This window comes from Akebia trifoliata, chromosome 3 (assembly GCF_017979445.1).
Source record: "Akebia trifoliata isolate Shusen 1 chromosome 3, ASM1797944v1, whole genome shotgun sequence".
NCBI lineage: Eukaryota > Viridiplantae > Streptophyta > Magnoliopsida > Ranunculales > Lardizabalaceae > Akebia > Akebia trifoliata.
Genome location: NC_141377.1, coordinates 58033162 through 58153618, shown reverse-complemented (window position 1 = coordinate 58153618; position 120457 = coordinate 58033162). Strand labels below are relative to the sequence as shown.

The 120457-nt window shown below is 35.2% G+C and overlaps 10 protein-coding genes, 6 long non-coding RNA genes and 1 pseudogene across 39 annotated transcripts; 11 read left to right on the top strand and 6 right to left on the bottom strand.

Moving 5' to 3' along the window:
• The first annotated feature begins 4572 nt into the window (after positions 1–4572).
• LOC147408355 (uncharacterized) lies at positions 4573–7756 on the top strand. Its single transcript, XR_015177080.1, has 3 exons — positions 4573–4914; positions 6953–7111; positions 7292–7756. It is a non-coding gene; the product is annotated as an uncharacterized LOC147408355 (long non-coding RNA).
• Positions 7757–8606: 850 nt separating this feature from the next.
• LOC147408354 (uncharacterized) lies at positions 8607–11521 on the bottom strand. Of its 3 annotated transcripts, none has more exons than XM_086437323.1 (4): positions 11213–11521; positions 9405–9657; positions 9099–9296; positions 8607–8996 (listed from the first exon to the last, which is right to left on the bottom strand). In XM_086437323.1, exons 2-4 carry the CDS (start codon positions 9435–9437, stop codon positions 8910–8912), a joined length of 318 nt encoding a protein of 105 aa, XP_086293449.1. In that variant the 5' UTR covers positions 9438–9657; positions 11213–11521; the 3' UTR covers positions 8607–8909. The 3 variants fall into 3 exon arrangements, with proteins under 3 accessions (XP_086293449.1, XP_086293447.1, XP_086293448.1); XM_086437321.1 differs by having other exon boundaries at positions 9396–9657; positions 11213–11518; XM_086437322.1 differs by lacking the exon at positions 11213–11521 and adding an exon at positions 9808–10599 and having other exon boundaries at positions 9396–9657.
• Positions 11522–14281: 2760 nt separating this feature from the next.
• LOC147408353 (uncharacterized) lies at positions 14282–18395 on the top strand. Of its 2 annotated transcripts, none has more exons than XM_086437319.1 (2): positions 14282–16494; positions 18213–18395. In XM_086437319.1, exon 1 carries the CDS (start codon positions 14478–14480, stop codon positions 16485–16487), a length of 2010 nt encoding a protein of 669 aa, XP_086293445.1. In that variant the 5' UTR covers positions 14282–14477; the 3' UTR covers positions 16488–16494; positions 18213–18395. The 2 variants fall into 2 exon arrangements, with proteins under 2 accessions (XP_086293445.1, XP_086293446.1); XM_086437320.1 differs by lacking the exon at positions 18213–18395 and adding an exon at positions 17877–18138.
• A 3972-nt stretch (positions 18396–22367) lies between these two features.
• Positions 22368–24550, top strand: LOC147408352 (uncharacterized). Its single transcript, XR_015175833.1, has 4 exons — positions 22368–22442; positions 22908–22975; positions 23586–23771; positions 24197–24550. It is a non-coding gene; the product is annotated as an uncharacterized LOC147408352 (long non-coding RNA).
• A 1370-nt stretch (positions 24551–25920) lies between these two features.
• On the bottom strand, positions 25921–27893 carry LOC147408351 (uncharacterized). The gene is made up of 3 exons (XR_015175832.1): positions 27673–27893; positions 27137–27204; positions 25921–26340 (listed from the first exon to the last, which is right to left on the bottom strand). It is a non-coding gene; the product is annotated as an uncharacterized LOC147408351 (long non-coding RNA).
• A 5209-nt stretch (positions 27894–33102) lies between these two features.
• Positions 33103–34729, bottom strand: LOC147408350 (uncharacterized). The gene is made up of 4 exons (XR_015175831.1): positions 34627–34729; positions 34062–34343; positions 33559–33676; positions 33103–33454 (listed from the first exon to the last, which is right to left on the bottom strand). It is a non-coding gene; the product is annotated as an uncharacterized LOC147408350 (long non-coding RNA).
• Positions 34730–36579: 1850 nt separating this feature from the next.
• Positions 36580–39379, top strand: LOC147408349 (uncharacterized). Of its 2 annotated transcripts, none has more exons than XR_015177077.1 (4): positions 36580–36870; positions 36956–37301; positions 38246–38322; positions 38643–39379. It is a non-coding gene; the product is annotated as an uncharacterized LOC147408349 (long non-coding RNA). The 2 variants fall into 2 exon arrangements; XR_015177078.1 differs by having other exon boundaries at positions 36582–36870; positions 36956–37210.
• A 1152-nt stretch (positions 39380–40531) lies between these two features.
• Positions 40532–44817, top strand: LOC147408348 (uncharacterized). Of its 4 annotated transcripts, none has more exons than XR_015177066.1 (3): positions 40532–42957; positions 44512–44582; positions 44667–44817. XR_015177066.1 is itself a non-coding variant. In XM_086437300.1 (3 exons), the coding sequence occupies exons 1-2, from the start codon at positions 41395–41397 to the stop codon at positions 42948–42950; spliced, it is 1461 nt and encodes a 486-aa protein (XP_086293426.1). In that variant the 5' UTR covers positions 41246–41394; the 3' UTR covers positions 42951–42957; positions 44505–44655. The 4 variants fall into 4 exon arrangements, 2 of the variants coding, with proteins under 2 accessions (XP_086293425.1, XP_086293426.1); XR_015177065.1 differs by having other exon boundaries at positions 44505–44582; XM_086437300.1 differs by lacking the exon at positions 44667–44817 and having other exon boundaries at positions 41246–41432; positions 41528–42957; positions 44505–44655.
• A 3335-nt stretch (positions 44818–48152) lies between these two features.
• LOC147408347 (uncharacterized) lies at positions 48153–51881 on the top strand. Of its 2 annotated transcripts, none has more exons than XM_086437303.1 (2): positions 48153–50247; positions 51652–51881. In XM_086437303.1, the coding sequence occupies exon 1, from the start codon at positions 48336–48338 to the stop codon at positions 50238–50240; it is 1905 nt and encodes a 634-aa protein (XP_086293429.1). In that variant the 5' UTR covers positions 48153–48335; the 3' UTR covers positions 50241–50247; positions 51652–51881. The 2 variants fall into 2 exon arrangements, with proteins under 2 accessions (XP_086293429.1, XP_086293428.1); XM_086437302.1 differs by having other exon boundaries at positions 51229–51881.
• Positions 51882–54562: 2681 nt separating this feature from the next.
• LOC147408346 (uncharacterized) lies at positions 54563–58302 on the bottom strand. Of its 5 annotated transcripts, none has more exons than XM_086437309.1 (5): positions 57801–58302; positions 56239–56911; positions 56041–56111; positions 55803–55941; positions 54563–55129 (listed from the first exon to the last, which is right to left on the bottom strand). In XM_086437309.1, exons 4-5 carry the CDS (start codon positions 55918–55920, stop codon positions 54681–54683), a joined length of 567 nt encoding a protein of 188 aa, XP_086293435.1. In that variant the 5' UTR covers positions 55921–55941; positions 56041–56111; positions 56239–56911; positions 57801–58302; the 3' UTR covers positions 54563–54680. The 5 variants fall into 5 exon arrangements, with proteins under 5 accessions (XP_086293435.1, XP_086293436.1, XP_086293433.1 ...); XM_086437310.1 differs by having other exon boundaries at positions 56071–56111; XM_086437307.1 differs by having other exon boundaries at positions 54563–55194; positions 56071–56111; positions 57801–58283.
• A 3668-nt stretch (positions 58303–61970) lies between these two features.
• Positions 61971–63919, top strand: LOC147408345 (peroxisomal membrane protein 11C-like; annotated as a pseudogene). Its single transcript, XR_015175728.1, has 5 exons — positions 61971–62114; positions 62638–62712; positions 62801–62881; positions 63033–63398; positions 63482–63919. The product of XR_015175728.1 is annotated as a peroxisomal membrane protein 11C-like (transcript).
• Positions 63920–65311: 1392 nt separating this feature from the next.
• On the bottom strand, positions 65312–67828 carry LOC147408344 (cinnamoyl-CoA reductase 1-like). The gene is made up of 4 exons (XM_086437312.1): positions 67388–67828; positions 66676–67088; positions 65846–66008; positions 65312–65608 (listed from the first exon to the last, which is right to left on the bottom strand). Exons 2-4 carry the CDS (start codon positions 66802–66804, stop codon positions 65550–65552), a joined length of 351 nt encoding a protein of 116 aa, XP_086293438.1. The 5' UTR covers positions 66805–67088; positions 67388–67828; the 3' UTR covers positions 65312–65549.
• A 4521-nt stretch (positions 67829–72349) lies between these two features.
• On the top strand, positions 72350–77893 carry LOC147408343 (lipid droplet phospholipase 1-like). Of its 7 annotated transcripts, none has more exons than XM_086437304.1 (7): positions 72350–72774; positions 73979–74116; positions 75176–75243; positions 75490–75560; positions 75713–75973; positions 76856–76955; positions 77412–77893. In XM_086437304.1, the coding sequence occupies exons 2-7, from the start codon at positions 73989–73991 to the stop codon at positions 77441–77443; spliced, it is 660 nt and encodes a 219-aa protein (XP_086293430.1). In that variant the 5' UTR covers positions 72350–72774; positions 73979–73988; the 3' UTR covers positions 77444–77893. The 7 variants fall into 7 exon arrangements, 2 of the variants coding, with proteins under 2 accessions (XP_086293430.1, XP_086293431.1); XR_015177072.1 differs by having other exon boundaries at positions 72516–72774; positions 74006–74116; positions 76856–77070; positions 77412–77892; XR_015177071.1 differs by having other exon boundaries at positions 72517–72774; positions 76856–77070; positions 77412–77891.
• Positions 77894–78773: 880 nt separating this feature from the next.
• On the bottom strand, positions 78774–80406 carry LOC147408342 (uncharacterized). The gene is made up of 5 exons (XR_015177076.1): positions 79842–80406; positions 79641–79707; positions 79494–79540; positions 79213–79250; positions 78774–79131 (listed from the first exon to the last, which is right to left on the bottom strand). It is a non-coding gene; the product is annotated as an uncharacterized LOC147408342 (long non-coding RNA).
• A 2962-nt stretch (positions 80407–83368) lies between these two features.
• On the top strand, positions 83369–87695 carry LOC147408341 (uncharacterized). Of its 3 annotated transcripts, none has more exons than XR_015177069.1 (3): positions 83369–85522; positions 87254–87324; positions 87560–87695. XR_015177069.1 is itself a non-coding variant. In XM_086437301.1 (2 exons), exon 1 carries the CDS (start codon positions 83554–83556, stop codon positions 85513–85515), a length of 1962 nt encoding a protein of 653 aa, XP_086293427.1. In that variant the 5' UTR covers positions 83371–83553; the 3' UTR covers positions 85516–85522; positions 87247–87511. The 3 variants fall into 3 exon arrangements, 1 of the variants encoding a protein (XP_086293427.1); XR_015177068.1 differs by having other exon boundaries at positions 83371–85522; positions 87247–87324; XM_086437301.1 differs by lacking the exon at positions 87560–87695 and having other exon boundaries at positions 83371–85522; positions 87247–87511.
• Positions 87696–96278: 8583 nt separating this feature from the next.
• Positions 96279–118248, top strand: LOC147408340 (uncharacterized). The gene is made up of 3 exons (XM_086432679.1): positions 96279–98474; positions 107380–109383; positions 117954–118248. Exons 1-2 carry the CDS (start codon positions 96470–96472, stop codon positions 109374–109376), a joined length of 4002 nt encoding a protein of 1333 aa, XP_086288805.1. The 5' UTR covers positions 96279–96469; the 3' UTR covers positions 109377–109383; positions 117954–118248.
• LOC147408339 (uncharacterized) lies at positions 114463–118385 on the top strand. Of its 3 annotated transcripts, none has more exons than XM_086437313.1 (2): positions 114463–117735; positions 117858–117994. In XM_086437313.1, exon 1 carries the CDS (start codon positions 115509–115511, stop codon positions 117726–117728), a length of 2220 nt encoding a protein of 739 aa, XP_086293439.1. In that variant the 5' UTR covers positions 114463–115508; the 3' UTR covers positions 117729–117735; positions 117858–117994. The 3 variants fall into 3 exon arrangements, with proteins under 3 accessions (XP_086293439.1, XP_086293440.1, XP_086293441.1); XM_086437314.1 differs by lacking the exon at positions 117858–117994 and adding an exon at positions 118247–118385 and having other exon boundaries at positions 114464–117735; XM_086437315.1 differs by having other exon boundaries at positions 116040–116210; positions 116306–117960.
• The last annotated feature ends 2072 nt before the right edge of the window (positions 118386–120457 follow it).

The following is a 120457-nucleotide window of genomic DNA, read 5'->3' as shown; positions in this document are numbered from 1 at the left end:
CTCTCTCTCTCTCTTTAAAATACATTCCTTGGTCTTTTTCGTATTCAGTGGGTCATTCATTGTAAGTTCTCCTTGCTGTTAGAAGGGTGGGCCAGTAATGTTTTCTCTTCTAGAAAAGATTCTTGTGGGCTATTCTTCCCTCGACTATTGCTTGGGGGGTGTAGAATGAGAGAAATGACAGGGTGTTTAACAATAAGATGAGAAGCTCTCACGGCACATTCTTGGAAATTTTGGGCTTGTTATACCTTTAGGCGAAGCAGAACATTGAGTTCAAGGGGATTACTTTTGATGACTTCGTTTTTAGATGGAACTCTTTTTGTAGTCTTTAATGCTTTAATTTCTTTTTGTTTTGTAGATTGTTTAGAGGCTCTCTCGGCCTCTTTGTACTTTGTTTTCTTTCATTCAACATATTACACTTATCAAAAAAAAATACATTGAGACCATCCAACACGAAAAGCGAGATTTTTTTTATATATTCATTGTTGCAACCAATCATTCTATTTCGGATTAAGTCATGCAGTTAAGCAATTATGTTGTATCATGTTAAAGTGTATAAAGACACCAAATCATGTTAAGGTAGTAATGTAACTACGTCTTCCTTCTTGATATAATTTGGGAGAAGGGGAAAAGTGATCAACACCAAAATTCAAATGACCATAAGTGCCCCCACTTTTATACTTAAATTTAATAATATAATTGGGATGATTTTGGTGAAAACCCAATAAAATTACTAATCCACGTCCTCGTAATCATGTTTAGTTTTGAAAATTACAAAATTCTTTTTTTCCTCTGTAATATTCAAATACCCTTTACACAATATTTTAAATTAAAATAAACTCTTTTGATACTTGTGTGTTTGCACATACCACTTCCTAGTGTAATTTAATAAAATAAACGTAATTAATACTAGGGGTAGTTGGTCCAGTTCAAACCTAGAATCGAATCAAACCGATAGCTTTAGGATGGTTTGATTCGATTTGGAACAAGTTGCAATTTGATATTAGGTTACGAAAATAAAGAACCAATCAATTTGGTTCGGTTCTCGAATCAAACTTGTATAGAACCAAACCAAATGGAGGACCGAACCCCTATGCAATATATATATATATATATATAGGGTCACGTTATTACGACCCCCTTTGCGACCCCCTTTGCGACACACCTTTTTGTCTTATATGGGCAAAAATGTTTGGAATGGGCTGATTTTTTGTGAGGATGATCTCTATGGTGAGGGGATCATCCTGGCAAAAAATCATCCCATTCCAAAACTTCTAACCCCATCAAAATTGATTTACAAAAATTGGACGGTCTATAATTTTTCAACAAAAATCGGACGGTCTAGAAGTTTTGGAATGGGCTGATTTTTTGCCAGGATGATCCCCTCACCATAGAGATCATCCTCACAAAAAATCAGCCCATTCCAACCATTTTTTCCCATATAAGACAAAAAGGTGTGTCGCAAAGGGGGTCGTAATAACGCTGTTCATATATATATCTATATATATAGAGAGAGAGAGAGAGAGAGAGAGAGAGAGAGAGAGAGAGAGAGAGTCGGGTTCCATAGACACATAAAGCTACAACATTTTTGTCTTATATGATTAAAAAGGTTCGAAATGGACTGATTTTTTGTGATGATGATCTCTATGGTGAGGGGATCATCCTTGCAAAAAATCATCTCATTCCAAAATTTCTAACCACATAAAAAATGGTTTACAAAAATTGGACGATCTAAAATTTTTCAACTTGTAAACATGGGACTAGAAGTTTCATAATGGGCTGATTTTTGGCAAAGATGATCTCCTCATCGTAGAGATCATTCTCACAAAAAATCAGCTCATTCGAAACATTTTTGCCTATATAAGACAAAACACGTTTTAGCTTTATGTGTACACGGATCCTAATCCATATATATGGGTCGCGTTCGGAAGACAAACATACAGACTCACATCTCTACAAATATATAACAGATCTATGGCTTAGATCGAGTGTGATTTTACAGTCGTTTGTAAACAAACAAAATTTTCAAAATTGCAAGTACCTCCCCATAAACAAATCTCAATTTCTCAACTTCGTCTTCTTCACTACAAAACTCTCAATTTCAAATCCATCTTCATGATTTGTCTATGATTTCTTTACTTTGAAGATCAGAAATACCTCACGTGCCTAAATCAAATTCCTCCCACGGTTATTTCTCAAGTTTTTTTTATCCTAAACTTTGTCGCCGATTCATCATCAGACTTCCTTTCCTTCTCATTATCTACCTTATCATTTGAAAGGAACCTCTCCACAGTTTGTCTCACACTCAAATTAAGCAGAAGCACATGTCAAAAAGTAAGATAGCATAAAGATAAAGGTTCCTTCTTTACATCATTCACATTGGGTTTTTCTTGGTTGATTTGCTAAATATCTGATGGAATAATGTTCATTCACATTGAGTGCAGTGGGTGTTGTTGTCTCAATCATTTGAGGGTTGTTATCTGAAAGATAGAGTGTAGGGGAGAGATGAAGACAAAGATGGAGGTCTCTTCAAACTGAAGAGTAGGATTTCTTCGCTTTTGGATTCGTTTCTCTTGTTCATAGGAGAGGGTTTTTGTGAAGAAGATAATGAGTTGGGTTTGGGGTTTTATTTTAAGTACGAGGAGGTGTTTGCAATTTTGGGGAGGTATTTGTAATATAAGATAAGTTTTAAGTGAATAATTGAGCACGTGGTGTTTAAATTGATCTCTACTGTACGATTGTCAATTATTAAACGAGATCGGACGATCTACACACGTTGTAGATATATGAGTAGATATGTGTGTACACATATCCTGATCCTGATCCTATATATATCTATATATATATATAGGGTCAGTTCAAAGGACAACATTTCTACACACATATAGACAACGTTTTTGTCTTATATGGGAAAAATGTTTGGAATGGACTGATTTTTGTGAGGATGATCTCTGTATGAGGATCATCCTTGCCAAAAATCAGCTCATTATGAAACTTCTAGACCGTCCAATTTTTTGAAAAATTATAGACCGTCCAATTTTTGTAAATCAATTTTGATGGTTACAAGTTTTGGAATGGGATGATTTTTGCCAGGATGATCCCTCATAGAGATCATCCTCACAAAAAATCAGTCCATTCCAAATATTTTTGCCCATATAAGACAAAACACGTGTGTCTATATGTGTGTAGAAAATGGTTGTCCTTTGAACCTGACCCATATATATATATATATATATAGGGTTAGGTTCAAAGACAACCATTTCTACACACATATAGACACACGTGTTTTGTCTTATATGGGCAAAAAATGTTTAGAATGGACTGATTTTTTGTGAGGATGATCTCTGTGATGAGGGGATCATCCTGGCCAAAAATCAGCTCATTATGAAACTTCTAACCGTCCAATTTTTGTTGAAAAAATTATAGATCGTCCAATTTTTGTAAATCAATTTTGATGGGGTTACAAGTTTTGGAATGGGATGATTTTTTGCCAGGATGATCCCCTCATCACAGAGATCATCCTCACAAAAAATCAGTCCATTCCAAACATTTTTGCCCATATAAGACAAAACACGTTGTTATATGTGTGTAGATGAGTCTTTGAACCTGACCCATATATATATATATATATTCGATATATTAGAACAGCGTTCCTAAGACTCATATAGGGACTCACATTGCGACACACCGTTTTGTCTTATATGGGAAAAAATATTTGGAATGGACTGATTTTTTGTGAGGATGATCTCTATGGTGAGGAGATCATCCTAGCCAAAAATCAGCTCATTATGAAACTTCTAGACCGTCCAATTTTTGTTGAAAAATTATAGACCGTCCAATTTTTGTAAATCAATTTTGATGGGGTTAGAAGTTTTGGAATTGGATGATTTTTTGCCAGGATGATCCCCTCATCGCAGAGATCATCCTCACAAAAAATCAGCTCATTCCAAACATTTTTTCCCATATAAGACAAAACGGTGTGTCGCAATGTGAGTCTCAATATGAGTCTTAGGAACGTGACCCATATATATATATATATATATGAACAACGTTCCTAAGACTCATATTGGGACTCACATTGCGACACACCGTTTTGTCTTATATGGGCAAAAATATTTGGAATGGGCTGATTTTTTGTGAGGATGATCTCTATGGTGAGGAGATCATCCTTGCCAAAAATCAGCTCATTATGAAACTTCTAGACCGTCCAATTTTTGTTGAAAAATTATAGACCGTCCAATTTTTGTAAATCAATTTTGATGGGGTTAGAAGTTTTGGAATGGGATGATTTTTTGCCAGGATGATCCCCTCATCACAGAGATCATCCTCACAAAAAATCAGCTCATTCCAAACATTTTTGCCCATATAAGACAAACGGTGTGTCGCAATGTGAGTCTCAATATGAGTCTTAGGAACGTGACCCTATATATATATATATATATATGGGGGGCGTTCGCTGGCTAACGGATTGGCGAACTGTTTGGCAAACTTTTGTGGATCGTTAGATATAACGAGATCTGACGGACACAATTATATCTCGCACGATCGGTTTAAGTTATAAAATTATGAGTTTATTTACACCGCCGTCCCTCAATTTATCACTATTCTGTGCTTCCTCCCTCTTCTCTTTAAACCGAGAGAACGAAATAACAGATCTGTCAAACCCTCTTTCTCACTGAAACCTTCTCTCTCATTCACTCTCACTCTCGCTCTTGCTCTCTAGCTGCCTCTCTCTCACTCTCTCATTCTTTCTCGCTCTCGCTCTCGCCTTAAACCCTCGCTGAAACCCTCTCTCACTCTCTCATTCTCTCTCACACGAAGACAAGCGGCTGTTATTCCTCTTTGCAACTCCATTTCACGAAGACGAACACGAACGGCTGCAACATCGCTGCAAATCTCTTTGTAGTTGAAAGAACTGTAAGTTTTTTTTTTTTTTTTTTTTGGAATTTTCTCAAACACTATTATGAAATTATTCTGTGAACATGAATAATTTATTCATTCATGAAGGAAAAAAATCCGGAATTATTTATTGTGATATGATTTCTGATTTTATTTATTGTGATTTGATTTCCGATTTTATGAAGACAAAAAATCAGGAATTATTTAGGGTTTTTTTTCTGATTTAATTTTTTTGGGTTATTTATTTTCTAGCTAATGAGAAGTGTTCATGTTGAGTTGTATTTTGAATTGGGTTTCTATTTTAATAGGATAATTTGTGTGTGATATAGTGTTGGTATGTGTTGTTATTAGGGTGTCATGAGATGGTGTCTTGAGGCTTGATGAGTGGTAAATGGGTATGTTAGGTGTTTGATAATATGCCAAGACCAAGTAAATTACTGTTTTGTATTGGGTATTGTTTTAAAGTTGAAAAGTTTTGGTGGTTTTTGGGTGTTGGGTTATGAGTGGTAAATGGGTATGTTAGGTGTTTGATAATATGCCAAGACTACGTAAATTACTGTTTTGTTTTGGGTATTGTTTTAAAGTTGAAAAGCTTTGGTGGTTTTTGGGTGTTGGGTTACTAATGATTTAATTAATTGCTAGGTAGGTTAATGATGGTGATGATATTATATTTTGGCTCTATTATTAATAGTTATGTTCGAGGGTTTAGTTTCAATTGTTTTAAGTTTCTATAATCTATAAGATTGGGTGTCGGACTTCGGATTCAGTGTTGGTAAGTGATTCTTCTAATTCTAGTTGGATTCGTTAAATTGAATGGTTAGTTAGAGTCACTATAGTGAGGGTTAGTGTGAGGAAGGTTTGTCGTTAGACTTCATAATTATAGATTATTCTATGGTGTTTTAGTTGCTTAAAAACTTTGGTTGAGTTGAGTTAATGGTGAATAATGAATATTATTGTGCATAGTGGGAATGTGTGATGAAAGAGAATGGGAGAATGTGAGAGCATTTAGGTCATTTTTCATTAGTCTATAACACGGGACATCCAAGTTGTTCCACCATGGGGGGAACCATGCTCCATTGAGTCATCTCATTATTCACACACACACACACACATGCGTGTTGAGTTGGGCGGTGTGGTGTGCTAACGCGTACTGGCGAATCTCTAATTAATTTTTTATTTAAATAAAATCTGTTTTATTCTAATGAATTTATTATTACTTCACAGAGAATTACAATTCTCACAAGGATATATATCTCTGATGCACATGGTGTACATGACCACAACCTTTTAAGAATATTATAACAATCTTTAGATTTCCTTATTAAATAAAAGTACATAGACGTCTATGTTCACACATGGCCATTGGGCTCACATGGGGATGATTCATTACCTGTTTTTTTTTTTTTTTTTTTGGGCAAGGATGATGTCCCCATAGTTTAACTTTTTATTCTACCTTCCTAGTTCTCCAATATTTCTATTAATATATGAATCTGACTAGCCTTACTAAGTAAGGATTTCACCCTTACTAAGGGTCCTTCCTTGGGCTCACCTTATGGCATCCAAGGTTGTTCAAAAACAGTAATTTCCAAAGCTCAGAGTTCATGGAAAGCTGATGCAGTTATCTTGTACTGTTTGGGCTTTAATGAGTCAATGTAACCAAATTTTCTAGAATCAACTGTGAGTGTGTAAGCAAAACATTAAAACTGAGTGTGTAAATATATCACAGATTCATAGATCTATCATAGTTAAACATTTTGCATCTACTGCAGTAACAAGATGTGTGCAATTTTATTTCTGTTTTATAGAAATATCAATTGTTACACGCTCCTTTTGAGGTACATTTTGGTATGGACAGACCATTAAGAATGTGTACGTTTACATGTTCTATTCCCACCCCCTATCATCTTCATGGTGATTTATTTGCTTTAATTTCCCTAGCCATAACTTACTCTTGGACATAATTTCACGTTTGTTATGTTGTATGGTATCTTTTAAGTTTTTAGCTATAGTAACAAATAACTAGATGTGACATCCTTGTTTCTTTCCAATATGACAGGTTTACAAAACTCTGATTTGATGAGGCAGAGAATGGGAAAGATCGGCGATTTTTTCCCTTTCTTCGGAAAAGGGTTTAATAATATAAATCCACTCATTATGGTCATCTACACCTTGTTGGTTGCAAGCAACTTCTTTGATCCATTGCAAACAGGGATAGGTATCAATATATATCACTATTAACCTTATATAGTTAGATTAGCTTTTTATTAAAATCTTTGACTGAGTTTGAGTAACTTGGGAGAGTTCTGAGTTTGCTTTCAAGCTTTTATAAAAATATTGTTATAGTAATGCCTAATGCAAGATATTAATCATTTTTATTCAAAATGTGCATCAACAGCACCGCACAGGTTGTCTCGTGGGCTGCCTAAGGAAATTGCAGAATTGGTGTCTGTCTTCTATATTGGAGGAGTACCAGCAGTTTGTCAATGTCAAAGCCAGGGTCACCGATATGAAGTTCATTGAAACATTCAATGTCATGGGCCTCAAGCAGTGCCTATATGGCATTATATACCAATATGTGTCCCACAATAGGCGCTTGGTTTACACAGGATCTGCACCAACTTTTTTCTACAATGGCCCATTGGTTTTGACCCGGACTCCGTTGAAGTTTGATATATAGGAAAATCCATCATCAATGACTTGTATTATGAGGTCGCAATAGGAGTTGAGCACAGACATTTGTCACAACTAGCTGCAAATTATGATTTCCTCATTGTTGATCTTTATAGTAACAAATTCTAATTTTTCTTTATTTGAATGAAAGTCTGCATTTTTGCTAATAAACAAGTAGGTTTGATGAACGTGTTCATGCTATATCGATGAGTATAAACTCATTTGTGTTATATTAATGGACCATTGCCTTTGTATGATAAGAACTTCACTTAGTTTCTTTATCTTGCAGCCATTAATCATACACACTTGTACCAAAAGTTTGTGGGTCTGAATGCCTGCTTTTCCATTCAACGTCAAGTGTGTTCATATCCACTTGGGTATGGAATTGGACTTAGTGGCAAATGACTTGGATGATTGGGTTGCATTTGACACATCGTTTGGGGATGGGTTATAGCTTCCCGTTGATCTCAAAAACCTTGGATTCATTTTTGTGAACACTAAGGAAGACCAAGATTATGAGATTATAGGATGAAAATGTACTCATTTGTTTCAGCTCATGAAGAAGGGATGGGTTATAGCTTCCCGTTGATCTCAAAAGCCTCGAATTCATTTTTGTGAACACTAAGGAAGACCAAGATTATGAGATTATAGGATGAAAATGTACTCATTTGTTTCAGCTCATGAAGAAGGGATGGGTTATAGCTTCCCGTTGATCTCAAAAGCCTCGGATTCATTTTTGTGAACACTAAGGAAGACCAAAATTATGAGATTATAGGATGAAAATGTACCCATTTGTTTCAGCTCATGAAGAAAAAAAATGCCTCGTATATTCAATTTCACCAAATACTCTAATATTATCACCATTTGGAACCTTTTCACTAAACACTCGAATATTATCACCATTTGAAATTCCAAATCCAGTACACTAAATATGATCGAATAAGTTAACTCCCGTGATCTCCATGCACTTTGAAAATCATTCAAATATAATTGTTTTATTTATGAAAATCAAAGAAGCAAAGATAAAACTGAATAACAAATTCAACAAATACAATCCCCTTATTATTCAATTTGTTTATTCCTAATTAATGAAAAATACATAGTAGGAACCTCATGATTATCAAGTTCTATACATTGATCTGGACCAGTAGCAACCCCTACAAATAATTTATCAAACTAAGTAAGGTATTACTAAACAGAATCACCAAGTTAGGATACAAGACTTAAAATGGCAAGGCTTAAAATAAACATAGTCACCAAGTTAGGATACCAGAATTTGAAACCTCGCAAATAGTATCGTGTGGCTCTTGGTTCATAGAAACTCCTATAAAATGAAATTGAGACTAATTCATTTGAATCGCGTAGTGCTCACAACCCTCTTTGCCGATTTGAGATGAAATCTCATAAAAGCAGTCGAAAGCAATCTTCATCTGCATTCATGAGATGTAATATCATCAGACATTTAAAATAGGTAAAAAAAATCATTCTTACAAAGGCATAGAAATCAGTATTAGTGGAAATTAATTCTCTACCTGATTATCCTCCATTTGAAGTGCCACATTTCCTATTCTCTTAAGCAAAGGTGAGACAAGCAACGACTGAAGATCCTCAACAATCTCTTGATCATTTTGAGCATTTACACCAGCAGTAAAACATACTAACATGCTTCTTCCATTCTGCCCTGCCCACACCTTGGAAGCCTTATACGTATCAATATATTCCAAGAACACCTGCCGAAAAGTATCATAACATAAATCAGTTGAAAATTCATTATGAATGCAAGTAAACGTATTTTCAGTATGGAAATAAGAGAATGAAAAGTGTAAAACCTTCCCAACCCCTAGTATTGTGGTTCTGAGAGTCGCCTGCATTAAGCAAAGAGGCTGTGGCAGGGGCTATATTCTTCTCTGTCGACTTGATATTGGATGCTTGTCTACCTAGCTGTTCTCTTACGGCTGCATATTTTTTTCCAAGTTCTTCTTTGTTTGTGATGTACTTGCGTGTTTCTTCTCTTAAAGGTTTTGATTGATTACCCTTTCCAATCTCTCTAGCTACGCTGGTTGTTGCTTTCATTTCAACACCAGCCATATCCTGATTCAACAGCAGCACGATTGCACAAGTTATGAGGTTGTATAATGGCATAAAAAAAATTTAAAAGAGAGAGAACATAAGTGGCAAAAAGATTGACGTAATGGTGCTTCCATGGAATTTTAATAACAATGCAAACGGAAGGTTATGTACCATAGTATTGCTGCCAGACTCAACATCCATATTCATATTGTTGAAATTCCTTGCCAATGGAATAACATGCTCACCCACGTTACGCCCTTGTTCAAGCCAAGATCGTTCTTAAAAAAAAGGAAGCATTTTGAACTGTCTTTCATTCAAGGGAATGTTTACCGTCCTTTTAACAACCATAGGCCGATATTTTATCTCAGTTGATCAAATCAAAATTCCTCAACTTCAAATAATATTCTATACATATCACATCAACTTTTATATCTGATCATCATATATGAAATGAGATTCAAAACCGTAAAAGATCATACACAAGTAATTCTATGTATGATTTAAATTATGTAAATCATACACATATTAAATCAAAATTCATAGTGTTTATGAATGAAATAATCGTATAAAAGAAGTCATTAATTTCTTGCAAGTTCTTACATTTCCAACATATTTAACCAACTTTAAAAACAAATTAAAATCTACAGAACCCTAAAATAAAATATAATTACTTACATTTTAATTTTTATTTTTTGACGAAATACAATACCAAACCTCATATCAAATTTTTATCTATTGTTTTTCTCTTTCATCACACATTCCCACTATGCACAATAATATTCATTCTTCACCATTAACTCAACTCAACCAAAGTTTTTAAGCAACTAAAACACCATAGAATAATCTATAATTATGAAGTCTAACGACAAACCTTCCTTACACTAACCCTCACTATAGTGACTCTAACTAACCATTCAATTTAACGAATCCAACTAGAATTAGAAGAATCACTTACCAATACTGAATCCGAAGTCCGACACCCAATCTTATAGATTATAGAAACTTAAAACAATTGAAACTAAACCCCGAACATAACTATTAATAATAGAGCCAAAATATAATATCATCACCATCATTAACCTACCTAGCAATTAATTAAATCATTAGTAACCCAACACCCAAAAACCACCAAAGCTTTTCAACTTTAAAACAATACCCAAAACAAAACAGTAATTTACTTGGTCTTGGCATATTATCAAACACCTAACATACCCATTTACCACTCATCAAGCCTCAAGACACCATCTCATGACACCCTAATAACAACACATACCAACACTATATCACACACAAATTATCCTATTAAAATAGAAATCCAATTCAAAATACAACTCAACATGAACACTTCTCATTAGTTAGAAAATAAATAACCCAAAAAAATTAAATCAGAAAAAAATAATTCCTGATTTTTTGTCTTCATAAAATCGGAAATCAAATCACAATAAATAAAATCGGAAATCATATCACAATAAATAATTCCGGATTTTTTTCCTTCATGAATGAATAAATTATTCATGTTCACAGAATAATTTCATAACAGTGTTTGAGAAAATTCCAAAAAAAAAAAAAAACTTACAGTTCTTTCAACTACAAAGAGATTTGCAGCGATGTTGCAGCCGTTCGTGTTCGTGAGATGGAGTTGCAACAAGCCGTTCGTGTTCGTGTTCGTGAAATGGAGTTGCAAAGAGGAATAACAGCCGTTTGTCTTCGTGCGAGAGAGAATGAGAGAGTGAGAGAGGGTTTCAGCGAGGGTTTAAGGCGAGAGCGAGAGCGAGAAAGAATGAGAGAGTGAGAGAGAGAGGCAGCTAGAGAGAGAGAGCGAGAGCGAGAGTGAGAGTGAATGAGAGAGAAGGTTTCAGTGAGAAAGACGGTTTGACAGATCTGTTATTTCGTTCTCTCGGTTTAAAGAGAAGAGGGAGGAAGCACAGAATAGTGATAAATTGAGGGACGGCGGTGTAAATAAACTCATAATTTTATAACTTAAACCGATCGTGTGAGATATAATTGTGTCCGTTAGATCTCGTTATATCTAACGATCCACAAAAGTTTGCCAAATAGTTCGCCAATCCGTTAGCCAGCGAACGCCCCCCTATATATATATATATATATATGGGTTAGGTTCAAAGGACAACCATTTCTACACACATATAGACAACGTGTTTTGTCTTATATGGGCAAAAATGTTTGGAATGGACTGATTTTTTGTGAGGATGATCTCTGTGATGAGGAGATCATCCTTGCCAAAAATCAGCTCATTATGAAACTTCTAGACCGTCCAATTTTTGTTGAAAAATTATAGATCGTCCAATTTTTGTAAATCAATTTTGATGGGGTTACAAGTTTTGGAATGGGATGATTTTTTGCCAGGATGATCCCCTCATCACAGAGATCATCCTCACAAAAAATCAGTCCATTCCAAACATTTTTGCCCATATAAGACAAAACACGTTGTTTATATGTGTGTAGAAATGATTGTCCTTTGAACCTGACCCATATATATATACATATAGGGGACGGTTCGAGGGACGTGTTAGAAAACATATGAGAAGCCGATGTTTCTCAGCTGTTGGATTTTGAGAAACAAATGGCTGAGATTCTATCAGACATCATTTCCAAATAAAAAATGAGTTTTGAATAATTTAAAAAAAACTCCGTCATTTTGTTTTTTTTTTTTTAAAACAAACTCACTGTTTCCTTCGTCTCTACGAACTCACAGTCTCTCTCTCTCTCTCTCTCTCTCTCCCTTGGTCTTGGATGAAGTTGTCAGTCCAAACAATTACCACCGCAGGTTTTGGGGCTGGCCTTACATGGGGTTCCGCCATTGTGAGATGGGGATGAGATGATTATGCTTCTCCGACCAATGACCAGTTCAAGAAAGATAGAAAAAAAGAACGAAAAAAAACTTCAATTTTCGTTTTTACCAATTTACATTTGATATGTATCAAGGAGAGGGAGGTGGCCATCATGCTGCTTTTACATCCATCATTTGTTCTTATGGATTTTGCAACTGTTCAGCTTTGGGCACCCTAATATATGTTTTTTGGGTTAGAAGATGGGTACCTCTGTTTTGGCAAAAATTGGCAACCTCACAAAAATTTTGTTAAACGTGATAAGCATTCAAGGTTGGAATCACCATTAGCACATCGACGATCCTCGGCCCTATCAATACCATCTCCTCCTTCGGTATAAACATTGAGAATTCCTCATATTGCTTCTCAGGCTAATGGGTTTTCTGTCAAGAGAGAGAGAGAGAGAGAGAGAGAGAGAGAGAGAGAGAGAAGAGACAGTGAGTTTTACCACTGTCTCTTCTCAGGCTATGGGTCCCGTTCGGCACCCTAAGTTTTACCACACACTTTAACAAACGCGTTTTGTCCTACATGGGTTAGAAGTTTCGGAATGAGCTGATTTTTGGTGAGGATGATCTCTATGGTGAGGAGATCATCCTCACCAAAAATCAGCTCATTCCAAAACTTCTAACCCCATCAAAAATGATTTACAAAAAATGGACGGTCCACGATTTTTCAACTTGTAAACATGGGGCTAAACATTTCGGAATGGGCTGATTTTTGGGGAGGATGATCTTCTAATCATAGAGATCATCCTCACCAAAAATCAGCCCATTCCAAAACTTCTAATCCATGTAGGACAAAAAACGTTTGTTAAAGTGTGTGGTAAAACTTAGGGTGCTGAACATTTCCCTATATATATATATATATTATGAATTATTTTAGGGGTTAGGACATAGATTAATGTTTTGTCTACATAAACTAATGACTTTTTATGGATAGATTAGTGAGATTATTATATGAAATTTTATTTTTATTATATATTTGATTTTTCATTAAAAAATATACTTACAATTTATAGAATATTGGCAATCCGTAAAATCGAATAAAATCAAATTGACTTTAGTTCGACTTAGGTTGGGTTAGTTCCAATGGAATTTGGTTTGATTCTGATATTTATTTATTGGAATCGACTTTGTTGGTTTGGTTCCAATTTGACCCCAATCCGAATCAAGTCGCACCCCTAATTAATACTCAAACAAAATCCCCCCGATCCCAAACTTTTTTTTTTTTTTCCTTAAAGTAAGAGAGACCCAATCAATAGATTTTAACACCATTCACTTTTCTAATGAGCCCAAAATACTAATTACAGCACATTCTGCCAAAAATACAACAATGATTTGAAATAAAATTATGAAACCACTTAGAGAACTCAAGTCCAGGTACAATGGGAACCTACAAACAATAATTATTAAAAATAAATATAACTGCAATTGTATAACATGACTCTAATAAATACTAATTTGTTTAAAATTACAAAAATACACTTTCAATCTTAATCTCTCCTTATATAATTTGTAATAAATTAGTTTTTTGTTTTTTCCTTTTTTTTTTTTTTCTCTTTTTTTAAAGGAATAATTCCACACTTTTTAATTTAACTTTTTCCATAAAATCTATATAATAAAAGACAATGGTGAACCCAACTATTTTTATTATCATACAAAAAGAGGGATGGAATTTAATTTTATTACGAACATTATAGATTATAGAAAGAATAATGATTTTTTATTACAAACATTATAGATTATAGAAAGAATAATGATTTTTTATTACAAACATTATAGATTATAGAAAGAATAATGATTTTTTGACGCACCTGTACGCCTCGTCACAGAATCGTAGGTCATTGGCTTCGGGATACGCAGGATCATTATGGTTAGAAAATGGTCGAGAGATTGAACCACAAGTATCAATTATTCAATTATTAATTTTCAGTGTGACTTCTTGTTCTGTTTTTCCGATTTTGTAAGGGTAAGGTTACGAAGAGATCCAGTCATGAAATGGTCAAGAAATGTTGCTGCCATTTTTATTCATCAAAAGATTGGTACACTCTCTGTCTCTCCCTTCTTCTTCTATTCTACAATACCACCGCACTCAAATCCCTACCAGATTAAGTCCCATTTGGAAAATATGGTAAGAGAGAAGTGTAAAACTGGAACCCTAGGGTTTGATGAGGCATTGGGTTTGTTCGATCGTTTGGTTCAAATGCGACCCATGCCTTCCATTATCTCTTTTAATCAATTGTTTGGAGCCATCTCCAAGATGAAACAGTATTCTTCTGTGTTATCTATGTTTTCCATTATGATGAATAATTCTGTAGAAATCCAACCTGATCAAATTACATTTAACATATTGATAAATTGTTACTGCAACCTGGGTCGGATGGATATCAGTTTTGCTTTTTTAGGAAACATTCTCAAACGTGGGTTCCAACCAGATTCCGTAACTTTGAATATTCTGCTTAAGGGTTTCTTTAAGGAGGATAAAGTAACTCAAGGGATGGAGTTGTTTAACAAAATAGTGGAGAATGGGTATCCATACAATGAAATTACTTATGGTACGATAGTTGATGGACTTTGCAAGAGTGGGGATATTAATGGGGCTCTTAGGTTAATCCGAGAGATGGAGAAAGGAAAATGGAAGCCTAACAAATTCATGTATAGTACTATTGTTGACAGACTTTGTAAGGAGAGCCGGGTAAATGATGCTCTGAACCTCTTTCAAGAAATGATTGACAAAGACATCGTGCCAGATGTCGTCACTTATAGCTCTTTAATACATGGTCTATGCAGTTTTGGTCGGTGGACAGAAGCTGCAAGCTTTTTCAATGGCATGGTGAACGGTGGAGTCATGCCTAATGTAGTAACCTTCAACATTCTGATAGATGGTCTTTGCAAAGATGGGAGGACTAAAGAAGCACTCGATGTATTAAAAATAATGTCTCAAAGAAGTGTTGAGCCCGATGTTACCACATACAGCTCTTTGATTCATGGACTATACAGTTCAGGTCAAGGGAAAGAAGCAACAAGGTTATTCAATGAAATGCTAGATCGCAACATCTCCCTGGATAAATTCATAATGCGTATACTAGTGGATGCTCTTTGCAAAGAAGGGAAGGCCAAAGAAGCACATCAACTATTGGAATGGATGATTCAAAGAGGCGAAAAGCCTAACATAGTCACGTACAATATGATGATGGATGGATATTGTCTGCAAGGCCATATGACAGAGGCAAAATATGTTTTTGATTCAATGGTTAGTAGTGGTCATGAACCTGATGTTTATAGCTATAACATTTTGATTAATGGCTATTGCAAGGATAGGAAATTGGACGAGGCCAAGCAACTTTGTGAAGATATGCATCGCAAGGGATTGACTCCCAACACAATTACCTACACCACACTTATGGATGGGTTGTGCAAGGTTGGGAGAGTTGTGGAAGCTCAAGAGCTTTTCAATGAGATGCAAACTCATGGCCAAATTCCAAATATCATCACATACAATACATTGTTGGATGGGTTGTGGACAAACAATTACCTTTCCGAGGCAATGAAATTATTTAATGAGATGGAAAACAATGGATTGAAAGCTAATATTGTAACTTACAACATCATTATTGGTAATTTATGCAAAACTGGGAACATAAATGCGGCAAACGAATTCTTTTGCAATCTTTCAACCAAAGATCTTCAACCTGACACTATAACATATAACACAATGCTCAGCGGTTTTCTTAAGGGAGGAATGTTGAAAGAAGCTGAAGATTTGTTCATGGCAATGGAAAAGAAGGGCTCTATTCCAAATGATGTTACATTCAATATCATGGTTCAAGGATTGATCCAAAGTAATGCTATCCCTAAGGCAATGCATTTTCTAAATGAAATGGTTGAGAGGGGCTTCTCAGCAAATGCAGACACCACGACTATGTTGGTGAATTTGGTTGTAAGGGATGGATCAGATCATGAGCATATGGAGATACTTCGTAAATTCTTGCCAGAGGGCTAAAGTAAAGGTAAGATACTCAATGTTGAGGTAGTACTTCGCAAGTCATTTTAAGGAGTAAATGTTTTAATTTTATGTTATTTCTGCTAGAATTTTTTTGTTCACGATGATAATGATTTCCTTGATAATGTTTTAAGGTGTAAGTGTGTTAGTATCTCAATCATCTTACTTTTGTGTTTTCTCCACATGTTTCCTTTGCACTGCATTTTTGGCCCAAAAAATTTCCGATAATGAATGAGGTTTTTGTCAAGTTTACAGCTGGTGTAAAAAACTGCCACATCCTATCATGAATCTTGATATCAGACTAGGCTAGACCTTAGGTCTTGCTGGACTGTTGTGGTGGACTTCAGATTGAACTGAAAGTGGGATGGACTAAGATGTCCAAAAGAATATGGACAAATCTGATTTTGAGCCCTAGATATGTGTGCACTGCTCCAGCATCATATAGCCGAACTCCATTTCATAATCCTTTAATATCATGAAACCCATTAAAATCTAGCAACCTCAACTTTTTTTTTTTTGATAACCAGCAACCTCAATTGTTAAACCTTCCTATCCCTAATTACATCATTCATCCTACTTCATTAAATAATTACTGGCATCCTTTGTCTACAACTTGTTCCTATCTTCCAATTTAAGCTTGTCCAACGTCAAAGTCTAAACCGAAATTGTGGCATATCCCTATGAATAAATTTCAGGCTTTTAGGAAACCTAAGTTCATCAAACACCTTAAATACATACTAAAACGAATAACATATTACTAGTTAATGAATTAAAGATTTCACAAAATGGTGGATAATTCTGGTCCTTGAATAGAAATGATTATTTTCTGTGTTCTTTTTAATTATTTATTCCAACCTTCTTGTGTAAAGGTTGTATAATTTTATGGCAAAGCACCTAATGTAGTAATGGGTACTAAACTCAATTTTTTTTGACCATCCAAACTTATTTTTTCAACTTGAGATCAGTGGCTCTATAAAGAGTTGGGAGCGGAAGTGATGCTCTGTGGTCCTGTTGGGAAAGTTGTTGATGCACACTGCCATAACTTATCACCCCATGGGTGGAAAACAACAAGGAAAAAAAAAAGGAAGCCTTGATTCATGACATAATCTTTGTTCACTACTTATTTTAATGGCATTAGAAGTTAAATGGGCGTATCAATCACTAATTCACTACAAATTGTGGAGTTAAAGTTTTGGGTGTTTCTACTTTTTCCCTCATTTCACCACTTTTATGATGATTGGTGTAATTTCACTCAATCTGGTATGGTTTTCATTGGTTATTGAATTTTCTGTTATTCAGATCAGTTGGGCAGGTATTTGAGCAAAATCTTGGGTTTTTTGTTTATATTTTTCAAACTCATTGTATCGATTTAATACTCGGCTTTTGCAGGTTTATTGGTTTAGTGATCTGACTTCATTTCCTTCTTTGTGTATTTAGAGAGGTTGTCATGAGTGATTTGTTGCCCATCAAAATTTCAGTGTTTGCCTCGTAAAAGTACTTAGATACCATGCTTTTAGTATTTAGGGTCTCAAGTGAAGTATAGTTCTTAATTTGTATGTAAATGAAAAACAGAATGGATTTTATGTTTTTCCATTGTCAAATAGAATAAGGAAACTCTCCGTAAAATCAAATTTTATCATAGTGAAATGAATTTTTTTTTAAAACAATTATCACATTATTTGGTAGGTTTTTGTCAAAATAATATTGAACTTCTATAATTTGTAGGTAGCAGAAATGATATGGATCAACAACTCTTAACCTTTAAAGAAGAAACGAGTTCGTGGCCATTGGGTAAGCATGCTCAACTAGTATATTTGAAAAAGAAATATTCTTTGTTGTTTGTGAATTGATAGAAAGCCAATTTGTTTTTATAGAAGCATGTGAAATGGGGAGGGGGATATGGTGATCTAAAGATGGTTCATTTTACAATTTTAGTAGTTGAATATTCCAAAAACAAATTTCAGTATACAGATGGTTTATATTCTCTTTTTTGAAACCATTTTTTTAAAAAAAGATTATTTTCAGGCCTTATACAAGAAATTTTATTAGTAGAAAGAGTGGGCATTGAACTTACTGTGGGACCCATTTCAGACTCCACAGTTCCAATATTTCCAAAAATATCGGATGAGTTATCTGTGATAGCATCCATGTTGGTCGGTCGAGATCGAGCTTGAGTTGCATATGACTAGTATGACCTTCTGAAAGTATCATCAAAGTCAATAAAATTCGGTCAAGTCATTTAGAGCAGTAATGAGCTGGTTCAGGCCTGGTTCAATTGAGTCCCAACCTAACCCTAAATAGGTGGGCTCTACCTAAACCTGCTGTATAATACCCCTATTGGGCCTAAGTCAACTAAGTCTTAACCCAATCCTAACGGGCTCGGTCTTGACTTAGGTCAGGTTCGAACTAAATAAAATAACTAGAATTTATTGGGCAGACCTCATTGTTCCCTTTTTATTACAAAAACTCCCTTGGAACGACTCCAAGGGAACCTTGCTCTATGAAGTTTGTTACTCACCAAACCTCACTTTTTCAAGTTCCTTTCCCAACAAACCTTTTAATCTCATCCACGTCATAATACATTTTTAAATGTCCATTCTACCCTCATTTTTTCTATATCTAACACCTCCCGACGCCCTAGGCGTCAAATCTAGAGTGGCCATTGGCACTCTTACTTTTACTTATTACACCCACATGTCTTAAATTATTTATGACTTGGGTAAACTGTAAAATAACCGCTCAAAATTAGGCATTTAACATTTGTTTACAATAAGTATCAAGCCCCATATAAAGTTCTAAATCTAAGCGATGGAAGTTCTAAGAAAATAGAGAGTTTCTATTAGCACTCCCAACTTTTTTACTTTTTATCAATCATTGAATGTTTATTTAATTTTAATTGGGGTACAATAAGTAGCAGTTGGGTACTCTATTTCAACACACTCAAAATTACACATTGAAGCAAATTTAACATTTATTTTCAATTAGGATCAAAACCATATAAAATTATAAATCTAAGTTATAGAAGTCCTAAAAAATTATAGAGTTTCTATTGGCACCCCCAATTTTGACTTATTCTCAATCATTAAAATTTTATTTTATTTTACTTGGGTGCAATAAGTAGAAGTTGGGTACTCTACTTCAACACTAATGATAAGGGATGAAAAGAAGTCAAAAATTAGAAATTGGAAGTAAACATAAAGTTACTTCAAGCATAACTCAAAAAAAATCTATGATTCATTAGCTGAATCAATATTATTTTGATGTCGGCATGGCTTTTACGATCCTGATCCTCCCTCTCTCTCTCTTTAAAATACATTGAGACCATCCAACAAACATGGGGGAGGAGGCCATCCAACACAAAAAGCAAGATTTTTTTTTATATTCATTGTTGCAACCAATCATTCTATTTCGGATTAAGTCATGCAGTTAAGTAATTATGTTGTATCATGTTAACGTGTATAAAGATATCAAATCATGTTATGTTGTAGTTAAGGTAGTAATGTAACTACATCTTCCTTCCTGTTATAATTTATAATGGGAGAAGGGAAATAAAAGTGATTGACACCAAAATTCAAGTGGCCATAAATGCCCCCACTTTTATACTTAAATTTAATGATATAATTGGGTTGATTTTGGTAAACCCAATAAACTTACTAATCCACGTCCTCATAATCATGTTTAATTTTGAAAATTACAAAATTCTTTTTTCCTCTATATTATTCAAATACCCTTTACACAATATTTTAAATTAAAATAAACTCTTTTGATACTTGTGTGTGAACGCACATACCACTTCCTAGTGTAACTTAATAAAATAAACAAAATTAATTGTAGGGGTAATTGGTCCAGTTCAAACCTAGAATCGAATCAAACCGATAGCTATAGGATGGTTTGATTCGGTTTGGAACAAGTTGCAATTCGATACCAGGTTACGAAAATAGAGAACCAATCAATTTGGTTCGGTTCTCGAATCAAACTTATATAGCACCAAACCAAATCGAGGACCAAACCATATATATATATATATATATAGAACAACGTTATTACGACCCCTATTACAACTCATATTGCGACACACCACTTTGTCTTGTATGGGCAAAAATGTTTGGGATGGGCTGATTTTTTGTGAGGATGATCTCTGTGATGAGAGGATCATCCTGACAAAAAAATCATCCAATTCCAAAACTTCTAACCCCATCAAAATTGATTTACAAAAATTGGACGGTCTATAATTTTTCAACAAAAATTGGACGGTCTAGAAGTTTCATAATGAGCTGATTTTTGGCAAGGATGATCTCCTCACCATAGAGATCATCCTCACAAAAAATCAGCCCATTCCAAACATTTTTGCCCATATAAAACAAAATGGTGTGTCGCAATATGAGTCGTAAGAACCCGACCCTATATATATATAGGGAAATGTTCAGCACCCTAAGTTTTACCACATACTTTAACAAACGTTTTTTGTCCTACATGGGTTAGAAGTTTTGGAATGGGCTGATTTTTGGCGAGGATGATCTCTATGATTAGAAGATCATCCTCCCCAAAAATCAGCCCATTCCGAAATGTTTAGCTCCATGTTTACATGTTGAAAAATCGTGGACCATCCATTTTTTGTAAACCATTTTTGATGGGGTTAGAAGTTTTGGAATGAGCTGATTTTTGGTGAGGATGATCTCCTCACCAAAAATCAGCCCATTCCAAAACTTCTAACCCATGTAAGACAAAACACGTTTGTTAAAGTGTGTGGTAAAGCTTAGGGTGCTGAACGGGACCCATATATATATGGGAAATGTTCAGCACCCTAAGTTTTATCACACACTTTAACAAACGTTTTTTGTCCTACATGGGTTAGAAGTTTTGGAATGAGCTGATTTTTGGTGAGGATGATCTCTATGATTAGAAGATCCTCCTCCCCAAAAATCAGCCCATTCCAAAATGTTTAGCCCCATGTTTACACGTTGAAAAATCGTGGACCGTCCATTTTTTGTAAATCAATTTTGATGGGGTTAGAAGTTTTGGAATGAGCTGATTTTTGGTGAGGATGATCTCCTCACCATAGAGATCATCCTCACCAAAAATCAGCTCATTCCGAAACTTCTAACCCATGTAAGACAAAACGCGTTTGTTAAAGTGTGTGGTAAAACTTAGGGTGCCGAACGGGACCCTATATATATATAGGGTCCCTATCCGTGGCCAACAGTTTGGCAAACATTTTGGCAAACACTTTTTCAAAACATGGGTTAGAGGTCTTGGAATGGGCTGATTTTTGGTGAGGATGATCTCTACGGTGAGGAGATCATCCTCACCAAAAATCAGCTCATTCCAAAACTTCTAGCCCCATTTTACGAGTTGAAAAATCGTGAACCGTCCATTTTTTGTAAATCATTTTTGATGAGGTTAGAAGTTTTGGAATGAGCTGATTTTTGGTGAGGATGATCTCCTCACCGTAGAGATCATCCTCACCAAAAATCAGCCCATTCCAAGACCTCTAACCCATGTTTTGAAAAATGTGTTTGCCAAACTATTGGCCATGGATCGCTACCCATATATATATATATATATATGGGGGGCGTTCGCTGGCTAATTTTTTGGCGAACGGATTGGCAAACATCTTCAGGCTGTTGGATAAGACGCCAACGGACGTCGTAGATTGAAGGAGAGCCGAATGTGCGCTTAAGTTATAAAGTAATGCATATGTTACAGCGTCATCTTTAATAAATTGATATTTATTATTACCTCCCTAACTAATTAAAATCCCAAAAGAACATAACAGAGACGTGTTTCTCTGTCTTCTTCACCTTCGAACAAATCGACCTCTCTCTCTCTCTCGTCTTTTTCTCTCATTCGCTCTAGCTCGTCTGTAACTACCTCTTGACCCTCTCTCTCATTCTCTCTCGCTCGCGGCTGCAACTCTCGTTCGCATGTGCTGCAACGCCCTCTCGACGAAGACAGGTACACTTGATTTGAAGTGAAAAAATCTGTAATTATTTAATGGGATTTTTTGAAATTGCAAATTACTTCAAATGGGGTTCTTGATGTGGTGGCAACTTCAAATGGGGTTTTTTCCCATTACAAATCAGTTAATGGGGTAACTTCAAATGGGGTTTTTTGAAGTTACAAGTTACAAAAATCTATAATTATTTTTGAAGTTATAGATTACAAGCACGCTTTGATTTGTATGGAATGGGGGGTTTTTTTTTTTTTTGTTCTCCGATTTGATGAAGACCTAAATAATTTTTTTAGAAAAAGCCCTAAATAATTTCTGATTTTTCTTTATCAAATTAATTATTTAGGGTTTAAACCATTTTTGCTCATTGGGTCAATGTGCAGAAGAGCATTGTGACTCAACTAACACCTGGGGTTTCCTAAAGAGAGAATGCATCTCAACTAGAAATCACCTGGTTCTTTTGTGTGTAGGTTTGAAGGAAGGGTGGGCTAAATGTTAACGGAATCAGTAGTCCTGTAAACCAACACATTGGGTTGAGGTGGGTTCTTTTGTGAATCTTGGATTTAGTTTTTGTTGTCCATTTTTTTTTGTTTTGTACGCCATGATACTAAGCTGCGGTAAACAATGTCTGTAATAATGTTATCAATGGGAAGCCACTAGATTAAAATATTAAATTTTGAATTTCAAATATGTAATCCAAAATATGCTTGTTGGGTATTAGGATCTGCTACATGAGCTTATAACATGACCCTGTTTCATGCATTTTAATTTTTAAGGTAGTCTAGTTTGTCACTCAAGACTTGATAATGTCTTAAAAGAGTTTTATTAGTAAAAAGAGATCCACTGCTCTTTGGTTTTCATGGGATTTGAAATGTTCCTTGAGAGGATTTGTGCGTGTACATAATCTTGGCAGTCTAAACACAAACGAACCTGGAATTTTTTGAATTTCAACAAGTCAGATATAAATTATCATCAGCGCGTATCTCCGAAGAAAATATCCCTTTATTGTTGTTGGTGTAGGGCATATCACATTTGATAAAGCTTTTGTAAGGATTCTGATGTCTCCAAGTTCCTTTCATGTCTTTCTCTATATCTTAATAAAATGTCAACTTGGTGTAATGTTTACATGGATATTTCTTTCATATTAGGTCCACTACTATGTCCAGGCACACATCCAAATCAATGAATATAGAGATCGTGTTGTTTTGGTGAGTAGAATGACTGCAAAGTGCACACTCAGGAAATTCTTTGGATTGGGTCCATGCAGAGAGCTGCGGTACCTAGCATATCCTGTAAAGCATGGGTGGAGATATTCTGGCATTGGTGAATTCCAGGTTACCTTCTAAGTTAGTTTCTAGTGTGTGTCTCTCCTATTTATCTGTGTTCTTTTTCTTGGGTTGTGTTATGTGTCTTATTTCTTGTGAGCATATTTTGTTGGGATTGGGGTGCAGCGTAGGGAGGTTGGGGGCCAACCAAAGCTGATCATCACCAACCCCAAGCACAAAATATATATGAAACCTCAGAGAAAGATTTTTTAACTTTGTTTTTCCAGTCTTTTGTATAGGATATATATTGTGTTTAGTAATGCTGTCACTGTTTCACGTATGATTGATTGATTATGTTTTGAGATCTAGTTAATTTTTTCCCACAGTACACATGTCAACGTGAATTCTTTGTCTTTTTTTATTTATTTATTTTTTGCTACCAGTGGTAGATTATGTTCTTGGAACTAAAATTATTATCTGGTGATTGTTTGCAGGAGAAATGGGCCAAGAATCTTTATATTGCGTCTGTGTGCTATGGTTGAACAGTTGCTTAAGCCATCCAATTTTTTGTGGGATACTTCTTGGTGCCATTTTGAAGATATTGTTTAAAGCCAAGCTACTCATTAAGGGAATTGGGTGGGAGAAATTTTGACGTGTGCAACCTTTTACTTAATTGTTTCCTGAACAGATATCTGCATTTCTAACATGTTCAGCATTGTCTTTGTCAAACGTGTGGAAATGTTCTTGCTAGTCTATCTAGTCTCAAGGGATGGTTGTCCTTATTGTTGTTAAGTTTGTATAGTTTTTCAATAATGATTACTTGATTCAAGGCATGTGCATATGCCATGTTTGAGTTGTCTTAATGGTTAGTGGAATTCTAAAAATTGTGCATGGTTTGGCATGGAAATGGATTCATTTTTGTTGGACATGCTAGATCTTTTAATACATTCAACTGAAGGAAGACTGACAAGATAAAAAAAGGTGGTTTCGTATCATCAAACAATCAAGTAGTTAATGGCCTTATATAGATACTTCTTATTAATGCATTTATTAGATTTTTTGTTCTTGTTACCTACACGCTAACTTGGGTTCAGCAAACGATTGTCACATGGATCGATGCGTTTGGACGCTAATCATGAGACTATCAGTCATTACTTTGTACATATGATGCAGCCTTTTATTTATGATTCTAGGGATTTAATGCAAGTTGAAGGCTTAACCAAGCATGAGAAAGACTAATATAACTACTTTCAACTTCAATGCACATCATCATTAAAGCACCATCCCAAAAAATTTAAGTTAGACTGGAGAAATCATGTTCCTCCATTTAGAACCTTCATTTTGCAAATTCTTTCAAACTTAAAATAATGTTATTTCATTCATTTTTCTTCCTTTCTATTGATGAAAGTTTGATTGGGTTCTCAATTGTTGATATGGGGATTTCAAAAGATTGGTGACACTTTTGTGTCCAAAACCTTGTGACACCAAGAATCCGGTGAGAATACTTTATTTCTTCTCTGCCCAATTATAGTAGAGAATGTGATCTCAATTCTCAATCAACCCCTTGGTTTCCTACAAGGAATTAAGTAGCCTTAAGTAAACCTTTACACAACCTCTTCTACATAATCATAGAGATTCATGATTTAATAAGCCAAGCCTTCTAAAGACCAATGTTTCTTTCCTCACTAAAGTTGAATAAATATATGTGGCACTGCTGGAAACAATAAACAAGTGGCCCCAATTCAATTTGTTTTAACAAATTGCATAAAATGTGAATTTTCTAGATTCCCAATTTCTTAAATCTAAATAATATGATGGACTTCATCGGTCACAATTGCTTTGTCCCTCTCCATGTATGTTTCTTATAAGCAATATGTCAAGCTTGTGATAAAGCTAAGATGACCGATCACCAGTTAACAAGCTAAGGTTTCCAAAAAAGAATGTTGCTTTCAATGATAAACCCAAACAGATATAAGTGATGTCAGAGGATTGCAAAACAACTCACTATTATCAAGCTTCTGTTTTTCTTATTTATTCACCACTACCTATAAGTTTTGTTGATATAATGAATTAAGTCATTTTGCAATGTTGGATTTTATTAACCAATCTGATCCAGAGTGTATTTATTTTTCATAAAATAAATATTCAATTGTTCTATACAAATTTGAAAGAAGGATCAGGCACCACAATACCAAATGTAAGAAATTTCTTAAGTATTTGGTTTACCATGATCAGTGGATATAAGCTTTATCCTGTACAAAAGACTGGAAAAACAAAGAAGTAATAAATCTTTCTCTGAGGCTTCAATCATATTCAAATTTCAAAGAGACCCTTCAAAAGAGACTTGAAGATGTGCAGATTTGGGTGGTGGAGGTTGGACTGATGCAGTATCAAGGCCTTGAAGTAATTTGATGACCTCAACAGTATCATCAAGATAGTACTTCGCCATACTCGGCTTCTGCCCTACTATGCACGCAAACACTTAGACAGTGGCTGGAAATGATGGGATGGAAACGACATTGGCAATGCTTTCAAACATGTCTTCATCGTCCCCTATGCACAATACGAAATCAGGTGGCTTTCCCCGATTCAACATGATTTATATGAGGTTTTTGACAGCTATACCTTTACTTATTCCCTGCAGGTTTCCCAAAAACAGATCACTCTTTATATATCTTTCATTATAATCACAAAATCAAAGTACAGGTTTAACACGGCAAGGGAAAGTGTGCCATTCAAACACCAAAAGTGTGCCATTCTGCAAATGTTTAAAAAATTGAGTCAATTAAGAGGCGAGTAAGCGCTCATCGAAAGAAAAGTAGGAGTCTCTTGTTAGACAGATAGAAGTACCACTCACCAGTTTTAACAAAACAACACGTGTCAACCACATGCAGTTGTTATTTATGGGAGAGTTCATTACACCATCTTTAACAAAAGGAAGGAAACATTAAACATAAAACATTTTTTCCTTTCTTCAGTAAAATCACAGAAAGCTTCATCATAATTCAGACCATGCTTTAAAGTCTTGGTTGAAAAATGAGATTTCACTGTGGTGACAGACCTCCAATATCTCATTCGAACACACCCCAGGACATCCCGAAACTAAATTCTGATCTATGGCTCCAAAACTAGGGAGAAGAAAGAAGATGTACCTATACATCTATAAATTGTATGCGCTGGACAAGGGGATAGACGTCTAAGAAATTTGGTAACTAAAGTTCTGGCCATGTTATAAGCTCATGTAGCAGATCCTAATACCCAACAAGCATATTTTGGATTACATATTTGAAATCCAAAATTTAATATTTTAATCTAGTGGCTTCCCATTGATAACATTATTACAGACATTGTTTACCGCAGCTTAGTATCATGGTGTACAAAACAAAAAAAAATGGACAACAAAAACTAAATCCAAGATTCACAAAAGAACCCACCTCAACCCAATGTGTTGGTTTACAGGACTACTGATTCCGTTAACATTTAGCCCACCCTTCCTTCAAACCTACACACAAAAGAATCAGGTGATTTCTAGTTGAGATGCATTCTCTCTTTAGGAAACCCTAGGTGTTAGTTGAGTCACAATGCTCTTCTGCACATTGACCCAATGAGCAAAAATGGTTTAAACCCTAAATAATTGATTTGATGAAGAAAAATCGAAAATTATTTAGGGCTTTTTCTAAAAAAATTATTTAGGTCTTCATCAAATCGGAGAACAAAAAACAAAAACAAAAAACCCCCATTCCATACAAATCAAAGCGTGCTTGTAATCTATAACTTCAAAAATAATTATAGATTTTTGTAACTTGTAACTTCAAAAAACCCCATTTGAAGTTACCCCATTAAATGATTTGTAATGGGAAAAACCCCATTTGAAGTTGCCACCACATCAAGAACCCCATTTGAAGTAATTTGCAATTTCAAAAAATCCCATTAAATAATTACAGATTTTTTCACTTCAAATCAAGTGTACCTGTCTTCGTCGAGAGGGCGTTGCAGCACACGCGAACGAGAGTTGCAGCCGCGAGCGAGAGAGAATGAGAGAGAGTGAGAGAGAGGGTCAAGAGGTAGTTGCAGACGAGCGAGAGCGAATGAGAGAAGAAGGCGAGAGAGAGAGAGAGAGGGTCGATTTTTTCGAAGGTGAAGAAGACAGAGAAACACGTCTCTGTTATGTTCTTTTGGGATTTTAATTAGTTAGGGAGGTAATAATAAATATCAATTTATTAAAGATGACGCTGTAACATATGCATTACTTTATAACTTAAGCGCACATTCGGCTCTCCTTCAATCTACGACGTCCGTTGGCGTCTTATCCAACAGCCAGAACATGTTTGCCAATCCGTTCGCCAAAAAATTAGCCAACGAACGCCCCCATATATATATATGGGAAATGTTCAGCACCCTCTATATATATATATATATATATATATATATATATATATATATGGGAAATGTTCAGCACCCTAAGTTTTACCACACACTTTAACAAACGTTTTTTGTCCTACATGGGTTAGAAGTTTTGGAATGAGCTGATTTTTGGTGAGGATGATCTCTATGATTAGAAGATCATCCTCCCCAAAAATCAGCTCATTCCGAAATGTTTAGCCCCATGTTTACACGTTGAAAAATCGTGGACCGTCCATTTTTTGTAAATCAATTTTGATGGGGTTAGAGGTTTTGGAATGAGCTGATTTTTGGTGAGGATGATCTCCTGACCATAGAGATCATCCTCACCAAAAATCAGCTCATTCTAAAACTTCTAACCCATGTAAGACAAAACGCGTTTGTTAAAGTGTGTGGTAAAACTAAGGGTGGCGAACGGGACCCTATATATATATATATATATATGGGAAATGTTCAGCACCCTAAGTTTTACCACACACTTTAACAAACGTTTTTTGTCCTACATGGGTTAGAAGTATTGGAATGGGCTGATTTTTGGTGAGAATGATCTCTATGATTAGAAGATCATCCTCCCCAAAAATCAGCCCATTCCAAAATGTTTAGCCCCATGTTTACAAGTTGAAAAATCGTGGACCGTCCATTTTTTGTAAATCATTTTTGATGGGGTTAGAAGTTTTGGAATGAGCTGATTTTTGGTGAGGATGATCTCCTCACCATAGAGATCATCCTCACCAAAAATCAGCTCATTCCGAAATTTCTAACCCATGTAAGACAAAACGCGTTTGTTAAAGTGTGTGGTAAAACTAAGGGTGGCGAACGGGACCCTATATATATATATATATAGGGTCCCTTTCAGCAACAAACATTTTGGCAAACATTTTGGCAAAACATTTTTCAAAACATGGGTTAGAGGTTTTGGAACGGGCTGATTTTTGGTGAGGATGATCTCTATGGTGAGGAGATCATCCTCACCAAAAATCAACCCATTCCAAAACTTCTAGCCCCATGTTTACAAGTTGAAAAGTCATGGACCGTCCATTTTTTGTAAACCATTTTTGATGGGTTAGAAGTTTTGGAATGGGCTGATTTTTTGTGATGATGATCTCCTCACCGTAGAGATCATCCTCACAAAAAATCAACCCATTCCAAAACCTCTAACCCATATTTTGAAAAATGTTTTGCCAAAATGTTTGTCAAAATGTTTGTTGCTGAACATTTCCCATATATATATATATATGGGGAGCGTTCGCGGGCTAACGGAATGGCGAACTGTTTGGCAAACATTTTCGGACCGCTAGATATAACGTGATCCAACGGGCGCGATTTAATTTCACGCGTTATAATAAAAAGTTATATATTTACAGCGCCATCCTTTAAGAATTGGGTATTTCATGCTTCCTCCCTCTTCTCTTTAAACCAGAGAGAACAGAACTCTCTGTTCTCTCTCTTTGTTCGAACTCTCTCCTCTCTTCGATCTCTCTCGCTCGCTCTCACCCTCTCTCTCACTCTCGCCCTCTCTCTCACTCTCTCTCTCTCACTCTCATCATTCTCTCTCGCTCGCTCGCCCTATTCCTCGCTGAAACCCTCGCACGAACGGCTCACTCTCGCACTGAAACCCTCGCACGAACGGCTCACTCTCTCTCTCACTCTCGCTGCCTCTCTCTCTCACTCTCTCTGCCTCTCTCATTCACTCTCGCTGCCTCTCTCTCTCTCTCTCTCGCCCTATTCATCGCTGAAACCTTCGGATGCTTCGACAGAACTGTAAGTTTTTATTTTTTATTTTTTATTTTTTTTATTGTGATTTCTCATACACTGTAATTATTATTCTATGAACATGACTAATTTATTCATTCGTGAAGTCAAAAAAAGCCGGAATTATTGTGATTTGATTTTCGATTTTATTTATTGTGATTTTAGTTTCCGATTTTTCGAAGACAATAAATCAGGAATTATTTAGGGTTTATTTTCGATTAAATTTTTTTGGATTAAATCAGTAGTTTTATTTTATTTTATTGTGATTTTAGTAAGAATTATTTGAAATAAGCATCTCTATTGAGAAGATTGTAGTTCTAGTGTTTAAATTAAATCCTTAATTGTTATCCATGTGAAACCCCATTTTAAAATTGTCTAAATGCTTAACTTTGTGGAGAACCATTGATTTTTAATTTTTTTTTAGTTTGTATCAGTTGTTTATTCATTTTGTAAATTTGTCTAAAATATCTGTTAATTATGCAATGAAAATTTAAACTCAATTGATGTACAAATTAAATTACCAAGCTTGTTGGAAGGATATAATACAATGTGATTGGGAAGCAATCACTGTAAGCTCGTCCTCCCTGTTTTGGGATCATGCTAAGCACTCAGATGCCTTAAGAGGATAGTAAATTAAAGAGACTTAAGACTAGAATGAGATTTAATGGAGACTAGAGGACACAAATACTTCACTAGAATTACAATATTAAAATTACAAATCATTTTAAGAAAGGTAAGATATGTATGACTCTAAGATCTTTTAATAGAACTATAAACATGTATGCCAAATATTGGACTGCATTGAATAAGAGTCGTGATAATCTGACGCTCTTTATATGCACCACCATAGATTTTTTCTTCGAGATACACAAGGAAAAATCCATGGCTCTATCACTGCCACGTCAAGGAGCGTACAAAGAGCGTTAGGTTTTAGAGTGTAAGTCTATCATTAGTCATTGAATAATTGTATATTTTGGGGGTTAAGAAAATGTCAAATGGACAATTAAAAAAGTATTGTAATACAAATTTGAAAACTAATTTAATTTGGGTTATTTATTTTCTACCTGATGATCATGTTATGATTATAACTTTTTGGGTCATTTTATTTGTTTAAGGTTTTTTTTTCTGATTTTATTTATTGTGATGCATTTGTTTCAAATCTGGATATTTATTGGAAAGATGTTCAGAAGGTTTGAACCTTCTGAATCACAAACAATGAAACCCATAGAGCTAATGAGCCCCTTTACCCCTTGTGAATTATGTTTCTTTGATTAAGTTCCACTTGCTTGCTTAATTATCTTAGTGAATTAAACCTGTAAGATTGAACATTCTTCAATTGTATATCACAATTTATTTTTTTCACAAATTCAATGAACTTTCCCTCAACATTTTTATAAGAATGTGACTTGTTGAATGGCCTTGCACCATGTCATAAAGATATAAAAAAGAATTATTATGCTTCGAAATCATAAATGATTTCGAATCTTACGAATCATAGAGTAGGTACATGGAATCCTCCCAATTGATCACTCTATAAACCAGTCCACTAGAATACAAGCATTAAGGCCCCACTTAACTTTATAGGGAAAGATAGAAAATATGTACACATTGTGAATTTCTGGTTGAGAAAAGAAAGTAAATGCTAGTGATGGATCAAAAGCCATACAAAATAAACTAAAATAGTTGATATATTCTTTCTTACACTATATTTAGAGCCTCAATGCCTTCATCTTCCTCAACCATCCCAACAATACTCATTAATAGGATTTCCTTCATTAATCATCATTGTGTAGAGAGATTAGGGATCCTTTGGCTATTGGTAGAGTTATAGGATATGTTATTGACCCTTTTAGTAGAACTCTACCTATTAGAGTTACTTATGGGACAAGAGAAGTTAACAATGGATGTGAGTTTAGACTCTCCGTTGTTGTGAACCAAGAGTTAAGATTGGAGGTGAAGGCCTAACAACCTTCTACCCACTTGTTTGTGTTGAACCATATGTTATTGTCGTTTTAATTGTTATTGATATTAAAACATACTTGTTATAGGAATAATTATAAGAACTCCTAAAATTTTGTAAAACTACTCACAATTGATTTTGTCAGGTTTGCTATCAAAATGGGCAAGTTTTATGTTGTCTTTGTAGGGAGAAAGACCAGTATATTTTCCACTTGGGAAGAATGTCACCAGTATGTCGATAGATATCCGTCAGCTTATCACAAATCATTTTCATCGTACGAGGAAGCCAGAAGGCACTTTATCGAAGATAGGCGTAATCGTGATATAGTTGAAGAAGAATTCCATGAAGTAGAAGATCAATTCCATGACTTGAAGCAAGAATTCCATGAAGTGGAGTATGTGGAGTTTAAGAAAAAATCCAATGTATTTAAGAGATTTCATGTAATTTGTATAATTATTTTCGTATTGTATTTGTTCATGGGTATGTATTTTCTTTGAACTTAATAGTTTTTAGGAGAATAATTGATTTTGGATCTTGATGAGTGAATGTATATTGTAAGAAACAAAAAACTAGATAATATATAAAACTACTATGAGTATTTTATCTCACAGAGACCACATGACTCAAAAGATTACCCTGATGGGGGATTATGTAGAAAGTTTGGTACTCCGTTGTATTAACTGAAATGTTTTCTTAATAAAATTTCTATTAACAGTATTTTGTGGAAATGATACTAGTGGAGACAGCCGGTATGTAGTACGTCTCGTGGCAATGATACATTCTACCACCGGACACCTCTCTAGGCATGGTAATGGTACCAGTTGATGTATCTACGCGTGAAGAAATGTAATGAGAGAGCAAATGCAGAGTTTAACTAAAATGCATCTGGGTTTTGCTAATACTAGAGAGCTCGCTGGCAACCAATGTGTTGTGCCCACAGATGTAGCAGTGTGATTTAACATTTTTTTAAGATTGTCTTCCAAGGAGATACTAGATTTACAAGGAGATGGTCAATGAGAGTCTTGATTGGTAAATTACATTGTTTGATAGGTTTGAGCACATTACGTCAGGTTTTAGTTCATTAAAGATCAGTTATGAAAACCCCATTGTACAGGAGATTTCTACGAACCATCTCCATCGGCAAGTGGTGATGAATTATTTTAGTTCATAGGCCACCTCTTGGATTGTCATGCTTTAACCACACCGCAAGTTTCTCAACTGCTCGTTTTCTCTCTCTATAGAACAACGAAGGTTCCTTGATATTTAATTATTATAAGATTACCACAGGGCTCTATAAATGTCCGACTCTGGACCCAACTGGGTTTCAGAGATGGTGCCAAATAAATAAGAAAACAGCAATGAGATTGATTGATAAACTCAAATAATTGTATCCATTTATTCTACAGTACACAAGCTTTTATTCCAATAGTGTCAAACTTAAGACACTAAGTTCTTAAACAGTTTGAATAGCCAAAGGAAAACCTATCACAATGTCTTCCCCAGCTTTTTCACAGCCACCACCTGTTGGCCAAACTCCCATTGGAAGGCCTAAAAATTGAGGTATATGTGTTGTCAATCTCTTCACCTTCCAATCTCTCTCTACAGACTTCACACCAGGGACTCGTCTAAGGGCTTCTGCCTACCAAACAAATTAAACTTGCATAAGGGGGTGGAGATTTATTCATATATATAATATAAAAAAACACTGATATAGAAGTAACAAAAAATGAACTACATGCATACTTCATAGTAACAAAGTTCGGATTCGATAATTTTTTGGAGAGGGTTCAGTTCAAACAACGATGTTAGAATCATATCATGTTTCTTCTCAAGGTGATTAGAGTAGGCCGTAACCAATTCACTGCAAAGATGCCCATGGAAGAGGAAAAAAATAGTGAGCAAATACAGTTATAATTTGAATTCTTCGAATCAGATGGCAAACACTATGGAACAACATTTGGTTATAAAGGGTGCCTAGTGACTTGGCCGAGATTTAATCCTAAATCTACCTAAAGAAGAATCAAAATTGGGAATTGGACACAATAAGGAAGACATGTGTTCCGCTTACTGATCAGCGATGAAGGAGATGGTGGAGTCGTTGGGGAGGTTTGAAATGCTGAGTTTACGGAGGGACCTGGAACTTCTAGTGATCAGCATTTGAAGCATTTGATCGAGGGCTCGGGCTGGCACCAACGACTCCATTAACTAGTGAAAAAAAAAAGGATGATTATGTTCAATGTCCATACCTGAATTGCACTTTGCTTGGAACTCAATGACTCAAATTCAACAAAGCCAAAACAGTATCCTTGTTGATGCACCAATAAGAAGATAAAACAAAAGCCATAAACATTATGTTAAAAGATGTAAAATTGGTGTGAAATGCTGCATAATATACATAAAACAAACCTTATTACTTCTGACTTGAACACCCCTTGTCTTAATAGGCCCAAATTTCTTGAACTCCTCTTCAACTTGTTCAACTGTCACATTCATAGGCAAATTCCGGATATAGATGGAGTGACCCTCGACTGTGAGGAATAGGATGCACAAATTAGATAAGAGCTCCAAAAAAAAAAACATTAAATTGAAAGGAAAGATAGTTATACATGTAGGTATTTGAACATTAATACAACTATTGAGGGTGTCAAGCATGTTGCTCGAGGTAGAACCAATACACCCCTTAGGCACATTAAATCTGATCTACGTATATTATATCCAATATATAATGCAAATAAGCATGCAATATAATGACAATCATTTGGAAGTAGCCAGCTCACTAAGTTGGATAAAGTCTCAGAGAGTTGATACCACAACCTGGGTTCAAGACCCACTTTCACCAACTCTGTTTCCCTGCCTTCCATCTAATCTTTCGCAATCAGTTCCTGATGAGCAATTTCACATTCATACATACATTATCACTATATTTGAACCACAGTAATATCATGCACCACAGATTATTATATGAAGAGAGTAGAACAGATACCACAAAAAAAGGCTAAATAAAAAAAGAAAGAATACATGATCACAAAGTATAACCGTGCGCGCACCAAATCCTGATTTGCTAAAACTAGGACATCTACATGTCAACAAAATTTAAATAAATAACTAAGTAAGAAGTTTAAGCCCAAGTTTGAACAAAAAAAGCCAAGTCTGATTGATTCTAACATATCGGCTTCTTGGTTTTGGTAATATTTAAACTGTTTAAATGTAATAATGTAATGATCTAAAGATCTAAAGAAATAAAAGAACTACACACCTCAAAAATGATACCATCCAAAGCCATTGCATTACTAGCCTCCTCAAAATGTAATGCTCTAGGAGCTCACTAAATTTTCTCGACTATTTATATCTTTCTACTGAAAACATTTCATTGCGTGATTCTAATATTGTGCTGATAATTGGTAGATATGTAAAGCGTTGGCTTACATTCATGGTAGTGTTGGAGTGTGCCATAGAGACATCAAACCCCAAAACCTTCTGGTATGTTATTGTGCTGTTAGTAAATAATCTATGTGCATTTCTTTTGCTGCAATATCTATGTTCTGGTTTTGTTAGGACTACAGCAAGCTGAAAAGTACTATTTTATTTGAAATTTTAAATTGATTTGCTGACTCCAGTTTCAAAAATAAGACCACATTTTTCTGTAAACAACTTTACAAACTATGTGTAAATATCAAAGATGAATGAAACTGTGTAAATATCAAAGACCACATTTTAAATTGATTTGCTGACCACATTGTTTACAGATATTTTAGACAAATTTACAAAATGAATAAACAACTGATACAAACTAAAAAAAAATTAAAAATCAATGGTTCTCCACAAAGTTAAGCATTTAGACAATTTTAAAATGGGGTTTCACATGGATAACAATTAAGGATTTAATTTAAACACTAGAACTACAATCTTCTCAATAGAGATGCTTATTTCAAATAATTCTTACTAAAATCACAATAAAATAAAATAAAAACTACTGATTTAATCCAAAAAAATTTAATCGAAAATAAACCCTAAATAATTCTTGATTTATTGTCTTCAAAAAATCGGAAACTAAAATCACAATAAATAAAATCGAAAATCAAATCACAATAATTCCGGCTTTTTTTGACTTCACGAATGAATAAATTAGTCATGTTCATAGAATAATAATTACAGTGTATGAGAAATCACAATAAAAAAAATAAAAAATAAAAAATAAAAACTTACAGTTCTGTCGAAGCATCCGAAGGTTTCAGCGATGAATAGGGCGAGAGAGAGAGAGAGAGAGAGAGGCAGCGAGAGTGAATGAGAGAGGCAGAGAGAGTGAGAGAGAGAGGCAGCGAGAGTGAGAGAGAGAGTGAGCCGTTCGTGCGAGGGTTTCAGTGCGAGAGTGAGCCGTTTGTGCGAGGGTTTCAGTGAGGAATAGGGCGAGCGAGCGAGAGAGAATGATGAGAGTGAGAGAGAGAGAGTGAGAGAGAGGGCGAGAGTGAGAGAGAGGGTGAGAGCGAGCGAGAGAGATCGAAGAGAGGAGAGAGTTCGAACAAAGAGAGAGAACAGAGAGTTCTGTTCTCTCTGGTTTAAAGAGAAGAGGGAGGAAGCATGAAATACCCAATTCTTAAAGGATGGCGCTGTAAATATATAACTTTTTATTATAACGGGTGAAATTAAATCGCGTCCGTTGGATCACGTTATATCTAGTGGTCCGAAAATGTTTGCCAAACAGTTCGCCATTCCGTTAGCCCGCGAACGCTCCCCTATATATATATAGGGGGGCGTTCGCTGGCTAACGGTTTGGCAAACTGTTTGGCAAACTTATATGGGTCGTTCGATATTACGTGATCTGACGGACGCCATTTAATCTCGTTCGATATAAAATTATACATATATTACAGCGCCATCCCTCAAAATATATTCATATTATTTAAAAGCCCTCTTCTCTTTAAACCCCTCGCAGCAGAACAGAGAGCTCTCTTCGAACTCTCTCTCGTTCTCCTCGCTGAACCCTCCCTCTCTCTCTCTGTTCGAACGGCTCCTTCTCTTCTCTCTTTGTTTACCCTAAGGAAAGCTCAACGGCAGGTAAGCTCTCTTATCTCTCTCTCGTGATTTTCTCTCTTCTCCTTCTCTTTTTTGGCTAAAAGAACCCTAACAACCTCTATCTCAGATTTCTAGATCTCAGACGAAGCCCAATACGAAGCTTACGACCTCATCTTCCCTCTCTCAAACAAAGAAGAAGGTGAAGAAGACAAGAATCTCAGCAGATTTCTAGTTCTCAGACGAAGCCCAATACGAAGCTCACGGTCTCATCTTCCCTCTCTCAAACGAAGAAGAAGGTGAAGAAGACAAGAATCTCAACCGAATCTTCCCTCTCTCAAAGCTCACAGCTTCTTCTTCTTTCACTCGATTCCCCCCTCTCACAGTATGTTCTTAAGCTCCCCATCTCTTAGTTTAAATCATGAGAATTGTTTCTTCCATCATGGATTCAAGATTCAAGTTTAAATGAAACCAAGGTATGATGTAGATGAAATTCATTTTGTGATGTCGATTTCAATTATTTTTTATTATCATTGTATGACAGAATCCTCTAGTGTTTGTTAGCAATCTCTAAAATGTTATTTAGTCTGGAGTAATTCCTTCTTGTTATGTTCATATATTATAGATCTATTATAAATGATTTTTTTTCTCACTAAGTTAGCCCATCTCAACCATTCATTGACTATGACTATCTAAGAATGTTAACTACATTCTCCCAGATCCAATTTTTTTTTTTTATCGAATCTATGACTGAACTAGAGTTCGATCTGAAAATGAAAAATGCTGATCGAATTCCTATTTTTTGGGATCGAATCAAATAATGAATAACAATCAGATCATTACTAGCCCTACCCCCACACACAACTGAGGTCTAAGCCCATTTTTGTTTTATTTTGTATTGTTATCTTTTATCAAGACAAGATCTCAGATTACTAAGTTGTGTATAGTTCGTGTCTTGTCTGGTATGATACTCATAAGAGTTTTTTCTATGTGATGTTAAAGTGATGTGTCATATTAAAATTGTGTATCACCTGAATCCTTCTAATTCAACCTATTTGATACGAGTAATGTACCCTCATTTCAGACTATTTTGTATACTTTGACTTGGACTCCCTCCCTTCCATGTAGTTGAAAATTTATTGCTCACCAGATATTTTTGCGAAATGAATGGTAATTTTCACTGAAATATATACAAAAAGAGAAATTCTATTAAATTTAGATTCAAGCCTTGTGGAAATGGTACTATTTCATTAAGATATGTTGAAATTTAATAGTATGAATTGAACCTCACCAATTCTTTATCATTTTTCTTTTTGCTGTTTCCAAATCTTGAGATGGTGCTTTAAATTTCAAGAATTGGTGTTAAAAGTAATATCTTGCAGACAATATCTCTTACAGTGGCCCATGTTTTTCGACACAGATGAGAGAATTTTTGTGGGATACAAGGCAAAGCGGTTGCTTGAGAGAGCAGTCTGGAATGATACTTCATTTCTTGTGGTAAGCTTAATAACTAATGGCCCTTGATTTTCATTGATTATATCATATCATAAGCCACTCGTGGTTGATGGCTAAGGTATAAAAACTATGCTTGCTCTTAAACCTGAGACATATAGGTGTTGGTTCAACATTGTTATGTTAAAATTGAACCAGCAGATGATTTTGAACTATTTATGATAGTCAAGAAAAATGGTGTTTATTACCAGTATCAACATGCATTATGGTGCTTGTCAGGTCATCTTAGTGACCTTGAGTTAAAACAGAAATAAATGCTTCGTATTGATATATAATAATGTTTTAGTCCATTTTCTCTATGGCAGTCGATTGATGTAATGGACTACTCATTACTGGTTGGGGTGGATGAGGAGAAGCATGAACTGGTTCTCGGAAATAGGTGGATTTCATGAGACAGTATACATGGGACAAGCATCTTGAGACATGGGTGAAGGCTTGTGGCATCCTAGGTGGATCCAAGAAGACATCACCAACTGCTGTCATTTTTTGTTAGAAGATTGTAGAATAAGGCTCTTTCAATATCTGCTTCAACTATATTCCTAGCTTTTGAAGATAGTGGAGGAATAGTGGAACGTGCAGATTGCGGGGTATGGGGACCCTATGTATATGCTAACTTGCCTTTCTTCACCTCAGTTCTCTGTCTTGAATGATTGTTATCCATCAAGTCTATTTGAAAGGGGGTTGAGGGAAGCTTTTTTTTTTTTTTCTAACTTTGTATTGTACCAAGTGATTGCTGTTGGGCCTGGTCCGTTGGACGAAGAAGGCAAGAGGAAACCACTAACAGTCGTCCCGGAGAACATGGTCTTGTACTCCAAATATGCTGGAAATGAGTTCAAGGGCAGTGATGGTTCTGATTACATAGTTCTTAAGGCATCTGATGTGATGGCAGTTTTGTCTTTAGTAGAAACAATATTGTACTCAGCAAGGGTTTATTACATTTGTTGGCTTTAAGGGTTTTTTTCTCTCTTTTTTTCCCAGGTAAGTGATGTTCAAGTGTAATCAACACAGGCTTTATTAGATATATTTATTCCGCACTTTTTGATTTGGGAAATCTATAAATCAATTCAAACAATGGAATTGATATATCTTAAGCAAACCAACAGGTAGGCCTCTCGTTTGATTGTGGCATCAATTTTCATAGTTTGTGGTGCCCTTTCATGACAATGAGGGTGGGGGTGGGGGAGAGAGTCCCATAATGCAAAGATACACCATATTTGACTGAGAGATTAACCATAGTATTCTAAGAACAGTAAATAATGGCCATTGTAAATATGAAAAATATGGCATTGAGTTTTTGATACTTGACTTTTTGTCAAGTAACACATTGTAGGAAAATAGATCTATTATGGGTGGCTAAATTAATGTTGGATTCATTCTCCAACACCTATTTCTTGATCTTATATTACTTTAAAGATCTTAAGTGAGGAAAGTACAAGTTCTCTTCTTTGACATAGTGAAGATTGCATTTCCAGACACAGATCTCCGAGAAGCCTAGGACTGGTCCCTTGTCTCTTCCCACTGTGGGTCACAATGTCAAAGGTCCAAATCTTGGTCCTTTATCGGCCCAGAGGGATGTGAAGTTAAGTCAGCAGGTAACCAATCAACAAGTTTGGGGGATGTGAAGTTAAGTCAGCAGGTAACCAATCAACAAGTTTGGGCCCAACAACCAACTTAACAAGCAAACGATGGTGGTGGTGCTTTGGGTTGGGTGACGCATGTAAAGAGAATGAAGACGGATTCTGGTAAAAGGAGGTCAACTAATTTATGACTGAAATTTAAATGAGTGTAAATATAATGAAAAAACAAATTGTTCTTATTGATTTCAGGTGTAAGATCAATGGTCGTTTTGGACTGTACAATAGACTATTAATACAATATAGTATTCCTCATCATGTCTCTCTTCTTTTAACATCCATACATATTTCTCCTCTTAGTGAGTTACATATGGGGTCGGCACTATTTGTTGTTTGACTTTTTAAGGAATAATTAATCTCAACGCTGGGATGCTATGCCAATCTTTGGAAGTTGTGATTCCTATGTTTTCCATCTTTGTTGTAGACAAGCATATTTTATTTAAACATGTATTTCACGTGCAACGCACGTGCACTTTACTAGTATAATAAAAGACAATGGTGAACCCAACTATTTTTATTATCCCACAAAAAGCGGGATGGATAAAGATTTAATTTTATTACGAACATTATAGATTATAGAAAGGATAATGATTTTTTAACGCACCTGTACGCCTCGTCACAGAATCGTAGGTCATTTGCTTCGGGATACGCAGGATTATAATGGTTGGAAAATGGTCAAGAGATTGAATTGAATCACAAGTATCAATTATTCAAAATTTTTTTTTTTTCAGTGTGACTTGTTGTTCTGTTTTTCCGATATTGTAAGGGGTAAAGTTACGAAGAGATCCAGTCATGAAATGGTCAAGAAATGTTGCTGCCATTTTGATTCATCAAAAGATTGGTACACCACACTCAAATCGCTACCAGATTTTGATTAAGTCCCATTTGGAAAATATGGTAAGAGAGAAGTGTAAAACTGGAACCCTAGGGTTTGTTGAGGCATTGGGTTTGTTCGATCATTTGGTTCAAATGCGACCCATGCCTTCCATTATCTCTTTTAATCAATTGTTTGGAGCCATCTCCAAGATGAAACAGTATTCTACTGTCTTATCTATGTTTACTATTATGATGAATAATTCTGTAGAAATCCAACCTGATCTTTTTACATGTAACACCTTGATAAATTGTTACTGCAACTTGGGTCGGATGGATATCAGTTTTGCTGTTTTTGGAAACATTCTCAAACGTGGGTTCGAACCAAATTGCGTAACTTTTACTATTCTGCTTAAGGGTTTCTTTAAGGAGGATAACGTAACTCAAGGGATGGAGTTGTTTAACAAAATAGTGGAGAATGGGTATCCACACGATGAAATTACATATGGTACGATAGTTGATGGACTTTGCAAGAGTGGGGATGTTAATGGGGCTCTTAGGTTAATCCGAGGGATGGAGAAAGGAAAATGGAAGCCTAATAAAATCATGTATGGTTCTATTGTTGACAGACTTTGTAAGGAGAGCCGGGTAAATGATGCTCTGAACCTCTTTCAAGAAATGATTGACAAAGACATCGTGCCAGATGTCGTCACTTATAGCTCTTTAATTCATGGTCTATGCAGTTTTGGTCGGTGGACAGAAGCTGCAGGCTTTTTCAATGGCATGGTGAACGGTGGAATCATGCCTAATGTAGTAACCTTCAACATTCTAATAGATGGTCTTTGCAAAGATGGGGGGACTAAACAAGCACTCGATGTATTAGAAATAATGTCTCAAAGAGGTGTTGAGCCCAATGTTGCCATATACAACTCTTTAATTCATGGTCTATGCAGTTTTGGTCGGTGGACAGAAGCTGCAGGCTTTTTCAATGGCATGGTGAACCGTGGAATCATGCCTAATGTAGTAACCTTCAGCATTCTGATAGATGGTCTTTGCAAAGATGGGAGGACTAAACAAGCACTCGATGTATTAGAAATAATGTCTCAAAGAAGTGTTGAGCCCGATGTTACCACATACGGCTCTTTGATTCATGGACTATGCAGTTCAGGTCAAGGGAAAGAAGCAACAAGGTTATTCAATGAAATGCAAGATCGCAACATCTCCCCGAATGTAGTCATAATGAATATGCTAGTGGATGCTATTTGCAAAGAAGGGAAGGCCAAAGAAGCACATCAACTATTGAAATGGATGATTCAAAGAGGTGAAAAGCCCAACGTAGTCACGTACAGTATGTTGATGCATGGATATTGTTTGCAAGGCCATATGACAGAGGCAAAATATGTTTTTGATTCAATGGTGAATAGTGGTCATGAACCTAATGTTTATAGCTATAACATTTTGATTAATGGCTATTGCAAGGATAGGAAATTGGACGAGGCCAAGCAACTTTGTGAAGATATGCATCGCAAGGGATTGACTCCCAACACAATTACCTACACCACACTTATGGATGGGTTGTGCAAGGTTGGGAGAGTTGTGGAAGCTCAAGAGCTTTTCAATGAGATGCAAACTCATGGCCAAATTCCAAATATCATCACATACAATACATTGTTGGATGGGTTGTGGACAAACAATTACCTTTCCGAGGCAATGAAATTATTTAATGAGATGGAAAACAATGGATTGAAAGCTAATATTGTAACTTACAACATCATTATTGGTAATTTATGCAAAACTGGGAGCATAAATGCGGCAAAGGAATTCTTTTGCAATCTTTCAACCAAAGATCTTCGACCTGACACTATAACATATAACACAATGCTCAGCGGTTTTCTTAAGGGAGGAATGTTGAAAGAAGCTGAAGATTTGTTTATGGCAATGGAAAAGAAGGGCTCTATTCCAAATGATGTTACATTCAATATCATGGTTCAAGGATTGATCCAAAGTAATGCTATACCTAAGGCAATGCATTTTCTAAATGAAATGGTTGAGAGGGGCTTCTCAGCAAATGCAGACACCACGGCTATGGTGGTGAATTTGGTTGTAAGGGATGGATCAGATCATGAGCATATGGAGATACTTCGTAAATTCTTGCCAGAGGGCTAAAGTAAAGGTAAGATACTCAATATCGAGGTAGTACTTCGCAAGTCATTTTAAGGAGTAAATGTTTTAATTTTATGTTATTTCTGCTAGAATTTTTTTGTTCACGATGATAATGATTTCCATGATAATGTTTTAAAGTGTAAGTGAGTTAGTATCTCAATCATCTTACTTTTGTGTTTTCTCCACATGTTTCCTTTGCACTGCATTTTTGGCCCAAAAAATTTCCGATAATGAATGAGGTTTGTGTCAAGTTTACAGCTGGTGTAAAAAACTGCCACATCCTATCATGAATCTTGATATCAGACTAGGCTAGACCTTAGGTCTTGCTGGACTGTTGTGGTGGACTTCAGATTGAACTGAAAGTGGGATGGACTAAGATGTCCAAAAGAATATGGATAAATCTGATTTTGAGCCCTAGATATGTGTGCACTGCTCCAGCATCATATAGCCGAACTCCATTTCATAATCCTTTAATATCATGAAACCCATTAAAATCTAGCAACCTCAACTGTTTTTTTTTTTTTTTTGATAACCAGAAACCTCAATTGTTAAACCTACCTATCCCTAATCACATCATTCATCCTACTTCATTAAATAATTACTAGCATCCTTTGTCTACAACTTGTTCCTATCTTCCAATCTAAGCTTGTCCAACGTCAAAGTCTAAACCGAAATTGTGGCATATCCCTATGAATAAATTTCAGGCTTTTAGGAAACCTAAGTTCATCAAACACCTTAAATGCATACTAAAACGAATAACATATTACTAGTTAATGAATTAAAGATTTCACAAAATGGTGGATAATTCTGGTCCTTGAATAGAAATGTTTATTTTCTGTGTTCTTTTTAATTATTTATTCCAACCTTCTTGTGTAAAGGTTGTATAATTTTATGGCAAAACACCTAATGTAGTAATGGGTACTAAACTCAATTTTTTTTTACCATCCAAACTTATTTTTTCAACTTGAGATCAGTGGCTCTATAAAGAGTTGGGAGCGGAAGTGATGTTATGTGGTCCTGTTGGGAAAGTTGTTGATGCACACTGCCATAACTTATCACCCCATGGGTGGAAAACAACAAGGAAAAAAAACCTTGATTCATGACATAATCTTTGTTCACTACTTATTTTAATGGCATTAGAAGTTAAATGGCCGTATCAATCACTAATTCACTACAAATTGTGGAGTATAAGTTTTGGGTGTTTCTACTTTTTCCCTCATTTCACCACTTTTATGATGATTGGTGTAATTTCACTCAATCTGGTATGGTTTTCATTGGTTATTGAATTTTCTGTTATTCAGATCAGTTGGGCAGGTATTTGAGCAAAATCTTGGGTTTTTTGCTTTTAGTATTTAGGGTCTCAAGTGAAGTATAGTTCTTAATTTGTATGTAAATGAAAAACAGAATGGATTTTATGTTTTTCCATTGTCAAATAGAATATGGAAACTCTCCGTAAAATCAAATTTTGTCATAGTGAAATGAATTTTTTTTTTAAACAATTATCACATTATTTGGTAGGTTTTTGTCAAAATAATATTGAACTTCTATAATTTGTAGGTAGCAGAAATGATATGGATCAACAACTCTTAAGAAAGATGTGGACCTCTAAAGAAGAAACGAGTTCGTGGCCATTGTGTAAGCATGCTCAACTACTATATTTGAAAAAGAAATATTCTTTGCTGTTTGTGAGTCGATAGAAAGCCAATTTGTTTTTTAAAGATTATTTTCAGGCCTTATACAACAAATTTTATCAGTAGAAAGAGTGGGCATTGAACTTACTGTAGGACCCATTTCAGACTCCACAGTTCCAATATTTCCAAAAATATCGGATGAGTTATCTGTGATAGCATCCATGTCGGTCGGTCGAGATCGAGTTTGAGTTTAGTTGCCAGAGTTGCATGAATTTTTAAAAATCACGATTATAAGTATGCTTTTAAGAAACATTCAAGACCAATTGTCTCACGTTGGGGCTCATCAAAGAAATTGGATATGACTAGTATGACCATCTGAAAGTATCATCAAAGTCAATAAAATTCGGTCAAGTCATTTAGAGCAGTAATGAGCTGGTTCAGGCCTGGTTCAATTGAGTCCCAACCTTACCCTAAATAGGTGGGCTCTTCCTAAACCTGCTCTATAATACCCCTATTGGGCCTAAGTCAACTAAGTCTTAACCCAATCTTAATGGGCTCGGTCTTGACTTAGGTCAGGTTCGAACAAAATAAAATAACTAGAAATTAATGTATTTTTTAAATGAAAAGAGTTTATTTTATTTTATTTTAATAATTTGTTTTATGTATTTGTAATTAATGACTTATTAACCTGTAATTATTATAAATAAAAGTTAAATTACAATTATATAGTATAGAAAAATATTTATCTAATTAACTATTTTATTAATATTTCCAAAATATATAATATAGGGCTAGATCTGGCCGGGTTGGGCACTATTAGAGAGAGAGAGAGTTCTTGCGGGGTTGATATGGAGGCCCTAACCCTTGTTTTATGGGGAGGCCAACGGGCTCAACGAGTTAAATAAGACAGCAAGTTTTCAAGTATGAAACCTTATGTTTTCACTCTCAAATCGATTTTTCTTCGTCTTTTTTTTTTTTTTTTTACTTTAATTTCTGAATTTTTTTTGACTTTTCAAAGAGAGATTTATTGGGCAGACCTCAAATACCCTTTACACAATATTTTAAATTAAAATAAACTCTTTCGATACTTGTGTGTGAACGCACATACCACTTCCTAGTGTAACTTAATAAAATAAACAAAATTAATACTAGGGGCAATTGGTCCAGTTCAAACCTAGAATCGAATCAAACCGATAGCTTTAGGATGGTTTGATTCGATTTGGAACAAGTTGCAATTCGATACCAGGTTACGAAAATAGAGAACCAATCAATTTGGTTCGGTTCTCAAATCAAACTTGTGTAGAACCAAACCAAATCAAGGACCGAACCCCTATGCAATAATTATATATATATATAGGGTCGGGTTCCGTAGACACATAAAGCTACTCATAAAGTTACAACGTTTTTATCTTATATGGTTAAAAAGGTTCGGAATGGGCTGATTTTTTGTGAGGATGATCTCTATGGTGAAGGTATCATCCTTGCAAAAAATCATTTCATTTCAAAACTTCTAACCCTATCAAAAGTGATTTACAAAAATTGGACGGTCTAAAATTTTTCAACTTGTAAACATGGGGCTAGAAGTTTCATAATGGGCTGATTTTTTGTGAGGATGATCTCCTCACCATAGAGATCATCCTCACAAAAAATCAGCTCATTTCAAACATTTTTGCCCATATAAGACAAAATACATTGTAGCTTTATGAGTAGCTTTATGTGTATACGGATCCTAATCCATATATATATATATATATATATATATATATATATATATGGGTCCCGTTCAACAACAAACATTTTGGCAAAACATTTTTCAAAACAGGTTTTGAAATGAGCTGATTTTTGGTGAGGATGATCATCCTCACCAAAAATCAGCCCATTCCAAAACTTCTAACCTCAGTTTACAAGTTGAAAAATCGTGGACCGTCCATTTTTTGTAAACCATTTTTGATGGGGTTAGAAGTTTTGAAATGGGCTGATTTTTGGTGATGATGATCTCCTCACCGTAGAGATCATTCTCACCAAAAATCAACCCATTACAAAACCTCTAACCCATGATTTGAAAAATGTTTTGCCAAAATGTTTGTTGCTGATCATTTCCACTATATATATATATATGGGTCCCATTCAACAACAAACATTTTGGCAAAACATTTTTCAAAACATGGGTTAGAGGTTTTGGAATGGGCTGATTTTTAGTGAGGATGATCTCTACGGTGAGGAGATCATCATCACCAAAAATCAGCCCATTTCAAAACTTCTAACCCCATCAAAAATGGTTTACAAAAAATGGACGGTCCACAATTTTTCAACTTGTAAACTGAGGTTAGAAGTTAAAGTGTGTGGTAAAACTTAGGGTGCTGAACATTTCCCATATATATATATAGGGTCGGTTCCGTCGACTCACATTGCGACACACCGTTTTGTCTTATATGGGCAAAAATGTTTGGAATGGGCTGATTTTTTGTGAGGATGATCTCTATGATGAGGAGATCATCCTTACCAAAAATCAGCTCATTATGAAACTTCTAGCCCCATGTTTACAAGTTGAAAAATTTTAGACCGTCCAATTTTTGTAAATCAATTTTGATGGGGTTAGAAGTTTTGGAATGGGATGATTTTTTGCCAGGATGATCCCCTCATCACAAAGATCATCCTCACAAAAAATCAGCCCATTCCAAATATTTTTGCCCATATAAGACAAACGGTGTATCGCAATGTGAGTCGTAATAGGGGTCGTAATAACGCTATCTATATATATATATATATATATTATGAATTATTTTAGAGGTTAGGACATAGATTAATGTTTTATCTGGATAAACTAATGACTTTTTATGGATAGATTAGTGAGATTATTGTATGAAATATTTTTTTATTATATATTTGATTTTTCATTAAAAAATATACTTACAATTTATAGAATATTAGCAATCCGTAAAATCGAATCAAATCAAATTGACTTTAGTTCGACTTAGGTTGAGTTGATTCCAATGAAATTTGATTCAGTTCTGATACTTATTTATTGGAATCGACTTTGTTGGTTTGATTCCAATTTGACCCCAAACCGAATCAAGTTGCACCCCTAATTAATACTCAAACAAAATCCCCCCAACCCCAAATTTTTTTTTTTTTTTTCCTTAAAGTAAGAGAGACCCAATCAATAGATTTTAACACCATTCACTTTCCTAATGAGCCCAAAATACTAATTACAGCACATTCTGCCAAAATACAACAATGATTTGAAATAAAATTATGAAACCAATTATAGAACTCAAGTCCAGGTACAATGGGAACCTACAAACAATAATTATTAAAAATAAATATAACTGCAATCGTATAGCATGACTCTTATAACTACTAATTTGTTTAAAATTACAAAAATACACTTTCAATCTTAATCTCTCCTTATAGAATTTGTAATAAATTAGTTTTTTTTTTTTTTTTTTTTTTTTTTTTTCTCTTTTTTTAAAGGGATAATTTCACATTTTTTAATTCAACTTTTTTCATAAAATCTATATAATAAAAGACAATAGTGAACCCAACTATTTTTATTATCACACAAAAAGAGGGATGGAGATTTAATTTTATTACAACATTATAGATCATTGGCTTCGGGATACGCAGGATCATAATGGTTAGAAAATGGTCGAGAGATTGAACCACAAGTATCAATTATTCAAATTTTTTTTTTCAGTGTGACTTCTTGTTCTGTTTTTCCGATTTTGTAAGGGTAAGTTTACGAAGAGATCCAGTCATGAAATGGTCAAGAAATGTTGCTGCCATTTTGATTCATCAAAAGATTGGTACACTCTCTGTCTCTCCCTTCTTCTTCTATTCTACAAAACCACCACACTCAAATCCCTACCAATTTAAGTCCCATTTGGAAAATATGGTAAGAGAGAAATATAAAACTGGAACCCTAGGGTTTGATGAGGCATTGGGTTTGTTCGATCGTTTGGTTCAAATGCGACCCATGCCTTCCATTTTCCCTTTTAATCAATTGTTTGGAGCCATCTCCAAGATGAAACAGTATTCTACTGTGTTATCTATGTTTACTATTATGATGAATAATTCTGTAGAAATCCAACCTGATTTTTTTACATTTAACATATTGTTAAATTGTTACTGCAACTTGGGTCGGATGGATATTAGTTTTGCTGTTTTTGGAAACATTCTCAAACGTGGGTTTGAACCAAATTCCGTAACTTTGAATATTCTGCTTAAGGGTTTCTTTAAGGAGGATAAAGTAACTCAAGGGATGGAGTTGTTTAACAAAATAGTGGAGAATGGGTATCCATACGATGAAATTACTTATGGTACGATAGTTGATGGACTTTGCAAGAGTGGGGATATTAATGGGGCTCTTAGGTTAATCCGAGAGATGGAGAAAGGAAAATCGAAGCCTGATGTCGTCATTTATAGCTCTTTAATTCATGGTCTATGCAGTTTTGGTCGGTGGAAAGAAGCTGCAAGCTTTTTCAATGGCATGGTGAACGGTGGAGTCATGCCCGATGTAGTAACCTTCAGCATTCTGATAGATGGTCTTTGCAAAGATGGGAGGACTAAAGAAGCACTCGATGTATTAGAAATAATGTCTAAAAGAGGTGTTGAGCCCAATGTCACCACATACAGCTCTTTGATTCATGGACTATACAGTTCAGGTCAAGGGAAAGAAGCAACAAGTTTATTCAAGGAAATGCTAGATCGCAGCATCTCCCCGAATGTATTCATAATGAGTATACTAGTGGATGCTCTTTGCAAAGAAGGGAAGGCCAAAGAAGCACATCAACTATTGGAAAGGATGATTCAAAGAGGTGAAAAGCCCAACATAGTCACGTACAGTACATTGATGAATGGATATTGTTTGCAAGGCCATATGACAGAGGCAAAATATGTTTTTGATTCAATGGTGAGTAGTGGTCATGAACCTAATGTTTATAGCTATAACATTTTGATTAATGGCTATTGCAAGAATAGGAAATTGGACGAGGCCAAGCAACTTTTTGAAGATATGCATCGCAAGGGATTGACTCCCAACACAATTACCTACACCACACTTATGGATGGGTTGTGCAAGGTTGGGAGAGTTGTGGAAGCTCAAGGGCTCTTTAATGAGATGCAAACTCATGGCCAAATTCCGGATATCTTCACATACAATACATTGTTGGATGGGTTGTGGACAAACAATTACCTTTCCGAGGCAATGAAATTATTTAATGAGATGGAAAACAATGGATTGAAAACTAATATTGTAACTTACAACATCATTATCGATAATTTATGCAAAACTGGGAACATAAATGCGGCAAAGGAATTCTTTTGCAATCTTTCAACCAAAGATATTCGACCTGACACTATAACATATACCACAATGCTCAGCGGTTTTCTTAAGGGAGGAATGTTGAAAGAAGCTGAAGATTTGTTCATGGCAATGGAAAAGAAGGGCTCTATTCCAAATGATGTTACATTCAATATCATGGTTCAAGGATTGATCCAAAATAATGCTATCCCAAAGGCAACGCATTTTCTCAATGAAATGGTTGAGAGGGGCTTCTCAGCAAGTGCAGACACCACGGCTATGGTGGTAAATTTGGTTGTAAGGGATGGATCAGATCATGAGCATATGGAGATACTTCGTAAATTCTTGCCAGAGGGCTAAAGTAAAGGTAAGATACTCAATGTTGAGGTAGTACTTCGCAAGTCATTTTAAGGAGTAAATGTTTTAATTTTATGTTATTTCTGCTAGAATTTTTTTGTTCACGATGATAATGATTTCCATGATAATGTTTTAAGGCGTAAGTGTGCTAGTATCTCAATCATCTTACTTTTGTGTTTTCTCCACATGTTTCCTTTGCACTGCATTTTTGGCCCCAAAAATTTCTGATAATGAATGAGGTTTGTGTCAAGTTTACAGCTGGTGTAAAAAACTGCCACATCCTATCATGAATCTTGATATCAGACTAGGCTAGACCTTAGGTCTTGCTGGACTGTTGTGGTGGACTTCAGATTGAACTGAAAGTGGGATGGACTAAGATGTCCAAAAGAATATGGATAAATCTGATTTTGAGCCCTAGATATGTGTGCACTGCTCCAGCATCATATAGCCGAACTCCATTTCATAATCCTTTAATATCATGAAACCCATTAAAATCTAGCAACCTCAACTGTTTTTTTTTTTTTTTTTGATAACCAGCAACCTCAATTGTTAAACCTACCCATCCCTAATTACATCATTCATCCTACTTCATTAAATAATTACTGGCATCCTTTGTCTACAACTTGTTCCTATCTTCCAATCTAAGCTTGTCCAACGTCAAAGTCTAAACCGAAATTGTGGCATATCCCTATGAATAAATTTCAGGCTTTTTGGAAACCTAAGTTCATCAAACACCTTAAATACATACAAAAACGAATAACATATTACTAGTTACCTTTTTCCCTAATGAATGAATTAAAGATTTCACAAAATGGCTGATAATTCTGGTCCTTGAATAGAAATGTTTATTTTCTGTGTTCTTTTTAATTATTTATTCCAACCTTCTTGTGTAAAGGTTGTATAATTTTATGGCAAAGCACCTAATGTAGTAATGGGTACCAAACTCAATTTTTTTTTACCATCCAAACTTATTTTTTCAACTTGAGATCAGTGGCTCTATAAAGAGTTGGGAGCGGAAGTGATGCTATGTGGTCCTGTTGGGAAAGTTGTTGATGCACACTGCCATAACTTATCACCCCATGGGTGGAAAACAACAAGGAAAAAGAAAGGAAGCCTTGATTCATGACATAATCTTTGTTCACTACTTATATTAATGGCATTAGAAGTTAAATGGGCATTTCAATCACTAATTCACTACAAACTGTGGAGTTTAAGTTTTGGGTGTTTCTACTTTTTCCCTCATTTCACCACTTTTATGATGATCGGTGTAATTTCACTCAATCTGGTATGGTTTTCATTGGTTATTGAATTTTCTGTTATTCAGATCAGTTGGGCAGGTATTTGAGCAAAATCTTGGGTTTTTTGCTTATATTTTTCAAACTCATTGTATCGATTTAATACTCGGCTTTTGCAGGTTTATTGGTTTAGTGATCTGACTTCATTTCCTTTGTTGTGTATTTAGAGAGGTTGTCATGAGTGATTTGTTGCCCATCAAAATTTCAGTGTTTGCCTTGTAAAAGTTGTTAGATACCAATGCTTATAGTATTTAGGGTCTCAAGTGAAGTATAGTTCTTAATTTGTATGTAAATGAAAAACAGAATGGATTTTATGTTTTTCCATTGTCAAATAGAATAAGGAAACTCTCCGCCAAATCAAAATTTGTTATAGTGAAATGAATTTTTTTTTTTTTTTACAATTATCACATTATTTGGTAGGTTTTTGTCAAAATAATGATATGGATGAACAACTCTTAAGAAAGATGTGGACCTCTAAAGAACAAACGAGTTAGTGGCCATTGGGTAAGCATGCTCAACTACTAGACTCCAATGAAAGGGTGTGAGTAGGGGTGGGGGGTGATGTAAAAAAAGGAAACTAAGGCCACGCTTGGTTGTATCTGCAAATGCAAATGTTTTGCAATGAAAAACTTATAATTGCTTGGTAGCTACCAGGAGATATCTTGTGAAACCATACTTCGTGTTTGGTTGATTTGCAATATAAAAGTTTTGCAATGACTCTTTGTTAAAATAAAATGTGGAAACAGTTTTAAGTTATTTGGCCTCATTAAAAAAAAAAACTATTCAAATTACAAAAACATGTATATGAATTTACAAAAATATCCCTTTGATGAGTAGCGTTCTTGGGACAAATCCCTTTCACTTCATGGTTTTAAAACTCATCCAAGAGCGAGACGTTTCGCCCGAGCTAACTTGGTATCATGGTTGGACCAGATAAACTAAATGTTGCAGACGAGAATTTGACAAACGAGACAATCCAAACAGCAACTTTTCGTGAAATAAATGAGATGTCTCGAATGAGATTTTGCAAAATCTCTTTCGAATTAAAACGGGACAGCAAGTTTTCAAGTTTGAAACCTTATGCTCTCACCCTCAAATCGATTTTTCTTTATCTTTATCCTTTTTACTTTATTTTTTAATAAGAATCATTTCTGAATTTTGTTAGATTTTTCAATGAGAGATTTATTGAGCAGACCTCACTGTTCTCTTTTTATTACAAAAACTCCTTAGGAACAACTCCAAGGGTGAAGTTTGTTACTCACCAAACCTCATTTTTTCAAGTTCCTTTCCCAACAAACCTTTTAATCTCATCCACGTCATCATATACTTTTAAAGTCCTAAGAAAATAGAGAGTTTCTATTAGCACCCCAACTTTTTTACTTTTTATCAGTCACTGAATTTTTATTTTATTTTAATTGGGGTGCAATAAGTAGCAGTTGGGTACTCTATTTCGACACACTCAAAATTACACATTGAAACAAATTTAACATTTGTTTAAAATTAAGATTAAACCCATATAAAATAATAAATCTAAGTTATAGAAGTCCTAAAAAATTATAGAGTTTCTATTGGCACCCCCAACTTAGACTTATTCTTAATCATTAAAATTTTATTTTATTTTACTTGGGTGCGATAAGTAGAAGTTGGGTACTCTTCTTCAACACTAATGATAAGGCATGAAAAGAAGTCAAAAATTAGAAATTGAAAGTAAACATAAAATTACTTCAAGCCTTCATAAGCATTAATCATTAGATGTAAACATAAATTTGAACAAAAAGTATCATTTTGGAAAATTACATCTTCCCCATTCTGTTTACATTCAAAAATACATCTTTGCCTTGTATGTCTTCACCCAAAACAAAACAAAACAAAACAAAAAAAAGCATCTTTCTCCATTTGTTTACCCTCAAAAACATACAAAACAAAAGAAGAATAAATATTCCTCATGAAATAGGAGTTACATCAATGATTAATGCTTATAAAGGCTTGAAGTAATTTTATGTCTACTTCTAATTTATGATTTTAGACTTCCTTTCATGCCTTATCATTAGTGTTAAAACAGAGTACCAACATTCTACTTATTACACCCCATAAAATAAAAATTCAATGATTGAGAATAAGTAAAAGTTGGGGTGCCAATAGAACCTCTATATTTTTCTTAGGACTTCTATGGCTTAGATTTAGAATTTTATATGGGCTTGACGATTATTGTAGACAAATGTTAAATTTGTTTCAATGTGTAATTTTCAGTGATGTTGTTTAATAGTTCATTGGAGCGTGATAAATAATTTAAGAAATATTGGTGTAATAAGTAAAAGTTGGAGTGCCAATAGCCATTCTTCAGGAGGAAAGAGAACGTAAGGAGATGTTAAATATAGAAAAGTGAGGGTAGAGTGGACATTTAAAAGTATATGATGACGTGGATCCTATTTAAAAGGTTTGTTAGGTAACGAAATTGAAAAAAGTGAGGCTTGGTGAGTTACAAACTTCATAAAGCAAGGTGTAATAAAAAAGGCAACAGTGAGGTCTGCCCGGTAAATCTCTATTTTTTTAAATGGTTAAAACCCATATTGTCTCAAAGCCGAACGAGACGAGACATATAACCCGAGCTAACTCGGTATCTTGGTTGGACGAGACGAAACGTGAAACCGAGTTTTAAAACCATGTTTCACAATCACACAATAGCTCCAGTAAGTAAGTGTGGGAACATCTTACACCAGGTTAGATTGTAGTTCCCAACAGTTATAAATGGATGGCCTGGATTGATGACTACTATGAAACTGATTGATAAAAATTCCCTTATCAGCACAAGTTTTCCCCAGAAGAACCAAAAATATGCTTCAGCAAATCTATACGTTTTTAAAAAAAAAAAAAAAGTAAGAACTATGAATCCTTTAATATTCATCAGCTTTACTGAGATACTCCAATTGATGATATTCAATAAATATAACAAAATCCCTCCCCCCTCCCACACACAGAGGTAAATAATGTTAAAGGCTCTCCCCCAAATCAAAAAAAAAAATGTTAGTGTTTTAAGCAAAATATAAGCAGATACTCACCTGCTTATTTATAATAAATATAATAGCCCAGATAACAAAATGACCACCCGGTGAAAAAGAAACAAGGAAATAAATAGAGAAGAAAGAAATCAAACACTACCACCGTCGGAAGCTGCAAGTTTCTTTCTCTGTTGGTGCTCTGCAACTTTGTAATCTACTACTTCACGAAACAAGTTCACGTCAAGCACACAGTCCTTGCTCCCATAAACTGCCGCTTGAACACTTGCCATCAACTTCGCTATCCCTCTCCCTGAAAATCCCTCCATCTTAGATGCAGCTTCCCTAATTATCTCATCCGACAAACCTTTGATCTCTATCTTTTGTGGTTCTCGCCGGAACAAAGATGAAATCCAGCCAGATTTTCTTTCTCCAGCCCTAGTGATGTACTTGTCTAGGTAGAGCTTAAGTAGTTTCACCCGTTCCTCTTCCCCAGGGAGGGGAAATTCAAGGACCTCGTCAATGCGGTCAGCTACAGCAGAATCAAGATCACCAGGACGGTTAGTGGCAAGGGCAAGTACTATATCCTTAGACTGATCTCCTGCACGGAAAAGGAGGGCATTGAGTGTGCTCTGTTGGGCTTCACTCATGTAGATTTTGTTACGCCTGAAAAATTGGTCCGTTAGGTTCAGTTCTCTCAAATAATTGTCTCGATGAGCCAAAAACGGATGCAAAACCATCCAGTGCATGCACAATGCAGATGCCCCCATGCATCATATATGCCAACAACAGATATTAACATAACTAAAAATTACTCCCAACAGATATGAGTCCATCCTTGAAAAGAGAAAGGGGAAAAAACAAGAATGACATTTTTATAAAGATGGTTAAGACAAACAATTTTCAAAATGGTAGTGCACCGGGAAAAGGCCGCCATGCAGGTTCAGGGACCAGACACCTATACATTAGGAGTGTCCCCACCCTGACCAGTATGAGACCTTCCAGGTATTGGTGACAATACCTCACAGTCCGCGAGGCTTGCTTTTCCTGGCACACTGCACAAGACAGAAATTTGCCCGACTAACCCAGTTATCACTTTTTTTAAGCTTTTGTCAATCCAAGAGGTTGCCTCTCAATTAGTTGGATAAAAAAGATCAGCTCACAAATTGAACAGCATTATGTCAATTGTCAAGGAAGTAAGGAACTCCCTTAGGTCGGCCTGTTATGAAATCCACTATTGTACATAAGAACTTAAGGCACCAAAGACTACTCACTCGCACAAAAATGCATCTGCTTCATCGATGAAAAGCAACAAAGCCTTCCGGGACTTTTTACCCCAATCAAATAACTGGTGTATCTTGGTGACAGCCTGTGCTCCCAGTGGCGCAACATCTCCCCCAGTCATCAATGCCCCTAGGAGCATGTTATGCAAGTCTTAGATTGATTATTATTTATTAAAAGAGAAGGAACATCAAATATATTACAAGCCACAATTTTATTAAGGAAACTTGCCAGATCCAAGGTATGGATTCTGAAATTCACATTGAATTCAATCTTGTAGCTTCTCAGCTTGTTCAAGGCAACTGCGGTCATGAATTTGAGTAAGATGAATTATAAAAACAACTGCAATGAAATAAATCATGAAGCAGTGGGCACGAATTCAATCAATAAAATCCAATATATTGTGTTTAACAATATGGGATGGCATACCTGACCATGAGAACCTTTGCCCATAAAAGTTGCTGTATCGAAGTTACTTGTAGCCTCTTCAAGCTCCTCAAAGGATGATGTTTGATAAGCCGGAAGCCCAAGTGCTCCTAGTCTCATGGTTTGAGACATGTACCCTTCAACCAAGCAAGAAAAGTCAATCTGTCAAACTTTGTACTCATAGAGAATTTGTTGAAGTCATATCAAGTGAAGGCTATGTACTCCACCAAATTGAATTTGTGACATAAATACCATGTGAAATCACATATAAAAAAAAACAGGAGCATTGATTAAAGAAAAAAGAATCACGTCAAAAGGTAACTAATTCCAAAAATATATTGTCATGAGTATGTAAGCTGGGCTTGAATGTATATTGTGTTGAGAGAACAAAATTCAGTAATCTTTCTACAATTCATTAAACCAGAACCAATTGGCCAAAGCAATTTGTACTGGACTACTTCTCTGCGATCATGAATTTGGGTAAGATGAATTATAAAAGGGGGAATATTGTAGCTTCTCAGCTTGTTGAATGCCCATTCCAAGTGCCCTTACAGCAGCTTCTTTAGCAACTTTAACATCATTGCCCCAATTCAATAAAGTCAATGCCCGTGGCTTCTTTAACAAGATTATGCATGGTTTCCCTCCTCCAAGGCCGTTCTAGGCTTATGTTCATTCCCTGCAGATTAAATCAATCTCCATCAGCTTTAATAGCTGATGAGCATATATTTTTGACACCTATCAAAACATCCAAACGATAACTAAGACAACTTCAAATTTTAAGTGGTTCTAAAAACTTAATTAAATTACAACATAGACAGTTAAACATTATTCAAAGTTTAACAGCATAAGATTATTACCATGGAAATCAGTAAACTAGGCAATCAAAGATAGTCCCCAAATCGACCAACAATTCAAAAAACTTGGGCTGATTTTAGCCGTTAGAAGTACTAAAAGGTTAGGGTTTGTTTTTGGAGGAAGTTCACTTGGTGTGAGAGTTTAAGGATAAATTCTATGGGCTTCCAATGAGGATAAGGTTGAACTTATTGGTGGGACATCAGGCTAGACTAAATTAGACAAAATAGAGAAGAACTAGAAGAATAAGATAGGACCATAAGAATGAGCTTTTACAACACTGAATAAATCTGCTCAAGGAGCCAGTGAACAGGAATAATCTTCTTCGGGTGAAATAGAGTCACAACTTCCCACCCTAATATCGTCTATGCTGGAATCACCACATCAGAATAGAGGAACCATGCACACCTCAAAACACTCTAACAAGCAATTATGAAATTTATAGTGCAAAGAATTGTACAAGAAAAGCATTCCAAGAACAGAAAAAACTATAAACATATATAACCCCCCCCCCCCCCCCCCAAAAAAAAAAAAAAAAAAAAAAAATCACCGAATGAACTAGCTACCTAACCAGTAATCCATCAAAATAAGAGACTCAATTATCAACAAAATCCACCACATTGGTATCCTGAAATACTTTTAAGATTACTGCCAGTTGCATTAATAGCAGAGTCATGATATTCTAACTCAGTTTTATTTGGTGGTAAGCAGACCTCGTGAATCTCCATTTTCTCTGTTGAGATTCTAAGAGTGGTTTCATGATCTGAAACATCAACTCTGTTTGAGTTTCCACCAACCATTGCAAAACACCACCACCACCAAAACAGTTACAGAAACCATGAAAATCTGTCCCAAAACTCCTTGCTACATGTCCTAGGTGAAGTTTCTTCAGTTCAGTCGAGACGTTCGTTTACAGCAACGAGGTCAGATCTAATCTCTGATCGAGCGAAGAAGACAAAGTGAATCCAAGAGGAAGAGTGTGAAGGCAGAAGAGAGAAGCAAACGAGAAGGAAGCAAAGAAATACAGCAACGAGGTCGTCGTCGTCGTCGATGTCGTTAGCAGAGAGCAGCAAACGAGGGCTTCGAACGCAGGGAAACGAGAAGGAAGAAGAAGAACTAAGATTTGGGGTTTTTTTTTCTACGCGGAGGCGTTTGCAAATAACGAAAATTCGTTATTTTACAATCGTTTTTAAATCAACACACGATCTGAAACGTCGATCTGATAGAAATCGAATGGCTGAATCGATTTGTCGTGATATGAGTAGTTTTGGTTGTCGTCCGAATGCGACCCAAATATATATAGGGTCCCTTTCGGCAACAAACATTTTGGCAAAACATTTTTCAAAACATGGGTTAGAGGTTTTGAAATGGACTGATTTTTGGTGAGGATGATCTCTACAGTGAGGAGATTATCATCACCAAAAATCAGCTCATTCCAAAATTTCTAGCCCCATGTTTACAAGTTGAAAAATCGTGGACCGTCCATTTTTTGTAAATCATTTTTGATGGGTTAGAAGTTTTGGAATGGGCTGATTTTTGGAGATGATGATCTCCTCACCGTAGAGATTATCCTCACCAAAAATCAGCCCATTCCAAAACCTCTAACCCATGTTTTGAAAAATGTTTTGTCAAAATGTTTGTCAAAATATTTGTTGCTGAACATTTCCCATATATATATATATAGGGTCGGGTTCCTGCAACACACATTGCGACACACATATAGACAACGTGTTTGTCTTATATGGGCAAAAATGTTTGGAATGGGCTGATTTTTTGTGAGGATGATCTCTGTGATGAGAGAATCATCCTGGCAAAAAATCATCAAATTCCAAAACTTCTAACCCCATCAAAATTGATTTACAAAAATTGGACGGTCTATAATTTTTCAACAAAAATTGGACGGTCTAGAAGTTTCATAATGAGCTGATTTTTGGCAAGGATGATCTCCTCACCATAGAGATCATCCTCACAAAAAATCAGCCCATTCCAAATATTTTTGCCCATATATATATATATATATATATATATATATATATATATATATGAACAGCGTTCCGAAGACTCATATTGGGACTCACATTGCGACACACCGTTTTGCCTTATATGGGTAAAAATATTTGGAATGGGCTGATTTTTTGTGAGGATGATCTCTATGGTGAGGAGATCATCCTTGCCAAAAATCAGCTCATTATGAAACTTCTAGACCGTCCAATTTTTGTTGAAAAATTATAGACCGTCCAATTTTTGTAAATCAATTTTGATGGGGTTAGAAGTTTTGGAATGGGATGATTTTTTGCCAGGATGATCCCCTCATCACAGAGATCAACCTCACAAAAAATCAGCTCATTCCAAACATTTTTGCCCATATAAGACAAAACGGTGTGTCGCAATGTGAGTCTTAGGAACGTGACCCTATATATATATATATATATATATATATATATATATATATATATATATATATATATATAGGGTCCCGTTCGGCACCCTAAGTTTTACCACTCACTTTAACAAACACGTTTTGTCTTACATGGGTTAGAAGTTTCAGAATGAGCTGATTTTTGGTGAGGATGATCTCTATGGTGAGGAGATCATCCTTATCAAAAATCAGCTCATTCCAAAACTTCTAACCCCATCAAAATTGATTTACAAAAAATGGACGGTCCACGATTTTTCAACGTGTAAACATGGGGCTAAACATTTCGGAATGGGCTGATTTTTGAGGAGGATGATCTTCTAATCATAGAGATCATCCTCACCAAAAATCAGCCTATTCCAAAACTTCTAACCCATGTAGGACAAAAAACGTTTGTTAAAGTGTGTGGTAAAACTAAGGGTGCTGAACATTTCCCATATATATATACATATATATGGGAAATGTTCAGCACCCTTAGTTTTACCACACACTTTAACAAACGTTTTTTGTCCTACATGGGTTAGAAGTTTTGGAATAGGCTGATTTTTGGTGAGGATGATCTCTATGATTAGAAGATCATCCTCCTCAAAAATCAGCCCATTCCGAAATGTTTAGCCCCATGTTTACACGTTGAAAAATCGTGGACCGTCCATTTTTTAAACCATTTTTGATGGGGTTAGAAGTTTTGGAATGAGCTGATTTTTGGTGAGGATGATCTCCTCACCATAGAGATCATCCTCACCAAAAATCAACCCATTCCAAAACTTCTAACCCATGTAGGACAAAACACGTTTGTTAAAATGTGTGGTAAAGCTTAGGGTGCTGAACGGGACCCTATATATATATATGGGTCAGGTTCAAAGGACAACCATTTCAACACACATATAGACAACGTGTTTTGTCTTATATGGGCAAAAATATTTGGAATGGACTGATTTTTTGTGAGGATGATCTCTGTGATGAGGGGATCATCCTGGCAAAAAATCATCCCATTCCAAAACTTGTAACCCCATCAAAATTGATTTACAAAAATTGGACGGTCTATAATTTTTCAACAAAAATAGGACGGTCTAGAAGTTTCATAATGAGCTGATTTTTGGCAAGGATGAACTCCTCATCACAGAGATCATCCTCACAAAAAATCAGTCCATTCCAAACATTTTTGCCCATATAAGACAAAACACGTTGTCTATATGTGTGTTGAAATGGTTGTCCTTTGAACCTGACCCATATATATATATAGGGTCCCGTTCAGCACCCTAAGCTTTACCACACATTTTAACAAACGTGTTTTGTCCTACATGGGTTAGAAGTTTTGGAATGGGTTGATTTTTGGAGAGGATGATCTCTATGGTGAGGAGATCATCCTCACCAAAAATCAGCTCATTCCAAAACTTCTAACCCCATCAAAAATGGTTTACAAAAAATGGACGGTCCACAATTTTTCAACGTGTAAACATGGGGCTAAACATTTCAGAATGGGCTGATTTTTGGGGATGATGATCTTCTAATCATAGAGATCATCCTCACCAAAAATCAGCCCATTCCAAAACTTCTAACTCATGTAGGACAAAAAACGTTTGTTAAAGTGTGTGGTAAAACTTAGGGTGCTGAACATTTCCCATATATATATACATATATATACAACGTGTTTTGTCTTATATGGGCAAAAATGTTTGGAATGGACTGATTTTTTGTGAGGATGATCTCTGTGATGAGGAGTTCATCCTTGCCAAAAATCAGCTCATTATGAAACTTCTAGTCCGTCCAATTTTTGTTGAAAAATTATAGACCGTCCAATTTTTGTAAATCAATTTTGATGGGGTTACAAGTTTTGGAATGGGATGATTTTTTGCCAGGATGATCCCCTCATCACAGAGATCATCCTCACAAAAAATCAGTCCATTCCAAACATTTTTGCCCATATAAGACAAAACACGTTGTCTATATGTGTGTTGAAATGGTTGTCCTTTGAACCTGACCCATATATATATATATATATATATATATATATATATATATATGGGTCGCATTCCTACGACCCTCATTACGACCCTCATCGCGACACACGAAATCAGCCATCGGATTTAGCTCAGATCAGCGGTCCAGATTGCATGTAGATTTAAATTCGATTGTAATGTAACAAAGTTTGTTATTTACAAACGCCTCCCCGTTAAAAAAAACCCAAAAACAGATCTGATTTCTTCTTCGTTTCTGCGTTCGAAGACACACAGATTCAGCTCCTTCAGATCTGATTTCTTCTTCGACAGATTCGTCTTCTTCTTCACTCTCTTCCTCTTCGACGTTATTTACTTCGACAGATTCGTCTTCTTCTTCACTCTCTTCCTCTTCGACGTTATTTTACAATGTTTCAGCACAAATCGATCTCCATCTTCGTCCTCTTCAAACTCACATCTGCGACAACCATTCATCACCGTCTTCCTCATCTCTCTCTCTCTCTCTCTAACTAGTTGCGAAGAAACGAAGACAGAAACCCAACTCGTCCACCCTCCCTCTGCTGCAAACGAAGACAGAACCTCCTCGAAGATACCCAACTCGGCTTCGTCCTCATCTCTCTCTCTCTCTCTTTCTCTCCAACAGAAACCCTAAGGTAAACCCTTAAATTTTATTTTATTTCATATTTTTATTTCATTTGTTTTTTTTATGTATCGATTATGACGAATCATATGAGTTTCTTGCAATCGATCTCCATCTCCATCTTCGTCTTCTTCTTCTTCGGTTTTTATGTGTGTTGTTGGGTAGCATGGGTTTTCTGCCTAATGGGTTTTGGTTTCGGTACATTGTTCATTTTAAATGTGTTCCTACGACACATATAGGTTTTCTGCCTAATTGGTTTTGGTTTTGTTATATCGTACATGGTATGATACTGCAAATGGGTTTTGGTTTTGGTACATTGTTCATATTAAATCCCAAAACATGTTTTTCCAGTAAATTCATCATGTTTAGTATCAACCAATTCATTCAAAAATTACCAGTGAAATCGCTGGTAAGGCAAAAATTACCAATGATTTGCATGGTCTTATTAGTCCAACTCCTCAAGGAACTCCTCTTCCAATTGTTTTACTTGGAAACGTACAAATTCATTGCCTATTTAATGTGATACTTTGTTTCAGTCCAAAAATGCATTACTGTCTACTTTCTTGTTTCTAGATCAAATTGTCTGGCTTGGGAGAACTGGCATCTATAAGGTACTGTTTTTATGTTCCTTCCATTATGTATTCCTCATAAAATATTTGCGGGGAAAAAAAAAACTTAATTATTTTATTGGTACTCCAGAACAAAGCACGTGCAGAGCTAATTGACAGGATCTCTCTTTTCTGTTGGATGGGCTCCTCGGCTTGTACCACCTTGGTTGAGGTTTGTACCATCTACATTCCAGCTTCAATGAGAAAGATTTTATACATAGGAATGTGAATAAATGAACGTTTTAGCTTTTGATAGAATACCCATTCACAATATGATCCCCAACTTGAACTATCTGTTTTGTTCCTCTCTTTTCTATATGAAGCTTGCAGAACTTGGAAGCCTTTCAGCATCAACGAAGAAGTTGGAGAAGGATCACAAGAACATTGATAGCTAATCAAGTATGTTTAGCTTGATAGTGCAGACTTGTTTTAAAAGTGTGACCCTATCATATCTTCTCGTTCTCCATTTTTTATTCCAAAGATTGGTTCTTTTTTTACCGCCTTCGTGAATGCAGAACGAGCAATACTACAACAAACTCAAAAAATCAAATGATAGGACTTTGGCTCTCGTAAAAGCCGGTATGGATTTGGTGGTTGTGATTGGGTTGCTTCAACTAGCACCTAAGAAAGTCACTCCCCGTGTAACAGGAGGCTTTGGATTTGTCAGCTCATTGATCTCTTGTTATCAAGTAAAGGCAAAATCCCGGTTTGTTTCTATATCTATGGTTATATAGCGCAGAGTTTGGGTGATGAAATTTGTTATGTTGTGCAGTTGCTTCCTTCCCCACCGAAGACCAGGACACAATGAAAGCGGGAGATTCAAGCTTCCACACCATGAAAATAGACAAGGTCCGCTAACTTGACAAATGTTCTCATTATTCAGTTACCCTTGATTCAATGAAGTTGTGCTTGAACAGGAGATCTCAAAGTTCCATTCCAATAAGTTGACTCTCATACTGGGTGTAATTCAAATCATTGTTAGTGAAGTTTGTACCATTTATTGTTGCTAAAAAACTGGTTTATCTTGGTCCAGTTGTGGTTAAAGGGGTTGCTATGCCCATGGAAATCATTCTAACTAATTATTGAGGATGTATTGGATTGCAGCCATGAGATTGTTGGAATTGTCAAAGAAGTTGGTTCCAATGTTGAACATTTTAAAAGTGGTAATCATGTTGGAATGGGAACTTACGTGAACTTGTGTAGAGATTGTGAGTATTGTAATATGATGGGATGGAAATCCATTGCTCAAAGGGTTATATTTTTGGTACAAATTGTTTGATGAGTTGGGAGTTGTATTTCTTGAAGTTTTTTTTTTCTTTAAATGGGACTCTTGTGTTCAAGTTCTGATTAAACTTTTTTTTTTTTTTTTCCTGTTTATGGTAGATTTCCTGAACCTCCTTTTTTAATTAAAATTATGTTCATAAAAAAAATCATCTAGTCCCATTGTCTTGGTTAGGGGTAAATTCAATATTATTTTGAACCGTACACTCAAGGCCAACTAGACTAGTTTGCTTATACTCATACTTGTGCAATTCTTATTTAATCAGTGTCAAAATATCATTAGGGCCATTGGGTTTTGTGGATTACATAGGTGAAGGGTTGGATTGCAACATATAAGGGCAACCACTTGAATTTTCGAATAAAACAAGATCATTTTTGCTATTATTATTGAAGGGGCGATAGTTGATTTCAAGCAAAACCATGGGGTGGTGTAATTTCCTGTGTTATAATGAAATGTTAATGTGTCAATGTAAGTTCTCTTGATTTATTAACTGTCTAAGATTGTATTAGATGAGGAAAGCTACTTCCCCAATCTGTTCTCAACTTTTGAATTTAATTAGTGATACAAATGAATGGATTTTGCAGACAACGGATATTTTAAACCATCTTCTTGGCCTTCTACATTTAATTGCTCCATGAGTAGGGTGTGCTGCAGTTGTTTGATGGGGCACCGCTCAATAGTGAACCCTTTGGCTTTTGAGTGACTTGTTTCACATGGCAAGTACTTGCTTGGTGCACATAATTGTATGCATATTTTCCCATCCAGCTTTGTTCCTTTCAAGTATGAGGGTGCAGCCAATGATCCCAAGAGTTTTGGTGATGAAACTAGAGAAGCATCATCCTCTGCTTTTGTTAGTTTTAGGTTTAAGTTCATAGTCCATGCCCAAATGACTGATGGTTGCTCAAGTGGATAGGCATCCTAAATTTATTCTTCACTTGGTTAAGAAAACTAAGTATTTCAATAATTTTTTTACATAAACTTACGCCTTTTGTGAATTGAACCCACCCAACAAATCCAAAACACTTGAAACAAGATGTAAAACAGAATAACGACTTTATCGAAAACAGAAGCAAATTGTGCAAGGCTTCAAACAATGCAAGTTGAAGCTAGTTCCAAATTCAATTTTCGAAACAACTTGCTATGCCATTGCCTCTTATCACCATGAATTAGTACATCTTTAAATAAATCAAACAATGACAACAGTTCTGCCATGCTTCTTTGTTCCATAATGTTTCACTAAAAATAACTGAAGCAATACAATCTAAAAATCTTTAGATAAAAATTTATAAAAAGTTCCAATGCAGCCTTTTCATGCAAAGTGCCTGACATTTGAACAATATAACCAACATAAGTATTGCTAATGGCCAACAACATCATCTCTTATCCTATTTACATAACCAACGTAAGTATTGTTTTATAATTGGTTACCGCTCATTCACTAATATACAACGTACAACCTAGAGAGTTGTCACAAGGCTGGAAACAATTTGTGACCTTTCCCATCAAGGCAATAGCAAATCTTCATCACCATTTGCTATAATTGGAATAAAAAGTGCTGCTACAACATTAGCAATCTCACTCCACTTAGCAGGATCCCATGGCCTATCTGCAACTTTTCTGCAAGTTATCAACATGAAGGCATGCGATCATATTTTGGAAGGAGTCAGAATGAAGTCAGTCCATTACTAATGAATGCAGTCAAACTCCAAACAGCAGATCAAAGGAAAACGTTAGTCAATAAGAAAGCATGAGATGTTGTCACATAGATACATGAAGGTGCTGACAGTAATAAATATCCACATTCGTCAATGTAACTACATATATAAGAATGATAGCTATAGTAGGAGGAAATACCATTCAAAAGTCTGACAAGAAACAAGCTACTAGCATTCATTGTGGATTGCAACATTGGCCCGATGATAAGGGATGGACAAACTGTTACGACATTGAGCTCACTTCTCTTTGCATACTCAAAAGCCTGACTTTCTGCTTCCATTTTGGATAGGCAATGCCAGTTCTAATTCCAAATAGAAGGAAGTTAAAGTTTACACGAAACAACCCTATCTATACATAATCCAGAATCAGATTGGTCATGGGAATCTAAAATAAAACAGAACACAAACCTCCAATGTAATCCATTTATAAGTAAAAGTTGCAATAGTGAATGTGGAATCAGTGATCTAGTCAATCTTAATAAAAAAAAAATGTTAAAACACTATGATACATACAAAACTTAGTCAAGAAAGATAATACAGTTTTTTCAAGATCTAGATAAAATTGAGTCCTTTAGAAGCTCAACATGAACTCATTTGAAAGGAAGCGATAATTGAATGACATGTTGCCTTATATTGACAATAGCTTGTGAAAACTATATGTCGTGATCTTAGTTGCATGAACATTCTATCATATGTTATGGTCCTCGTCCCACTTCCTAAAATAGTTCTGATTCCCCACTTCCGCACCCGATTCCACTTCGTGCAACTAAGACCTTGACCACTAAATGACTACAAGGACTTGAATTATATTGTAAAAGCAATGGCTAGTACAATTTTATACGGCATGTAATAAATGAATTTTTTGAGACAGTAAAACTCAAATTATTGGTTTACAATGGGTAGTCGACATTCAATACAGACAATTTTACTCAAAATCTAACATTAAAAATTATTTTGCTAGTTACTTACCCCAGTTGTCTTGCAAGCTTCCTTGTCAGACCAACATGATTCATCCATGGCTTGATCTTTTGGCCAACTTGGATTCACCGTAACAGCACCGACAGATGACACAACCACAACCTTCTTTACTTTGGCCATGGAACTCGTCTTTAGAACATTAGATGTACCTGTCACAGCAGGCTCAAATTATGGAAACAATAATGGGAGCAGTGGTCCCATTTAGGGTGGGGGCAACCTAATTGAGGGCCCCTACAAACACGGCGAAACACTGAAAGGCATGGGAGTTGTTGGGTTTGCTGGAGTTGATGCAACCAGGGCGAAACGTTGAAAGGCACAAGGAGTTGGTGGGTTTGCTGGAGTTGACACAAACAGTCCGAAAACCATATCCAACATCTAACGTACTCATTATAGGCTGAATGTACCTGTTCAGTAAAGGAAACAGCCGATTTCATTATAACTGCCTCACTATAGAATTCCTTTTGCGGCTAAATTATTCAGAACCAAATTTTTTTCAGAAAATCCATAAGATTCAACAAAAATATAAAAGATGCACATTTTTTCCAAGTAATAATTTAAAAAATTAAAAATGGACATTGAATGTACAACAGGAAAGTAAGAATGATCAGAGTCCCCTCTACACCCTATTTGAAAAAGAAAAGCCACAACTACACTAAGTATCCCTTGGTTTTAAAAGAAAAAGCAAGGGTTTGTGATTTGTTACCTTAGGGTTTCTGTCGAGCTCTTCGTTTCTGTGAGTCGTCGTCTATTCTAGAGAGAGAGAGATGAGGAAGACGGTGATGAATGGTTGTCGCAGATGTGAGTTTGAAGAGGAAGAAGAAGACGAAGATGGAGAAGAAGACGAAGATGGAGAACTCTCTGTCGAAGATCGATCTGACGAAGAGGAAGAGAGTGAAGAAGAAGACGAAGGTTCAGATCTCAGATCTGTGTCTTCGAACGCAGGGCAGAGTTTGGAAGAAGACGAGGAAGAGAGTGAAGAAGAAGACGAATCTGTCGAAGTAAATAACGTCGAAGAGGAAGAGAGTGAAGAAGAAGACGAATCTGTCGAAGAAGAAATCAGATCTGAAGGAGCTGAATCTGTGTGTCTTCGAACGCAGAAACGAAGAAAAAATCAGATCTGTTTTTGGGTTTTTTTTAACGGGGAGGCGTTTGTAAATAACAAACTTTGTTACATTACAATCGAATTTAAATCTACATGCAATCTGGACCGCTGATCTGCGCTAAATCCGATGGCTGATTTCGTGTGTCGCGATGAGGGTCGTAATGAGGGTCGTAGGAACGCGACCCTATATATATAGGGTCACGTTATTACGACCCCCTTTGCGACCCCCTTTGCGACACACCTTTTTGTCTTATATGGGCAAAAATGTTTGGAATGAGCTGATTTTTTGTGAGGATGATCTCTATGGTGAGGGGATCATCCTAGCAAAAAATCATCCCATTCCAAAACTTCTAACCCCATCAAAATTGATTTACAAAAATTGGACGGTCTATAATTTTTCAACAAAAATCGGACGGTCTAGAAGTTTTGGAATGGGCTGATTTTTTGCCAGGATGATCCCCTCACCATAGAGATCATCCTCACAAAAAATCAGCCCATTCCAAACATTTTTGCCCATATAAGACAAAAAGGTGTGTCGCAAAGGGGGTCGCAAGGGGGTCGTAATAACGCAACTCATATATATATATAGGGTCACGTTCCTAAGACTCATATTGCGACACACCGTTTTGTCTTATATGGGCAAAAATGTTTGGAATGAGCTGATTTTTTGTGAGGATGATCTCTGTGATGAGGGGATCATCCTGGCAAAAAATCATCCCATTCCAAAACTTCTAACCCCATCAAAATTGATTTACAAAAATTGGACGGTCTATAATTTTTCAACAAAAATTGGACGGTCTAGAAGTTTCATAATGAGCTGATTTTTGGCAAGGATGATCTCCTCACCATAGAGATCATCCTCACAAAAAATCAGCCCATTCCAAATATTTTTGCCCATATAAGACAAAACGGTGTGTCGCAATGTGAGTCCCAATAGACTCATATTGGGACTCACATTGCGACACACCGTTTTGTCTTATATGGGCAAAAATATTTGGAATGGGCTGATTTTTTGTGAGGATGATCTCTATGGTGAGGAGATCATCCTTGCCAAAAATCAGCTCATTATGAAACTTCTAGACCGTCCAATTTTTGTTGAAAAATTATAGACCGTCCAATTTTTGTAAATCAATTTTGATGGGGTTAGAAGTTTTGGAATGGGATGATTTTTTGCCAGGATGATCCCCTCATCACAGAGATCATCCTCACAAAAAATCAGCTCATTCCAAACATTTTTGCCCATATAAGACAAAACGGTGTGTCGCAATGTGAGTCTCAATATGAGTCTTAGGAACGTGACCCATATATATATGGGAAATGTTCAGCACCCTAAGTTTTACCACACACTTTAACAAACGTTTTTTGTCCTATATGGGTTAGAAGTTTTGGAATGGGCTGATTTTTGGTGAGAATGATCTCTATGATTAGAAGATCATCCTCCCCAAAAATCAGCCCATTCCGAAATGTTTAGCCCCATGTTTACAAGTTGAAAAATCGTGAACCATCCATTTTTTATAAATAATTTTTGATGGGGTTAGAAGTTTTGGAATGAGCTGATTTTTGGTGAGGATGATCTCCTCACCATAGAGATCATCCTCACAAAAAATCAGCCCATTCCGAAACTTCTAACCCATGTAAGACAAAACGCGTTTGTTAAAGTGTGTGGTAAAACTTAGGGTGCCGAACGGGACCCTATATATATATATATATAGTCCCTTTCAGCAACAAACATTTTGGCAAAACATTTTTCAAAACATGGGTTAGAGGTTTTGGAATGGGCTGATTTTTGGTGAGGATGATCTCTACGGTGAGGAGATCATCCTCATCAAAAATCAGCCCATTCCAAAACTTCTAGCCCCATGTTAACAGGTTGAAAAATTGTGGACCGTCCATTTTTTGTAAACCATTTTTTATGGGTTAGAAGTTTTGGAATGGGCTGATTTTGGTGATGATGATCTATTCCCTGTAGAGATCATCCTCACCAAAAATCAGCCCATTCCAAAACCTGTAACCCATATTTTCAAAAATGTTTGTCAAAATGTTTGTCAAAATGTTTATTGCTGAACATTTCCCACATATATATATATATATATATATATATATATATATATATATATATATATATATATATATATATATATATACATGAGAAATGTTCAGCACCATAAGTTTTACCACACACTTTAACAACGTTTTTTGTCCTACATGGGTTAGAAGTTTTGGAATGAGCTGATTTTTGGTGAGGATGATCTCTATGATTAGAAGATCATCCTCCCCAAAAATCAGCCCATTCCGAAATGTTTAGCCCCATGTTTACACGTTGAAAAATCGTGGACCGTCCATTTTTGTAAATCAATTTTGATGGGGTTAGAAGTTTTGGAATGAGCTGATTTTTGGTGAGGATGATCTCCTCACCATAGAGATCATCCTCACCAAAAATCGGCTCATTCCGGAACTTCTAACCTATGTAAGACAAAACGCGTTTGTTAAAGTGTGTGGTAAAACTAAGGGTGGCGAACGGGACCCTATATATATATATATATATATATATGGGTCACGTTCCTGAGACTCACATTGCGACACACCGTTTTGTCTTATATGGGCAAAAATGTTTGGAATGAGCTGATTTTTTGTGAGGATGATCTCTGTGATGAGGGGATCATCCTGGCAAAAAATCATCCCATTCCAAAACTTCTAACCCCATCAAAATTGATTTACAAATATTGGACGGTCTATAATTTTTCAACAAAAATTGGACGGTCTAGAAGTTTCATAATGAGCTGATTTTTGGCAAGGATGATCTCCTCACCATAGAGATCATCCTCACAAAAAATCAGCCCATTCCAATTATTTTTGCTCATATAAGACAAAACGGGGTGTCGCAATGTGAGTCCCAATATGAGTCTTAGGAACGCTGTTCTATATATATATATAGGTCGGGTTCCTGCGACAGCCATTGCGACACACATATAGACAACGTGTTTGTCTTATATGGGCAAAAATGTTTGGAGTGGGCTGATTTTTTGTGAGGATGATCTCTATGATGAGGGGATCTCCTGGCAAAAAATCATCCCATTCCAAAACTTGTAACCCCATCAAAATTGATTTACAAAAATTGGACGGTCTATAATTTTTCAACAAAAATAGGACGGTCTAGAAGTTTCATAATGAGCTGATTTTTGGCAAGGATGATCTCCTCACCACAGAGATCATCCTCACAAAAAATCAGCCCATTCCATACATTTTTGCCCATATAAGACAAAATACGTTGTCTATATGTGTGTTGAAATGGTTGTCGTTTGAACTTGACCCATATATATATGGGAAATGTTCAGCACCCTAAGTTTTACCACACACTTTAACAAACGTTTTTTGTCCTACATGGGTTAGAAGTTTTGGAATGAGCTGATTTTTGGTGAGGATGATCTCTATGATTAGAAGATCATCCTCCCCAAAAATCAGCCCATTCCGAAATGTTTAGCCCCATGTTTACACGTTGAAAAATCGTGGACCGTCCATTTTTTGTAAATCAATTTTGATGGGGTTAGAAGTTTTGGAATGAGCTGATTTTTGGTGAGGATGATCTTCTCACCATAGAGATCATCGTCACCAAAAATCAGCTCATTCCGAAACTTCTAACCCATGTAAGACAAAATGCGTTTGTTAAAGTGTGTGGTAAAACTTAGGGTGCCGAACGGGACCCTATATATATATATATATATATATATATATAGAGGGTAGCGTTCAAGGGCAAACTTTTTAGCAAACTTTTTGGCAAAACATTTTTCAAAACATAGGTTAGAGGTTTTGGAATGGGCTGATTTTTCGTAAGGATGATCTCTACGGTGAGGAGATCATCCTCACCAAAAATCAGCCCAATCCAAAACTTCTAACCCCATAAAAAACAGTTTACAAAAAATGGACGGTCCACGATTTTTCAGCTTGTAAACATGGGTTAGAAGTTTTGGAATTGGCTGATTTTTGGTGAGGATGATCTCCTCACCGTAGAGATCATCCTCACCAAAAATCAGCCCATTCGAAAACCTCCAACTCATGTTTTGAAAAATGTTTTGCCAAAAAGTTGGCCATTGAACGCCCCCCATATATATATATATATATATATATATATGGGTCAGGTTCAAAGGACAACCATTTCAATACACATATAGACAACGTGTTTTGTCTTATATGGGCAAAAATGTTTGGAATGGACTGATTTTTTGTGAGGATGATCTCTGTGATGAGGGGATCATCCTGGCAAAAAATCATCCCATTCCAAAACTTGTAACCCCATCAAAATTGATTTACAAAAATTGGACGGTCTATAATTTTTCAACAAAAATTGGACAGTCTAGAAGTTTCATAATGAGCTGATTTTTGGCAAGGATGATCTCCTCATCACAGAGATCATCCTCACAAAAAATCAGTCCATTCCAAACATTTGTACCCATATAGGACAAAACACGTTGTCTATGTGTGTTGAAATGGTTGTCCTTTGAACCTGACCCTATATATATATGGGTCGGGTTCCTACGACACATATTGCGACTCACCATTTCAACCGTTCGATATTCGTTAAATCTACGGTCCAGATCGCGACCTATTTTTAAAACGATGAAGTTTCTATATTTACAACTACCTCCCCGTTAACAAATAAAAAATAAAAACGAAATTTCAGCCTCAGCCGAAACTTCGTCTTCTTCGCAAATTTCAAATCTGATTTCAAACGAAATTTCAGTCGAAAGGCAAAGAGAAATCTTCTTGTGTTCATCTTCGATCTCAAATATCGATCGACTTGCTTGCTAAACAAAATCGAAAGAAACGAAGACGAAAGAAAATCAGAACGAAAGAAAACTCATCTTCTTCATTTTTGCCCTCTCTTCTCTTTCTCTTTACAGCGCTTCTTTCTCATCTCTATTCCCTCTCTCTCTCTCTCTCTAGAACAGACGACGACTCACACAAACGAAGAGCTCGACAGAAACCCTAAGGTAACAAATCACAAACCCTTGTTTTTTAATTTTTTTGCACTTTTATTTGTTTAATAATTTTTTTTTTAATTTTTTTGCTGAGTATCTTGCAATCGATCTCCATCTCCATCTTCGTCTTCTTCTTCTTCGATTTTTAGTGTGTTGTTGGGTAGCATGGGTTTTCTGCCTAATGGGTTTTGGTTTTGGTACATTGTTCATTTGAAATCAGTTTTTCCAGTACATTCATCATGTTTATTATCAACCAATTCATTCAAAAATTACCAGTGAAATCGTTGGTAAGGCAAAATTGCTGGTATTTTATCAATGAATTCATAGACTATAAAACTGACAGAATTCATGAATTCGTAGATTATAAAAATGACGAATTCACTGTAAAAACATGTTTTGGGAGTTAAAATGAACATTGTACCGAATCCGAATTTTTTTCATATTCAGGGTACGAAATGGAGATTCACCCCTTAAAAAAATAAGTCATCATTGAGAATAAGTGAAAATTGAGGTGCCAATAGAAACACACTCTCAAATTTTTTGTTTTGTTTTAGATTTCTATTTGTTAGATTTAAGATTTTATATGGGCCTAATCCTAATTGTAAATAACTATTGAAGTTATTTCAATGTGTTATAACACTTTGTAATGTTGAGCATAGGTAAAAGTTGGGGTGCCAATAGAAACACACCCTCTCATTATTTTGTCTTTTTTATTTATTTATAAAGATTTCCATTTATGAGATTTAGGATTTTATATAAGCCTAATCCTAATTGTAAATGACTGCTAAAGTTGTTTCAATGTGTTATGACGCTTTGTAATGTTGAAATAATTAGTTGAACCAAGTTTTTGTAATGTTTGGATTGTATGTTTTAATATTTAACTAGGATGTGATAAATTATTTATGAAATTGAGGATGTAATAAGTAAATGTAGATCACTTACTCATTCATTACAAGTGGCCTTAGAGATTTGGTCATATTTTCTAAGGTTTTACGAGGTAAGTTAACTAGCTATTTGACACACATGCCACTAATCCTTTTGAGGATTTTAGAAATGGCTTTCCATTTATTCTTTTAGATAGCTTCGAGTATCATTGATTTGAATGTAAGAAATATGAGTTGGCAATTCCTTTTGTATTATTATTTAGATGTTGAATAAATAGAAATTTCAATATATTTTAGTTAACCTCAACTGGGACTTTGTTAATTTGTTTTAGATAATTCTTCATGGATACGAGCCTCAGACTTCAAGCAATGGGTAATACTCAGGGAAATGTTGCAACACCCAAAGGCGTTATGAAGTTCAATGATGAACCTGATCACCTTCTTGTCCTTGTTCATGGCATCTTTGCTAGGTATCTGTAGATCACTAACCATTAAAGATTCTGTTATGGCATGGCATCACCAAGTCATCAACATGTGGTTTACTTGGATCTTCTAACATAGAATAACAAATGAACATGTTTTTTTGTTCTATCTAGTGCTACATTCCTGGGTCATTGAAGAAATATTTTATACTCTGAATCTAGTCACCAATACTACAACAAAAGATTGCTTTTTCAGTGTTGGTTGACCATTTTCTTTGCAATATCAACTCTAAATTTCATCAGTATTATGTTTATATTCTCTGTTCCCAGCATGATGTTGTTGCTTGTCATTCAATATCCTTTCAGCTTGCAATCATTGCCTCGGCATCTTAAGTAGTCAGCAACATCTAGTGTTTTTTAAACATCTAAACAGAATATAAATCAAACTATGAGCTTTAACATGAAATGAGATCAGCACTAATGTACATGCACATAAGTTCAGCAAAGCAAACAACTTAATGACATAGAACAAAGTCGAAAATGAATAAGAGAAAGAAACTAGCATTTATGTAGCATCCATAAACTCCCTCATTGGAATAGAAAGGTCATACGATACGAGGAGGGAGTGAGGGACACTCCAGTATTTGCTCTAGTACCATATTTTTGGTGGAAAACTCTTACACTTTAGTGAAAATTTTCCATAGAATATGATAGGAGAACTTGGTAATATCTTTTGTGGGATTGTTAATCACCCTTTCCCTGTTTTGCCAACTTTCATAATTGGATAATGCAGAAACAACTTCTAAGCATGATCAGGGTTGCTCAAATTGCTCTTTGGGCTCTCTTTTGCAACTTGGTAGATTATGTTCTTCTAATGTTGTACCTTGCCAAAAAATAAAATAACAAAATGCAGTTTTTTTATTTTTTTGGTTAGTTATTAGTCATGTATGGTGTTTAGTTTATACTTAAAGCATATGGATGGATGCATCTCACACTAGGACTAATCTCCAGCATGAGAATTAGAAATACCTAATTATGTTTCTATTTTCTGTTAATTCTGCTTCCAAATCAATGTTGTTCAATACACTGATTCTTTAAGTACGACAGCCCTACTGACTGGACATATGCAGAAGCAGAATTGAAAAGGAGACTAGGAAGCAAATTTTTAATCTACGGTATGGCCATATGGAATGTTGGCAATGCTTTTTTATACATTTTTAAATCAACTTTTAAGTTTTCATTTTTTATTTGGGATTAAGTTATTCCTCCACGGTCTTAAAAATTGTCTTTCAAATGTAAAAATTTCGGTGATGTGATATGTCAAGTTGGTTGCAATCCATTGAGAAGTTACCTATTTCTAATGATACACTGCCAAGAAATTTTCTTCATTATAATTTTTAAGACTTTGTCACTTTGTACAGCAAGTTCTTCTAATACCTACACTAAAACCTTCAGTGGCATTGATGGAGCTAGGAGACGATTAGCAGATGAAGTGAGTCTTGATAAATGTGTTGTTTCCAAGTTCTCTAAGTATTTGATGTAGGTTCTTTCAAAAAGAAAAAAGATGACGACTTGATCTGTTGAAATGGGTAATTCTTTTCATTCGTTTTTTTAATAAAAAATGATTAAATTTGTTCGAAACAGGTGAAGCAAGTTGTACGAAAGACAGAGAGCTTGAAAAGAATCTCTTTCTTGGCCCATTCCCTTGGTGGTTTGTTTGCAAGATATGCAATTGCTGTTCTTTATTCTCCAAATGCCTTGATTGGCAATCAGCACGATGACATCCCTGGTTCTAGAAATAAAAATTCTTCATGCTCATCAAAATGGGGTACAATTACTGGATTGGAGCCAACCAATTTTATTACCTTGGCAACTCCACATCTCGGAGTGAGAGGGAGAAAGCAGGTGCATTCCTGACGCACATAATTGTCGATTCTATTGCCATCATAGAATCCTGTATTCCGTCGACTTTGTCTCCATTGCTGCATTTGATTTCTCTGAGTTATCTTACCATTATGATATATTTTTAGCTGTTCAATTTGGAAATATTATTTCTTATGGAAGAAAACAAGGGTATGAGTATTTAAAAAACTCACTGCATGCAGCATAATTTTTCTGATAAGTTGGTTCTTGCATATCTTCTATTCAATTTATTTTCTTGTTAATTAATTTCATGTTACATGTGTAACACTTGATTCTCTTTCAGAATCTATTCTTTTTCAAAGTTGTTAAGTCCTGCATTTAACCAACAGTAAGATTTTAGGAAAACGTTGAAATGGCCAAGTGGAAAGACTAGAAGGGAAAAATAAGAAAAGAGCACATCCAAGGGATCTAGGAGTAGGACCAGTAGGGGACAAAACAGGAAAGTTGATTGAGAAGGTTTAGGTATGTAATGACAGAACCATTGGAGGCAATCTTTGGTGCATGTTGTGTGCTACAAAAGGATGGGAAGAACGCTGAAAATGATTTGCATTGAGTTGGAAAGAAAACATTTGAAGACACACGCCTTAACATGAGTTATTAGTTCTGGACAGGATTGAATGGGGAAACAGGATTCATCTCCCGACCCAAAATAGTTGGGTTAGTGAATTATAAATCATCACCATGAATCCTTATCAGACATTTACCTTTTGAATTTCAATGCAAATATGTAGGTCTTAATGAAGAATTTATGAAAGATTAGTCATCGATGCACCATAAACCATGATCTGATGGTGTATTTTATTACTGTGATTCTCCTAAATTGCCAAACAACTGACTGCTCTAATATAATATGTTATGTTTCAGCTTCCGTTTCTCTTGGGGGTCCCCATCTTGGAAAAACTTGTTGCACCTTTAGCTCCAATTTTTGTTGGCCGAACTGGTCGTCAACTGTTCCTTACAGATGGTAAACCTAGCAAACCACCCCTTCTTCTGAGAATGGCATCTGATTTGTTTTAGATAATTTTAGTCATTGTCAAACACCATAGGAGGAACCAGATGGCTGGTTAATAAATTCAAAGGTGACCTTTTCTTTGTAGTTCATTGACTAAAATTAATTCCTTGTAAGTTATAAGAAGCTATAGCTGCATGAATTGAACCACAATATACTAAAGGCATGCCAATATAATACCAAGTTCAATGCACTTTAGCCTTTATGACACAGTTGTGAGATGGTATGGAGATTAGGTGTTCTTTTACTTGAATAGTTTTATTTATGCTGTTTTGGTAGTTTAATGGAATTGAATTGAGAATGTGAGTCATGTTTCAGAGTAGGATGGCATTGACATGTAACTTTTTTTCTTCTTCTTCTCTGAATAGGATTCTTCAACTTTTTAATGAAATGGAGATTTGGTTTTTACAGGGAAATTGCAAAAGCCACTGCTGGAGTTATGAAAGGAATATGACATGGTAGTAGGCATCTTTCCTCGAGATGCCACCAACTACGAGTTCAATAAAGAGACAAAGAAGCTAATTGTATTCATACCTTCTGTATGTGAAGTCGGGTACAAGGATTCATCTGTCTTGCGTTTCTTTACCACTATGACTGGGTATCTGGAGAAAGGAAAGCTAGCTGATATCTAGAGAGGCTTATGAGGTCCTAAAAGATGGCGTGTGTGTGGATAAGTTTTAGGAGGGTCTCTTTTAAATGGGTATCGATCTGTTGGAAAAATCTCTATTTTTGTGATGGTTGTAAAGTGTCCATCTATTGAGATTATATCTGTTTGTTTTTGTAATGTCTCCTAACAACAAATTGGATACTTGTTAATCCAATTGTCTGAAACTTATGAAATGCTTGTTTTTAAGGCTCATAATGGAGTTGGTCTATACATACTTAACTCCACCTTGTGGAGTGTATTATCTATATGGGTGACTAACTTGATTTCTCAAAATGCTTGTTTGTTGTTACGCATGTTTGAAGTCTGGATCAAACCAAACCAAATAATTTGCCATGTCCTATGGGATAGGTTTGTTTGTTGAGAAAGTGAAGCAATGTGTGGCATCAGGTTTGGACCCATTCAATAACATACAAAACCTTGTGATGGATATGTATAACAAACCTATCATAGCCTAACCTTTGAACATGGGTGGTGGTTGCCTGTGTTTTTATCCAGACCTAGGAATTAGAGACCTGGATTATGTGTCATATGGGGGAGTTAGCTTCTAGTCATTTTTTCTGCCCCTTATTAGCTTGTATTGTATTTCGGCTTTTAATACACAACAAAAGTTTAATTAAAGAACACAATTTACAACTTATCCTTCACAATAGACTGATTTTTTTTGCCTTTAAAAAAAAAATTTTCATAAAGTCGATACTTTGCCTAACTGTATATCGACCGAGTGAAACTGATTTTGTTACAAAATCCAGTCAAACTTTAGTCAGTCCTCCTCAGTTTGGGAGGAGCAGAACCCTTCCCTTTTCACAGCATGTTTGGACCACATTTTGGTGAATATTTGTGGTACCTCCATTTGTGGAATGGAAGAACTGTAACTATATTTTTTGTTCTTGGTGTTGCTCACACACTCTTGGCCCTCTCCCTCCATGTATAAATATATGCACTATCTAATGATCAAGAACTGATCAAAAAGTATTTGACAAATGTAAAAGGTGACAAATTTATCAACGTGAAAACTGTTTGATATTGCGTTAAGGACTATTTTGGGGTGGAAGGAATTAAGTTAGACCTTAACCTTAAACATTTTTGGAACATGGGTCAAGACGAGAGATTCATGCAATCAATATCTATATATTGTGTTCTTTCTCAGTTATTCCAAACTGAAATGTATATGATGATACCCTTCATTGGTAGAAAATACGTTTGCTATCTGAAAAGACCAATGAGTTGCCTTTAGTAACCTTTGTTGCCTTTTGTTCATGATATTAGAAAACAAAGAAAATAATACAACTCATACATGTATATATGCATGAATTAGATTTGTAAAGTTGCAACCAACAGTTTGCCTGACTCCATTGCTGAGCGTGTTTCCGAAGGAGCTCAACCAATAGTTCCCCTGCACCTTCCCATGGAACATCAACCAATGTTGGGCATCCTTGTACTCCTTTCTTTCGAGCATCACACAACCTAAATGGACAAAACAGATTGATCCAGAATTCTAATTTTCAACTACAATTACCAAAGATATCGACAGGTTTAAGCAATTACCCTTTCAAATAAGAAGTCATTTTTTTCTGGAGCATAGCCTGCAGAGAAGGAAATTGTGAGAACAAATGAAACAATAGGATTGAGACTTAAGATATTATCCATTCACTAGATATTGCTTGAATCCTCATGAAACAAAGAATTAAATAAAATGAAGTCTTGATGCTACAATTTATATCTTAGTAAGAAAGTTCCTTTTCTAATTTTATGAGGACAAATGGAGGAACTCCACTTTAAATGAAACCATAATCTAGAAGGGAAACACGAAAATGATTGATGTATACCAAATACTCGGGTGGTCAATTTTACAGGACTCAGTTCTTCTCCAAATCTGCATAACAAACATTAAAAGGCGAAACAAAATTAACTTGCTGCTGCATTTGCATTGAAGAAAACAAGAGCTTGTTTATATCAGTCATATAAAGAGGGACCTTTTAATTCCTTGGACCAGAACCAGAAGCCATTCCGCTGCTGAGACTAATAAAAATACAGTGAAGTCTGCATGAGGGGATTAAAATCTGCCTAAATCAATTGGGCAAACCAATTGGGGATTAAAGTAACAAGCTAACCAATCCCTTATAAAATTCTGAACATGAAATTAAAAAACTAATTAAGGGTTTCTGATTTCTTACCTTTGAGAGAGATCGAATTTGTGATTTCTTTGGAACGAATTAGAGAGAGAGAGTGTGACGAAGTTTTGCAAATCTACAGAGAATCGAATCTGTCCAAATCTACAGAGAATCGAAAATGTCCAAATCAATGAGGAAGAAGATGTCTTCGTCTTCGTCGTAAACTGACGGTTTCAAAAGCCGTAAACCGATGTTGCAGAGAAATGAAGAACGAAGTTGAGATTTGTTTTTGTTTTTACGAGGAGGTGAGTCTAATCGATCTCGATGAGGAAGAAGAAGTCTTCGTCGTAGTCGTAGTCGTAAATCGCTGTAAATGACGAGAGAGAGAGAGAGAGTTGTCTTCGTCTTCGTCGTAAATCGAAGACGATCTCTGCAATCTGTCGAGAAGAGGAAGTTGAGAAGAGGAGTGAGGAAGAAGACGATCTCTGCGATCTGTCGATTTGTTTTTGTCGAAGAGGATGTTGCAGAGAGGGCTTCGAACGCAGAGATCAAAGCGAAGAAGATGAAGTCGAAGAACTTGTTTTCTGTTTGATCTGTGTTACGGGGAGGTAGTTGTAAATATAGAAACTTCATCGTTTTAAAAATGGGTCGCGATCTGGACCGTAGATTTAACGAATATCGAACGGCTAAAATGGTGAGTCGCGATGTGAGTCGCAATGTGTGTGTATATATATATATATATATATATATATAGGGTCAGGTTCAAACGACAACCATTTCAACACACATATAGACAACGTGTTTTGTCTTATATGGGCAAAAATGTTTGGAATGGGCTGATTTTTTGTGAGGATGATCTCTGTAGTGAGGAGATCATCCTTGCCAAAAATCAGCTCATTATGAAACTTCTAGACCGTCCAACTTTTGTAAATCAATTTTGATGGGGTTAGAAGTTTTGGAATGGGATGATTTTTTGCCGGGATGATTTTTTGCCAGGATGATCCCTTTATCACAGAGATCATTCTCACAAAAAATCAGCTTATTCCAAACATTTTTGCCCATATAAGACAAAACGGTGTGTCGCAATGTGAGTCGTAATAGGGGTCGTAATAACGCTGTCCTATATATATATATATATATATATATATATATATATATATATATATATATATATATATATATATATATATATATATATATATATATATATATAGGGTCCCGTTCGGCACCCTAAGTTTTACCACACACTTTAACAAACACATTTTGTCCTACATGGGTTAGAAGTTTCAGAATGGGCTGATTTTTGGTGAGGATGATCTCTATGGTGAGGAGATCATCCTCACCAAAAATCAGCTCATTACAAAACTTCTAACCCCATCAAAAATGATTTACAAAAAATGGACGGTCCACGATTTTTCAACTTGTAAACATGAGGCTAAACATTTCGGAATGGGCTGATTTTTGGGGAGAATGATCTTCTAATCATAGAGATCATCGTCACAAAAAATCAGCCCATTCCAAAACTTCTAACCCATGTAGGACAAAAAACGTTTGTTAAAGTATATATATGGGAAATGTTCAGCACCCTAAGTTTTACCACACACTTTAACAAACGTTTTTTGTCCTACATGGGTTAGAAGTTTTGGAATGGGCTGATTTTTGGTGAGGATGATCTCTATGATTAGAAGATCATCCTCCCCAAAAATCAGCCCATTCCGAAATGTTTAGCCCCATGTTTACACGTTGAAAAATCGTGGACCGTCCATTTTTTGTAAACTTTTTTTGATGGGGTTAGAAATTTGGGAATGAGCTGATTTTTGGTGAGGATGATCTCCTCACCATAGAGATCATTCTCACCAAAAATCAGCCCATTCCAAAACTTCTAACCCATGTAAGACAAAACACGTTTGTTAAAGTGTGTGGTAAAGCTTAGGGTGCTGAACGGGACCCTATATATATATATATGGGTCCCGTTCAGCAACAAACATTTTGGCAAAACATTTTTCAAAACATGGGTTAGAGGTTTTGGAATGGGCTGATTTTTAGTGAGTATGATCTCTCTACGGTGAGGAGATCATCCTCACCAAAAATCAACCCATTCCAAGACCTCTAACCCCTGTTTTGCCAAAATGTTTGTCAAAATGTATGTTGCTGAACATTTCCCTATATATATATATATATATATATATGGGTCGGGTTCCTGCAACACACATATAGACAACGTGTTTGTCTTATATGGGCAAAAATGTTTGGAATGGGTTGATTTTTTGTGAGGATGATCTCTGTGATGAGGGGATCATCCTGGCAAAAAATCATCCCATTCCAAAACTTGTAACCCCATCAAAATTGATTTACAAAAATTGGACGGTCTATAATTTTTCAACAAAAATTGGATGGTCTAGAAGTTTCATAATGAGTTGATTTTTGGCAAGGATGATCTCCTCACCACAGAGATCATCCTCACAAAAAATCAGCCCATTCCAAACATTTTTGCATATATAAGACAAAACACGTTGTCTATATGTGTGTTGAAATAGTTGTCGTTTGAACTTGACCCATATATATAGGGTCGGGTTATTACGACCCCCTTTGCAACACACCATTTTTTCTTATATAGGCAAAAATGTTTGGAATGGGCTGATTTTTTGTGAGGATGATCTCTGTGATGAGGAGATCATCCTTGCCAAAAATCAACTCATTATGAAACTTCTAGACCATCCAATTTTTGTTGAAAAATTATAGACCGTCCAATTTTTGTAAATCAATTTTGATGGGGTTACAAGTTTTGGAATGGGATGATTTTTTGCCAGGATGATCCCCTCATCACAGAGATCATCCTCACAAAAAATCAGCCCATTCCAAACATTTTTGCCCATATAAGACAAAAAGGTGTGTCGCAAAAGGAGTCGTAATAACGCGACCCATATATATTAGGAATTATTTTAGGGGTTAAGACATAGATTAATATTTTGTCTGGATAAATTAGGGGTTAAGACATAGATTAATATTTTGTCTGGATAAACTAATGACTTTTTATGGATAGTTTAGTGAGATTATTGTATGAAATTTTATTTTTATTATATATTTTATTTTTCATTAAAAATATACTTACAATTTATAGAATATTGGCAATCCGTAAAATCGAATCAAATCAAATTGACTTTACTTCTATTTGGATTGGGTTAGTTCCAATGGAATTTGGTTCGATTCTGATACTTATTTATTGGAACCCACTTTGTTGGTTTGGTTCCAATTTGACCCCAAACGGAATCAAGATACACCCCTAATTAATACTCAAACAAAATCCCCCCATTTTTTTATTTTCATAAAGTAAGAGAGACCCAGTCAATAGATTTTAACACCATTAACTTTCCTAATGAGCCCAACATACTAATTACAGCACATTCTGCCAAAAATACAAAATACAACAATGATTTGAAATGAAATTTTGAAACCAGTTAGAGAACTCAAGTCCAGGTACAATGGGAATCGAGAAACAATAATTATTAAAAATAAATATAACTGCAATTGTATAGCATGACTCGTATAACTACTAATTTGTTTAAAATTACAAAAATACACTTTCAATCTTAATCTCTCCTTATATAATTTGTAATAAATTAGTTTTTTATTTTTTTTTCTTTTTTATTTTTTTTTATTTTCTCTTTTTCTAAAGGGATAATTCCACATTTTTTAATTCAATTTTTTTCATAAAATCTATATAATAGAAGACAATGGTGAACCCAACTATTTTTATTATCACAGAAAAAGAGGGATGGAGGTTCAATTATTTTTTTTCAGTGTGACTTCTTGTTCTGTAAGGTTACGAAGAGATCCAGTCATGAACTGGTCAAGAAATGCTGCTGCCATTTTTATTCATCAAAAGATTGGTACACTCTCTGTCTCTCCCTTCTTCTTCTATTCACCACACTCAAATCGCTACCAGATTAAGTCACATTTGGAAAATATGGTAAGAGAGAAATGTAAAACTGGAACCCTAGGGTTTGATGAGGCATTGGGTTTGTTCGATCGTTTGATTCAAATGCGACCCATGCCTTCCATTTTCCCTTTTAATCAATTGTTTGGAGCCATCTCCAAGATGAAACAGTATTCTACTGTCTTATCTATGTTTACCAATATGATGAATAATTCTGTAGAAATCCAACCTGATGTTTGTACATTTAACATATTGATAAATTGTTGCTGCAACTTGGGTCGGATGGATATCAGTTTTGCTTTTTTTGGAAACATTCACAAACGTGGGTTCGAACCAAATTGCGTAACTTTCAATATTCTGCTTAAGGGTTTCTTTAAGGAGGATAAAGTAACTCAAGGGATGGAGTTGTTTAACAAAATAGTGGAGAATGGGTATCCATACGATGAAATTACTTATGGTACGATAGTTGATGGACTTTGCAAGAGTGGGGATATTAATGGGGCTCTCAGGTTAATCCCAGAGATGGAGAAAGGAAAATCGAAGCCTAATGTCGTCATTTATAGCTCTTTAATTCATGGTCTATGCAGTTTTGGTCGGTGGACAGAAGCTGCAAGCTTTTTCAATGGCATGGTGAATGGTGGAGTCATGCCTGATGTAGTAACCTTCAGCATTCTGATAGATGGTCTTTGCAAAGATGGGAGGACTAAAGAAGCACTCGATGTATTAGAAATAATGTCTCAAAGAGGTGTTGAGCCAAATGTCGTCACATACAGCTCTTTGATTCATGGACTATACAGTTCAGGTCAAGGGAAAGAAGCAACAAGTTTATTCAATGAAATGCTAGATCGCAGCATCTCCCCGAATGTATTCATAATGAGTATACTAGTGGATGCTCTTTGCAAAGAAGGGAAGGCCAAAGAAGCACATCAACTATTGGAATGGATGATTCAAAGAGGCGAAAAGCCCAACATAGTCACGTACATTACAGTGATGGATGGATATTGTTTTCAAGGCCATATGACAGAGGCAAAATATGTTTTTGATTCAATGGTGAGTAGTGGTCATGAACCTAATGTTTATAGCTATAACATTTTGATTAATGGCTATTGCAAGGATAGGAAATTGGACGAGGCCAAGCAACTTTGTGAAGATATGCATTGCAAGGGATTGACTCCCAACACAATTACCTACAACACACTTATGGATGGGTTGTGCAAGGTTGGGAGAGTTGTGGAAGCTCAAGAGCTTTTCAATGAGATGCAAACTCATGGCCAAATTCCGGATATCTTCACATACAATACATTGTTGGATGGGTTGTGGACAAACAATTACCTTTCCGAGGCAATGAAACTATTTAATGAGATGGAAAACAATGGATTGAAAACTAATATTGTAACTTGCAACATCATTATTGATAATTTATGCAAAACTGGGAACATAAATGCGGCAAAGGAATTCTTTTGCAATCTTTCAACCAAAGATCTTCGACCTGACACTATAACATATACCACAATGCTCAGCGGTTTTCTTAAGGGAGGAATGTTGAAAGAAGCTGAAGATTTGTTCGTGGCAATGGAAAAGAAGGGCTCTATTCCAAATGATGTTACATTCAATATCATGGTTCAAGGATTGATCCAAAATAATGCTATCCCAAAGGCAACGCATTTTCTCAATGAAATGTTTGAGAGGGGCTTCTCAGCAAATGCAGACACCACGGCTATGGTGGTGAATTTGCTTGTAAGGGATGGATCAGATCATGAGCATATGGAGATACTTCGTAAATTCTTTCCAGAGGGCTAAAGTAAAGGTAAGATACTCAATGTTGAGGTAGCACTTCGCAAGTCATTTTAAGGAGTAAATGTTTTAATTTCATGTTATTTCTGCTAGAATTTTTTTGTTCACGATGATAATGATTTCCATGATAATGTTTTAAGGCGTAAGTGTGTTAGTATCTCAATCATCTTACTTTTGTGTTTTCTCCACATGTTTCCTTTGCACTGCATTTTTGGCCCAAAAAATTTCTGATAATGAATGAGGTTTGTGTCAAGTTTACAGCTGGTGTAAAAAACTGCCACATCCTATCATGAATCTTGATATCAGACTAGGCTAGACCTTAGGTCTTGCTGGACTGTTGTGGTGGACTTCAGATTGAACTGAAAGTGGGTTGGACTAAGATGTACAAAAGAATATGGATAAATCTGATTTTGAGCCCTAGATATGTGTGCACTGCTCCAGCATCATATAGCCGAACTCCATTTCATAATCCTTTAATATCATGAAACCCATTAAAATCTAGCAACCTCAACTGTTTTTTTTTTTTTGATAACCAGCAACCTCAATTGTTAAACCTACCTATCCCTAATTACATCATTCATCCTACTTCATTAAATAATTACTGGCATCCTTTGTCTACAACTTGTTCCTATCTTCCAATCTAAGCTTGTCCAACGTCAAAGTCTAAACCGAAATTGTGGCATATCCCTATGAATAAATTTCAGGCTTTTAGGAAACCTAAGTTCATCAAACACCTTAAATACATACTAAAATGAATAACGTATTACTAGTTAATGAATTCAAGATTTCACAAAAAGGTGGATAATTTTGGTCCTTGAATAGAAATGTTTATTTTCTGTGTTCTTTTAATTATTTATTCCAACCTTCTTGTGTAAAGGTTGTATAATTTTATGGCAAAGCACCTAATGTAGTAATGGGTACTAAACTCAATTTTTTTTTACCATCCAAACTTATTTTTTCAACTTGAGATCAGTGGCTTTATAAAGAGTTGGGAGCGGAAATGATGCTATGTGGTCCTGTTGGGAAAGTTGTTGATGCACACTGCCATAACTTATCACCCCATGGGTGGAAAACAACAAGGAAAAAAAAAGGAAGCCTTGATTCATGACATAATCTTTGTTCACTACTTATTTTAATGGCATTAGAAGTTAAATGGCCATATCAATCAGTAATTCACTACAAATTGTGGAGTTTAAGTTTTGCGTGTTTCTACTTTTTCCCTCATTTCACCACTTTTATGATGATTGGTGTAATTTCACTCAATCTGGTATGGTTTTCATTGGTTATTGAATTTTCTGTTATTCAGATCAGTGGGGCAGGTATTTGAGCAAAATCTTGGGTTTTTTGTTTATATTTTTCAAACTCATTGTATCGATTTAATACTCAGCTTTTGCAGGTTTGTTGGTTTAGTGATCTGACTTCATTTCCTTCTTTGTGTATTTGGAGAGGTTGTCATGAGTGATTTGTTGCCCAACAAAATTTCAGTGTTTGCCTTGTAAAAGTACTTAGATACCATGCTTTTAGTATTTAGGGCCTCAAGTGATGTATAGTTCTTAATTTGTATGTATGTAAATGAAAAACAGAATGGATTTTATGTTTTTCCATTGTCAAATAGAATAAGGAAACTCTCCGCAAAATCAAATTTTGTTATAGTGAAATGAATTTATTTTTTTTTACAATTATCACATTATTTGGTAGGTTTTTGTCAAAATAATATTGAACTTCTATAATTTGTAGGTAGCAGAAATGATATGGATCAACAACTCTTAAGAAAGATGTGGACCTCTAAAGAAGAAACGAGTTCGTGGCCATTGTGTAAGCATGCTCAACTACTATATTTGAAAAAGAAATATTCTTTGTTGTTTGTGAATTGGCAGAAAGCCAATTTGTTTTTATAGAAGCATGTGAAATGGGGAGGGGGATATGGTGATCTAAAGAAAATTGGTGAATTTCATTTTACAATTTTAGTAGTTGAAAATTCCTAAAACAAATTTCACTATACAGATGGTTTATATTCTCTTTTTTGAAACCTTTTTTTTTTTTTTTAAAGATTATTTTCAGGCCTTATACAACAAATTTTATCAGTAGAAAGAGTGGGCATTGAACTTACTGTAGGACCCATTTCAGACTCCACAGTTCCAATATTTCCAAAAATATCGGATGAGTTATCTGTGATAGCATCCATGTCGGTCGGTCGAGATCGAGTTTGAGTTTAGTTGCCAGAGTTGCATGAATTTTTAAAAATCACGATTATAAGTATGCTTTTAAGAAACATTCAAGACCAATTGTCCTTCACATTGGGGCTGGTCAAAGAAATTGGATATGACCATCTGAAAGTATCATCAAAGTCAATAAAATTCGGTCAAGTCATTTAGAGCAGTAATGAGCTGGTCCAGGCCTGGTTCAATTGAGTCCCAACCTAACCCTAAATAGGTGGGCTCTACCTAAATGAGCAGTAGGTGTGCATGTGGGCCGGGGGTGGGGGTGAAGTTAAAAAGGGAAGTTATTTTATTTTGTTAAAATAAAATATGGAAACAGTTTTTAAGGTATTTGGCCTCATTAAAAAAAAAAACAATTCAAATTACAAAAACTTGTATATTAATTTACAAAAATATCCCTTTGATGAGGAGTGTTCTTTGGACAAATTCCTTTCACTTCATGGTTTTCAAACTCGTCCGAGAGTGAGATGTTTTCGCCCGAGCTAACTCAGTATCATGGTTGGACCAGATAAACTAAATGTCTCGGACGAGATTTGGACAAACGAGACAATCCAGACAGCAACTTATTGCGAGTTAAATGAGATGTCTCGGATGAGATTTTGTAAAATCTCATTCGAGTTAAATAAGACAGCAAGTTTTCAAGTATGAAACCTTATGTTTTCACTCTCAAATCGATTTTTCTTCATCTTCTGTTTTTTTTTTTACTTTACTTTCTGAATTTTGTTTGACTTTTCAAAGAGAGATTTATTGGGCAAACCTAATTGTTCCCTTTTTATTACAAAAACTCCCTTGGAACGACTCCAAGGGAACCTTGCTTTATGAAGTTTGTTACTCACCAAACCTCACTTTTTCAAGTTCCTTTCCCAACAAACCTTTTAATCTCATCCACGTCATCATACATTTTTAAATGTCCATTCTACCCTCATTTTTCTATATCTAACACCTCCCGATGCCCTAGGCGTCAAATCTAGAGTGGCCATTGGCTCTCTTACTTTTACTTATTACACCCACATGTCTTAAATTATTTATGACTTGGGTAAACTGTAAAATAACCGCTCAAAATTAGGCATTTAACATTTGTTTACAATAAGTATCAAGCCCCATATAAAGTTCTAAATCTAAGCGATGGAAGTTCTAAGAAAATAGAGAGTTTCTATTAGCACTCCCAACTTTTTTACTTTTTATCAATCATTGAATGTTTATTTAATTTTAATTGGGGTACAATAAGTAGCAGTTGGGTACTCTATTTCAACACACTCAAAATTACACATTGAAGCAAATTTAACATTTATTTACAATTAGGATCAAAACCATATAAAATTATAAATCTAAGTTATAGAAGTCCTAAAAAATTATAGAGTTTCTATTGGCACCCACAATTTTGACTTATTCTCAATCATTAAAATTTTATTTTATTTTACTTGGGTGCAATAAGTAGAAGTTGGGTACTCTACTTCAACACTAATGATAAGGGATGAAAAGAAGTCAAAAATTAGAAATTGAAAGTAAACATAAAGTTACTACAAGCATAACTCAAAAAAAAATCTATGATTCATTAGCTGAATCAATATTATTTTGATGTCGGCATGGCTTTTACGATCCTGATCCTCCCTCTCTCTCTCTCTTTAAAATACATTGAGACCATCCAACAAACATGGGGGAGGAGGCCATTCAACACGAAAAGCGAGATTTTTTTTTATATTCATTGTTGCGACCAATCATTCTATTTCGGATTAAGTCATGCAGTTAAGCAATTATGTTGTTTCATGTTAACGTGTATAAAGATACCAAATCATGTTATGTTGTAGTTAAGGTAGTAATGTAACTACATCTCCCTTCCTGTTATAATTTATAATGGGAGAAGGGGAATAAAAGTGATTGACACCAAAATTCAAGTGGTCATAAATGCCCCCACTTTTATACTTAAATTTAATGATATAATTGGGATGATTTTGGTAAAAACCCAATAAAATTACTAATCCACGTCCTCATAATCATGTTTAATTTTGAAAATTACAAAATTCTTTTTTCCTCTGTATTATACCCTTTACACAATATTTTAAATTAAAATAAACTCTTTTGATACTTGTGTGTGAACGCACATACCACTTCCTAGTGTAACTTAATAAAATAAACAAAATTAATAGTAGGGGTAATTGGTCCAGTTCAAACCTAGAATCGAATCAAACCGATAGCTTTAGGATGGTTTGATTCGGTTTGGAACAAGTTGCAATTCGATACCAGGTTACGAAAATAGAGAACCAATCAATTTGGTTCGGTTCTCGAATCAAACTTATATAGCACCAAACCAAATCGAGGACCGAACCATATATATATATATATATAGAGAGAGAGAGAGAGAGAGAACAACGTTATTACGACCCCTATTACGACTCATATTGTGACACACCATTTTGTCTTGTATGGGCAAAAATGTTTGGGATGGGCTGATTTTTTGTGAGGATGATCTCTGTGATGAGAGAATCATCCTGACAAAAAATCATCCAATTCCAAAACTTCTAACCCCATCAAAATTAATTTACAAAAATTGGACGGTCTATAATTTTTCAACAAAAATTGGACGGTCTAGAAGTTTCATAATGAGCTGATTTTTGGCAAGGATGATGTCCGCATCATAGAGATCATCCTCACAAAAAATCAGTTCATTCCAAACATTTTTGCCCATATAAGACAAAATGGTGTGTCGCAATATGAGTCGTGATAGGGGTCGTAAGAACCCAACCCTATATATATATATATATATATAGGGTCGGTTCCTACGACACACATCGCAACTCACATCGCGACTCACAATTTAAACTGTTCGATTAACATCAGATCTGCGATCCAGATTACATATGAGATTTTATAAACGAAAATTTTCATTTACCTCCCCGTAAAAACAAGGGGTAATTATAAAAAAAATACAAAAAAAAAAGTATTTATGAAAACAAATCGAATTTTTCAAATATTTTTAAAAAGATACAAAACCGGTCTTTTAAAGATCGGTTTTTCTCTCTCCTCAAAATTTCTCAATACACTCTCTCTCCTCTAATATTTTTAAAAAAAAAAATGAAAAACCGGTCTTTAAAAGACCGGTTTTTCTCTCTCCTCATTAATCTCTCACCATTTCTCTCTCTTCAATTATTTTAAAAAAACAAACCAATTTTTTTTTAAAAAGTTTTTCTCTCTCATCATTTATTTCTCACTCTTTTCTCTCTCCTTAAAATAAAAAACGAATTTATTTTTTAAAATTTTTTCTCTCTCTTCATTCAATTATTTCACCCATTTCTCTCTCCTATTATTTAAAAAAAAATGATTTAAAAAAAAAAACGATTTTTTTTTTTTTAATTTCTCTCTCTTCATTCATTTCTCTCACCCCTTTCTCTCTCCTATTATTTAAAAAAAAAAACGAATTTTTTTTTAAAATTTTTTCTCTCTCTTCATTCATTTATTTCACCCATTTCTCTCTCCTATTATTTAAAAAAAAAATGATTTAAAAAAAAACGATTTTTTTAAGGGGTAATTATCAAATTTGTTTGTGTAAAAGAAATAAGTAAAGAGAGAGAAAATTTAAAAAAAAATCGTTTTTTTTTTTTAAATCATTTTTTTTAAAATAATAGGAGAGAGAAATGGGTGAAATAATGAATGAAGAGAGAGAAAAAATTTTAAAAAATAAATTCGTTTTTTATTTTAAGGAGAGAGAAATAAATGATGAGAGAGAAAAACTTTTTAAAAAAAAATTGGTTTGTTTTTTTAAAATAATTGAAGAGAGAGAAATGGTGAGAGATTAATAAGGAGAGAGAAAAACCGGTCTTTTAAAGACCGGTTTTTCATTTTTTTTTAAAAAAATATTAGAGGAGAGAGAGTGTATTGAGAAATTTTGAGGAGAGAGAAAAACCGGTCTTTAAAAGACCGGTTTTGTATCTTTTTAAAAATATTTGAAAAATTCGATTTGTTTTCATAAATACTTTTTTTTTTGTATTTTTTTGATAATTACCCCTAAAAACAATAAAAAACAATGAAGACAGAAATCAGCTCCTCTTCATAGCGTTTTCCTCCTTTCTCGTTTTTCTGCAGAAATTAGCGAAAATTTCGTATTTTTCGTCATCGTTTCTTCCTCATCGACGATTTGCGTCGGTGATCTGCTCCTCTTCGACAGAGATCAGATTTCTCTCTCTCTCTCTCTCTCTCTCTCTCTCTCTCTCTTTGTTTCTTTACTCGTCGTCGTTTATAGCTCGTCTTTTTCTTCCTCTTCTTCGTCATCTCTTTCTCTAACTTTCATTCCCTATCTCTCTCGACAAACAAATCTCTCTCTTCTCTTCTCTCATCTCTCTTCTCCTCAAACCCTAACCATCTTCATCGTTTACTCTCCGTTCATCAACGATGACGCAAAGTAGGCAAACAAATCATATTTTCGCTTCTCTTCGTTTTTCCTTTTGTAACTCAAACCCCTTTCTTGTTTGGCTTCTCTTGTTAGTATAGATTTTTTTCTATTTTTCTCTGATTTTTTTTTTCTGTGTTGATGTATTTTTATAATATGGGGATTCTTATTTTTTTTTTGCAAACTAAGGTTTTGCACCGTTTCTAGGGCTATCTTTTTTTTCTCATTATCTACCTTATCATTTGAAAGGAACCTCTCCACAGTCTGTCTCACACTCAAATTAAGCAGAAGCACATGTCAAAAAGTAAGATAGCATAAAGATAAAGATTCCTTCTTTATATCATTCACATTGGGTTTTTCTTGGCTGATTTGCTAAATATCTGATGGAATAATGTTGAAGTCAATCATTCACATTGAGTACAGTGGGTGTTGTTGTCTCAATCATTGGAGGGTTGTTATCTGAAAGATAGAGTGTAGGGGAGAGATGAAGACGAAGATGGAGGTTTCTTCAAACTGAAGAGTAGGATTTTTTCGCTTTTGGATTCGTTTCTCTTATTCATAGGAGAGGGTTTTTGTGAAGAAGATAATGAGTTAGGTTAGGGGTTTTATTTTAAGTACGAGGAGGTGTTTGCAATTTTGGGGAGGTATTTGAAATATAAGATAAGTTTTAAGTGAATAATTGAGCACGTGGTGTTTAAATTGATCTCTACCGTAGGATTGTCAAATATTAAACGAGATTGGACAATCTACACACGTTGTAGATATATGAGTAGATATGTGTGTACACAGATCCTGATCATATATATATAGGTCCGTTCGGCACCCTAAGTTTTACCACACACTTTAACAAACGCGTTTTGTCCTACATGGGTTAGAAGTTTCGGAATGGTCTGATTTTTGGTGAGGATGATCTCTATGGTGAGGAGATCATCCTCACCAAAAATCAGCTCATTCCAAAACTTCTAGCCCCTTCAAAAATGATTTATAAAAAATGGACGGTCCACGATTTTTCAACTTGTAAACATGGGGCTAAACATTTCGGAATGGGCTGATTTTTGGGGAGGATGATCTTCTAATCATAGAGATCATCCTCACCAAAAATCAGCCCATTCCAAAACTTCTAACCCATGTAGGACAAAAAACGTTTGTTAAAGTGTGTGGTAAAACTTAGGGTGCTGAACATTTCCCTATATGGGTCCCGTTCGGCACCCTAAGTTTTACCACACACTTTAACAAACGCGTTTTGTCCTACATGGGTTAGAAGTTTCGGAATGGGCTGATTTTTGGTGAGGATGATCTCTATGGTGAGGAGATCATCCTCACAAAAAATCAGCTCATTCCAAAACTTCTAGTCCCTTCAAAAATGATTTATAAAAAATGGACGGTCCACGATTTTTCAACTTGTAAACATGGGGCTAAACATTTCGGAATGGGCTGATTTTTGGGGAGGATGATCTTCTAATCATAGAGATCATCCTCACCAAAAATCAGCCCATTCCAAAACTTCTAACCCATGTAGGACAAAAAACGTTTGTTAAAGTGTGTGGTAAAACTTAGGGTGCTGAACATTTCCCTATATATATATATAGTCAGGTTCAAGGGTCCCGTTCAGCACTGTAAGTTTTACCACACACTTTAACAAACGTGTTTTGTCTTACATGGGTTAGAAGTTTTGGAATGGGCTGATTTTTGGTGAGGATGATCTCTACGGTGAGGAGATCATCCTCATCAAAAATTAGCTCATTCCAAAACTTCTAACCCCATCAAAAATGATTTACAAAAAATGGACGATCCACGATTTTTCAACGTGTAAACATGGGGCTAAACATTTTGGAATGGGCTGATTTTTGGGGAGGATGATCTTCTAATCATAGAGATCATCCTCACCAAAAATCAACCCATTCCAAAACTTCTAACCCATGTAGGACAAAAAATGTTTGTTAAAGTGTGTGGTAAAACTTAGGGTGCTGAACATTTCCCCAGGTTCAAGGGCCATATGAGAAAAGCATATGTAAAAACTTTCGTTTTTTATAAAATTTTAAAATATAGGTTAGAAATTTTGGATTGAGCTGATTTTTTGTGAGGATGATCTCTATGATAGGAAGATCGTCCAAAAAAAAAAAAAAAAAATCAGCCCAATCTAAAACTTCTAACCCCATTAAAAGTGATTTAGAATGTGGACCGTCGATTTTTAATCAATTTTTATCATTAATTTGTAAATCACTTTTGATGGATTTAGAAGTTTCTGATTGAGCTGATTTTTTACGAGGATAATCTTTTCATCATAGTGACCATCCTTACAAAAAATCAGCTCAATCCAAAACCTCTAACTTTTATTTTGAAAAACGAAAGTTTTTTCATATGTTTTCTCATATGGCCCTTGAACCGCCCCAATATATATATATGGGTCCCGTTATTTAGCCAACAGTTTGGCAAACACTTTTTCACAACATGGGTTAGAGGTCTTGGAATGGGCTGATTTTTGGTGAGGATGATCTCTACGGTGAGGAGATCATCCTCACCAAAAATCAGCTCATTCCAAAATTTCTAGCCCCAGTTTACAAGTTGAAAAATCGTGAACTGTTTTCTCATATATATATATATATATATATGAATAGGGTCCCGTTCGCTGGCTAACGGTTTGGCAAACTTATATGGGTCGTTCGATATTACGTGATCTAACGGACGCCATTTAATCTCGTTCGATATAAAATTATACATATATTACAGCGCCATCCCTCAAAATATGTTCATATTATTTAAAAGCCCTCTTCTCTTTAAACCCCTCACAGCAGAACAGAGAGCTCTCTTCGAACTCTCTCTCGTTCTCCTCGTTGAACCCTCCGTCTCTCTCTGTTCGAATGGTTCCTTCTCTTCTCTCTTTGTTTACCCTAAGGAAAGTTCAACGGCAGGTAAGCTCTCTTATCTCTCTCATGATTTTCTCTCTTCTCCTTCTCTTTTTTGGCTCAAAGAACCCTAACAACCTCCATCTCAGATTTCTAGATCTCAGACGAAGCCCAATACGAAGCTTACGGCCTCATCTTCCCTCTCTCAAACGAAGAAGAAGGTGAAGAAGACAAGAATCTCAACTGAATCTTCCCTCTCTCAAAGCTCACAACTTCTTCTTCTTTCACTCGATTGCCCCCTCTCACAGTATGTTCTTAAGTTCCCCATTTCTTAGTTTAAATCATGAGAATTATTTCTTCCATCATGGATTCAAGATTCAAGTTTAAATAAAACCAAGGTATGATGTAGATGAAATTCATTTTGTGATGTCGATTTCAATTATTTTTTATTATCATTGTATGACAGAATCCTCTAGTGTTTGTTAGCAATCTCTAAAATATTATGGATAGCGTTATTACGACTCATATTGCGACTCACCGTTTGTCTTATATGGGCAAAAATATTTGGAATGGGCTGATTTTTTGTGAGGATGATCTCTGTGATGAGGGGATCATCCTGGCAAAAAATCATCCCATTCCAATACTTCTAACCCTATCAAAATTGATTTACAAAAATTGGACGGTCTAAAAATTTTCAACTTGTAAACATGGGGCTAGAAGTTTCATAATGAGCTGATTTTTGGCAAGGATGATCTCCTCACCATAGAGATCATCCTCACAAAAAATCAGCTCATTTCAAACATTTTTGCCCATATAAGACAAAACACGTTGTAGCTTTATGTGTATACGGATCCTAATCCATATATATATATATATATTATGAATTACTTTAGAGGTTAGGACATAGATTAATGTTTTGTCTGGATAAACTAATGACTTTTTATGGATAGATTATTGAGATTATTGTATAAAATTTTATTTTTATTTTATATTTGATTTTTCATTAAAAAATATACTTACAATTTATAGAATATTGGCAATCCGTAAAATCTACTTGGGTTGAGTTGGTTCCAATGAAATTTGATTCGGTTCTGGTACTTATTTATTGGAATCAACTTTGTTGGTTTGGTTCCAATTTGACCTCAAGCCGAATCAAGTTGCACCCCTAATTAATACTCAAACAAAATCCCCCCACCCCCAAATTTTTTTTATTATATTAAAGTAAGAGAGACCCAATCAATAGATTTTAAAACCATTCACTTTCCTAATGAACCCAAAATACTAATTACAGCACATTCTGCCAAAAATAATGATTTTTTAACGCACCTGTACGCCTCGTCACAGAGTCGTAGGTCATTTGCTTCGGGATACGCAGGATGGTTGGAAAATGGTCAAAAGATTGAATTGAATCACAAGTATCAATTATTCAATTTTTTTTTTTTTTTTTCAGTGTGACTTGTTGTTCTGTTTTTCCGATATTGTAAGGGGTAAAGTTACGAAGAGATCCAGTCATGAAATGGTCAAGAAATGTTGCTGCCATTTTGATTCATCAAAAGGTTGGTACACTCTCTGTCTCTCCCTTCTTCTTCTATTCTACAATACCACCGCACTCAAATCCCTACCAGATTAAGTCCCATTTGGAAAATATGGTAAGAGAGAAGTGTAAAACTGGAACCCTAGGGTTTGATGAGGCATTAGGTTTGTTCGATCGTTTGGTTCAAATGCGACCCATGCCTTCCATTTTCCCTTTTAATCAATTGTTTGGAGCCATCTCCAAGATGAAACAGTATTCTACTGTGTTATCTATGTTTACCATTATGATGAATAATTCTGTAGAAATCCAACCTGATCAAATTACATTTAACATATTGATAAATTGTTACTGCAACCTGGGTCGGATGGATATCAGTTTTGCTTTTTTAGGAAACATTCTCAAACGTGGGTTCCAACCAGATTCCGTAACTTTGAATATTCTGCTTAAGGGTTTCTTTAAGGAGGATAAAGTAACTCAAGGGATGGAGTTGTTTAACAAAATAGTGGAGAATGGGTATCCATACGATGAAATTACTTATGGTACGATAGTTGATGGACTTTGCAAGAGTGGGGATATTAATGGGGCTCTTAGGTTAATCCGAGAGATGGAGAAAGGAAAATGGAAGCCTGATAAATTCATGTATAGTACTATTGTTGACAGACTTTGTAAGGAGAGCCGGGTAAATGATGCTCTGAACCTCTTTCAAGAAATGATTGACAAAGACATCGTGCCAGATGTCGTCACTTATAGCTCTTTAATTCATGGTCTATGCAGTTTTGGTCGGTGGACAGAAGCTGCAAGCTTTTTCAATGGCATGGTGAACGGTGGAGTCATGCCTAATGTAGTAACCTTCAGCGTTCTCATAGATGGTCTTTGCAAAGATGGGAGCACTAAAGAAGCACTCGATGTATTAGAAATAATGTCTCAAAGAGGTGTTGAGCCCAATGTCGCCACATACAGCTCTTTGATTCATGGACTATACAGTTCAGGTCAAGGGAAAGAAGCAACAAGTTTATTCAATGAAATGCTAGATCGCAGCATCTCCCCGAATGTATTCATAATGAATATACTAGTGGATGCTCTCTGCAAAGAAGGGAAGGCCAAAGAAGCACATCAACTATTGGAATGGATGATTCAAAGAGGCGAAAAGCCCGACATAGTCACGTACAGTACATTGATGGATGGATATTGTTTTCAAGGCCATATGACAGAGGCAAAATATGTTTTTGATTCAATGGTGAGTAGTGGTCATGAACCTGATGTTTATAGCTATAACATTTTGATTAATGGCTATTGCAAGGATAGGAAATTGGACGAGGCCAAGCAACTTTGTGAAGATATGCATCGCAAGGGATTGACTCCCAACACAATTACCTACAACACACTTATGGATGGGTTGTGCAAGGTTGGGAGAGTTGTGGAAGCTCAAGAGCTTTTCAATGAGATGCAAACTGATGGCCAAATTCCGGATATCTTCACATACAATACATTGTTGGATGGGTTGTGGACAAACAATTACCTTTCCGAGGCAATGAAACTATTTAATGAGATGGAAAACAATGGATTGAAAACTAATATTGTAACTTGCAACATCATTATTGGTATTTTATGCAAAACTGGGAACATAAATGCGGCAAAGGAATTCTTTTGCAATCTTTCAACCAAAGATCTTCGACCTGACACTATAACATATACCACAATGCTCAGCGGTTTTCTTAAGGGAGGAATGTTGAAAGAAGCTGAAGATTTGTTCATGGCAATGGAAAAGAAGGGCTCTATTCCAAATGATGTTACATTCAATATCATGGTTCAAGGATTGATCCAAAATAATTCTATCCCAAAGGCAATGCATTTTCTCAATGAAATGGTTGAGAGGGGCTTCTCAGCAAATGCAGACACGACAGCTATGGTGGTGAATTTGCTTGTAAGGGATGGATCAGATCATGAGCATATGGAGATACTTCGTAAATTCTTGCCAGAGGGCTAAAGTAAAGGTGAGATACTCAATGTTGAGGTAGTACTTCGCAAGTCATTTTAAGGAGTAAATGTTTTAATTTTATGTTATTTCTGCTAGAATTTTTTTGTTCACGATGATAATGATTTCCATATAATGTTTTAAGGCGTAAGTGTGCTAGTATCTCAATCATCTTACTTTTGTGTTTTCTCCACATGTGTCCTTTGCACTGCATTTTTGGCCCAAAAATTTTCTGATAATTAATGAGGTTTGTGTCAAGTTTACAGCTGGTGTAAAAAACTGCCACATCCTATCATGAATCTTGATATCAGACTAGGCTAGACCTTAGATCTTGCTGGACTGTTGTGGTGGACTTCAGATTGAACTGAAAGTGGGATGGACTAAGATGTCCAAAAGAATATGGATAAATCTGATTTTTGCCCTAGATATGTGTGCACTGCTCCAGCATCATATAGCCAAACTCCATTTCATAATCCTTTAATATCATGAAACCCATTAAAATCTAGCAACCTCAACTGTGTTTTTTTTTTTTTTTTTTGATAACCAGCAACCTCAATTGTTAAAGCTACCTATCCCTAATTGCATCATTCATCCTACTTCATTAAATAATTACTGGCATCCTTTGTCTACAACTTGTTCCTATCTACCAATCTAAGCTTGTTCAATGTCAAAGTCTAAACCGAAATTGTGGCATATCCCTATGAATAAATTTCAGGCTTTTAGGAAACCTAAGTTCATCAAACACCTTAAATACATACCAAAACGAATAACATATTACTAGTTAATGAATTAAAGATTTCATAAAATGGTGGATAATTCTAGTCCATGAATAGGAATGTTTATTTTCTATGTTCTTTTTAATTATATTCCAACCTTCTTGCGTAAAGGTTGTATAATTTTACCTAATGTAGTAATGGGTACTAAACTCAATTTTTTTTTACTATCCAAACTTATTTTTTCAACTTGAGATCAGTGGCTCTATAAAGAGTTGGGAGTGGAAGTGATGCTATGTGGTCCTGGTGGGAAAGTTGTTGATGCACACTGCCATAACTTATCACCCCATGGGTGGAAAACAACAAGGAAAAAAAAAGGAAGCCTTGATTCATGACATAATCTTTGTTCACTACTTATTTTAATGGCATTAAAAGTTAAATGGCCGTATCAATCACTAATTCACTACAAATTGTGGAGTATAAGTTTTGGGTGTTTCTACTTTTTCCCTCATTTCACCACTTCTATGATGATTGGTGTAATTTCACTCAATCTGGTATGGTTTTCATTGATTATTGAATTTTCCGTTATTCAGATCAGTTGGGCAGGTATTTGAGCAAAATCTTGGGTTTTTTGTTTAAATTTTTCAAACTCATTGTATCGATTTAATACTCGGCTTTTGCAGGCTTATTGGTTTAGTGATCTGACTTCATTTCCTTCTTTGTGTATTTAGAGAGGTTGTCACGAGTGATTTGTTGCCCATCAAAATTTCAGTGTTTGCCTTGTAAAAGTGGTTAGATACCAATGCTTATAGTATTTAGGGTCTCAAGTGAAGTATAGTTCTTAATTTGTATGTAAATGAAAAACAGAATGGATTTTATGTTTTTCCATTGTCAAATAGAATAAGGAAACTCTCCGCAAAATCAAATTTTGTTATAGTGAAATGAATTTTTTTTTTTTACAATTATCACATTATTTGGTAGGTTTTTGTCAAAATAATATTGAACTTCTATAATTTGTAGGTACCAGAAATGATATGGATCAACAACTCTTAAGAAAGATGTGGACCTCTAAAGAAGAAACGAGTTCGTGGCCATTGGGAAAGCATGCTCAACTAGTATATTTGAAAAAGAAATATTCTTTGTTGTTTGTGAATGGATAGAAAGCCAATTTGTTTTTATAGAAGCATGTGAAATGGGGAGGGGGATATGGTGATCTAAAGAAAATTGGTGAATTTCATTTTACAATTTTAGTAGTTGAAAATTCCAAAAACAAATTTCAGTATACAGATGGTTTATATTCTCTTTTTTGAAACCATTTTTTTTAAAGATTATTTTCAGGCCTTATACAAGAAATTTTATTAGTAGAAAGAGTGGGCATTGAACTTACTGTAGGACCCATTTCAGACTCCACAGTTCCAATATTTCCAAAAATATCGGATGAGTTATCTGTGATAGCATCCATGTCGGTCGGTCGAGATCGAGTTTGAGTTGCCAGAGTTGCATGAATTTTTAAAAATCAAGATTATAAGTATGCTTTTAAAAAACAGTCTTTTAACTTTAGGTGTGCATGTGGGCCGGGGGTGGGGTGAAGTTAAAAACGGAAGTTATTTTATTTTGTTAAAATAAAATATGGAAACAGTTTTTAAGGTATTTGGCCTCATTAAAAAAAACAATTCAAATTACAAAAACATGTATATTAATTTACAAAAATATCCCTTTGATGAGGAGTGTTCTTTAGACAAATTCCTTTCACTTCATGGTTTTCAAACTCGTCATAGAGTGAGATGTTTTCACCCGAGCTAACTCAGTATCATGGTTGGACCAGATAAACTAAATGTCTCGGACGAGATTTGGACAAACGAGACAATCCAGACAGCAACTTATCGTGAGTTAAATGAGATGTCTTGGATGAGATTTTGTAAAATCTCATTCGAGTTAAATAAGACAGCAAGTTTTCAAGTATGAAACGTTATGTTTTCACTCTCAAATCGATTTTTCTTCATCTTCTTTTTTTTTTTATACTTTATTTTCTGAATTTTGTTGGACTTTTCAAAGAGAGATTTATTGGGCAGATCTCATTGTTCCCTTTTTATTACAAAAACTCCCTTGGATCGACTCCAAGGGAACCTTGCTTTATGAAGTTTGTTAGTCACCAAACCTCACTTTTTCAAGTTCCTTTCCCAACAAACCTTTTAATCTCATCCACGTCATCATACATTTTTAAATGTCCATTCTACCCTCATTTTTCTATATCTAACACCTCCCGACGCCCTAGGCATCAAATCTAGAGTGGCCATTGGCACTCTAACTGTAAAATAACCGCTCAAAATTACGCATTTAACATTTGTTTACAATAAGTATCAAGCCCCATATAAAGTTCTAAATCTAAGCCATGGAAGTCCTAAGAAAATAGAGAGTTTCTATTAGCACTCCCAACTTTTTTACTTTTTATCAATCATTGAATGTTTATTTAATTTTAATTGGGGTACTATAAGTAGCAGTTGGGTACTCTATTTCAACACACTCAAAATTACACATTGAAGCAAATTTAACATTTATTTACAATTAGTATCAAAACCATATAAAATTATAAATCTAAGTTATAGAAGTCCTAAAAAATTATAGAATTTCTATTGGCACCCCCAATTTTGACTTATTCTCAATCATTAAAATTTATTTCATTTTACTTGGGTGCAATAAGTAGAAGTTGGGTACTCTGCTTCAACACTAATGCCAACTCTACTTCAACACTAATGATAAGGGATGAAAAGAAGTCAAAAATTAGAAATTGGAAGTAAACATAAAATTACTTCAAGCATAACTCAAAAAAAAATCTATAATTCATTAGTTGAATCAATATTATTTTGATGTCGGCATGGCTTTTATGATCCTGATCCTCCCTCTCTCTCTCTCTCTCTCTCTCTCTCTTTAAAATACATTGAGACCATCCAACAAACATGGGGGAGGAGGCCATCCAACATGAAAAGCGAGATTTTTTTTTATATTCATTGTTGCAACTAATCATTCTATTTCGGATTAAGTCATGCAGTTAAGCAATTATGTTGTATCATGTTAACATGTATAAAGATACCAAATCATGTTATGTTGTAGTTAAGGTAGTAATGTAACTACATCTTCCTTCCTGTTATAATTTATATGGGAGAAGGGGAATAAAAGTGATTGACACCAAAATTCAAGAGGCCATAAATGCCCCCACTTTTATACTTAAATTTAATGATATAATTGGGATGATTTTGGTAAACCCAATAAAATTACTAATCCACGTCCTCATAATCATGTTTAATTTTGAAAATTACAAAATTCTTTTTTCCTCTGTGTTATTCAAATACCCTTTACACAATATTTTAAATTAAAATAAACTCTTTTGATACTTGTGTGTGAACGCACATACTACTTCCTAGTGTAAATTAATAAAATAAACAAAATTAATACTAGGGGTAATTGGTCCAGTTCAAACCTATAATCGAATCAAACCGATAGCTTTAGGATGGTTTGATTCTGTTTGGAACAAGTTGCAATTCGATACCAGGTTACTAAAATAGAGAACCAATCAATTTGGTTCGGTTCTTGAATCAAACTTATATAGCACCAAACCAAATTGAGGACCGAACCATATATATATATATAGAACAACGTTATTACGACCCCTATTACGACTCATATTGCGACACACCATTTTGTTTTATATGGGCAAAAATGTTTGGGATGGGCTGATTTTTTGTGAGGATGATCTCTGTGATGAGAGGATCATCCTGACAAAAAATCATCAAATTCCAAAACTTCTAACCCCATCAAAATTGATTTACAAAAATTGGACGGTCTATAATTTTTCAACAAAAATTGGATGGTCTAGAAGTTTCATAATGAGCTGATTTTTGGCAAGGATGATCTCCTCGCCATAGAGATCATCCTCACAAAAAATCAGCCCATTCCAAACATTTTTGCCCATATAAGACAAAATGGTGTGTCGCAATATGAGTTGTAATAGGGGTCGTAAGAACCTGACCCTATATATATATATATAGGGAAATGTTCAGCACCCTAAGTTTTACCATACACTTTAACAAACGTTTTTTTTTCCTACATGGGTTAGAAGTTTTGGAATGGGCTGATTTTTGGTGAGGATGATCTCTATGATTAGAAGATCATCCTCCCCAAAAATCAGCCCATTCCGAACTGTTTAGCCCCATGTTTACACGTTGAAAAATCGTGGACCGTCCATTTTTTGTAAATCATTTTTGATGGGGTTAGAAGTTTTGGAATGAGCTGATATTTGGTCAGGATGATCTCTATAAGATCATCCTGACCAAATATTAGCCCATTCCAAAACTTCTAACCCATGTAAGACAAAACACGTTTGTTAAAGTGTGTGGTAAAACTTAGGGTGCTGAAAGGGACCCATATATATATAGGGTCCCTTTCAGCAACAGACATTTTGACAAACATTTTAGCAAAACATTTTTCAAAACATGGGTTAGAGGTTTTGGAATTGGCTGATTTTTGGTGAGGATGATCTCTACACCTTAGAAATCATCCTCACCAAAAATCAGCCCATTCCAAAACTTCTAGCCCTATGTTTACAAGTTGAAAAATCGTGGACCGTCCATTTTTTGTAAACCATTTTTTATGGGTTAGAAGTTTTGGAATGAGCTGATTTTTGGTGATGATGATCTCCTCGTCGAGGAGATCATCCTCACCAAAAATCAGCTCATTTCAAAACCTCTAACCTATATTTTGAAAAATGTTTTGCCAAAATGTTTGTCAAAATGTTTGTTGCTGAACATTTCCCATATATATATGGGGTGCATTCAATGGCCAACTTTTTGGCAAAACATTTTTCAAAACATGAGTTAGAGGTTTCAAAATGGGCTGATTTTGTAATATAAGATAAGTTTTAAGTGAATAATTGAGCACTGGTGTTTAAATTGATCTCTACCGTAGGATTGTCAAATATTAAACGAGATTGGACAATCTACACACGTTGTAGATATATGAGTAGATATGTGTGTACACAGATCCTGATCATATATATATGGGTCTCGTTCGGCACCCTAAGTTTTACCACACACTTTAACAAACGCGTTTTGTCCTACATGGGTTAGAAGTTTCGGAATGGGCTGATTTTTGGTGAGGATGATCTCTATGGTGAGGAGATCATCCTCACCAAAAATCAGCTCATTCCAAAACTTCTAGCCCCTTCAAAAATGATTCATAAAAAATGGACGGTCCACGATTTTTCAACTTGTAAACATGGGGCTAAACATTTCGGAATGGGCTGATTTTTGGGGAGGATGATCTTCTAATCATAGAGATCATCCTCACCAAAAATCAGCCCATTCCAAAACTTCTAACCCATGTAGGACAAAAAACGTTTGTTAAAGTGTGTGGTAAAACTTAGGGTGCTGAACATTTCCCTATATATATATAGGGTCAGGTTCAAGGGTCCCATTCAGCACCGTAAGTTTTACCACACACTTTAACAAACGTGTTTTGTCTTACATGGGTTAGAAGTTTTGGAATGGGCTAATATTTGGTGAGGATGATCTCTACGGTGAGGAGATCATCTTCACCAAAAATCAGCTCATTCCAAAACATCTAACCCCATCAAAAATGGTTTACAAAAAATGGACGATCCACGATTTTTCAACGTATAAACATGGGGCTAAACATTTTGGAATGGGCTGATTTTTGGGGAGGATGATCTTCTAATCATAGAGATCATCCTCACCAAAAATCAACCCATTCCAAAACTTCTAACCCATGTAGGACAAAAAACGTTTGTTAAAGTATGTGGTAAAACTTAGGGTGCTGAACATTTTCCCAGGTTCAAGGGCCATATGAGAAAAGCATATGTAAAAACTTTTGTTTTTTATAAAATTTTAAAATATAGGTTAGAAATTTTGGATTGAGCTGATTTTTTGTGAGGATGATCTCTATGATGGGAAGATCGTCCAAAAAAAAAAAAAAAAATCAGCCCAATCTAAAACTTCTAACCCCATTAAAAGTGATTTAGAATGTGGACCGTCGATTTTTAATCAATTTTTATCATTAATTTGTAAATCACTTTTGATGGATTTAGAAGTTTCTGATTGTGCTGATTTTTTGCGAGGATAATCTTTTCATCATAGTGACCATCCTTACAAAAATCAGCTCAATCCAAAACCTAACTTTTATTTTGAAAAATGAAAGTTTTTTCATATGTTTTCTCATATGGCCCTTGAACCGCCCCCATATATATATATGGGTCCCGTTATTTGGCCAACAGTTTGGCAAACACTTTTTCAAAACATGGGTTAGAGTCTTGGAATAGGCTGATTTTTGGTGATGATGATCTCTACGGTGAGGAGATCATCCTCACCAAAAATCAGCTCATTCCAAAATTTCTAGCCCCAGTTTACAAGTTGAAAAATCGTGAACTGTTTTCTCATATATATATATATATATATGAATAGGGTCCCGTTCGCTGGCTAACGGTTTGGCAAACTTATATGGGTCGTTCGATATTACGTGATCTAACGGACGCCATTTAATCTCGTTCGATATAAAATTATACATATATTACAGCGCCATCCCTCAAAATATGTTCATATTATTTAAAAGCCCTCTTCTCTTTAAACCCCTCACAGCAGAACAGAGAGCTCTCTTCGAACTCTCTTCGAACTCTCTCTCGTTCTCCTCGTTGAACCCTCCGTCTCTCTCTGTTCGAATGGTTCCTTCTCTTCTCTCTTTGTTTACCCTAAGGAAAGTTCAACGGCAGGTAAGCTCTCTTATCTCTCTCATGATTTTCTCTCTTCTCCTTCTCTTTTTTGGCTCAAAGAACCCTAACAACCTCCATCTCATATTTCTAGATCTCAGACGAAGCCCAATACGAAGCTTACAGCCTCATCTTCCCTCTCTCAAACGAAGAAGAAGGTGAAGAAGACAAGAATCTCAACTGAATCTTCCCTCTCTCAAAGCTCACAACTTCTTCTTCTTTCACTCGATTCCCCCCTCTCACAGTATGTTCTTAAGTTCCCCATCTCTTAGTTTAAATCATGAGAATTATTTCTTCCATCATGGATTCAAGATTCAAGTTTAAATGAAACCAAGGTATGATGTAGATGTAATTCATTTTGTGATGTCGATTTCAATTATTTTTTATTATCATTGTATGACAGAATCCTCTAGTGTTTGTTAGCAATCTCTAAAATGTTATGGATAGCGTTATTACGACTCATATTGCGACTCACCGTTTGTCTTATATGGGCAAAAATATTTGGAATGGGCTGATTTTTTGTGAGGATGATCTCTGTGATGAGGGGATCATCCTGGCAAAAAATCATCCCATTCCAATACTTCTAACCCTATCAAAATTGATTTACAAAAATAGGACGGTCTAAAAATTTTCAACTTGTAAACATGGGGCTAGAAGTTTCATAATAAGCTGATTTTTGGCAAGGATGATCTCCTCACCATAGAGATCATCCTCACAAAAAATCAGCTCATTTCAAACATTTTTGCCCATATAAGACAAAACACGTTGTAGCTTTATGTGTATACGGATCCTAATCCATATATATATATTATGAATTACTTTAGAGGTTTAGAGGTTAGGACATAGATTAATGTTTTGTCTGGATAAACTAATGACTTTTTATGGATAGATTATTGAGATTATTGTATAAAATTTTATTTTTATTTTATATTTGATTTTTCATTAAAAAATATACTTACAATTTATAGAATATTGGCAATCCGTAAAATCTACTTGGGTTGAGTTGGTTCCAATGAAATTTGATTCGGTTCTGGTACTTATTTATTGGAATTAACTTTGTTGGTTTGGTTCCAATTTGACCTCAAGCCGAATCAAGTTGCATCCCTAATTAATACTCAAACAAAATCCCCCCAACCCCAAATTTTTTTTTTTATATTAAGCAAGAGAGACCCAATCAATAGATTTTAAAACCATTCACTTTCCTAATGAACCCAAAATACTAATTACAGCACATTCTGCCAAAAATAATGATTTTTTAACGCACCTGTACGCCTCGTCACAGAGTCGTAGGTCATTTGCTTCGGGATACGCAGGATGATTGGAAAATGGTCAAAAGATTGAATTGAATCACAAGTATCAATTATTCAAATTTTTTTTTTTTTTTTTCAGTGTGACTTGTTGTTCTGTTTTTCCGATATTGTAAGGGGTAAAGTTACGAAGAGATCCAGTCATGAAATGGTCAAGAAATGTTGCTGCCATTTTGATTCATCAAAAGATTGGTACACCACACTCAAATCGCTACCAGATTAAGTCCCATTTGGAAAATATGGTAAGAGAGAAGTGTAAAACTGGAACCCTAGGGTTTGATGAGGCATTAGGTTTGTTCGATCGTTTGGTTCAAATGCGACCCATGCCTTCCATTTTCCCTTTTAATCAATTGTTTGGAGCCATCTCCAAGATGAAACAGTATTCTACTGTCTTATCTATGTTTACCATTATGATGAATAATTCTGTAGAAATCCAACCTGATCAAATTACATTTAACATATTGATAAATTGTTACTGCAACCTGGGTCGGATGGATATCAGTTTTGCTTTTTTAGGAAACATTCTCAAACGTGGGTTCCAACCAGATTCCGTAACTTTGAATATTCTGCTTAAGGGTTTCTTTAAGGAGGATAAAGTAACTCAAGGGATGGAGTTGTTTAACAAAATAGTGGAGAATGGGTATCCATACGATGAAATTACTTATGGTACGATAGTTGATGGACTTTGCAAGAGTGGGGATATTAATGGGGCTCTTAGGTTAATCCGAGAGATGGAGAAAGGAAAATGGAAGCCTGATAAATTCATGTATAGTACTATTGTTGACAGACTTTGTAAGGAGAGCCGGGTAAATGATGCTCTGAACCTCTTTCAAGAAATGATTGACAAAGACATCGTACCAGATGTCATCACTTATAACTCTTTAATTCATGGTCTATGCAGTTTTGGTCGGTGGACAGAAGCTGCAAGCTTTTTCAATGGCATGGTGAACGGTGGAGTCATGCCTAATGTAGTAACCTTCAACATTCTGACAGATGGTCTTTGCAAAGATGGGAGGACCAAAGAAGCGCTCAATGTATTAGAAATAATGTCTCAAAGAGGTGTTGAGCCCAATGTCGCCACATACAGCTCTTTGATTCATGGACTATACAGTTCAGGTCAAGGGAAAGAAGCAACAAGGTTATTCAATGAAATGCTAGATCGCAACATCTCCCCGAATGTATTCATAATGAATATGCTAGTGGATGCTATTTGCAAAGAAGGGAAGGCCAAAGAAGCACATCAACTATTGAAATGGATGATTCAAAGAGGTGAAAAGCCCAACGTAGTCACGTACAGTATGTTGATGCATGGATATTGTTTGCAAGGCCATATGACAGAGGCAAAATATGTTTTTGATTCAATGGTGAGTAGTGGTCATGAACCTGATGTTTATAGCTATAACATTTTGATTAATGGCTATTGCAAGGATGGGAAATTGGACGAGGCCAAGCAACTTTGTGAAGATATGCATCGCAAGGGATTGACTCCCAACACAATTACCTACAGCACACTTATGGATGGGTTGTGCAAGGTTGGGAGAGTTGTGGAAGCTCAAGAGCTTTTCAATGAGATGCAAACTCATGGCCAATTTCCAAATATCATCACATACAATACATTGTTGGATGGGTTGTGGACAAACAATTACCTTTCCGAGGCAATGAAATTATTTAATGAGATGGAAAACAATGGATTGAAAGCTAATATTGTAACTTACAACATCATTATTGGTAATTTATGCAAAACTGGGAACATAAATGTGGCAAAGGAATTCTTTTGCAATCTTTCAACCAAAGATCTTCGACCTGACACTATAGCATATAACACAATGCTCAGCGGTTTTCTTAAGGGAGGAATGTTGAAAGAAGCTGAAGATTTGTTCATGGCAATGGAAAAGAAGGGCTCTATTCCAAATGATGTTACATTCAATATCATGGTTCAAGGATTGATCCAAAGTAATGCTATACCTAAGGCAATGCATTTTCTAAATGAAATGGTTGAGAGGGGCTTCTCAGGAAATGCAGACACCACGACTATGTTGGTGAATTTGGTTGTAAGGGATGGATCAGATCATGAGCATATGGAGATACTTCGTAAATTCTTGCCAGAGGGCTAAAGTAAAGGTAAGATACTCAATGTCGAGGTAGTACTTCGCAAGTCATTTTAAGGAGTAAATGTTTTAATTTTATGTTATTTCTGCTAGAATTTTTTTGTTCACGATGATAATGATTTCCATGATAATGTTTTAAAGTGTAAGTGAGTTAGTATCTCAATCATCTTACTTTTGTGTTTTCTCCACATGTTTCCTTTGCACTGCATTTTTGGCCCCAAAAACTGCAAAAAACTGCAGCTGGTGTAAAAAACTGCCACATCCTATCATGAATCTTGATATCAGACTAGGCTAGACCTTAGGTCTTGCTGGACTGTTGTGGTGGCCTTCAGATTGAACTGAAAGTGGGATGGACTAAGATGTCCAAAAGAATATGGATAAATCTGATTTTGAGCCCTAGATATGTGTGCACTGCTCCAGCATCATATAGCCGAACTCCATTTCATAATCCTTTAATATCATGAAACCCATTAAAATCTAGCAACCTCAACTGTTTTTTTTTTTTTTGATAACCAGCAACCTCAATTGTTAAACCTACCTATCCCTAATTACATCATTCATCCTACTTCATTAAATAATTACTGGCATCCTTTGTCTAAACCGAAATTGTGGCATATCCCTATGAATAAATTTCAGGCTTTTAGGAAACCTAAGTTCATCAAACACCTTAAATACATACTAAAACGAATAACATATTACTAGTTAATGAATTAAAGATTTCACAAAATGGTGGATAATTCTGGTCCTTGAATAGAAATGTTTATTTTCTGTGTTCTTTTTAATTATTTATTCCAACCTTCTTGTGTAAAGGTTGTATAATTTTATGGCAAAGCACCTAATGTAGTAATGGGTACTAAACTCAATTTTTTTTTACCATCCAAACTTATTTTTTCAACCTGAGATCAGTGGCTCTATAAAGAGTTGGGAGCGGAAGTGATGCTATGTGGTCCTGTTGGGAAAGTTGTTGATGCACACTGCCATAACTTATCACCCCATGGGTGGAAAACAACAAGGAAAAAAAAAGGAAGCCTTGATTCATGACATAATCTTTGTTCACTACTTATTTTAATGGCATTAGAAGTTAAATGGCCGTATCAATCACTAATTCACTACAAATTGTGGAGTATAAGTTTTGGGTGTTTCTACTTTTTCCCTCATTTCACCACTTTTATGATGATTGGTGTAATTTCACTCAATCTGGTATGGTTTTCATTGGTTATTGAATTTTCTGTTATTCAGATCAGTTGGGCAGGTATTTGAGCAAAATCTTGGGTTTTTTTGCTTTTAGTATTTAGGGTCTCAAGTGAAGTATAGTTCTTAATTTGTATGTAAATGAAAAACAGAATGGATTTTATGTTTTTCCATTGTCAAATAGAATAAGGAAACTCTCCGTAAAATCAAATTTTGTCATAGTGAAATGAATTTTTTTTTTTTTACAATTATCACATTATTTGGTAGGTTTTTGTCAAAATAATATTGAACTTCTATAATTTGTAGGTAGCAGAAATGATATGGATCAACAACTCTTAAGAAAGATGTGGACCTCTAAAGAAGAAACGAGTTCGTGGCCATTGGGTAAGCATGCTCAACTAGTATATTTGAAAAAGAAATATTCTTTGTTGTTTGTGAATTGATAGATAGCCAATTTGTTTTTATAGAAGCATGTGAAATGGGAAGGAGGATATGGTAATCTAAAGAAAATTGGTGAATTTAATTTTACAATTTTAGTAGTTGAAAATTCCAAAAGCAAATTTCAGTACACAGATGGTTTATATTCTCTTTTTTGAAACCATTTAAAAAAAAAAAAGATTATTTTCAGGCCTTATACAAGAAATTTTATTAGTAGAAAGAGTGGGCATTGAACTTACTGAGTTATCTGTGATAGCATCCATGTTGGTCGGTCGAGATCGAGCTTGAGTTGCCAGAGTTGCATGAATTTTTAAAAATCACGATTATAAGTATGCTTTTAAGAAACATTCAAGACCAATTGTCTCACATTGGGGCTCGTCAAAGAAATTGGATATGACTAGTATGACCTTCTGAAAGTATCTTCACAGTCAATAAAATTCGGTCAAGTCATTTAGAGCAGTAATGAGCTGGTTCAGGCCTGGTTCAATTGAGTCCCAACCTAACCCTAAATAGGTGGGCTCTACCTAAACCTGCTCTATACCCCTATTGGGCCTAAGTCAACTAAGTCTTAACCCAATCTTAATGGGCTTGGTCTTGACTTAGGTCAGGTTCGAACAAAATAAAACAACTAGAAATTAATGTATTTTTTAAATGAAAAGACTTTATTTTATTTTATTTGAATAATTTGTTTTATGTATTTGTAATTAATGACTTATTAACCTGTAATTATTATAAATAAAAGTTAAATTACAATTATATAGTATAGACAAATATTTATCTAATTAACTATTTTATTAATATTTCCTAAATATATAATAGAGGGCTAGATCTGGCCGGGTTGGGCACTATTAGCGGTAGTCCAACCCGAATTGATGGGCTGAAAATTATTGAGTCTGGATCCATCCTTGCGGGTTTGATATGGAGGCCCTAACCCTTGTTTTATGGGGCGGCCAACGGGCTCAATTAACACCACTACTCACACCCTTTCATTAAAGTCTATTAATGAGCAGTAGTTCTGGTCAGAGGAGCGGTCACGAACCTAGTTTTAAAAAACAGTATTTAAAATAAAACATGGAAACAGTTTTTAAGGTATTTGGCCTCATTAAAAAAAAACAATTCAAATTACAAAAACATGTATATGAATTTACAAAAATATCCCTTTGATGAGGAGTGTTCTTTGGACAAATTCCTTTCACTTCATGGTTTTCAAACTCGTCGTAGAGTGAGATGTTTTCGCCCGAGCTAACTAGGTATCATGGTTGGACCAGATTAACTAAATGTCTCGGACAAGATTTCGACAAACGAGACAATCCAGACAGCAACTTATCGCAAGTTAAATGAGATGTCTCGGATGAGATTTTGTAAATCAATTTTGATGGGGTTAGAAGTTTTGGAATGGGATGATTTTTTGCCGGGATGATCCCTTCATCACAGAGATCATCCTCACAAAAAATCAGCCCATTCCAAACATTTTTGCCCATATAAGACAAATGGTGTGTCGCAATGTGAGTCGTAATAGGGGTCGTAATTACGCTATCCATATATATATATATATATATGTGGGTGGCGTTCAATGGCCAACAGTTTGGCAAACACATTTTTCAAAACATGGGTTAGAGGTCTTGGAATGGGCTGATTTTTGGTGATGATGATCTCTACGGTGAGGAGATCATCATCACCAAAATCAGCTGCAATGTGAGTCGTAATAGGGGTCGTAATTACGCTATCCATATATATATATATATATATATATATGTGGGTGGCGTTCAATGGCCAACAGTTTGGCAAACACATTTTTCAAAACATGGGTTAGAGGTCTTGGAATGGGCTGATTTTTGGTGATGATGATCTCTACGGTGAGGAGATCATCATCACCAAAAATCAGCCCATTCCAAAACTTTTAACCCCATCAAAAATGATTTACAAAAAATGGACGGTTCATGATTTTTCAACTTGTAAACTGGGGTTAGAAGTTTTGGAATGAGCTGATTTTTGGTGAGGATGATCTCCTCACCGTAGAGATCATCCTCACCAAAAATCAGCCCACTCCAAGACCCTCTAACCCATGTTTTGAAAAAGTGTTAGCCAAAATGTTTGCCAAACTGTTGGCCATTGAACGGGACCCTACATATATATATATGTTGGGGGCGGTTCAAGGGCCATATGTAAAAACATATGAAAAAATAATGGTTTTTCAAAATAAGGGTTAGAGGTTTTGGATTGAGTCGATTTTTTGCAAGGATGGTCACTATGATGAAAAGATCATCCTCACAAAAAATCAGCTCAATCAAAAACTTCTAAATCCATCAAAAGTGATTTACAAATTAGTGACAAAAATTGGGAAAAAATCGACGGTCTACATTCTAAATCACTTTTAATGGGGTTAGAAGTTTCAGATTGGACTGATTTTTTTTTTTTTTTGGGATGATCTTCCCATCATAGAGATCATCCTCACAAAAAATCAGCTCAATGCGAAATTTCTAACCCATATTTTAAAATTTTATTAATGTTACATTGTTTTTACATATGTTTTCTTATATATATGTATGTATGTATATATTATGAATTATTTTAGAGGTTAGGACATAGATTAATGTTTTATCTGGATAAACTAATGACTTTTATGGTTTTCCTTTCACTTCATGGTTTTCAAACTCGTCCGTGAGTGAGATGTTTTCGCCCGAGCTAACTCGGTATCATGGTTGGACCAGATAAACTAAATGTATCGGACAAGATTTCGACAAACGAGACAATCCAGACGGCAACTTATCGCAAGTTAAATGAGATGTCTCGGATGAGATTTTGTAAATCAATTTTGATGGGGTTAGAAGTTTTGGAATGAGATGATTTTTTATCAGGATGATCTCTTCATCACAGAGATCATCCTCACAAAAAATCAGCCCATTCCAAACATTTTTGCCTATATAAGACAAACGGTGTGTCATAATGTGAGTCGTAATAGGGGTCATAATAACGCTATTCATATATATATAGGGGGCGGTTCAAGGGCCATATGTAAAAACGTATGAAAAAATAATGGTTTTTCAAAATAAGGATGGTCACTATGATGAAAAGATCATCCTCACCAAAAATCAGCTCAATCAGAAACTTCTAAATCCATCAAAAGTGATTTACAAATTAGTGACAAAAATTGGGAAAAAATCGACGGTCTACATTCTAAATCACTTTTAATGGGGTTAGAAGTTTCAGATTGGACTGATTTTTTTTTTCGGATGATCTTCCCATTATAGAGATTATCCTTACAAAAAATCAGCTCAATACGAAAATTCTAACCCATATTTTAAAATTTTATTAATGTTACATTGTTTTCACATATGTTTTCTTATATGACCCTTGAACCTGACCCACATATATCTATATATATATATATATATATATATATATATATATATATATATATATATATATATATATATATATATTATGAATTATTTTAGAGGTTAGGACATAGATTAATGTTTTATCTGGATAAACTAATGACTTTTTATGGATAGATTAGTGAGATTATTATATGAAATATTTTTTTTATTACATATTTGATTTTTCATTAAAAAATATACTTACAATTTATAGAATATTGTCAATCCGTAAAATCGAATCAAATCAAATTGACTTTAGTTCGACTTGGGTTGAGTTGGTTCCAAAGAAATTTAATTCGGTTCTGGTACTTATTTATTGGAATCGACTTTGTTGGTTTGGTTCCAATTTGACCCCAAACCGAATCAAGTTGCATCCCTAATTAATACTCAAACAAAATCCCCCCAACCCCAAACCTTTTTTTTTTTTTTTTCCCATAAAGTAAGAGAGATCCAATCAATAGATTTTAACACCATTCACTTTCCTAATGACCCCAAAATACTAATTACAGCACATTCTGCCAAAAATACAACAATGATTTGAAATAAAATTATGAAACCACTTATAGAACTCAAGTCCAGGTACAATGGGAACCTACAAACAATAATTATTAAAAATAAATATAACTGCAATTGTATAGCAGGACTCTTGTAACTACTAATTTGTTAAAAATTACAAAAATACACTTTTAATCTTAATCTCTCTTTATATAATTTGTAATAAATTAGTTTTTTTTATTTTTTTTCCTTTTTTTTATTTTCTCTTTTTTTAAAGGGATAATTTCACATTTTTTAATTCAACTTATTTCATAAAATCTTTATAATAAAAGACAATGGTGAACCCAACTATTTTTATTATCCCACAAAAAGAGGGATGGATGAAGATTTAATTTTATTACGAACATTATAGATTATAGAAAGAATAATGATTTTTTAACGCACCTGTACGCCTCGTCACAGAATCGTAGGTCATTTGCTTCGGGATACGCAGGATCATAATGGTTGGAAAATGGTCAAGAGATTGAATTGAATCACAAGTATCAATTATTCAAAAAAAAAAAAAAATTTCAGTGTGACTTCTTGTTCTGTTTTTCCGATATTGTAAGGGGTAAAGTTACGAAGAGATCCACTCATGAAATGTTCAAGAAATGTTGCTGCCATTTTGATTCATCAAAAGGTTGGTACACTCTCTGTCTCTCCCTTCTTCTTCTATTCTACAAAACCACCACACTCAAATCCCTACCACATTAAGTCCCATTTGGAAAATATGGTAAGAGAGAAATATAAAACTGGAACCCTAGGGTTTGATGAGGCATTGGGTTTGTTCGATCGTTTGGTTCAAATGCGACCCATGCCTTCCATTTTCCCTTTTAATCATTTGTTTGGAGCCATCTCCAAGATGAAACAGTATTCTACTGTGTTATCAATGTTTACCAAGATGATGAATAATTCTGTAGAAATCCAACCTGATTTTTTTACATTCAACATATTGATAAATTGTTACTGCAACTTGGGTCGGATGGATATCAGTGTTGCTGTTTTTGGAAACATTCTCAAACGTGGGTTCGAACCAAATTGTGTAACTTTCACTATTCTGCTTAAGGGTTTCTTTAAGGAGGATAACGTAACTCAAGGGATGGAGTTGTTTAACAAAATAGTGGAGAATGGGTATCCACACGATGAAATTACATATGGTACGATAGTTGATGGACTTTGCAAGAGTGGGGATGTTAATGGGGCTCTTAGGTTAATCCGAGGGATGGAGAAAGGAAAATGGAAGCCTAATCAAATCATGTATGGTTCTATTGTTGACAGACTTTGTAAGGAGAGCCGGGTAAATGATGCTCTGAACCTCTTTCAAGAAATGATTGACAAAGACATCGGACCGAATGTCGTCACTTATAGCTCTTTAATTCATGGTCTATGCAGTTTTGGTCGGTGGACAGAAGCTGCAGGCTTTTTCAATGGCATGGTGAACGGTGGAATCATGCCTAATGTAGTAACCTTCAACATTCTAATAGATGGTCTTTGCAAAGATGGGAGGACTAAAGAAGCACTCGATGTATTAGAAATAATGTCTCAAAGAGGTGTTGAGCCCAATGTTGCCATATACAACTCTTTAATTCATGGTCTATGCAGTTTTGGTCTGTGGACAGAAGCTGCAGGCTTTTTCAATGGCATGGTGAACCGTGGAATCATGCCTAATGTAGTAACCTTCAGCATTCTGATAGATGGTCTTTGCAAAGATGGGAGGACTAAACAAGCACTCGATGTATTAGAAATAATGTCTCAAAGAAGTGTTGAGCCCGATGTTACCACATACGGCTCTTTGATTCATGGACTATGCAGTTCAGGTCAAGGGAAAGAAGCAACAAGGTTATTCAATGAAATGCTAGATCGCAACATCTCCCCGAATGTAGTCATAATGAATATGCTAGTGGATGCTATTTGCAAAGAAGGGAAGGCCAAAGAAGCACATCGACTATTGGAATGGATGATTCAAAGAGGCGAAAAGCCTAACATAGTCACGTACAATATGATGATGGATGGATATTGTCTGCAAGGCCATATGACAGAGGCAAAATATGTTTTTGATTCAATGGTGAGTAGTGGTCATGAACCTGATGTTTATAGCTATAACATTTTGATTAATGGCTATTGCAAGGATAGGAAATTGGACGAGGCCAAGCAACTTTGTGAAGATATGCATCGCAAGGGATTGACTCCCAACACAATTACCTACAACACACTTATGGATGGGTTGTGCAAGGTTGGGAGAGTTGTGGAAGCTCAAGAGCTTTTCAATGAGATGCAAACTGATGGCCAAATTCCGGATATCTTCACATACAATACATTGTTGGATGGGTTGTGGACAAACAATTACCTTTCCGAGGCAATGAAACTATTTAATGAGATGGAAAACAATGGATTGAAAACTAATATTGTAACTTGCAACATCATTATTGGTATTTTATGCAAAACTGGGAACATAAATGCGGCAAAGGAATTCTTTTGCAATCTTTCAACCAAAGATCTTCGACCTGACACTATAACATATACCACAATGCTCAGTGGTTTTCTTAAGGGAGGAATGTTGAAAGAAGCTGAAGATTTGTTCATGGCAATGGAAAAGAAGGGCTCTATTCCAAATGATGTTACATTCAATATCATGGTTCAAGGATTGATCCAAAATAATTCTATCCCAAAGGCAATGCATTTTCTCAATGAAATGGTTGAGAGGGGCTTCTCAGCAAATGCAGACACGACAGCTATGGTGGTGAATTTGCTTGTAAGGGATGGATCAGATCATGAGCATATGGAGATACTTCGTAAATTCTTGCCAGAGGGCTGAAGTAAAGGTAAGATACTCAATGTTGAGGTAGTACTTCGCAAGTCATTTTAAGGAGTAAATGTTTTAATTTTATGTTATTTCTGTTAGAATTTTTGTGTTCACGATGATAATGATTTCCATTGTGAGCAGATTCTTGGAGGACAGTTGGTGTGCCACATCAAATTTTGTTCACGATGATTATATTTTTCAAACTCATTGTATCGATTTAATACTCGGCTTTTGCAGGTTTATTGGTTTAGTGATCTGACTTCATTTCCTTCTTTGTGTATTTAGAGAGGTTGTCATGAGTGATTTGTTGCCCATCAAAATTTCAGTGTTTGCCTTGTAAAAGTACTTAGATACCATGCTTTAAGTATTTAGGGTCTCAAGTGCAGTATAGTTCTTAATTTGTATGTAAATGAGAAACATAATGGATTTTATGTTTTTCCATTGTCAAATAGAATTAGGAAACTCTCCGCAAAATCAAATTATTCTTTGGTTGGTTTTTGTCAATAATATTGAACTTCTATAATTTGTAGGTAGGAGAAATGATATGGATCAACAACTCTTAAGAAAGATGTGGACCTCTAAAGAAGAAACGAGTTCGTGGCCATTGGGTAAGCATGCTCAACTACTATATTTGAAAAAGAAATATTCTTTGCAGTTTGTGAATCGATAGAGAGCCAATTTTCTTTATAGAAACATGTGAAATGGGGAGGGGAATATGGTGATCTAAAGAAGATTGGTGAGTTTCATTTTACAATGTTGGTAGTTGAAAATTCCAAAAACAAATTCCAGTATACAGGTGGTTTATATTCTCTTTTTTGGAACTATTTTTTTTAAAGATTATTTTCAGGCCTTACACAACAAATTTTATTAGTAGAAAGAGTGGGCATTGAACTTACTGTGGGACCCATTTCAGATTCCACAGTTCCAATATTTCCAAAAATATCGGATGAGTTTTCTGTGATAGCATCCATGTCAGTCAATCGAGATCGAGTTTGAGTTGCAAGAGTTCCATGAATTTTTAAAAAATCACGATTATAAGTATGCTTTTAAGAAACATTCAAGACCAATTGTCTGAGGTGAATTGTCCTTCACATTAACACCCCTACTCACACCCTTTCATTGGAATCTAGTAATGAGCAGTAGTTATGGTCAGAGGAGCGGTCACGAACCTAGTTTTAAAAAACAGTCTTTTAACTTTAGGTGTGTATGTGGGCCGGGGTGGGGGTGAAGAAAAAAAAGGAAGCTAAGGTCACGCTTGGTTGTATCTGCAAATGCAAATGTTTTGCAATGAAAAACTTATAATTGCTTGGTAGCTACCAGAAGATCTCTTGGGAAACCATACTTCATGTTTGGTTGATTTGCAATATAAAAGTTTTGCAATGACTTATTGTTAAAATAAAATGTGGAAACAGTTTTAAATTATTTGGCCTCATTAAAAAAACTATTCAAATTACAAAAATATCCCTTTGATGAGGAGAGTTCTTGGGACAAATCCCTTTCACTTCATGGTTTTAAAACTCGTTCGAGAGGAAGATGTTTCGCCTGAGCTAACTCGGTACCATGGTTGGATCAGATAAACTAAATGTCTCGGACGAGATTTTGACAAACAAGACAATCCAGACCGTAACTTTTCGCAAGATAAATGAGACATCTTGGATGAGATTTTGCAAAATCTCATTCGAATTAAACGAGACAACAAGTTTTCAAGCTTGAAACCCTATACTCTCACCTTCAAATCGATTTTTCTTTATCTTCTTTTTTTAGGACTTTGTTAGATTTTTCAAAGAGAGATTTATTAGGCAGACCTCACTGTTCCCTTTTTATTACAAAAACTCCCTTGTAACAACTCCAAGGAACCTTGCTATGTAAAGTTCGTTACTCACTTTTTCAAGTTCCTTCCCCAACAAACCTTTTAATCTCATCCACGTCATCATATATTTTTAAATGTCCATTCTACCCTCACTTTTCTATATCTAACACCTCCCGACGCCCCAGGCGTCAAATCTAGAGAGTGGCCATTGGCACTCCTACTTTTACCTATTACACCCACATTTCTTAAATTATTTATTACTTGGGTAAACTGTAAAACAACCGCTCAAAATTGCACATTTAACATTTGTTTGCAATAAGTATCAAGCCCATATAAAGTTCTAAATCTAAGCCATGGAAGTCCTAAGAAAATAGAGAGTTTCTATTAGCACCCAATCTTTTTTACTTTTTATCAATCATTGAATTTTTATTTTATTTTAATTGGAGTACAATAAGTAGTAGTTGGGTACTCTATTTCAACACACTCAAAATTACACATTGAAACAAATTTAACATTTGTTTACAATTAGGATCAAACCCTTATAAAATTATAAATCTAAGTTATAGAAGTCCTAAAAAGTTATAGAGTTTCTATTAGCACCCCCCAACTTTGACTTATTCTCAACCATTAAAATTTTATTTTATTTTACTTGGTTGCAATACGTAGAAGTTGGGTACTCTACTTCAACACTAAAGATAAGGGATGAAAAGAAGTCAAAAATTAAAAATTGGAAGTAAACATAAAATTACTCAAGCCTTAATAATCATTAATCATTAGATGTAAACATAAATTTGAACAAAAAGTATCATTTTGGAAAACTACATCTTCCCCTACCTGTTTACACCTTAAAAATACATCTTTCCCTTGTATTTCTTCACCTAAAAAAAACATCTTTCTCCATTTGTTTACCCTCAAAAAATACAAAATAAAA

Bases quoted from the DNA above. Each gene is read 5' to 3' on its own strand.
- LOC147408340 (XM_086432679.1), top strand. From the start codon at position 96,470: ATGAAATGGTCAAGAAATGTTGCTGCCATTTTGATTCATCAAAAGGTT. The intron at 98,475-107,379 runs GCTAAAGTAAAG...CGATATTGTAAG, and splicing joins TCGTAAATTCTTGCCAGAGG to GGGTAAAGTTACGAAGAGAT.
- LOC147408354 (XM_086437321.1), bottom strand. From the start codon at position 9,437: ATGCAGGCGACTCTCAGAACCACAATACTAGGGGTTGGGAAG. The intron at 9,297-9,395 runs GTTTTACACTTT...ACTTTTCGGCAG, and splicing joins CAATACTAGGGGTTGGGAAG to GTGTTCTTGGAATATATTGA. The intron at 8,997-9,098 runs GTAGAGAATTAA...TCATGAATGCAG, and splicing joins TTCAAATGGAGGATAATCAG to ATGAAGATTGCTTTCGACTG.
- LOC147408344 (XM_086437312.1), bottom strand. From the start codon at position 66,804: ATGGCCAAAGTAAAGAAGGTTGTGGTTGTGTCATCTGTCGGTGCTGTT. The intron at 66,009-66,675 runs GTAAGTAACTAG...ATTTGGAATTAG, and splicing joins AAGCTTGCAAGACAACTGGG to AACTGGCATTGCCTATCCAA. The intron at 65,609-65,845 runs GTATTTCCTCCT...GATAACTTGCAG, and splicing joins TCTTGTCAGACTTTTGAATG to AAAAGTTGCAGATAGGCCAT.
- LOC147408339 (XM_086437314.1), top strand. From the start codon at position 115,509: ATGAAATGTTCAAGAAATGTTGCTGCCATTTTGATTCATCAAAAGGTT.
- LOC147408348 (XM_086437299.1), top strand. From the start codon at position 40,764: ATGAAATGGTCAAGAAATGTTGCTGCCATTTTGATTCATCAAAAGATT.
- LOC147408347 (XM_086437303.1), top strand. From the start codon at position 48,336: ATGAAATGGTCAAGAAATGTTGCTGCCATTTTGATTCATCAAAAGATT.
- LOC147408353 (XM_086437319.1), top strand. From the start codon at position 14,478: ATGAAATGGTCAAGAAATGTTGCTGCCATTTTTATTCATCAAAAGATT.
- LOC147408343 (XM_086437304.1), top strand. From the start codon at position 73,989: ATGGATACGAGCCTCAGACTTCAAGCAATGGGTAATACTCAGGGAAAT. The intron at 75,244-75,489 runs GTATGGCCATAT...CACTTTGTACAG, and splicing joins AAGCAAATTTTTAATCTACG to CAAGTTCTTCTAATACCTAC. The intron at 76,956-77,411 runs GTAAACCTAGCA...TGGTTTTTACAG, and splicing joins TCAACTGTTCCTTACAGATG to GGAAATTGCAAAAGCCACTG.
- LOC147408341 (XM_086437301.1), top strand. From the start codon at position 83,554: ATGGAGGTTCAATTATTTTTTTTCAGTGTGACTTCTTGTTCTGTAAGG.
- LOC147408346 (XM_086437307.1), bottom strand. From the start codon at position 55,933: ATGACTGGGGGAGATGTTGCGCCACTGGGAGCACAGGCTGTCACCAAG. The intron at 55,195-55,802 runs GTGAGTAGTCTT...CCAATTTTTCAG, and splicing joins GCAGATGCATTTTTGTGCGA to GCGTAACAAAATCTACATGA.